We start from the raw sequence: 132,631 nt of genomic DNA on the forward strand, positions 1-132,631 counted from the left end.
TTGACAAAGGCAATGTGTCAGGTATAAGTTCAGGTCCAACTTTACTAACAAAATATGATAACTCTGCTCACAAGGAACTTTGAATATTCCAGGGGAAAACAAAACTTTTAAGACACAAAGATAACACCCTTTTTAAAATCTCATGGCAAGAGATTTAAAATCTCAAGTCCAAGAGAAGTAGCCTCACCTTGAACTTCAAGTGAGAAATGTTTGGGGATCCCTTTGCATCACCAGTTGGGGGGTATAATCGGTGAAAGGGTATGAGTCTCCCTCAGAAGGTGCTTTGATCATAAAAACATGAGCTTCATAGATCACACTAGCATTTTCTTTCAGGTAATTATTGATCAGGCCTTTCTCTGCTGAATCAATAACTGACACATAACACAGTTTGGTCCAATGTTAAGTTTGCTTTCCCAGGCTACAGATAGGAGGAAACATGAGGTCAGAGCACCAAAGTTTTGAGTTCTTCAATTCAAAAACCATAAGAGGCATGAAAGAGTGTGCTAGTGTTCTTTGAAGTTTGACTTATATAACTTCAGATTTCAAAGAGAGATACATTTCTCCTCCTACTGAATTTGGTTGCTTTAGAAGCAGTCTAATTTTTTAAAATTAATTTTTGGTGAAATGGGAGAATCTCTTTGACATTTGGATTGTCTTAATCAGTCCAGGGACACTGTGGACCTCATATTCTGAGCCATAAGGACACAAAGATGAAGATGGCCTCCCCCTGCCCCAGAAGAGCTCATGTTCTAGGGGGAAACAGCACCAACATGGGAGAGTGTTGTGGAACGTTGCCTTTAAAATGCTCCATCTGCTCTCATTTTATGAGAAGAACATCTCCATGGTTTTCAGGGACCCTCAGGGGAAAAAAAAATAGATGCTTATTAGATTTTTAGGTATATGTTTATTTTATGTATTTTTTTAATTGTGGTAAAATACACCTCGTACAAAATTTTCCATCTTCACTACTTTTTTTAAATTTTATTTATTTTATTTATTTATCTGACAGAGAGACAGTGAAAGAGGGAACACAAGGTGGGGAAGTGGAAGAGGGAGAAGTAGGCTCTCCACTGAGCAAGGAGCCCGATGTGGGGTTCAATCCCAGGACCCCGGGGTCATGACCTGAGCCAAAGGCAGATGCTTAACCAACTGAACCACCCAGGTGCCTGCCATCTTAACCATTATTTACGTGTACAGTTCCGTGGTAATACGTACACCCATGTGTTTGCACACCATCACCACCATCCATCCTCAGAACCCTTCTTGCAAAACTGAAACTCTGTCCCCATTAAACAATAACTCCCCGTGCCCCCTTTCCTAGTCTGTAGCAGCCACCCTTCTCCTTTCTGTCTCTATGCATTTGACGACTCTGAAGAACTCTTATAGGTGAAATCACCCAAGATTTGCTCTTTCATGATTGACTTATTTCACTCAGCACAACGCCCTCGCGGAAGAGTGTTTTTTTAAGGAGCTAATACTTTCAAACATCTTATAAACAGCCAACCCACACCTGTTCTAGCTGAGGCGTCCCAGTTTCTTTACAGATCCTATTAGGAAGTTCCTTCTCCCTCTAGGTGGTGAACAGAGTTGAGAAGAAGTCGTTTTGCCCAGAGCTGAGGGAAATCCGTGTCATTCATGAATTGTCTGGACCCATCCTAGGCTCGCTGAGCTCTCAAAACCACTAGCTCGGTAGGGAAGCTCTTCCACAAGAGGGAGAGAGAAGGCTGCGGCCTTAGTCAGAGCCACCACGCCAACCCCCAGCCCACACGGCTTTGCACTTGATTACGGGTCTGTGTAAGCATCTGGTATGTAGGTTTAGCAGTAAGAATGAGAGAAGCAGGCTCTCCATTGTCACATGGTGGTATTGTTTTATTTAACGCTCATTATATAGCCAACACTGCACCAAGCATAAACCTGGAATTACTCAGTACAGACCCTGTCTGTTACACAAGGGACAGTTCTGCCCAGTTTGCTCCAGGGGATAGATTCCTCCAGTCCACTGAAAACTATGCTTGTTTCCTAATGCCTTTCAAATACAGAATCTTGATTGTTTAAATTCTAAGAGCTGTGCTACAGAATTTTTTTTTTTTTAAGTAAGTGCTATTCCCATGAGAGTCTCTAGGCAAATTTCACCATACTTCATTAGGTTTCTCTTTTGGAGGAAAATATATCCATCCAAATTCTCTGAAGTTAGTGAAGAAAAGGAAGCAAGCATTTCCACCCACTCTATCCCTCACTGTTTCTATTTAACACAATGCTGATGTTAACTGAAGATTGGCAATTTTAATCACGATCTACGTATTTGACCTCAGCAAATAGAAATTTGTGGGTTTTTTTCATAGGAAAGCCACTTCCAAGATACATTATTCTGCCATAGTGCCTTCCGGTGTTGTAAATTTTTAATGAAAACTTTGTAAAGTCACATTATTTGTAAATGCTCATAACAGACATGATACTTGCCTTTCCCTTATGCCCTTTATTTATTTTTAGAAAGATTTTATTTTTTAATTTGACAGCGAGAGAGGCAAGGGGGAGGGGGAGAGGGAGAAACGGGCTTCTTGCTGAGCCGGGAGCCCAATGCCGGGCTCGATCCCAGGACCCTGGGATAATGACCTGAGCCGAAGGCAGAGGCTTAAGGACTGAGCCACCCAGGTGCCCCTCTCTTATGCCCTTTAAAGGACTCCCCATTTTCCCCTGGGCTCCAGGGGTGTTGGGATATTCAAGTGCTTCCTCTCTTTGACGTGGACACTGAAGGTTCATTTCTACAGTGAAGAATCTCATTCTGCAGGGGGATCTCAACCATGCAAGAGATTGTCATTGATGTACCCTCAGCACATCCCATTGCCTTGCTGGGTGCAAAGCTAAATGGAAATGCCTTTCCCTTCCTCTTAATTAATATTCCCCTCTTGGTCATTCGTCCTTAGAGTCTAGTAGAGCTTGCTATTTATTTATTTATGTATTTATTTAGAACTTGCTTTCTTTAAAGTCACATACAGTCTCCTGCCAATTACAAAGGATATCTTAGTCATTCCCTAAATGAATGCTGGGTACAGGGCTAGGTCTCTGGGATGTGTTAGGATAAAGTAGAGAGAGTCCTCATCTACAAGGGTAAGGAGGAGATTTGCACTCGTTTACTGTCATACGAGTTAGACATGATACATGATAGAAGAGAATGCTAAGGGAAATCAGAAAATGGGTGAATCTGTGAATTTAGGAGTCACAGACAAGGAGTAGAAATAACCAACTTTTCTTGAACACCCACTGTGCATCAGGCAAGGTGTTCAAGAAAAGTTGGTTATTTCTACTCCTTGTCTGCAGCTTAACCTATATTATCTCTCTCAATCCTCACAACCGTGATATAATGAGGTATTTTACCACCAACTTAGAAATGAGGATGCTGACGTTTGTCCAAGTGTGATTGTTTGCTTGGCTTTTATGCTTTTTACTGAACTATTTCATGCTGCTAACTTCCTGCTTCCTGTCCATCATCGATCCTGAGTCCCACTCCTAAAAAAGGAGGGAATGATGGGGAGGCTTCAGAAAATCATCTTTTACCAGATTTGAACTGCTTTCTAGTTTGCATCTTCAATTTGTGGGACATATATGCAGAAAAACACATGCGCCCTAAGGGGAGGGGGCAAAAATGTGATTTTTTTCTTTTTTAAAAGAACATGGTTTTGAGAGTCATGTTTTACCTAGAGAAACATACGGATTTGCATCATTCTCTCTTCTTCCATTCAGAAGGGAAAAATCTAAGTTTGGGACTTGAGTAATTCACTAAAGATTTGGTGAGGATAGGAAGAGATACAAAGACAAAGTAAACAGGGGCGCGCACGTAGAGAGAACAATTATCAAAATCAAGGCCAGGCCCACCTTCCTCAGCTACCAGAGTGCACAGCTGTATTAGAGGTGTGCTTCCGCCATTTTACCTTCGCAGCAAACCCGGGAGTTGGACCAGGGACTATCAGCAAGAAGCAGGTTGCGGGGTAAGCTTTTAAGAACTAGAGAATGCCAGGATCTGGCTTCCTATAGTGATCCACCTACTCCAAGGCACAGCAGGTTTTTAAGAGGTTTTACTTTCATGTTTCCTGCTATCCCATTAAGCAAGGTTTAACCACATGGTCTGGAAATTCAGGTGCAAAGAGTTTTGGAAAGTTAGACTATGTGCAAATTAAGACTATAACTTTTGGCTCATTTACTCCCTAGTTGTTGTCATTTTCAAAAATAATAAAGAACACGTATAGCAAATTAAATCAATTCTAGTCCAGTTCACAGTGGTCTGAATATAACATGCTGTTAGCAGTTTATCTAAGTATATAAAGGGGTTACTATACCAAAGCCCGTCACATAGGTTATCAATAAATGTTTGGATAAATGAATGGATGGTGGTTTTAGGACCTTTCCAAAACCAAGGGTGACAGCCTTCTTGGCATTAGGCCTAATTAGGAATTTTTTAAAAACGATGGAGGAAATTTCAGGTACAGGAGTCAGGAGAAGTGTTAAAAGCTTCTTCTGGGACTCCCTCGGTCTCTGCCAAAATCAGTAGGAAGCCACCTGTGAGAAGGATCCGTCCTCGATTCTGGCCTCTGCTGATGTTTTCTCTACCCCTCACCTCTCTGCTTTTCTTCCAATGTGATTATCCGATATGACAAGCTGGGCTTCTTTTCAAGGAGGTAAACACAGTAGGTTTGCTTTAAAGCCATAGCCATAGTCATGAGGTACAACCCGAAACTGTTTTAAAAAAAAGAAGGTGTAGCAAATGCTGAATGACCTTTTCTTGTGCAGAATTCTTTTACCTCATTGGTGATAGGCCCAATGAGTAGGTCCTTTTCTTGGACACTGAGAGAGTTTTCACAAGAATTTTAAAGACATCACAAGCTCTATCTGTTGCGGTAAGTGTTAATGTCCTCTGGAAATGTGTTAGTGCAATTTCAGTACAATTACAGTGGCCCTATTTGTTAAGATAATCACTCACTGGGTCATCTGTCTTAGGAGAATTGGGCATATAAAGGGAAATTTGGCCAAGAGTCTCAAAACAATTGATAAACAGATTGATTAACAGGTGAATGAATGAAGCAGTTGAGTAGTGTATATGGAATGGCTTTATTCACCTTCCCCACAGTTTTGCACCTCCTTTGACAAATCTTGGCTGGAAATTTTAAATCTTTAATATTTTAAAGAATTTTTCAATGATTTTTTTAGGTCCCAGAGTTTTGAGTATTAGGATTCTCCTTTGATTTGCATTAGTTCAAGTACCTTGCTGTATTTCCAGAAATAACTTTTGTTTTAAGATTAAAATTCTTTTTCTTAGCCTTGGTTAGGTTTCTTTCAAAAATATTCAAGCTTGGGGCTCTGTTGTTTCAATAACTCACAAGCTCGTGTGGCACATTTGAGTTCCCAACCTCAGTGTACCTACAGCATTTCTATAATTGAATCAGCTTTCCTATATTGGTATTTAAATAGTGCAATGCACTTTTAAAGTTTTTCAAAGGAAGGGCCATCTGATGTTTACAAACAAACAAGCAAACAAGAAAAAAAGTTATTTGCTTTATCTGTTTCCTCCTTTAAAAAAAAAATTCCTTCTTCTCCTCCTTTCCTCCATTCTCCTTTTCTTCATCTTCTCCTCCTTCTTCTTCTTGAAGTGTTTTCAACTAAAAAATACTCTATTCCTTTGGTGTTAAAAAAAAAATGTGGTATGAGGGAGCTGTGGCTTAGTTGGTTAAGTGTCCTGCTCTTGATTTCAACTCAGGTGCTGAACTCGGGGTCCTGGGATTGAACCCCAAGTTGGGCTCTGCACACAATGCAGGGTCTACTTGAGATCGTCTCCCTCTGTCCCTCCCTCTGCTCACTCCCTCTGTCTCTAAAATCAATCAATCAATCAATCAATCAAAATATATAAATAAAAAACATGGTATGGGTTGTATCTCCTTGTTCATCTTACAGATCAGGTTTTGTGTTCATCCAATATGCAACTATCTGTTCTCTACTTGATGGGATGATTAGAACAGATCGGAGGCACTCTTCCAGATTTATACCTCATACATCTTCATATCATCCTTTCACATATAAGTGCAATGAAAAACAATTGCATACAACAATGTGAACTGCTAGCTAGATTCCAATCCTGAAAAATTGTCTAGATTGGTTTTTGGCATCTAGGAGTATTTATTGGTCAGTTTGGACTGTTGTAATAAAAACACCATAGACAGTGTGGCTTGAACCACAGAAATGTTCTTCTCACAGTTCCAGAGGCTAGGAAGTCTCTATCTCATTGCTGATTAGTTCAGTCTCTGGCAAGAACTCCCTTCCGGGTTGTTGACAACGGCCTCCTTGCTGTGTCCTTACATGGTAGAGACAGAGAGAGAGAGAGAGAGAGAGAGAGAGAGAGAAAGAGAAAGAGAGTTTTCATGTCCATTCCTCTTCTTACAAGAGCACCAGCCCTATGGAATCAGGGGTCCACCCTGATGATTTTATTTAAACTTATCACCTCTTCACAGGCCCTGTCTCCAAACTGGGGGGTTAGGGTTGCAAAATACGAGTTTGAGGGAGACACAGTTCAATGCTTAGCAGAACACTAGAGATTTCATTCAATATCAATAAAACCATGTTCCTTTAACTTAACACACTAGAAATTTATATTAATCAGACAAATGAAAAATTCAAATATACAAGGTTTACAGAACAAGATAATGGTCCCCAATCATTCCATGATTTCTATTAGTTTATTTCATTAGTGTTTTGTTTCAAAATATGACAGTTATTTTCTCAATATGTCTCTATTTTAAGATGATCTTTACTAATAAGATTTTTTTCTGGGGTCTACATGGGGCCAGGTATCCAGAAGACATACAAAATTCTGTCATCTAAATATTTGCTGACATACCTTCTGTGTGATGGGTCTTGGCTACAAAAGGGATGTTGATAAACTCTGTCCACACCAATAATTGCTTGTTCCCTTTCGAGAGGTTCATAGTCTGTCAAACTATCTGAATTATTTCTAGTCTGCAAATAAATTTAATGGAGCAAATGCTTTTTAGGTCACACTTTGGGAGAAGGTGACACCTTTATTATGAAAATAGTCAATGTCTGATTTTTTTAATCTGTAAAAACAACAAAACAGATTGGTCTAGATAATGTCAAAGTTTTTTTTCCTCTTCCAAAATTGTATAATTTATTGTATTTTTGAAACTTTGATATTCAAAAAGCATAATCAGATAAGACAATGTGACTTATTTTTGTCATGCAAATTTCATCCCAAGCATGATAGATGGCATGCAACTTTATAGCAGTTTACTACTGATAAAATATAAGGCTCCAAAAAGTGGTTGGCCATTTGAGCCAAATTATTTTTCAAGCTAAATGTTACTTAATTGTTATTGGAGTTACAAGGTCCTGGATCATGTCAACCATGAATGTTTGTAAAATATTATTTTGTGCAAAACAGCAGTACTGGCATGGGAATAAGGATAGATGTATAGAATATAGATATTTAGAATAGAATTGAGAGTCTAGAAAAACCAATATGTCTATGGTCCAACTTTTTTTTTTAAAACGATGCCAAAACCATTTAAGAAGAAAGAAAAATCTTTTCAACAAATGGTACTAGGATAGCTGGATAGCCACATGAAAAAGAATGAAGTTGGACCCTTACCTCACACCATATACAAAAATTAATTCAAGATAGATCAAAGACCTAAACTAAATAGCTTAAAACGCCCAGAAGAAAACTTAGGGTTAAATTTTCATGACCTCATATTTGGCAGGGGATTCTTACAGCCATAGTTTCATTGAAACTAATAACTTTTGTACATCAAAGAACACCATCAAGAAAGTGAAAAGACAAACCACAGAATGGGAGAAAATATGTGCAAATCTTGTATCTAATAAGGGACTTGTGGGCAGAATTTATAAAGAACTCTTATAACTCACTGATCAAAAAGACAGCTCAATTATAAAATGGGCAAAGGATCTGAAAAGACATTTCTCCAGTGAAGATAGGGAAATTATCATATGGTTTCACTTATTTGTGGAGCATAACAAATATCATGGAGGACAAGGGGTGTTAGAGAGGAAAAGGGAGTTGGGGTAAATTGGAAGGGGAGGTGAATCACGAGAGACTATGGACTCTGAAAAACAATCTGAGGGGTTTGAAGTGGTGGGGGGGGGTGGGAGGTTGGGGTACCAGGTGGTGGGTATTATAGAGGGCACGGATTGCATGGAGCACTGGGTGTGGTGAAAAAATAATGAATACTGTTTTTCTGAAAATAAATAAATTGAAAAAAAAAAAGATAGGGAAATGGCCAATAGGCATACGAAGAGATGCTCAACATTTTAAGTCAGTCATGAGGGAAGTGCAAATCAAAACCTCAATGAGATACTACTTCACATCACTAGCATGGCTAGAGTAAATATGTCAGATAAAAAAATGTTAGCATTTTTTGCCATTTTTAATGGCAATTTGTAACAATACAAACACTTTTGAAAACGGTCTGGCAATTCCTCAAGCATTTACACATAGAGTTACCATATGGCCCAGTAATTTTACCCCTGGGTGGGTACCCAAGAAGAATAAAAACATATGTCCACATAAAAACTTGCACAATGCTTTGTTTCTAGCAGCATTATTCCTAATAGCCCAAAGGTGGAAACAATCCAAGTGTTTATCAGCTGATGAGTAGACCAACAAAAGGTGGTGTATATACATACAGTGGGTTATTATGTAGCCATAAAAAATGAATGGAGCCCTGGTACATGCTACAACATGGATGAATCTTGCAAACATTATGCTACATGAAAAACAACATGTTTTATGATTCCATTTATATGAAATATTCATATTGGGCAAACCTACAAAGACAGAAAATAGATGAATAGTCCCTTAGGGCTGGGGAAAATGGGAACACGGTTTCTTTTTGAAGCTAAAGAATTCAAGGTTTCTTTTTGAGGTAATGAAATGTTCTGAGACAGTGGTGATGTAAAATACTGAATCCATTGAACTATATATTTTAAATGGATAAGTTGTATGTTTTGTACCTCATAGCTCAAAATAGCTAAGCGAAAAGTCAATGAAAAGCTTATTCTTTATACACTGGGAAAGAATCCACTGTGCTGGTGCATTGTGGGGGATGGTTTATAGATGAGGCTTTGGCCAAAGGCAGAGGCCTCTACGTGCTTTACATGGGTTTCCCCAGTTTTCTTTCATAGCTACAAATTTATGTCACTAATGAGAAGGGGTGCTCATTGTCCTGTAAGAAAAAACCTGCTCTATCTAAAACCACTGACTCTTCAGGAACAAAACCACTTCCAAATTTTATAAAATGTAAAGTAAATTGAACCCATAGTAAACAGAGTTTTTTAATTACTAAAAAACATTGGAAGTGGTTTTGTTTTGTTTTGTTTTTTAAGGAAAACGTCCTTTGTAATTTTTCCTCAGTATGCAAGAATAAGAATGCCTGTTTGAGATGTGATAATATGCTTTCTAATAAAACAATAATTTAACCTAATTAAATATCCAAAGAGAATATTTGGATGGGTAGGCTAACCTGTTCAAGGAAGGGCTGGGGGCAGTAGAGAAGTGGTTCAAAACACCATGGACTTCGGCTCCTGTCCTGGCTCTATCAAAGCAACCTGTAAAAAGGTGTTGTCAATTTCCGTTTTTTGACCTCTAAAATGGGTATATAATTACGGTTTGGTCTTCACAAAATTGTAAACACATTAAGCAGTAAAATAAAATATAAGAATATGGTTTATATATAGTATTCTCACTATAGGCTTTTTGTCATTATTATTTTCAATTAGGCCTTCAGCCCTTGGCCTGAAAGTATTCTATTGGAGGAATATATAGAATCCATTATTCATTCTGGCCCTCTTTTTTTTGTAAGCATCATGGCGGATTTGCCACTGACTTCAGTATTTATAACCACAGAAAATGTGCTTCACTTGTAATTGGAGTCAACATGATGTTTCCCTGAAGATGGGCAGGACGCCAATCACACACACTCAGATCCAGAACTTGGAATTCCACTTTGTCAGGGTGTGAGTTACATCGTAATCGCTCAAACCCTATTTTGTTAAGTCCTCAGTAATAGGAAGTCATTATACATCTTGAAGCTGCTTGATCTTTTTGTCAAAATCTAGAGTATGGACAACTAGACTGATGGTGTCTCTCTCCTTCCAACCTCTGCTCTCAATATCTACCATCCTTCTTTAGAAAATGAACATTTTGGGGGCACCTGGGTGGCTCAGTGGGTTAAGCTGCTGCCTTCGGCTCAGGTCATGGTCTCAGGGTCCTGGGATCGAGTCCCACATCGGGCTCTCTGCTCAGCGGGGAGCCTGCTTCCCCCTCTCTCTCTGCCTGCCTCTCTGCCTGCTTGTGATCTCTACCTGTCAAATAAATAAAATTAAAAAAAAAAATGAACATTTTCCTCAAGGCATTGAGCAGCTTCACTGTAGGCTGTAGTTAAGTTCCTCAATTCCGGAAGATGAGGGATTAGAGATGGGGACACACTCCGTGGTACTTGGATGATAAGTGATTTATAAGTTGATCTTGCTTTTACTTGTAGAGCTTGGCTGCACGGTGCAAATCTTGTCAAAAACCTGTTCGATGATTAAAGATTTATTAAGGGCAACACAATGTCCTGTGCATTTTTGAGAAGTCACAAAAGAATTACTGACCTTGTGGAGATTATAACTCCCTAAATCAAGACCAAATATCACATGTCCATTTTCTCATTAAAGAGGGGAACACCTGAGCTTCATGGTAAGCATACCATAATATGTGAAGCAGAATGCAGAAAAGAAGCTTATAAGATTGATTGAATAAATGAAGAATTTAACATCTGCTGATTGGGAAATCCTACTTCCTAGGATAATTGCACAGTTATACCATAGCATAGCTTGTTTGACCAAATATGCAGCTTCTTGGTTTTTCACAAAATCAGGTGTTCCCTTTGATAGCAGTCCCATTAAAGAAATCCATATTCAGTGACAATTAGTGGTCAAAAGAAAACCTTTGCCCACAACTTCTACTAGGTAAAAAAGATGTTTCACGTTTCTGAACACTAAAAATGTTTGTGTAAGGTATAACAGCATTCCTTGAGTTCTGGAATGGCCCCTTCTAAACAGTGTATAAACACAGCTTCATATATATCCAGGTCTGCCCAAGCAGAGAGAGGTGATTAATTTTTCATGACATCAGTTATCTGTGGAGAAGAGAAATTGCAAAAACATAGCCTTTTAAAGATCCTATTTGATCTATGCTGAAGATACATGCTTTCATTAAAATCAACAAAGCGATGTACCAAAATTCTATTATGTTTACCAGGATATAAAAAAAAGTTTTAGTAGCAGTTTCTTTTCTCCTTCCTTAATATATTTTATATTCAAGTCAGAGATGCATGGATCTAAGATCCACGAACCAAAGTTGAATATAAATGTTAAGATGCCTGTTCTTGTGAAGCAGCCAGGTCAACGCAGATGTGCAAGTGACATTTTTCTTCCTGCTTTGTTTCTCTTTTCTTTTAATTTATAAAATCAGACCATTCTAATCTAGAATTTTGAATTTTCTCTATTCTTAATGTTTGTATTGTGATGTGAACTTTTCTCCATGTTGTTAAACATCCTCTGACCATATTTCAGGGGCTGCATGATAATTATATTTTATGTAGGCCTCATTATTTAATTAACCATTTCCCTACAATTGGACATTTTGTGGTCTCCATTTTGCATTACTGTAAATAATAACTCAATGAACATCTTTATGCATAGATATTTTAACAATATTATGGATGTATAATTGATGTGCTGTAAACTGTATGAAAGTATAGACCCTAGTAGGTTTTCACATGTGTATAGACTCATAAACTATCACTACAATTGAAAAGCTTTCTCATGTTCTTTAATCTCTCTTTAACTGCTCTTTACCCCCTACCCTCGGAAAATTATTCATCTGCTCTCTGCCACTATATATTAGTTGGTATTTTCTAGAATTCTGTAGAAGGGAATGATAAAGTATGTACTTCTTTTGTCTCGCTTTTTTCACTCGACCTAATTATTTTGAGATTGATGTGTGTTGTTTTATGTTTTGAGAGTTCATTCTTTTTATTGCTTTGTAATGTTCCATTGTATGGATATATCTTAATGTGTTTATCCACTTACCTGTTGATGAACATATGGGTTTTTTCCAATTTTTGGCTATTACCAATAGAGCTTCTATAAACATTTATGTACATATCCTTGTGTAGACATATGCTTTTGTTTCTGTTGAGTAGAAAACTGGAAATGGAATGGCTGGGTCTTGGGGTAGGTGTCCATTTACCTTTTTCAGAATTCCAACAATTGGGTGTGATGACAATTCCAGTTATTTCAGTGTTTACTGATTCTTAATATAGCAAGTCTTTCATTTCAGATATTCTGAATAGGGTGGGATACTAGATATTCTAGATAGATATTTTAATAAGGAATGGTGACATTCCACTCTAATTTTAATTTGCATTTTGCTAATGGTTAAGGATGTTAAGCCACTTTTTAAAAAAGATTTTATTTATTTATTTGACAGAGAGAGATCACAAGTAGGCAGAAAGGCAGGCAGGTGGGGGGGTGGCGGGAGAAGCAGGCTCCCCGCTGAGCAGAGAGCCCGATGTGTGGCTCGATTCCAGGACCCTGAGATCACAACCTGAGCCGAAGGCAGCAGCCGAACCCACTGAGCCACCCAGGCGCCCCATTAAGCCACTTTTTACATCCTAATTTGCTATCTGTGTAACATCTTTGGTGATATGTCTGTCCAAATCTTTTTGCCATTTTTTATTGCATTATTTGTTTTCTAATTATTAAGTTTTGACTGTTCTTTATATATTCAGTCTTTTATCAGATGGACCATTTGCAAACATTTTTCTCCCAGTCTACGGTTTGACTTCTCAATCAAACAAAACAAAGCAGTGTCTTTCAAATAGCAGGTATACTTGGTTTTGGTAAAGACTCACTAAGGTTTTATTGTATGGATCTCATTTCTGGTGTTATACCTGAGAACACTTTGCCTAACTCAAAGTCACAAAAAAATTTCTTCTATGTATCCAAGTTTTATAATTTTAGATCTTAAATTTAGATCAATGATCCATTTTGTTATTTTTTTATACACTGTGCAAAGTATGGAATGAAGAAGAGTTTTTTGTTCTTTTTCTTTGATTCTGGATTATAAATTTTTTTGTTTCCATTTTTTGAAAAGACTATCCTTCCTCTAGTAAATTGACCTTTGTACTTTTGCCAGAAGTCAATTGTCAATATGTGTGTAGGTCTGGACTTTCTGGACTTGCTATTCTGTTCCATTGATTTATATATCTATTATGATGACAACATCATGCTGTTTTAATTACTGTAGCTTTCTAATATGTCTTAATATCAGGTAGTATTAGCCCTCCACTTTTATTCCTTTTCCAAGTTGTGTCAGCTCTTCTAGGTCCTTTTCATTTTCTTGTGAAGTCTAGAGTCAACTTGTCAATTTTGGCCCCAAAAATCCTGCTTGGATTCAGATTGGGATTATGTTGACTCAAATGATGAATTTGAGGTTGATTTACCTCTTACTAATATTGAGTCTTCTGATCCATAAATATAATATATCTCTTCATTTATTTAGGTCTTTAATTTTTCTCAGCAGTGTTTTTCCTTTTATTTTTCCATATTGCATTAGTTGAATCTCCAGTTCAATGATGAATGAAAGTGGACATCCTTGCCTTGTTTTCAATAATATAAGGAAAACATTCAGTCAGTTTCTCATCATTAGGTATGATGTTAGCTGTAAACTTTTTTGTAAAAATTGTTTTTTATGTTGAGAATTTTCCTTTCTATTCCTAGTTTACTATGAGTTCTTAAGAGAAATACATGTTGGGTTTGGCAAAAGGGCAAATACAAGTAGACTTTGCCAAATGTATCTACTGAGATGTTCAGTTTTTCACTTTAATCTCTTAATAGGGATAGATTATATTACTGCTTTCCTAATGTTAAAGCAACCTTGTTTTCCTGGAACAAATCCTATTCACCATGATGTATTATCCTATTTATGTGATGTTGGATTAAATTCACTAAACTCTTAAGAAATTTCCACCTGGGTAGCTCAGTCAGTTAAGCTCTCACTCTTGGTTTTGGCTTGGGTCCTGATCTCAGGATGCTGAGAACCAGCCCTGCGTCAGGCTCTGTGCTCAGTATGGAGTCTGCTTGAGATTCTCTCCTTCTCCCTCTGCCCCTACCCCCCCAAATAAAAAAATATAATCTTAAAAAAAAAAAAAGAACTTTTGCACTGTTTGATGAAGGACATTTGTGTATCGATTTTTAATCTTATAATGTCTTTTGTTATTGGGACAGTGCTCACGTGCTTGACTGAATTGAGAAGTATTTGTTTTTCTGTAATTCTCTTGAAGAGTTTTTGTAAAGTTGGTATTATTTCTTCCTTAAATATCTGGTAAGAATCACCAGAGAAGTCTTCTGAGTCTGAAGTTTCTTTGGGGGAGAGCTTTAATTTCAAATTCAATTTCTTTAATAGATATTGAATTATTTAGGTTATTTATTTTTTGTAAAATGGGCTTTCATAGTTTATGCCTTTCAGAGAATTTCATCTAAGTTGTCAAATTTATTGGCATAAATTTTTTAAAAGTAATATTCTTTTATTATCCTTTTTATTATCTGTTGAGTTTGTCATGTTATTACCTCTCTCATTCCTGATGTTTATTGTTTTATGTGTTTATTTTTCTCCTGCTCTCTTTCTCTCCCTTTTTTGCCTGAGCAGTCTGGCTGGAGTTCTGAGGGTTTTTTGTTTTTTAATTAATTGTATTGATTTTTCCAAAGAACTGTTTTTTTGTTTTGTTCATTTTGTGTTGCTCTTCTGCTTTCTCTTTCACTGGTTCTCACTCTGATCCTAATTATTTCATTTCTTCTGTTTACTTTGGATTCTATTTGCTCTTTATTTCCTAATATTTAAAGTGGAAGCTGAAGTCGATGATTTCAGAAACTTCTTTTTGAATATAGGCATCTTTGTGTTAGAAACTACCCTTTAATAACTGTCAGCTGAATCCCACTGTATCCCACATATTTTGATATGTTTTTATTACATTTGCATTCAGCACAAAGTATTTTCTCATTTCCTTTAATTTACTTTATTACTGAGGGGTTATTTAGAAATGTGTTACTTAGTTTCCAGATATTTGATGACTTTCTAGTTATCTTTCTGTTATTGATTTCTAATTTAATTCTGCTGTGGCAAGAGAACATACTTTGCATGACTTAAATCCTTTTAAACTTATTTAATCATATTTTATGGCTCAGAATATTGTCTGTCTTGGTAAATGTTTCATTTGCACCTGAAAAGAAATATATATTCTGCTGCTTGGTGAAGTGTTCTGTACATTAACCATTAGATCAAATGGGCTGATGATGATGTCCAAGTCACTGATGTATGAGAGAGTATTTCATTAATTAAAAAAAAAAAAATCTGAAAGCAGCACTTAGAAATGTTGTTCTGCCAATTTAGATCTGGAAATGAGAAGTTTAAATAGTTGGCTGATTATGCCACTAGATGGTTTCAGTCAGATAAGTCTATGAAATGTTATGGTGTCACAAACATGGGTGCCCGATATAATACTTCAGTGATTTGGGGGGAAAAGGTGTTTAGTTGCAGAGACCTTTCCACAAATAAAATTTTACCAAGAATTTTAATATATATATCAGCTATTCAACTTTTATGTGGACTTTGATTACTCAGCCTCACTCTGAGCCTTACTCTCCTTCCCCCAGAGGCAACTCCTGAGGTATCCCAGCTGAAGCTTTCAGATACTATAGGATGTATTGAAAACCATAGATCCACCCGAATACTCTACTAAATAAGAAAAGAAAAATAGTTCCATGCAAAACATCTACTGAAGTAAGGTAAATAGGCTTCAACTCTTGCATCAATAATATTGATTGATAAACTGCATAGTGGACTCCTTGAAAAAGTTTTGGAGGGGCGCCTGCGTGGCTCAGTGGGTTAGAGCTCCACCTTCGGCTCAGGTCATGATCTCAGGGTCCTGGGATCGAGCCTTACATTGGGTCTGCTCAATGGGGAGCCTGCTTCCCCTCTCTCTCTGCCTGCCTCTCTGCCTACTTGTGATCTCTCTCTCTGTGTCAAATAAATAAATAAAATCTTTTTTTTTTTTAAGTTTCTGAAATTGATTCCTGTCCCAACAGTAAAATAAAGGGTCATGTTCAATCACTGATGCCTGCCAGGGGGTCCAGGCGTGGAACTAGAAGAGCACATGCCTTGCATTTGATGTTCTGGGTCCTGAGATATAGACACATCTGGTGTCTAAACCATGTTGCACATGTGATCTCCTCAGTTGAATTATAGGTTTGTTAAAGTAGGAAGACTACCCAATGGCGTTAGTCAGGCTTTGTCTAATTGAAATCCACAGGGTGTGCTTAGGTAAGCTTGTATGACAGATATTTCTATAAGGATCCCCAGAAAAGTAAGGAATTGTGGGAAGCAATCCCAGAATTTTCTTCGTGGCAGGCCAGTGGTCCCAACCATCTGGCAAGGGAACTGAAGAAGGAATGGCCGCTTCCTTACCCAGGGCTCTGCCTCATGATGACCTACCCGCCATCTTCTTTTGTTCCACTTGTCCTGCCATAACTAACTCCATTTCATGTTGTCTCAAGTCTTCTACTTTCTACCTTCTTTCTGTATATCTCCCTACTACATTCCTCCCTGTACCCAAGTTCAAATTTCCCATAGAAATGGGACCCTCCAGAATGCAGTGCCCCTTTGGGCAGAATTCTCATACCAGGTTACCTAAGTGTCACTAGGAATCTTATACATAACTGTCCCAACATCAGGTGCCCATCCCTAGTCCAGTCACCTGTGGCTGAGGTCAGAGAAACACAAGGTACAAAGGATGGAGAAGGGACCTTGTATCTAGCAGGAACTCTGAAGAATCCCAGCAGAGGGCAGCATACCTGGGAGGCACAGAACAGGACCTATCCCTAACAGCCCACTCAGCAGGTTAGTGTACACAGACTGACTTGTCTGGTACTGGATGAAGAACACATTTCCTTATTATGGGCTGCGGCAGTGGTTTTCAGACTATACGAGGCTGGAAGTCTTGAGTTCTGCCCACAGTTCCATAAGCTGCTCAGTAGATAGGATCCTGAGCTCCCTCTGCCCATTTTCAACCAGAGTGGTTTCATATGATTCACTATTACATATTCAATTTTCAAATTAAACTTCATTTGAAGATAAGATTCTACTACTCACAAATAATGGATGGAGAGCCATCAAGCTATAGAAGCAGAAAGACTTTTGTTTGGATAATTTTTTGTTTAAAGTCGTGGAACTTTCATTTTTTTTTTTAATTTTTTATTTTTTATAAACATATATTTTTATCCCCAGGGGTACAGGTCTGTGAATCACCAGGTTTACACACTTCACAGCACTCACCAAAGCACATACCCTCCCCAATGTCCATAATCCCACCCCCTTCTCCCAAACCCACTCCCCCCAGCAACCCTCAGTTTGTTTTGTGAGATTAAGAGTCACTTATGGTTTGTCTCCCTCCCAATCCCATCTTGTTTCATTTATTCTTCTCCTACCCACTTAAGCCTCCATGTTGCATCACCACTTCCTCATATCAGGGAGATCATATGATAGTTGTCTTTCTCCGCTTGACTTATTTCGCTAAGCATGATACGCTCTAGTTCCATCCATGTTGTCGCAAATGGCAAGATTTCATTTATTTTGATGGCTGCATAGTATTCCATTGTGTATATATACCACATCTTCTTGATCCATTCATCTGTTGATGGACATCTAGGTTCTTTCCATAGTTTGGCTATTGTGGACATTGCTGCTATAAACATTCGGGTGCATGTGCCCCTTTGGATCACTACATTTGTATCTTTAGGGTAAATACCCAATAGTGCAATTGCTGGGTCATAGGGCAGTTCTATTTTCAACATTTTGAGGAACCTCCATGCTGTTCATGCTGTTTTCCAGAGTGGCTGCACCAGCTTGCATTCCCACCAACAGTGTAGGAGGGTTCCCCTTTCTCCGCATCCTCGCCAGCATCTGTCATTTCCTGACTTGTTGATTTTAGCCATTCTGACTGGTGTGAGGTGATATCTCATTGTGGTTTTGATTTGTATTTCCCTGATGCCGAGTGATATGGAGCACTTATTCATGTGTCTGTTGGCCATCTGGATGTCTTCTTTGCAGAAATGTCTGTTCATGTCCTCTGCCCATTTCTTGATTGGATTATTTGTTCTTTGGGTGTTGAGTTTGCTAAGTTCTTTATAGATTCTGGACACTAGTCCTTTATCTGATATGTCGTTTGCAAATATCTTCTCCCATTCTGTCAGTTGTCTTTTGATTTTGTTAACTGTTTCCTTTGCTGTGCAAAAGCTTTTGATCTTAATGAAATCCCAATAGTTCATTTTTTCCCTTGCTTCCCTTGCCTTTTGCGTTGTTCCTAGGAAGATGTTGCTGCGGCAGAGGTCGAAGAGGTTGCTGCCCGTGTTCTCCTCAAGGATTTTGATGGATTCCTTTCGCACATTGAGGTCCTTCATCCATTTTGAGTCTATTTTTGTGTGTGGTGTAAGGAAATGGTCCAATTTCATTTTTCTGCATGTGGCTGTCCAATTTTCCCAGCACCATTTATTGAAGAGGCTGTCTTTTTTCCATTGGACATTCTTTCCTGCTTTGTCGAAGATTAGTTGACCATAGAGTTGAGGGTCTATTTCTGGGCTCTCTATTCTGTTCCATTGATCTATGTGTCTGTTTTTGTGCCAGTACCATGCTGTCTTGATGATGACAGCTTTGTAATAGAGCTTGAAGTCCGGAATTGTGATGCCACCAACGTTGGCTTTCTTTTTCAATATCCCTTTGGCTATTCGAGGTCTTTTCTGGTTCCATATAAATTTTAGCATTATTTGTTCCATTTCTTTGAAAAAGATGGATGGTACTTTGATAGGAATTGCATTAAATGTGTAGATTGCTTTAGGTAGCATAGACATTTTCACAATATTTATTCTTCCAATCCAGGAGCATGGAACATTTTTCCATTTCTTTGTGTCTTCCTCAATTTCTTTCATGAGTACTTTATAGTTTTCTGAGTATAGATTCTGTGTCTCTTTGGTTAGGTTTATTCCTAGGTATCTTATGGTTTTGGATGCAATTGTAAATGGGATTGACTCCTTAATATCTCTTTCTTCTGTCTTGCTGTTGGTGTAGAGAAATGCAACTGATTTCTGTGCATTGATTTTATATCCTGACACTTTACTGAATTCCTGTATAAGTTCTAGCAGTTTTGGAGTGGAGTCTTTTGGGTTTTCCACATATAGTATCATATCATCTGCGAAGAGTGATAATTTGACTTCTTCTTTGCCGATTTGGATGCCTTTAATTTCCTTTTGTTGTCTGATTGCTGAGGCTAGGACCTCTAGTACTATGTTGAATAGCAGTGGTGATAATGGACATCCCTGCCGTGTTCCTGACCTTAGCGGAAAAGCTTTCAGTTTTTCTCCATTGAGAATGATATTTGCGGTGGGTTTTTCATAGATGGCTTTGATGATATTGAGGTATGTGCCCTCTATCCCTACACTTTGAAGAGTTTTGATCAGGAAGGGATGCTGTACTTTGTCAAATGCTTTTTCAGCATCTATTGAGAGTATCATATGGTTCTTGTTCTTTCTTTTATTGATGTGTTGTATCACATTGACTGATTTGCGGATGTTGAACCAACCTTGCAGCCCTGGAATAAATCCCACTTGGTCGTGGTGAATAATCTTTTTAATGTACTGTTGAATCCTATTGGCTAGTATTTTGTTGAGTATTTTCGCATCTGTGTTCATCAAGGATATCGGTCTATAGCTCTCTTTTTTGGTGGGATCCTTGTCTGGTTTTGGGATCAAGGTGATGCTGGCCTCATAAAATGAGTTTGGAAGTTTTCCTTCCATTTCTATTTTTTGGAACAGTTTCAGGAGAATAGGAATTAGTTCTTCTTTAAATGTTTGGTAGAATTCCCCCGGGAAGCCGTCTGGCCCTGGGCTTTTGTTTGTTTGGAGATTTTTAATGACTGTTTCAATCTCCTTACTGGCTATGGGTCTGTTCAGGCTTTCTATTTCTTCCTGGTTCAGTTGTGGTAGTTTATATGTTTCTAGGAATGCATCCATTTCTTCCAGATTGTCAAATTTATTGCCGTAGAGTTGCTCATAGTATGTTCTTATAATAGTTTGTATTTCTTTGGTGTTAGTTGTGATCTCTCCTCTTTCATTCATGATTTTATTTATTTGGGTCCTTTCTCTTTTCTTTTTGATAAGTCGGGCCAGGGGTTTATCAATTTTATTAATTCTTTCAAAGAACCATCTCCATCTCTTTTGGTTTCTATTTCATTGATTTCTGCTCTGATCTTTATGATTTCTCTTCTCCTGCTGGGCTTAGGGTTTCTTTCTTGTTCTTTCTCCAACTCCTTTAGGTGTAGGGTTAGGTTGTGTACCTGAGACCTTTCTTGTTTCTTGAGAAAGGCTTGTACCGCTATATATTTTCCTCTCAGGACTGCCTTTGTTGTGTCCCACAGATTTTGAACCGTTGTATTTTCATTATCCTTTGTTTCCATGATTTTTTTCAATTCTTCTTTAATTTCCCGGTTGACCCATTCATTCTTTAGAAGGATACTGTTTAGTCTCCATGTATTTGGGTTCTTTCCAAACTTCCTTTTGTGGTTGAGTTCTAGCTTTAGAGCATTGTGGTCTGAAAATATGCAGGGAATGATCCCAATCTTTTGATACCGGTTGAGTCCTGATTTAGGACCGAGGATGTGATCTATTCTGGAGAATGTTCCATATGCACTAGAGAAGAATGTGTATTCTGTTGCTTTGGGATGAAATATTCTGAATATATCTGTGATGTCCATCTGGTCCAGTGTGTCGTTTAAGGCCTTTATTTCCTTGCTGATCTTTTGCTTGGATGACCTGTCCATTTCAGTGAGGGGAGTGTTAAAGTCCCCTACTATTATTGTATTATTGTTGATGTGTTTCTTTGATTTTGTTATTAATTGGTTTATATAGTTGGCTGCTCCCACGTTGGGGGCATAGATATTTAAAATTGTTAAATCTTCTTGTTGGACAGACCCTTTGAGTATGATATAGTGTCCTTCCTCATCTCTTATTATAGTCTTTGGCTTAAAATCTAATTGATCTGATATAAGGATTGCCACTCCTGCTTTCTTCTGATGTCCATTAGCATGGTAAATTCTTTTCCACCCCCTCACTTTAAATCTGGAGGTGTCTTCAGGCTTAAAATGAGTTTCTTGGAGGCAACATATAGATGGGTTTTGTTTTTTTATCCATTCTGATACCCTGTGTCTTTTGACAGGGGCATTCAGCCCATTCACATTCAGGGTAACTATTGAGAGATATGAATTTAGTGCCATTGTATTGCCTGTAAGGTGGCTGTTACTGTATATGGTCTCTGTTCCTTTCTGATCTACCACTTGTAGGCTCTCTCTTTGCTTAGAGGACCCCTTTCAATATTTCCTGTAGAGCTGGTTTGGTATTTGCAAATTCTTTCAGTTTTTGTTTGTCCTGGAAGCTTTTAATCTCTCCTTCTATTTTCAATGATAGCCTAGCTGGATATAGTATTCTTGGCTGCATTTTTTTCTCGTTTAGTGCTCTGTAAATATCATGCCAGCTCTTTCTGGCCTGCCAGGTCTCTGTGGATAAGTCAGCTGCTAATCTAATATTTTTACCATTGTATGTTACAGACTTCTTTTCCCGGGCTGCTTTCAGGATTTTCTCTTTGTCACTGAGACTTGTAAATTTTACTATTAGGTGACGGGGTGTGGGCCTATTCTTATTGATTTTAAGGGGCGTTCTCTGAACCTCCTGAATTTTGATGCTCATTCCCTTTGCCATATTGGGGAAATTCTCCCCAATAATTCTCTCCAGTATACCTTCTGCTCCCCTCTCTCTTTCTTCTTCTTCTGGAATCCCAATTATTCTAATGTTGTTTCGTCTTATGGTGTCACTTATCTCTCGAATTCTCCCCTCGTGGTCCAGTAGCTGTTTGTCCCTCTTTTGCTCAGCTTCTTTATTCTCTGTCATTTGGTCTTCTATATCACTAATTCTTTCTTCTGCCTCATTTATCCTAGCAGTTAGAGCCTCCATTTTTGATTGCACCTCATTAATAGCTTTTTTGATTTCAACTTGGTTAGATTTTAGTTCTTTTATTTCTCCAGAAAGGGCTTTTATATCTCTCGAGAGGGTTTCTCTAATATTTTCCATGCCTTTTTCGAGCCCGGCTAGAACCTTGAGAATTGTCATTCTGAACTCTAGATCTGACATGTTACCGATGTCTGTATTGATTAGGTCCCTAGCCTTCGGTACTGCCTCTTGTTCTTCTTTTTGTGTTGAATTTTTACATCTTGTCATTTTGTCCAGATAAGAGTAAATGAAGGGGCAAGTAAAATACTAAAAGGGCGGCAACAACCCCAGGAAAATATGCTTTAACCAAATTAGAAGAGATCCAAAATCGTGAGTGGGTAGAAAGGGGATAAAAAGAGGCTCAAAAAGGAAGAAAGGAAAAAAAAAAAGCAAAAAGAAAAAAAAAGAAAAAAGAATTTTTAAAAAAAGAAAACACCTAAGAAAAATGTAAAAAAGAAAAAGTATATATATTAGATAAACTAGTAAAAAATCGTTAAAAAAGAAAAAGGTAACAGTTAAAAAAAAAAAATTTTACCCGAAGGCGAGAAAAAAAGAAAAAAAAACTGAAAAAAAAAATTAAATTAACTGCAAGACTAAAAAAAATCACAGGAAAAAAGCCATGAGTTCCATGGTTGGCTTTCTCCTCCTCTGGAGTTCTGCTGCTCTCCTTGGTATTGAAACCGCACTCCTTGGTAGGTGAACTTGGCTTCAGCTGGATTTCTTGTTGATCTTCTGGGGGAGGGGCCTGTTGTAGTGATTCTCAAGTGTCTTTGCCCCAGGCGGAATTACACCGCCCTTACCCGGGGCCGGGGTGAGTAATCTGCTCGGGTTTGCTTTCAGGAGCTTTTGTTCCCTGAGCGCTTTCCGTAGAGTTCCGGAGGACGGGAATACAAATGGCAGCCTCCTGGTCTCCAGCCCGGAGGAGCCGAGAGCCCAGGGCCCCACTCCTCAGTGCGCCCTCAGAGAACAGCGCCCAGTTACTCCCGTCTGCCTGACCTCCGGCCGCGCTCCGAGCTCACCGAGCCTGCGACCGGTTCAAGGTAACACCGAGCTGTGAGCTTACTGTCGGCTCTGTCTCTGTAGCCGGCTTTCCCGTTCCAATACCCGCAAGCTCTGCGACACTCAGACACCCCCGATCCTTCTGTGACCCTGCGGGACCTGAGGCCACGCTGACCCCGCGTGGGCTTCGCCCCGGTTTAGCCTCTGGAGCGATGTCCCTCAGCGGAACAGACTTTTAAAAGTCCTGATTTTGTGCGCGGTTGCTCCACCGCTTGCTGGGAGCCGGCCCCTCCCCCCGGGGTCTATCTTCCCGTCGCTTTGGATTCACTTCTCCGCCGGTCCTACCTTTCAGAAAGTGGTTGTTTTTCTGTTTCCAGAATTGCTGTTCTTCTTCTCTTCGATCTGCCGATGGATTTTCAGGTGTTTGCAATCTTTAGATAAGCTATCTAGCTGATCTCCGGCTAGCTGAAGCAGTCTCAGCTTGCTACTTCTCCGCCATCTTGACTCCTCCCCTCCGCCATCTTGACTCCTCCCCTCCGTCATTGTTAATTAGATATACACTGAAATACAAGATATCACTTAAAGTATGTTCTCAGTTTGCTGCAAAATGCTTTTGGGAAGGGTAAACAGAAAAACAGAGTAAGGTTACTTAACATTATATTTCTTATCCCAATTTTTTTTATGTTTTGGGTGTTATGGGAATTGCTTAGTCATAAGTGTAAGTATATACTAGAGTGGGATAAAAATGTTGATGGCAATAAGCAGACTGCACGTTCAAAGAGTTAAAATAACATATTTACATGCGCTTTGTTTGATTGGGTTTACAGATATGGAACTGCCACATCAGGGTAAAAGCTTATGTTAATTGTTAGTTACATTGGAAGTTAACTATAATGAACTTGGATATAACACAGCAACCATACATATTACTTATATGTCAGATCAAGGCATATATTATATTTTATTATAGCAATCATATTTGTTATGTTCAGTCTTTAGAATACAATGATCATCTGCTAAGAGCATTTTTTAAAACCTGAAGACATCCTCGTGGTATTTATAAATATGAATTACTTTTCTAATTGAGGAACCATGTTCTCATTCTAAGACTGGGGACATCCCAACACTTGTCACATACTTAAAAGATGACTCAGCCAGTAAAACTCTCAAGCCACTGTGACTTATTGACAAGGCACATAGAAGTATCTGAAACTCTCGTCCAAGCATTCCACTTCTTAGGTTGAACCAAACTATCCCCGATAGACACTTCTCTCCAGAAAGCTCCCCCAGAGCCTTCTCCAACAAGCACAAGGGAACAGCCTTCCTCTGCCTCCTCTCAGACTCCTGGTCTCTGATTTAAGCAGAAAAGTATTCAACTAGTCATCTTTGCTCGAACACTTGTTCGAGTAAACATGTAAAACGTTGCAGCTCCTCATCTGGGAGAACGCTCAGAGGTGCGCCCTGCTGTTCTATGCCGCCCCCTGTCCTGGCAGGAATCCTACAGCAGATTCTTGCTCTTGGTACAACTGAGAGCAGAGGCAAAGGGAAGGGCGGTTGGGGGCGGGGGGGTTATTTCCAGTTGGGGGGCTTTTTTTTTGAGATTTATGTATTTATTTGACAAAAAGAGAGAAAGCACAAGCAGGGGAAGTGGCAGGGAGAGGGAGAAGCAGGCTCCCACTGAGCAAAGATCCCAACATGGGGCTTGATCTCAAGACTCCAGGATTAGTACCTGAGCCCTTAAGGCTCAACCAACTGAGCCACCCAGGTGCCCCTCGTTTCCAGTTTTATCCAACATCTGTGCTGACTCTGTTGTTGGGTTTTGCTTCATGTTTCCATAAAAAATTAGGAAGTCAGGGTGAAAGCAGGTGTCTTGGACTTTGCATGAAAAGTCATTTGCATCAAGGACAGCGAACAACAGTGAAAAGATTGCAATTTTTCCAATGCCTTTGGTTTTTTAATAAAGCAATAACCAGCTGCCAGTACTCATAATAATAAATAGTAAATCACCCCTTCCCTTTTCGTGAACTCTCTTCTTTGCCAGTGACCTTCTTCTAAATAAGTCAGTTAAGACAGAGCCTTGATGTATTTAAGTGGCTATGCATAAACACAGTAATGGGGCAAAAAATAACCATGCCATAAACACACTGCACTGATTAATTTTTATTCTTGTGTGCACTTAATCCTGTAGTGTGGACCTTTGATACAGTTCATTCAGAATAAAAATAAGGCCCTAATACAATCTTTTTAAAAATTTATTTATCTGAATTTTTTTCATTAACATATAATGTATAATTTGTTTCACGGGTACAGGTCTGTGATTCATCAGGCACTAATATAATCTTAGTAAGACATTTTCCTCTGAAATAAATGTCCCTGTATAAAATGTCCTAAAGCTATGGAGGAATTAAATGGCTTACAGTTGGATTTAGAGTCCAAACTTGAATGTCTTCTTTCTATTATCAAGGAAACAATACATCCCACCCAGCAAGGCCTATGAAATCATGAGGCAAAGGGGTGGGCTTCTGAGATCAAGCAAGCCATTGTACTCTACTGAGTCAATTTTCAGATGGCTCTAACTACACCCTTAACCCTACCCAAGACCTAAGAAATGGTGCTGTCAGTTAGAAGGGAGACTGAAGGGGACATGACACACAACTCAACCCAGATGCATTACTGTTCCTGGAATAAACCCCAAACCATGACCTTCTGAGGCTGGCAAGTACCAACTTCTTCGCGCTGAAGAGTAGGCATCCCTACCAAAGGAGAACCACGCCCAGCTGGGACACAAGCAACATCTTCAGAATTGAGAAGTTAGCCCTTTTTGAGAGAGAAAGGCAAACCCCAGGAGACTGTTACCGATAGAACACAAACTGAAGGTTAATGGGGGGAGGTGAGTGGGGGATGGGCTGCATGGGGGACAAGGATGAGGAGGCAGTTGTGATGAGCACTAGGTGTGATATGGAAATGATAAATCAGTGACTTCTACTCCTGAAACCAATATTCCACTATACATCAACCAAGCAGAATGCGAAGAAAAACTTAAAATAATAAAAATAAATAAATAAATAAATAAATAGCGGAGATTAAGGAGGGCACTTGTTGTGACAGGCACTGGGTGATGTATGGAAGTGTTGAATCACTATATTGTATACCTGAAACTAACACTGTATGTCAACTAAACAGAATTTCAATACACACACACACACACACACACACACACAAAGTTAGCTCTTTTTCATAAAGATTATCATTAGAAATAGAGTACATACAGGGGGAAATAATAAAAGAAATAGGACATGATGGTCATCCATAATACTGATGGGTAGAGTCTGGTGTGATATACTCTTCTACTTTTATAGATGTTTAAAAGGTTTCCTATTTGTAGCTTAAAAATACAGGTTGAGAAGTAACTTCACCCTCTTTCCAATAAAAGAGACTCTAGAGAATATTGTCTTTACATGTAGTCCCATAATATAATACTAACGTTAATTTAAATCACTTTATTTGCTGGCTGTTTTTGCATGTTTATATATCTGCACAAGTTTTAGAATTTAACCCTTGAAAAACCAAATCAAATAAGGCAGCATGACATCTGCGCATTTTCCAAGTACCACAAAGTCTGTGATTTCAGTAGCAGAGGTGTACTGAGAGAAGAAAGAAGACTCTATCCTGGGGTGCCTGGGTGGCTCAGTTGGTTAAGAGTCTGCCTTCAGCTTGGGTCGTGATTTCAGTGTCCCTGCTCAGCTGGGAGTCTGCTTCTCCCTCCCCTTCTGCTCCTCAACCCTGTTCGGTGTGTGCTCTCTCTTGCTCTCTCTCTCTCAAATAAACAAATCATTAAAAAAAAGAAAAGAAAAGAAAAGAAAAGAAAAAGACTCTATCGTGGTCCTAAAAAGATTTGCTCTGTTGGATGCCCTGATGTGACACCCCTCCTATGGGGCCCTAAGAGAAGAGAAATGAAGTGGGTAGATAATTGGACCAAAAGCAGTTATGTGATTTCCAATTTGATAATAATGGCCTCGGTTGAATTTTGGATGTGGACTGGTTGGGGTGGGGTACCTCATGCGGGTGAGATCTGGAAGATTGTTTTGGAGTTTCTGGGGTCCAGACCCAATCACCTGATAGACACTGAGACTGGTTGTTAAAGATAAGCAAAGCCAGGCAGGAGTTAAAGCTGGGAGGGCAGATTTTATGCATTCGCAGACTATTACAAGCAGGAAAGAGAGTCCAGCCTGAACTGGACTCCACACAGCCAAGAAGCAGAAGTCTTTGTAAAGGCCAGAGTGTATTAAGGAAAAGTCCCTGAGGGTGTTAAGGGGCTTTGGTCCATGTGACTAGATCATCTGGATTTGCTGATTAGTGCTTAGCTGGAAGAGAAGCAAATGTCTCACATCTTTATGACCCACAGGAGGCGGCCATGCAGATTACAGCAAGATGGCCCCCAACTTAGTCCCTGGCCCTCCCCAGAGGTCTACAGCAGTCATCTCCCTGAGTGTCCGCATTCCAGAGACTCTTGGGTCCCTGAGGAAACAGTTTGGTGGTAGAATTTTATCTCAAAGGGCAGAGGAAAAAATTGCAATTGCAAGCTTTCTAAAGAATCTGCTTGAAGATGGAGTTCAGGGGCTGATCTGCCTGTTACCAGGTTGTAGCCTGGAGCAAATAGTAAATTCTCTGGGAAGCACTGAGCTTTTTCAGGCAGGTCCTTTAAGAGAGGCTGGAGTAAACCTAGGAGAGCAGCCTTGAGCTGTTAGAAACTGTGCTAGAGTTGATTCAAGCCAATGGGAATGGACGAAATCATTTGTGCTGAGATTCTGCACTTTCTAGAGGCTGAAGTTGAGATCAAGCTGAGAAGAGGGTTCAGAGGAGCCTGACTCCAGCTTAGCCAAGGAGAGAAGCTTTGTCATGGCCCAGACTTGGCACTAATATGATCCTGTTGCATATTAAATACATCCCCACTCCTTGAAGGTCAATATCATGATACAAGCATAAGATGACTCACAGCAGGCATATTACTTGTCGAGGGCAAGTGAAAGAAAGGAAGTCCTAGTGGTGACTTTTAAGATATAATTTCCAGGGGGCACCTGGGTGGCTCAGTTGGTTAAGCCTCTGCCTTCAAGATTAGGTCACGATCCCAGGGTCTTGGGATCAAGCCCCATGTCAGGCTTCCTGCTCAATGGGGAGTCTGCTTCTCCCCCAACCCTGCCCCTGCTCCTGCACCCGCCCTTCTTCTTTTGCATGCACTCTAATAAAAATAAATAAAATCTTTTTTTAAAAAAGATACGATTTCCAGTGACCAGGATCCCTGATTGCTTCCTGATGCGAATTGTCAATCAAGATGTCAGGGCATCTGCAGATGCTCAAGGATGTAATCCAGGACAAGAGGGGTCTATATTATGCCACAGGGGAGAATCAGGAGGGGATTTAGAAAATGAAAGGCCTTTATTTGATTAGGATAGGAGATAACTGTGAATTTGCTTTGTGGATCGGACTGTTGATGTGTTTATTTTCCTTATCAACACAAAACCCCTTTCTTTGTCCTTTTCTTCCTTTTTATTCCACACTCCCCCCCTTCAATGAAATGGAGAGAAGATATTCCTTATTAACACTTAAACAGAAAATGATACATGTATCTAGTTAGAAAATAGAAAATTCAAACAAGGCAAACACACAAAATGAAATCACAAGCCACGTCCCCTCTCCCGAGTTGACTCCTTCTTGTCCAGAATTTCACATAAGAGGTAATTGCTACCCAGTAGTGTTTTGTGATTCACTCACAACACAGAGGGACTTGTACAAGCATCTATGCTTGTGCATGCATTCATGTGTATTTTTCTACTTATTTTTCTTCTTTTTTAATCTGTGGAATAGGGTATCATACTATACATCTCTTTACTTTTTTTTTAAAATCTTATTACCAAATACTAAAAAACATGCCACATACAGATCTATGTTATCTTTTATCTTTTATGTACCAGCATTTGTACCTATGGACTTATCTTTCTTTTATTTTGCCAGTTTCCTACTGATAGGAATTGATTACTTATAGTTTTTTTTTTCCCATTACAGATAGTCATGTAATTAATGAAATTTGATGTCCATAGAATCTAGGTGAACTTCCATCAATACATCTATATAGTAAGATCCATGCAATGGGGTTATTCCTTCAAAGGATACATGCAGTTAAAATTTTATAGATCATAACAAATTGCCTTCCAGAAGGGGATTCAAATTTACACTTCCATCAACAGGATACAAGAGATTTCATTCCCCCAAACCTTCACGGGGAGTAAGTACCATCCAACTTCCCCCCACACCTCTGCCCCATTTAATAGGCATTTCATTGATTTGCTATTCATTCCTTTTATTATAAGCATTTCTCATATATTTATTGGCCATTTGTATTTTTGTACTATAAGGTTCATGATATTTTATACCCATTTTTCTGTTGGCTTGCTCACCTTTTAATTTATTTGAATGAGTTCTTTGTAAACCAAGAAAACTTGCCTGTCCATCTGTCAAAAGCTTCTAATGGTAAAAATAAATTGTCTTCCTTCATCTTAGCAGATGGAATTATTAAGCCTTCTTATAAAAAGAATTTCAGCTTGATCTGATTTAAAAATGAGATATTGGAGACGACAAAAGCCAAACTATCACTTACTTTAAAGGATAAGTGAACAGTACGAAGGCAGCATGATGTACTCAAGGGAAATATGACCAGGAAGAGTCAGGAAAGCAACCAAATATTCATGTCTTTAGAATCTGCAGAAAACTTGCACACCAGGACTTCAAAAAGCTGATTCTTCCCTGTAGTTCTTCACTATCTTTCAGAATCCTGAATCTTTCCATTTTAAGTGTTGCCTCTGACAAATGTTAAGTCCTTTTCTGAACAGCTCAGCCTCACTGCAAAATAATGGTAAGCAAATCCTTAAACTAAAATGATATTAACTTGGGGCACCTGGGTGGCTCAGTTGTTAAGCCTCTGCCTTCAGTTCGGGTCATGATCCCTGGGATCAAGCCCTGCATCGGGCTCCCTGTTTGGTGGAGGGTCTGCTTCTCCCACTCCCTCTGCTGATCCCCTGATTGTGTTCCCTCCCTCACTGTCTCTCTCTATATATCTATCAAATAAATAAATAAAATCTTTAAAAATAAATAAACAGATAAACAAATAAATAAAATGATACCAACTTATATTTGAAGACAAGACATAGTACAGCAAGAGAACTATGTTGTCAAGTGGCCATTATGAGTAGGGTCTGGGGAATTTTCTCTGTCACTTTCTTGTCTTGTAACCTTAGGTAAGTCCCTCTGGTTCTCTGTGTCTCAATTTTCTCATCTATAACATTAAAATAAAATAATTTTTCTACCTATCAGATAGTTGTTTTGCAAATTAAAAGATCTCATAGCAAAACATTTTTTGCAAGCCACATAGCACTCTCAATTACTTTAATTGTTGGAAAGGAAGGAATATATCTATAAATCACATTCGGCAATGTCTCATTGGCTTCTTGATTGTTCTCTAGCTTGTGGAAGTTGTGGTACTGATCACAAAACCTAATATAAAACTTTCCCACAATGTATAAGCAGAGCCTTGGTTTTATTTTATATCCTTCATATTTAAACAATGGTATATTTTGATTAAATATGCACATTATAACTTCTCATTTGATCATTTTTGATGTCTTCAAATACAGGAATGATTAGAATCAGAATCAGCAACAAATCCAAAGTAGTCCCTGGCAAAGATGATTAATCTATTACAGGAAATAAAATATTTAAGGTATATAAAGTAAAACTCAGAAGAACATTATTAGAAAGATTTCTATGTAAGAAGTATTTCTAAAATGTTTCTATTCTAATTTCTAAACATTTTGGGAAAGCATTTATTGTCTTTCAAAAAAGAGATCTTTTTTTAATTAATTAATTTATTTTCAGCATAACAGTATTCATTATTTTTTCACCACACCCAGTGCTCCATGCAATCCGTGCCCTCTATAATACCCACCACCTGGTACCCCGACTGACCTCCCACCCCCTGCCCCTTCAAAACCCTCAGATTGTTTTTCAGAGCCCATAGTCTCTCATGATTCACCTCCCCTTCCAATTTCTCCCAACTCCCTTCTCCTCTCTATCTCCCCATGTCCTCCATGCTATTTGTTATGCTCCACAAATAAGTGAAACCATATGATAATTGGCTCTCTCTGCTTGACTTATTTCACTTAGCATAATCTCTTCAAGTCCAGTCCACGTTGCTACAAAAGTTGGGTATTCATCCTTTCTGATGGAGGCATAATACTCCATAGTGTATATGGACCACATCTTCCTTATCCATTCGTTCGTTGAAGGGCATCTTGGTTCTTTCCATAATTTGGCGACCGTGGCCATTGCTGCTATAAACATTGGGGTACAGATGGCCCTTCTTTTCATGACATCTGTATCTTTGGGGTAAATACCCAGGAGTGCAATTGCAGGGTCATAAGGAAGTTCTATTTTTAATTTCTTTTTTTTTTTTTTCTATTTTTAATTTCTTGAGGAATCTCCACACTGTTCTCCAAAGAGTCTGCACCAACTTGCATTCCCACCAACAGTGTAAGAGGATTCCCCTTTCTCCACATCCCCTCCAACACATGTTGTTTTCTGTCTTGTTAATTTTGGCCATTCGAACTGGTGTAAGGTGATATCTCAGTGTGGATGTGAATCTCCCTGAGGGCTAGTGATGATGAACATTTTTTCATGTGTCTGATAGCCATTTGTATGTCTTCATTGGAGAAGTCTCTGTTCATATCTTCTGCCCATTTTTTGATATGATTGCCTGTTTTGTATGTGTTGAGTTTGAGGAGTCCATTATAGATCCTGGATATCAACCTTTTGTCTGTACTGTCATTTGCAAATATCTTCTCCGATTCCATGGGTTGCCTCTTTTTTTTTTTTTTTTTTTTGACTGTTTCCTTTGCTGTACAGAAGCTTTTGATTTTGATGAAGTCCCAAAAGTTTATTTTCGCTTTTGTTTCCTTTGCCTTTGGAGACATATCTTGAAAGAAGTTGCTGTGGCTGATATCTAAGAGATTACTGCCTATGTTCTCCTCTAGGATTCTGATGGATTCCTGTCTCACGTTGAGGTCTTTTATCCATTTTGAGTTTATATTTACTATAGCACCAAGAACCATAAGATACCTGGGAATAAACCTAACCAAAGAGGTAAAGGATCTGTACTTGAGGATCTACAGAACACTCATGAAGGAAATTGAAGAAGACACAAAAAGATGGAAGACCATTCCACGCTCTTGGATCAGAAGAAAAACATTGTTAAAATGTCTATTCTGCCTAGAGCAATCTATACTTTTAATGCCATTCCGATCAAAATTCCACCAGTATTCTTCAAAGAGCCGGAGCAAATAATCCAAAAATTGTATGGAATCAGAAGAGACCCCGAATCGCTAAGGAAATGTTGAAAAACAAAAATAAAACTGGGGGCATCACATTACCTGATTTCAAGCTTTATTACAAAGCTGTGATCACCAAGACAGCATGGTACTGAAATAAAAACAGACACATAGACCAGTGGAACAGAGTAGAGAGCCCGGATATGGATCCTCAACTCTATGGTCAATTAATCTTTGACAAAACTGGAAAAAATATACAGTGGAAAAAAGACAGTCTCTTCAATAAATGGTGCTGGAAAAACTGGACAGCTATATGTAGAAGAATGAAACTCGACCATTCTCTTACACCGTACACAAAGATAAACTCAAAAACAAGAGATCTTTTTAATGCTTAAAATTATGAGGATTGTGTAGTCCTAAAGTCTACATTATACCCAGAGATGCTAATATTGAAGCTGAGGGGTTTGAGGCACTTTAGATACTTGAAACTTTATTCAGAAACACTCAACCTTGTCATTGAAGAGGGCCTTATTATTTAAGTGCAAATGGCCTATTTTGTGGAAATTGCCAATGAACAGTTGTGATAATCTGAGAAGCAGCCCTCATTCTGGAAGTTTGAGCAGAAAAGCCCAGGCTACATTCACAAGAGAATTCTTTGCTTAAAATATGATAAGTTGAGTTAATTGTACCAGACAAGGCAGACAGGACATTTTATTAACATGTAGGGACTCCTCCCCAAGTATGCCTGCTCTCTCACCACACAAACACACACACACACGCATATGCCCGCACACTCAGATGTTCCCATCTGAAGGAGGAAGGTGCCCCCTTCCTAGACAGAACCTCAAGCATGAGGAGACAAAAGGAGTCTCTGAGCTACAGGCAGGTCATTCTCTTAGGTACCATTGCTTCTTGATCTCTTTGTTCAGATCTTTGTTTGTTTTGTTAAGAACAAAGATCTCTCTTTGTTCTTAGCCTTTGTATTACTGGGTCTCATCTCATGATAGCACCAGTAGACCATTATGGGTCCAAAATGGGTCTAGACTGGGCCATTCCTAATGAGAAGTCTGATTTTGCTGTTGCTCTGTGCGTGACCACGTTTGAGATCTGAATCCTCAGCTTTCGGGAGCCTGGCTCCCACTTTCTGATGGTTGATTATTTTCTTAGAAGATTCCGTGTGTTCCCCGGTTTCAAGCAGTCTAGTCACTATTGGTAACCGACACTAATCGGTTACCAATGTAAACTCTGTGATGGTTCATTATGCACAGTGTTCTGAATGGATTCTGTCCAGATTTCACCATTATCTTAGCTGCAATTATTGCTACAGTGAAAGTCCTTATGCCATCTAAGGGTGTTTTACACTTGCCAAGGTTAGAGGCAGAAATTGTGCCTCCTTTTAAAGTTCAAAGGAACCCCTTGCCAAACCTTCTGCACTCAAGTTAGCCTGCCACCTGGCTACCTCTTCAATGAACAGATGTTTTAACATCTGGAGAACTTCCAACGGACTCTATCTCCATATGCCTTTGGGATGTTTCTCAACTATTCCTGGCTATTTCTTACTTCTGGTCTCCGCCCCTCCCCTTTTTGTTTTGCTTAGTTTTATTTTTTAAGCATGAATCACTCCTTAACATTGACTATACATTTACTTGCTTATTACCTGTCTCCCTGAATAGAATGTAAGTTTCCTTGCCTTCTATGTACCCCTCCAACATCTCCTACTGAGCCCCCATCTGGCACATAGGAGCTACTAAACATTTGCTGAATGAATGAATGAATGATCTGTGTAACCTTGGACAACTTATTTCTCTCAAGTTTTCACATTGTTTTCTGCAAAATGAGACCATCAGACTAGATTAGATGATTTCTAAGAACCACTTGCAACTTGCGGTTGGGACTGCAAATAAAAGACCTAAAACACATTTGAAAAGTAATGGGAAGGGACAGACACACAGACAGTGAGGGATTTGTGTGCCTCCCTGGGGTAGAGGGGTCAGGGAAGGAAGCCAAGTCATGTGCAGATCCAAGATAGAGGGGACTGCAGATGCAAAGACTGGAGTGTGTTTGGAATGTTCGAGAGTCAGGTCGGAGGTGGCAATATCTGAAGTATAGTAAATGATGGAGAGAAGGCTGGAATTTAGGTGAGAAGGTAGTTAGTGGCCAGATCATGTTGGGGTGAGTGGGGAAGGGGCTATATTGTGCTTGGTGTGAGAGGGCACGTGCATGGGGTATAGTGTGCAAGGTGTGTGGGGGAAATCTTGTGTTGTGTGATGTGTGTGTGTGGTATGCATGTATGTGTGGTGTGGTGTGATGTCTGTACACGTATGTGTGTTTGATGTAAGAAGTGTGTGTGCGTGCACACACGTGAGACAGTGTGTGGCATACAGTGATGCGCGTGTGCAGTGGATTGATTTGTGCTTGGCAGACAGGAAATGTGTGTGTGTGATATAGTACGTGGGGTGAGTGTGTGATACACTATGTGTGGCATGTGTGTGTACGCAGTGTAGTGCCTGTAGGGTGTGATGTACATACTGTGTATAGCATGCAGGTGTGTTTGGTATGAGAGGGGAGCTGTGGGGTGGCGGGTGTGTATGTGTGTATTGAAATTACTATCAGAGTTACAACAAAATCTTGTCAAAACTCGTGCTGCCGGCGTGTTTTAAAACCTTAGCTGGAAAAAAAGACAACTATCTCATTTCTGAGTGTTGCCTTCTGCATAAGCTCACAGGGTTAGAGACCACCTTGCGTATGTTACTGCATACTAATAAGGAATCTTGCTTATCAGATAATCCAGATTTTCAATAATACACTGATGCTTTCTGAGAAAGAACAGAGTTTTGCTTCTGCTATGTCATGATCATTGAAATCTAATACCAGTGTAAATATACACTGCAGCAAAGCACATATTCCAAAACAAATCCATAACACATCTCAAGAAAGTACAGAGTCTTAAGATTCATTTGTTTGTAATTCTGTTTGAAATGTGAGTTTCAAAGCCCAAGGATCCTTGACCTATATTATCCAGTCTCTTATACCCCTGGCATCTTGGGCTGCCAAGAAATGTGTATTGAAGTGTCAGGGACAGCAAAATATGTTGTCACTTTCAACTCTGTTTTATGTATGAATTTCTGTACCCAAAACCTCTTTCCTCTTTTAATCAGTGAAATGAAATAATATACTGTTTCCATCTTGACCCACATAGAAAACACAACCAAGACTGAGGTACTAAAGATGTGTTTCACAACCAAGCTTTCAGTTATCCCAGAAGACAGTGGAAAATGCTTCACACACTTGACAGGTGACATAACAGACTTCTCCCCTCATCATGAGACATAACAAACTTCTCCTCTCATCATGACTGTGGCAGCTGTAGGTCAACAGGAAAATCTATCCAAAATACAACTGGGTAAACAGAGAAAGGGAGCAAGAGCAGTCAAGCCCCCCTCCTCTTGTTAGCTGGGTCAACTGATTCCCTGGAAAGAGCCCCTGGAAAGAGCTGTTAACTAACTAACCTCCAGTTAGTTGTTGGATGGTGTGTCTGTAAGTGTCCCAAGATGGGTTTACTTGTTGAGTATCCTGACCCAGAAAGAAGGAAAATTGTCTTAGGTAAGACAAGTGTATTTTCTCTAGTAACCTCGGTCTAGGGATCATTTCTAGGTTGTTACTGGTATTTTACATCTCTAAGGTGTTTTACATTTAAGAGACTGAATTCACTGGAGGCACTTGAAAGAACAGAACTGCATTGTAAAATGGGTGATTGCTTGGGCTCTTCAACCAGACGCCTATGGTTTGAGTTCTAGTTTTGCTCTTTACTAGTTATAGAACCGTGGAAAGTTTATTTTATTTCCTCCTCATGAAGCTTCTATTGAAGATATAACATGAGGTTGATTCCAGAGTGGGGATTAAATGAGCCTGTACGTGTTAAAGTTCCTGGCACAAATTCAGCACTCAGTGTTAGCCACTAAATATTCCACCTCTGTGTCAAGTGTTTAAAGTATATGCAACATCTAATCATTAAAAATCCATACATTTTTCAAAACGTTGTCACGTGCATTATCTGATGTGCTCCCCACAATGACCCATTATAGGAGACAGAGCAGATATTGCCCTACTTGGCCAAAGAGGACAGATTAGAGATCTGTGACTTCCCCAAGGCCCCGTCAATGCCATGTCATGGAACCAGAAGAGGATTCCAAGTCTTGCGTGTCCCCGGGCTCTTTCCAGAGGATCAGTTGACCCAGTAAAATACTGAGTTTAATGTGACTCTAGGAAGAATATAAGAGATTCCAACAGAAGTTTTAGGTTTCTGTGTAGTGGAGTGTCAGGGATCCCCAAAACCACCCTCAGGCTCAATGATTCTCTAGAAGGACTCACAGAACTCAGAAAATCTGGTAAATGTATGTTCTTTGCAGCAAAGAATACAGATTGAAATCAGTAAAGGCGAAGATGCACAGAGCAGGAGAAACCAGGCATAAGCTTCCTTCCATTGGTCTACCCCCAGAGGAACTGTACAGGCTGTGCTTAATGCTTCCAACAACATGTGATGGTCACATACAAAGTCTTATTGCCAGCCAGGGCACCCACCTGAGCCTGCGTGTCCAGGGTTCTTACTTGGGGTCACTCACATAGGCAAGGAGCACCTGAGTGACTGACTAACCTTAACTACTCAGTCTCCAGGTCTCCAAGAGTCAAAGAGATATAGTGTGGCCCAACGCCCCAGGCAGATGAAACAGATGTTCCCCCTAAATCACATCATTAGCATAGATGATCTGGGTTGGATCAAAGAATCAATTATATGAAGATACTCTCATTAGGAAGGATATTCCCAGGGCCTAGAGGGTATCTGCTAGAATTAGTTAAGGCCAGGCCTTTCCTTAGAATGTGCAAGTTTTGAGCATTTTGAGTCTCCTGAGCTAATCCTATAAAGGATTACACAGCAGACAGATAGTATCTAGGCGTCCTGAAAACACCAGGGCACAGCAGGTTACTCAGAGCCAGATCCAGACCAAAGGTGAGCCTAAGAACCAATTTCTAAGCTGGGTCCATGCATCAATCCTCCAAGCCAATGGGCATTTTTGGCTACTGCGGTGGGCTACCAAAACCTAGAAAAGCTGCCTTTGAATCTAGCTATGATGGGAGCCCGTGTCTCTCTTTGGGGCCCACTGGCATTCTAGGAGTATCCCACTCTGCACTCTGCGAGACCTCTCACACAGTGACGTGGAGAGAGGCCTTACTCTTACTCCATAACCGGCCCCTAAGTAAGGATTTTGTTGCAGGCACATTCAAAGTTTCATAAGAAGAGTAAGAAAATGAAACAGGAGCAGCTTGGGAAACAGCTCAACTCAAGACAGCTGAAACAGCAAAGGGATTTCTTAGCTCACACAACAAGGAGTCCTGAGGTAGTACGTCTTTGGGATTATTCCACTCAGCACCATGACAACGTCATCAAGAGCCCAAGTTCTATCTTCTGCTCTTCCATTCCCATCATGTTGGTTAGCTTCCTCGTGGCTAAAAAAAAAAAAAAAAAAAAAGCTGTAGTGGTCCAGGTATTGAAAGACACCCCCCCCCCCCCCCCCCCCCCGTCGTTAACGAATTAACTGCTCTTTTGTTGTGTAAGAGTACCCCTCCTCCCCTTGCAAGGAAAAGACCCTTCCCCCAGGGTTGAATTCAATGTAACTGCTCTTTTGCCTTTCTGTAACCACTTGGCTTTTAGGGCATGACACTTGTCTCCTGTTTGAACCAGATACCTTCTCCTAATAGCCGAGGCAAGGTCATGCAGGCAAGGGGGCTGCATGGTCACGTAGGTCACATAGACAGGGGGCTGCATAGTCAGGTAGACAGGATGTCTTTCTGCTGAGTAATAAGGTCAAACTTCCCCTCTTTGTTTCCCCTTCCCGCCTTTCTCTTCACGCGAGGGGGTCTTCCAAAGCCAATACGCTAACACCAAGTATGCCTTTTTTCAAATGTTCAAATTGTCAGCCAATCGGCCCCGTCCCATCCGGGACTTGTATGTACCTGTCTATAAAAACCCTGCACCACCCCAGCCAGGTGTGCTCAGCTAGCAGGAGCTGCTGACCACCCGCAGGCGCGCGCTGACCACCCGCAGGCGCCTGCATAACAATAAAGAACCTCTTGCTGTTTGCATCCTGTGGCAGTGTTGAATTCTTGGGTAAGGGGATCCGCAGGTCTTTCAGTATCACATCTTAGCAGTCCATTATCCAAACTCAAAAATGGGACTTCTCCTTGTGTCTCTTTTAAGGAGCTACAAAATGCTTCCCAGAAGCCCCAACCACCAGCTTCCCCGACGTCCCCCTGGACAAAATGGCCTCTTCCTAAGCCAGTCACTGTCAGGGAAAGAAATTTTCTCCATTGGTTTAGTGTAATCAATCATCCACACCTGGGACTGGGAATGGAACCAGCATTCTCTAAAGCCCATGGTTCCCTGGCAAAGGGTGGGATACTAGAAGAAAAAACTCAGGGTCTGTTGGAAGAGAGCAAGTTGGGGATTGCTATTGGACAGGCAACCAAAGTTGTCTCCTGATGCAAACTGCTGGGTAGATCAGCATGGCAGAGTCGATTCTGAAATTGGTCATCCTCATGGGGGAATCCCAGGGATTGTTTGTGTTGCCTCAGTTTCCTAGAGTTAAAAGGTAATTGTTGAGCTGGTTCTTAGGGAACTTGACAAAGGGAGACAGAAGTGAGAAGAAAAAGGAATTGAGCTCTAATAGAGGGTCAGGGTGTTGCTGTCTTCTCCTGCATTTAAACACAATAAGGCGGGTGGGAGGATAGCTCTGGAGGGGGAAGCACTTAAGATAAGTGAACTGTATTATCAGCTCTAGGATACAATGTTTGGAAGCCAGAAAATTCTGAAGGCCTAAAGAGCCATGTTGGATGCTCACATAAGCTTTATCTTCCCACTTTTTGTCCAGGTGTTCTCTGTGAAGGAGAGCCCTTGACTTTAGGAAGGAAACACACCCTTCATCTCACCAATGTCTTCATCATTAACTCAGATTCGTCCACCCTTCTGGGCCCTGATGCTGTTCCTACTTACTAGAGTCCATTAAATCTCAGACAGCTCTCCATCACCAGAGGGACAACAGAGGTCTTCAACATTTGTCAATTTTCAGAGTCTTTCCCTTATCCCATGAGATTTTATAAAATTAAGACTTCCTGTCCTCTCTCTCTTTTCCCCTTGTGCATTTCATTTACCATCACCCCCATACCCTCAGGTCTGGTAACATGCCATCAGGAAACAGGATGGCTGAGAACCTTCCCCAGTGAAACTTGGTGTAGGATTCCATTAATCTAACAATCCCTTTGGCTAGTCCCAGGCTTTTCAATGTACAGAAATAAATCTGCGCTCTCAACTGGTGGAAACAACTTTCCAGCTATTATTTCTCAGTTGAAAAACCATTCAATTGCTTTCATAATTTGATGTTTTGTATCTGGCTTCCAAACACTGTATCCTAGAGCTGATAATACAGTTCACTTATCTTAAGTGCTTCCCTCTCCAGAGCTATCCTCCCACCCGCCTTATTGTGTTTAAATGCAGGAGAAGACAGTAACACCCTGACCCTCTATTAGAGCTCAATTCCTTTTTCTTCTCACTTCTGTCTCCCTTTGTCAAGTTCCCTAAGAACCAGCTCAACAATTACCTTGCACTTTTGGTGATCTCTTATTGTTTCCTTTTCCTGCCTCTTCCATTAAATGATTTGGGATAACTGTCTTGTTATAGGCTGCTTTACCCAATTGTAGATGGCCTGTCCGTTGGTGAAAATATGCTCCACAGTCCTTTTTTTCAGAGAGCTGCCTTAAAAGTTGATTCTGGAGCCTGTCAACAGGAAAGATTCCCCAGGAGGATGAGGAGCGAGGGAGGGTATCCTAATAATCACAATAATCCTTTGATGGGAGCTCACACTTGAACAGATAAGCTTGTAGGCATAGCTATTGCTGCTTTTTCTTATTATAAAAGTAATATGCATTCACTGTTGGGAATTTAGGAGAAAAAAACATTTGCTTTCTACGGACAGACAGCTATCAGAAGAGATGAGGATGAGTGAATATACTCGTCATGCAAACGCTCTAATGAATAAGACTGGAATCACATACTGTACTTGCACAGTTACTGTAATGTGCATTTGAGACAGAAATACAGATTGTTGGTCCTTACGCTGGCAGTTTATTAGCAAATTAACACTCATCACTGACATCTAAAACATCTAAGACATTTTCTTAAAGAAATATGAAGCAGGTTAATTCAGCAACATTCAACAACAAATATATTTCAGTTCCTACAAGTTCCAGGTACTGTCCTAGATTGGGGAGCGTGGCAGCGAGCAGAACAAAACATTCATGGAACTTACATTTTTATAAGTAAGACAGATAAAGAAATAAATATATGAAGTTCTTCTTCCACAGAAGCCTGAAGGAAGTGAGGGCCTCACCTAAGTTGAGCCAAAAGTAATTACGGAAGCATGTGTGGGATGCTGTGGGAACAACAAGGAGGCCAGGGTGTCTGGACAGGGGTGAGCAAGGGGCTATGTGGTGGGAAGATGAGCTCAGAAAGGCATAGGAGGCTGGATCATGGGGCACTTAAAACAGAAAAGTACTTTCGTGTGTGTCTTATATTAGTCACCATACAGTACTTCATTATTTTTTGTTGTAGCATTCCATGATTCATTGTTTGTGTATGACACCCAGTGCTCATTGCAATACATGCTCTCCTCAATACCCATCACCAGGCCCACCCATTCCCTCACGCTCTTCCCTTCTAAAACCCTCAGTTTGTTTTCCGGAGTCCATAGTCTCTCGTGCTTCGTCTCCCACTCTGATTTCTCTCCTTTGGTTTTTTCCTTCTCCAAATGTCCTCCATACCATTCCTTATGTTCTACAATTAAGTGAAACCATATGATAATTGACTTTCCCTTTTTTACTTATTTCACTTAGCAAAATCTCCTCCAGTCCCATCCATGCTGATGTAAAAGTTGGGTATTCATCCTTTCTGATGGCTGAGTAATATTCCCTTATTTATATGGACCACATCTTCTTTATCCATTCGTCTGCTGAAGGGCATCTTGGCTCTTTCCACAGTTTGGCTATTGTGGACATTGCTGCTATGAAAATTGGGGTGCATATGACCCTTCTTTACTCCATAGATACACTTGCATCTTTGGGATAAATACCCAGTAGTGCAATTGCAGGGTCATAGGGTAGCTCTATTTTTAATTTTTTAAGGAACTTCCACACTGTTTTCCAAAGTGGCTGCACTATTTTGCATTCCCACCAGCAGGTAAGAAGGTTCCTCTTTCTCCACAACTTCTCCAACATTTGTTGTTTCTTGTCTTGTCAATTTTTACCATTCTAACTGGTGTAAGGTGGTATCTCAATGTGGTTTTGATTTGATTTTCCCTGATGCCTAATGATGAATACTTTCTCATGTGTCTATTAGCCATTTGTATGTTTTCTTTGGAGAAGTGTCTGGTCATGACTTCTTCCCATTTTTTTACTTGATTATGTTTTTGTGTGTTGAGTCTGAGAAGTTCTTTATAGATCTTGGATATCAACCCTTTGTCTGTAGTGTCATTTGCAAATATCTTCTCCCATTCTGTGGGTTGCCTCTTTGTTTTGTTGACTGTTTCCTTTGCTGTACAGAACTTTTTATCTTGATGAAGTCCCAAAAGTTCATTTTCACTTTTGTTTCCCTTGCCTTTGGAGATGTGTCTTAAAAGAAATTGCTGTGACCAATGTCAAAGAGATTACTGCTTATGTTCTCCTCTAGTATTTTGACGGATTTCTGTCTCACATTGAGGTCTTTCATCCATTTAGAGTTGATCTTTGTGTATGGTGCAAGAGAATAGTCCAGTTTCATTCTTCTGTATATAGCTGTCCAATTTTCCCATCATTGTTTATTGAAAAAACTGTCTTTCTTCCATTGGATATTTTTTCCTGCTTTGCCAAAGTTGACCATAGCATTGAGAGTCACAGAAATACTTCTAATTTGACTTAGACTAAGATGGGAAGTCCTAGAAGGTTTTGTGCAGATATGACCTGACTTAATTTTTTAAAGGAATATAAATGGTACCAACTTACAAATGAACATGACTATGGCAAAGAGAATACCAAATAAAAGCCTTAACCTAAGTAATTTTAGAAAATAATATTTTGATTATATATTGTGTATTAGTAGTCCATGTTCTCCAGAGAAACAGAAGCAGGAGGAGATGGATACAGATTGGAATCGGAGATATGAATGGGAGTCATGGTTTTAAATAGAGAGACAGAGATGTGTATGTATGTATGTGTGTGTGCATACAGATGTTTCCTAGCTCTTTCATTGAAAGGGACTGACAATGACACCCCAGTAATGATGAGCACACCGTACTCATCACATCTTGGTTTCTAAACATCTTTCTTCAGTCAGAGGAACCAGGGCTCCCTGGAGAAATGGCTGATCCCAGGACTAGAAAGTGAAAGTCCAAGGATAAGCCTGGACTCAGTAGAATTCCAATTAATGAATGCTGAAGGAATGACAGAAAAATGATTCTTTCGTAAACATCACAGTAGAATTGTCACAGGATAGCAAGATTGCTAAAATTCATGGACAAACTATGATGAAAAATAGGATATTTGCATAATCTCAAAGTATCTCTCCACAAGATATTTATTAGTTACAATGAGAAAAAAACATAAATTTACAGTGAAAAGTCCTTGTAGACACCACCATGACCAAATGATCAAAATCAGCATCACTAATAAGGAGACCTACTGACTTCGAGTACCCCCTGATAGGCTGCCGTGAGAAGGGTTCAATATCACTTCTTTAATCTCCTTGCCAAAAATGCATAAGCTCTGCATAATCATGAGAAAACGTCACACCAATTCAAAGAGTAAGGCATGGAAAATAAGGAACTGTTTCAGATTGCAGAGATTTTAAAAACTTGAAAACTACATGCAGTGGGGGACCTGGACTGAATTTTGGACCAGAAAGAACAATTGACAAAAATTGAATAAGGTACAAGTTAGCTACCTTTTAGTATATATAGGCAAAATAGCATGAGGCTACCAGTTATCAAAGTTATTAAGAAAATGACTATTCCACAGAACACAATAATCACATGTATTCATTTTGGGAAAAGGGGAAAAAATGCTTAGAATTTAGAAATCAGAGTTACAGCTGAATTACTCATGTTAAGGTTATGTGAAATGTTCCAATCAGTTTGATACAGAAATTCAAAATGATTCAAGTTCCATTCATCTCAAATCTGGCAACTTTCTCTCCCAATTCAAGTCCTTTGAGTACGAGGACAAGGCACCGTTAGATCCAACCCAAAGAAAAGAAAAGCCATCTATGCTGAAAGAGGAACAAAATTAGCACTCTATAATGGAATTTTGAACCCTTGGATTGCCTTTAGGCTAAAATTTTTCCAACTACTTTTAAGCACCCAATTTTACCCTTTCCTCTGAATGATGAAATGCATGATATGATCATCTCTGAATAAGAAGGAAAAAAACTATTGTTTCCTTTGTCCTATTTCCTTCTCTATGAATTGACCTTTTTATTCAAGCTCATTCCCAGGAGAATATGAACTCTTCTTTGCTCTAGGCAAGAGCTGGACCATATGAACTTCCTACACAGTCTAATAATCTGCTCTTGACATTGATATTCTTTTGGTATATGTTTCAATATACTGTTCAATAAGTTTGTTTAGTGGGGTGGGCATACTATACTGTATTCCACTAGGTCCCATTAAGAGGCTGTTGCTGGGAAACAATTCTCCAAGGTTTCTGACATTTCCACACCTCTTGTAGGCAAGGTGGTAACTGTCTTGCCTCCAGACTATCTGACCCAGAAACGTGTCCCCTCCTAGTACCCAAACAAACAGTGGCAGACTGTAAGCATGCTTATAAGCACACCCTTGTAAGCATGCAAGGGAGCAAAATTTCACATCCTTGACAGTTTTTGACGGTCGTTTGAACTTGCTAACCACCAGTACTAGTTTCAGGCATGAGCGTTTAGGATCGGTGGTCAGTCTGGGAACCACACTAGATGACTTGCCAACAAGCACCCCAAACATAAGTTGAGCACCTGGAGGAAGTTGTGTTTCCTTTGTTAATTTGTGTTGTTTTTAACTATTTCTCCTAGAAGTCAGTGTCTCATTGAGCGGAAACAGTACCCACCTGTGTTTCTTTCAGCCCGTCACCAGGCAGAGAAAGCTGCTTTTCAAAACCGGAGCTAGCTGGTATCATGGTTCTAGTTCATGCCAATGACATTTTAGCCCCCTGATAGGTTGGACCCCCAAACAAGTGCCTCCCAACTTGCTCCATAATCTGGTTCTGTTTCCTGAAAGGGTCAGTGCTCTCGTGTGTGCGTGTACGTGTGTGTGTGTGTGTGTGTGTGTATTTGCGTGAACATCTTCCTACTTTCCTCCCCAGCAGTAAGCCTTGCCGCTGGGATCAACGCGTTCCTACAAGCCCAGAAAGTTACGTTCATTACATTTCCGGTTCCATTTTAGAAAGGGCACTGAAAATCTCGAAGTCTCTTCTGTTTTGTTTCCACTTACAGCAGCGCGTGCAGTGGGGAGGACCATGGAGGAGATAGGGAAAGGGGACAGCAGATGGTATGGACCACATAGGAGACTGAATACACGGATGCTCCGATGTGTCTTTTCTAAGGAACAGATGTGTTGCCAGGCTGCGACCAGCTCAGGAAGATGAGATGAGGACTTGTCATGAATCTTATCTTTGCTGTCAGAGATTTACCGAATAGGCGTAGGGTTTGGCTCTTTCTTTTATCTGTTGGCCGGTAACCAAACAAAAATGCTCCATATGCTGGAAGGGACTAGCCCATTTCGTTTAATGTTAAGATTTCGCCCACTGTGAGATGCTCCATTATTTTCTGATCCGGTAGGAAAGAAAAACCACTGCCAATTAACTCTGACACATTTTCTATTATAAGACAGATCCCAATTTCGGAGATGTTACAACAGGAAAACCTGCATGTGGCTCAGGATGAGTGGCCCAGGGTACCAGGGCTGCGTACTGTTTGCCTAGGCCTCTGCAGGGTCTCCTGGTCTGGCTCAGCCTGAGAGCTCGTGGCCCTGAATCAAGAATATCAGCTAAGAATCTTTAAACACCAACCGCGTGCCTGTCCCAGTTACATTCACTCTCTAGACTGGAGGGGCATGAGTCCCATTTTACAAAGCAGGGAAACTGAGCTCCTGGAGGTTAGGTGAGGTGTGAAGGGGAAGCCGCTGGGAAAAGGCAGGGGATCCAAATTCCAACCCAGCCCAGGCTCCTCTCCCCACGAGAAGCGTCCCGTTCCTCTGAAGAACTGTCACTTTGAAGAAGCTGAGCGACTGGGGAGCAGCTTTGAGAAGGGTACGGAATCTAAATATTTGTGGGTTTGTTTTAGAAACAAGTCCCACCCGCCATGCAGCTGTCACGGCAATAATTGTGAGACTGCGCTCCTCTCTTTAAGCTCGAGTTAAGAGTGAAAGGAGGGGCGAGGGGGTGGCGTTCGCCCCACAGCAACCATTACTGGCGACATAATGGGGCTGATGCTTCTGGAAGCTACAGAGTGCAGTGTCATTGTTTACCTCCTGTCAAGTCTTTATTCCTACCGAGAAAGCCCTTTCAGAACTCTGCCTCCATCCGGCTTCTGGCCTTTTCAAGGGGCTGATAGGTTAAAGCCTCTGAATTCTTAAAGCATATGCATAAAGTATTTCTAGTACATTATTTAAAATATCCCTCCCTCCCCCTCTCTCTTTCTCTCTCTCAGCTATGATTTGAAGAAGTCTTCACCACACAGAATTTTAACTGATGGCAAAAATATAAAGCCTTGAGGTAATGTTTTATCACTGTTTATTATTGTATCCAAAGAAGAGGCCTTGACAAGTGTTGGCTGCTGCTGGGTTGCCATGGCACTCATCAGTCAAGCAGGGATGGGATTTTTAAAGCCTGCTTAACCCTTTTTCTTACCCATGTGCACAACCCTGAAAGACTCATTCTGTGCAGTATTCTTGGGTGAAGCCTCAGGTTTGCTGCCTGGGTCATCATGCCTCCTGGCCCCCTGGCCCCACCCATACACACTGCCCCCTCCTCACAGGCCACCATCCCTTGGGCCTCTCCGCGCAGACACCCATGGCATCCTCTGCCTGGAACAGCCTTCTGCGCCTGTCCCAGCCCCAGCTCCCATTCAGGTTCTATTCTGTGAAGGTAGCGCCTCCTCCAGGGAGCCTTCCCCATCCTTTTCACCCCTCACTCTGGATTAAAAACACATTCTAGGTGCTCCAAGAACACTCTGCATTTACCTCCCTTTTGGCACACATCACCTTGAGTATAATTGTTTGAGACAGTTTTGGTGAAAGGCGTCTAGAGCTGGTGTGGCTGTGCTCGAAGTTCCCCTCTGCTACATCCAAGTTGTGATCTTGGCCAAGTCACTTGACCTCTCTAAGCCTCAGCCTCCCTCTATGTGAAGGAAGAATAATATGAATATTTGCTTCACAGAATAATTGTAGGGGTTCAATGAGGTCCTCTAAACAAAACACCTAGCACAAGGGAAAATTCAATAAGCAGTAGAGTAAAAACTTGTCTCCTCCATGTAAGCTCCATGAAGATAGCGACTGTGTCTTTTATTTTTGATTATGCAGGACCTAACATAGTGGGTGTTTCCTAAAAGTCTAACACAGGATGGGTTCATCAGGGCATGGGTTTCTCTACATAAACGAATTTTTGAGATAGCTACAGCTTACCCCTGAATGCACACAAAGAAAATCCTTTCTTATTTCTGCTTATTAAATTAATTCACATATAGAGGTGAAAATTGTGAAAATACAGCACGTCAAGAAACAAAATGAAAACCATCTGTGATCCTTCCATCCACTGTTAATATGTTAGTTACATCCTTTCATACACACATGCATTCTTTTTAATGTACATGTATACATTTATATTACACTGAAACATTCTAATTTAATTTTCAAACCATTTGTTGACTATTTCTTTACTGGTGAACAGTGTTTCATAGTGTTAATACTGGAGTGAACATCCTTGTGTCTTATGTTTTCACAAACCCATGGCTTTGTTCTTAAAATGTTTTTCTTGAACTGTTTGTGCTTTCCAGAAGTTCATAAGCATATCCATATCCCTATGCCCTTACTGGCACGGGCCAATTTGATAGATGAAAAATAGTATCTCATTTTCCCCTTCCTTCTATAAATTGATCACACAGCTCCTCATTTAAACCTTCTAATGACTCAGCATGGTCATTTTGAGTATCAAATACTCATCCCTCTGAATCTCCTTGCAATTCCCAGGGGCTAATGAGGTGTGTGAAGCTCTTTGTCCATACATTGAATGACCCCAGATGGCTGGGCTTTTCTTCTTTGATTTTAGCTTCTTCCTACACTGTAACCACCATATGTAACTTCTTGCCACTTCCAACAGAACATTGACTCTTCTAATTCTCTATTATTGATCCATTGTGTTGAACAAGCATTCATTGGATGACTACAGGCTATGAGGATTTGGGAAAGATTCTGAAGGAGAAAGGAATACAAATAGTAACAGTACATGAAGGACCTACCCTGAAAGAAGAAACAGAGTCGTAAACAATTACACAATGGAGTCAACAGAACACAGACAGAGTCCTAAAATTAGGACTGAGGACAAAAGGCAACAAGATTCCAAATGGGGTCCGGTATTTCTTAAAGCATGCTTTCAAATTCTACCCCTAGGAAACTAGCACTGAGTAAAACTCCTCTAACCTTTGGCATAGAAACTAGGTTAAAGTATTTAAATTCTGTGCTAAATGAGATCATGTAAACCTGATTTGGGGCTCTGGGTGTTTCTTCAGCCATAGGGGAACATGCCAGCTCTGGCTACAGGAATTTCAGCTGGCTCTAGAGAGAACATTTTTGCTTCTTTCTTTGGTCTCAGCTGTTTTTTTTGGGGGAGGGAGGGGAGATCTGGTGCCAGGATATTCCAATTAAATGCTTCTGGATAATAGTGAGAAATAGTGAGAAAGGATGATATTAATAATGTGGCTTCTCTGTAACTGAACAATTTGAGATTCTTTCCTTTTATTCTCTCTTTGTAAAAGATGCTTATACAGGAGTGATTCAACTGCTTGAAATGTAAATATTACTCAATATCTAAGATATTTTATTTACATGTGGCCAAAATACACATTTTGAAAACTTCACCTACTATGTATTTCCTGATGTCTACTGTGTGCCAGGCACTAAATTTTGGACTATTGGTTTGTAAATTCCTAACTAGAATTGTTTTGTTCAATTTTCACCCAGATCTATTGGCATCACCTAAGCCTAAATGTGATCTATAATAAGATGACTTTTTCTTTTTTTTTCCTGTAGGACCTTCAGCATACAGTATAGAACCGACCTTACCAGGGGAATATTTGATTTAGTGAAACATTTACTCCATTTCCCTATAGCATATTATCCTATATAATTCTTCTTGTGATTGCAAAGATAAAACAATTTTACAATCCATAATGAATGAACGATGGGCAATTTTTTCTAGAATTACTTTTTATCTTTGTCAGCTTTATGAAGGGTGTCACATTTTCACATATATATTTCCAAATAGTGTATATGTATTGGGAAAATGCTCTGATAACTAATCTGACACAGCTTCTTTTAACAACTCCAGAGAGAACATAGATCATTTATTGCTAGTTGTTTCAATAATTTTTCCACAATAAAAGGATTCATGAGGTTAAAAAGTTCCATCCTGTATGTACTTGTTCAAGTGCCTATTTATAAGCTTTTATGACTAACTCCTTGATTTTCTAGCACCACTTAAAGTTGGTGGGCAAAAGCTGACTTATCTGAGTTATGCCCCCATAAAAACTTCTTCTTTAAAAAAAAAGAAAGGAAGGAAGGAAAAAAGAAAATAAAAAGGAAAAGTTGTTCCAGATAGCTGACTCAGGGTTATCCTTTGGAGTTGGTTATATACATGTTATGCTGCTACTTTGCAATGTCTTCAGAGGCTACTGAGGCATAGTATTTGATGCGGCCTCTACTCAATTAAAAAGCGCAATGTGTAGTATTTATTTGACCTATTATGAGTAAACAAAATTATAAATTCAGTGACAAAGAGAAATCCTATGGTAATAGCTGTATGTATTAAGATCACTATTGTAGCCCAATTTATTTAGGTTACACCTGAAAACTGTCCTTTACTCTCGTTGCAAACGATTTCTCCCAGCCTTCCCCCCACCACACACACACACGGACACACACAGCTCTTAAGCAAACACTAACAAGGCTTCTAATAGGTCAAAGCCACATCTGTGAGACAACCCAGCCCCATTAATTTCCTTCCTGGGAAAACTCAAGGTTGACAGTATAATTTACTGCTTCTTCCAGCTAACGCCTGAAGATAGGACCCCTATTCCCCAGTCTCCGTGGGCCAACAGAAACCCTGCTTCCTAACAGCCAGTTAACAAACCCCGATGGCCTAATCACATTGACCTACCCCCTCACCTGCTTTTTATAATTTTCCACTTCTCTGACTCCTGCTCCGCCTCCACACATCTATGCAGGTGAGCTCTCCACACCTCAGCATTCAGCTCAGTTCTACATTCAAGCTTTTTCTCTACTGTAGTTGTTAACTCAAGAAAGTCTGTGTTTACTGGCTTTCACTAGTGTCCAACTTTTTTTTTAAAATACATCCCACTGAAAACTCAAACTAAACCAATTAAAATATGGATACATAGAAACTTTCAGGTCATTTCCAAAACATGTCAATAGCGTTGGTGGTATAGTGGTGAGCATAGCTGCCTTCCAAAACATGTCAATAGCAGTAGTCTACGAATTAACCACAGGCCAGAGTTATGACAACAGGTGATTTACAATCCATTCTAGGAAAAGGATCTAAAATAACGTTATTCTATCCTCTCCCATCTTCTCCTCTCAATTTTTCCTCCCATAAGATGAAAGAATCCAAGGGGGAAGTCTTTTGACAAACAAGTAACAAGTCAGCATAAACTATAGTCAAACTTCAGAACATCACCCTCATCCAAAGGGTTAATTTTTCTGTTGGTGACGAGTGTTACTTCTGGTGGGCATTTCTGGGGTGTTCATGCTGGATCTCCTCACTGACCAACTGGGGACATGAGGTGGAATTCAGTGGACATTGTCCCTGGTTTCTAACAGTCACTCCTCAGATGATTCGTCAAAGCCAACCACGCCACTCACCTGTGATTGGGCTGAGATGTCAGGTGAGGTTTGCTGGAGTCGTCTGGGAAAAGAACCAGTTGTCTTTCCATCCTGCACATGGGCAAGGATGAAGTTAGTGAGATAAATAGAGGGCAGAAATAGAAGGGAGCTGGATTGCAGATAATATTGTTGAGCCCCTGAATCAACCACCTCTACAGCCTGCATCGACTTAGAGTTATATAAGAGAAGGCACTTCTTGTTTATGACATTTGGGGTTCGTATTCTCTTACTGGAAGACAGAGACATCTTCACTGAGACCAGAATCTGCAAGGTGTTTTATAAGGTTTTCTCTCCACCAGCAGTAACAGAGCCCACAGGAGGGAGGCAGTGCTCTCCAAGGAAGACAGAGGGGCCTTCCAGCTCAAGGGAGACCCCCAGGGGTAAAACAGTCTGTTTGATCTGAGCAGGGGAAGTTGGGTCTTCTAAAACTCAGCCTGACCAGCTGCCAGGGGATGCAGAATTTCTGATGAGGGAAGGGGGCTAGAGAGGGGGCAAGGAGAAATAATTTTGAAGTCAGCAATTCTGTGAAGGCAGCTAAATGTGTATGTGTGTTGGGGTTGGGGGAATGAGGCAGCTTTGGGTGATCTAGAGGGGAAGATGAACATTAAAGAGAGGAAAGATAATGAAGACAATAATGTGAGGACACTAAAGGTTTCTTTTTCTCTCTCTTTTTTTTTTTCTGGAAAAGTATGTTACATTTGGATCACCTTGTTTATTTGTTTATTTTTAAAGATTAGCTAGAACTTAGTTCTGAATCCATCTGGTCCTGGTGACTTTTTCAAATAATAAGTCTTTTAAACAGAGTACCAAAAGGAAGCTATTTCCATCCTGATGGTGTCCTTGGCTGGAAATGCCACTGGCCTTTCAGCCCGGGGATGGAACAGACTCAACTCATGTATTCAGCTCTCCTGAAAAACCAAGGAGACCAGCAGACGTCCCAGGAACACCTACCTGTGCTAGTGCCATGTCCCTCCCTTCAAAGGTCCTCCGAATCAGTTGATACTAGTCCCTGGGCTCTTTGCAGCACTCTCCAAGCTCTGATTCAGTTTAGAGGGCAGAAGTCCTATGCCAGCTGCCAGATTTCTCCATCCAGTACAGCTCAGACCAAGGCCATGCTCCTATCCTCCAGGTTCAACTTGCCTACAAGCTGTAGAACCCACTCACCTCCAGAGGAAAAGCAGGTGGATGCTTTTCAAAAGACAAAGAACATCAACTTCCAAACTCATCAAATGTTTAGGAGGAGAAAAACTGGAGCTGGAGGAATCAGAAGAATCCTTTGGAAGATAAACATAGCCTTGAAGAATGTGCAAACCTAGGACAGGAGAAGGAAAATGTATTCTAGGCCAAAACATACATCTTACCTTAAGGAGGGCCATATGGTAGTAAGCTTGGATGAAATTTGGGGCTAATATAAAACTGGTTGGATAAAATTGGATCCTGATCAAGAAAATCTATGCGTGCTAGACTGAGTTTGATCCTAGATGTGGTAGACAGCAAGATGACATAGTGGAACAGAGTGAACTTTGTGGTCAGGAAGACTCAGGTATCAATCTCTGTTCTTCATTTTCTGGCTTCGTGAACTTGGGAAAATTGCTTAAATTCTCTGGCCCTCATGGAGATAACAATACCTTCTTCCAGAGCTCTTGCTAGAAGATCATGTCTCTAAAAGATGAGGACTGACATATCATAAATTCTCTTTCCTCTTCTGGTGGTATTGAGGAAGGAAGATGTGGTCTCCAGAGACCCCAGAGGAAACTGAAATGTTGCTGGGGGGAATGAGGTTGAGGAGGTAGAAAGAGGAAATCAGTCTGAAACAGAAGAAGCTGGGAAGGTCCCCAACTGTACTTGTGTGTTTGTTGGGGCAGTTTTTTGGGAGATGAACTGTTGAAAGAGCTAGTGGGGAAGACAAAACAATAGATGAGGAAGAGGAACTAAGAAAGTGAAGTAAACGGACTTTAAAATTTTTTGTGTGTGTGTGACTCCAGGTCAGCCACATAGAAGACAGCAAATGACAGAGATTGACAAATCAAGCATTAAATTGGATAATTTAAATTACAGCAAATCATAGAAGAAAGAAAGGAGCCATCTGAAGAGTTGTAAACAAAGTTCCCCCAAAGCTAATATATAACTTACAGTACCCTTTGGAAAGTTCGGAATTATATATTATTTTTTTAGCTTTTTACACAAACACATACATTTTTTTTTTCCTCTTGAACATGGGATGGGGGAGGGGAGGACATAATGTCTGTGATTGAGCCATCCTGCCAAAGAAGATTCTCTAGTTTTACTAATTTTAGGATGCATGTGATTCATCTCTGAGATATTAGAAGAAAAATATAATCCCCAAATAAGAGATGCTATTTATTATCAGCTGTTTAAATGTTATTCATCTAAAAGGAATGAATCCAGATCTTAGAAAAATGATCATAAGAACCTTACAAATACTTCCCAGGTTTTTCATATGTTTTGAAACACTGAGGAAACCATCTGCAGGAAATGTGGCAGATGCATTAAAGGATATTCTTATTGAAACAAATTAAAATAAATATATGTGCGAAAGTGTCTAGCATGATGTCCAGCAAACAAGACAAACTCAGTTAATGTTAGGGGAATCCAATTAAGTTCTTTAATCCAAATTTAATCCAAAATACTATCAGACAGCCCTTTGCATTAGAACAGATTTGGGTACAAAAATGTGGCTGGAGTAAACCTCAAGGCTAACAACTGCTAATTCAAAGCTCCCAGAGACAGGCTGAGGATTAGTTGAAATTCACTCCATTTTTCAATATTTAATTTAGTGGGTTACAAAGAGAATATATCTTTTTTTTTTTTAAGATTTTATTTATTTATTTGACAGAGATCACAAGTAGGCAGAAAGACAGGCAGAGAGAGAAGAGGAAGCAGGCTCCCTGCTGAACAAAGAGACCGTCATGGGGCTCCATCCAGGATCCTGGGATCATGACCTGGGCCAAAGGCAGAGGCTTTAACCCACTGAGCCACCCATGCGCCACTAGGGAGAATATTTCTATTGCACCTTTAAAACACCCGTGATTACCGCAAGGCATGGTTGATCGGAAGGCCGTTGGAATTGAAATGGTATTTCTGGTCATAGAAGAGTGCAGTGATCCACAAAAGCCAGGGTTTCCCACACTTCTTTTCTCTGAAGTCTTGGCTGGCTATAAGATGTGTTAACTAGAGATCATTTTGTGTGTGTGTGGACACACTCCCATCATTGAGATCTCATTATATCCCACATACTTGCAGACATTTTCTCATTTGATTCTCATAGCCACCTCCTGAAATAGCTATTATTATCATCTTCATTTTGTGTTTGGGAGAACACAGTCTGGGGGTAAAACCAGCGCTGGGTGGATAGGTCAGTGGAATTTGGAATTAGATGGACCTCAATTTAAATCTCAGCCCATGACTTTGGCATTTCCTACCCATTATGGGCCTCCATTTGCAAATTCTAGCTTTGGTAGAATAATTCTTAGAAGACTAGAATTAGAAGTTGAGGTTATAATTACCCAACAAGTATTTTTTAATAACTGCTAACAGCAAGATGTGGATATCAAATGCCCAACATGCAATGTTTGGGAATAACTGGCTGAAATTGTTTTATTCGTCAGGTTGTTTAGCATTAGGAAGACCCAGTTTGAATTTACTCTGCACCATGGCATCACGCCAGAACTAAATTTTCAGGACCTAGGAATCCCTAATTGATTTGGTGACTTACTCTGTTTCTTAACAGATCCTCTCTCACCACCACCCGCTCCATAATGTAGGTGTTCTATATTCGACCCGCCTCCACCTGAAGATATATGAAGGGAAAACTGAATAAACACACACAATTATATTATATTTACCATTTCCAATGGAAATGCATTTTCATTCCATTTCCAATGGTTTCCTTCCTGAATATTCGGATTCCCATCTGGTAGCATTTCTTAGTGCAGGTCTTCTGGCAATGAATTCCCTTAATTTCCATTTATCTGAAAATGTTGGGGTTTTTTTCTTCACCTTCATTTTTCAAGTGCTTTTTAAAAAAAAATTTTTTTTTAAGGTTTCATTTATTTATTTGACACAGAGAGAGATCACTAGCAGGCAGAGAGGCAGGCATAGAAAGAGGGGGAAGCAGGCTCCCCGCTGAGCAGAGAGCCTGATGCAGGGCTTGATCCCAGGACCCTGAGATCATGACCTGAGCCTAAGGCAGAGACTTAACCTACTGAGCCAAACCAGGCTCCCCTCAAGTGCTTTAATGGAGAAACAGTTCACCTTCTGTTAAATGCCCAAATTTCAATGTTCAGCTTGATGAATTTTTATGTAGTTATATACCCCTGTAACAACCATTCCAATAAAGATATAAACATTTCTGCCACCCCAAAACTTCCTCTGTGTCTCCTTGTAGTCAATTTCCTCCCTCTACCCCAGACTTTCTAATCATTAATCTGTTGTCAGTCACTGTAGTTATGCCTTTTCCAAAATATCGTATAAATAGCCTCATATAATACATACCCTTTTCAGTATGGCTTTTTTCACCTGGCACAATGCATTTGAGATTCATCCAAGTCATTGGATGAAATTTCTTTTCATTGCTGAGTAGTATTCCATCATATGGATGGACCACAGTTTGTTTATCCATCCATCTCTAAGGACACCTGGGTTGTTTTCAGTTTCTGGCAATTTTGGATAGAGCTGCCATAACATTAGGAAACACATTTTTGTGTGACTATGATTTTCAATGACCTGAATTAAATGGATAGAGGAATGCTGAGTCAAAAGGGTATGTTTAATGTTATAAGAAACTGTCAAACTGTTTTTCAAAGTACTGTACCATTTTATATTTCTACTCAAAGTGTATGAATTTTGGTTTCTTGGGGCATGGTATTACCAGTTTTATTATGTTTTACTCATTCTCATTATGGTTTTAATTTGCATTTCCTTAATCACTCACAATGCTGAGCATCTTTTCATGTGATCACTTACTATCTATAAATCACCTTCAGCAAAGGGTCTTCAAATCTTTTTTTTCCATTTTTTTTTTCCTGGATTGTTTGTTTCCTTACTGCTGAACTTTAAAAGTTTTTTTGTACTTTAACTACCAGTCTTTGATTAGACATGTGTTCTGCAAACATTTTCTCTCAGTCTGCAGTTAGTCTTTATTTTCTTAACAGTGGCTTTCAAAGAGAAGCTTCCAGATGTGATAAAGTCTAATTTATTACTGTCTGTTTTATGGTTTGTGCTTTTGTGCCATATCTAGGAAATCTTTGACTAACCCAAGGTGACAAAGAATTTTTCCTATGTTTTATTCTAGAACTTTTACAGCTTTACATTATACATTTAGTTCTCTGTGACATCTTGAGTTCCTTCTTATATACAGTTCAGGGTACCATCGGTGTTCTCTCTCTCTTTTTCTTTTTTGCATATAAATGTCCAACTGTTCCAACATCATTTTTTCACTTCTTGAGTCCATTGGCTCCATTGATTCTCTGTTACCAGTTATTGAGTCTGTATTCTGTCTTTCAAGAGTCTTATCTCACACTCACTTTGGCTAAGAACTGAGATTTGAGCTTTTGTAATAAAACATTTGAAGGATTTAGGAAGGAAGAATGAGAGGGAGGGAAAGAAAGAAAGAAAGAAAGAGCAAGACAAACAGACTGTCCATTGACAATCTTTGGGCTGCCTGCCCTGGCGTACCTCACTGAGAGAGCACGAACCTTTAACACAGCCCAGGCTCAGGGAGAGGTCTGAGTCAGGGGTCCTGCCCGGAGAAGGCATTATCAGGCGCCTGCCTCAGGAACAGGGCCCGTGACAACCCCCGCTGCATAAGGCTCTCCTAGGACAAAGGGCATCAAGAGAGAAGAGAAGGCTCTGAATGGGAGCTAGACGCTATGAAAGAATCTTTCCAGTTCTACCCAGTTATACCCGGGTTTGAATCATTGTTTTCAGTGTCAAATACCAAGAACCCCCACACCTGAGTAGGTAATCTCTTGTTCTTGCTAAGACTCTGATTAGTAAATGTGAACCAAGCACACGAAGGTCAATCTGGCAACCTAGTAAAAACCATAGGCAGGAAGGTTTTCTCCTCCTCCTCTCTCCCCTTCTCCCTCTAGGGGGAAGGCAACAGAAAGGAATAACTAGTCAACCATCCAAATAATTATTTAAGCTTCAGTTACCAAAAACTCTGCCATTGGACATGGTGGCTGGCTACAAAATGCAGAGATGTGGTACATCTGAACTATTATTGAGATGGTCAAATGCTTAGTGGACACTTGGCCATTATTACGCTCATCCTTGCAGAGGGAGATCCCTTTTATCCCCAATGTTTCCTACTTAACTTTGCATTCTAGAAGATCAGCACATGAGGTGATTTCATCTTATGCATAAGTGCATAAGATGCACTTTCTCTCACATTGCTGTCATCTTAAAGTCACAGAAAGTGATGGTAGAATGAGATATTTATATATTTCTAATGTCTGGGTCCTGGCCATCAATGTTCTTAATGAAGTCGAATTCACACATTCTGCTGCAATTCGCCCTTGTGGTACAAAGTCCTGAGTCAATCAGTTGGTCTAGTTGCTCAAGGCAGACCTAGCTTCAGGCTGAACTTATGCCTCGCCAACCACTTGGAAATTTGGAAACAAAGATGTAGTGAACATTTCATATATAAGAAACCGAAATGACTGCTAAAGCAATTCAGTGAATTGCTGAAATTTCTATGCTTTCATGACTTGACTCTTACAGTAACCCACTTGTCCATATTCATGCCTGTTTCCCCCATGCGCCACCAGCCCCTTGCAGACCACGTCTAGTTTATCATAAATACCTCTCAATCATCCTTGCATCTAAAAGAGTGACTGATTCAATATGTGTTCGATAAATATTTGTTGGGGTACCTGTGTAGCACAGTGGGTTAAGCCTCTGCCTTCAGCTCATGTCATGATCTCAGGGTCCTGGGATCAAGTCCCGCATGGGGCTCTCTGCTCGGTGGGGAGCCTGTTTCCCCCTCCCCGTCTGTCTGCCTCTCTGCCTACTTGTGATCTTTCTCTCTCTCTGTCAAATAAATAATCTTTAAAAAAAAAAAAAAAAACAGGCCAGCTGACTTAGCCAGCATTTTTAAATAAGTACATACATACATACATACATACATACATATTTGTTGACTTTGGTCGAAAATTGTTGGATTTACTGAAGACACACAAAGCAGTTTACCTTATTTGCGGGTATCGCGGAGCATGAAGAGTTTGGCACCGCAGGTGCCGATGACATAATCAGCTGGCTGGAATTCAACCTGATCTCAGCAATTTGGAATGTTTAGCCGCTGAAACCACAAAGAAATTAATAGGAATACAGGCAAAGACCCACGTAAAATGTGTTTGTAACTGGGTTTTCATAAGTCTAGGACGGATATCTGGTTTGATAGCTGCTAAGTGAAAAAGATCTAGCAGTTTTCAATGCCTCACACTCAGAACAGGTGCGATGTGGCAGTTTGCAATACTAAGGCAATTTAAATGACAAGTACCCTGAGCTTGAGGTGCTGTTCAGGGAAGGAGCACGCTCACTGTACACTGCTGGCCAAGCCTCAGGTGGGATGACACATGAGTCTCCCGCACTACATTCTAAGGGGAGAATTGGCAATTAGAGCGTGTTCTGCAAGGCAGGAACGGATGAGGCTTAACGCATGGTATGCATGGCTCAGGATAATGTGTGACTCACTGAGTTCAGAAAGCGAGAGGGGCCCTGTAATTTACAATGTAGCTAGGAAAATGTTTTCTTTGTGGGCTCAGATGGAACTGTCTCTGCGAGCTGATGTTTGCCCTTAGGAGACAAGAGGGCATAATCTAGTGGAGCTCTGTAGAGAGCAGGAATATCTGGGAGTCCAGAAGAAACGCGCTACTCTGGGTACTTCATCTACCTGGTGCTTCCCATGGCAGGCTTCAGTCTTGCCTACAGAGGCTGTGGCTCATCTTCATGCTTCGGGCTGAGACCCTCTGTTCCCACTCTGATGCCAGCAGCCTAGACTGATTCTGCTGGGATCGGCTACTGACGTGGGGACCCTTAGAAAATGTGGGTGCAGGGCCAGGAGCAGCCACCAGCAGGCTTCCCTGGCCCAAGCTTCTGCTTTGGATGCTTCTCGTGCCCTCTCATCTCCTGAAACCCCCACCCTCCCCAGATCTTGTATGTGACCTGGAGCAGCATCTTTCTCCTCGCTTCTCCCTCTTGCACTGATTCCTATGTCCCTCAGACTTCCGCTTCCTCTGTGTTCTGATAAGTTGCTCATCGGGATCCTCCGCCCACTCGTCTTGCCGTCCATCAGACCCCATTACTCTCAACTCCTCCTCTTTTCCTGCATTTGCTTTATCAGAGCCTTCACTAATTTGTATGAACATAATAATTTTGTAAGGAGATAGAAAAATAATGTATAGGGGCACCTGAGTGGCTCCCTCGGTTAAGCGTCTGCTGTCAGCTCAGATCATGATCCCAGGGTCCTAGGATTGAGCCCCATGTCGGGCTCCTTGCTCAGCAGGGAGCCTGCTTCTCCCTCTCCCTTTTCTCCTCTCTCCCTACTCCTGTTCTGTCTCACTTGCTCTGCTCTCTCTCTCTCTCTCTCAAATAAAGTAATCTTAAAAAAAAAAGAAAAATAATTTATATATTTTGCACACCTGAGATTTAATGCCCCCCCACCTTTTTCAAGTGGCTTCCTGTCCTGCCTGTCTCATAGCATATCTCATAGCATATAGTAAGCTATATGCATAATCGCTGGGGTCAGACATGTGCAGGTTCAAATCCTGGGCCTGCCACTAACTTGCACATTGTTAAGTTGGGCAAGTTATTCAGTATTGCTGAGCATTAATTTCCTCATTTGTAAAATGGGAATTACAACTACCTAATGTATAAATCAAATGAGATACTGTAAGTAAGTTCTGGAAGAGTAATCTGGTAGCTAGTAAGCTTAAAGACACATTACTTATAACACTTCTAATTATATACATTTTTATACCTTATTTATAAAACTGTATAATTTTATATAACTGGATACTATAACACAATTATTTTAAAATATCCCTTTAACATCCCTGCTCAAATTTCTCCTATTCTGTATTTTCATGTTTAGTAGAGGGTATTGAGTCACAAATTATGGAAAAATTGAATGGCTAGTTGAGTAGAATATTTACAGTTACCATATGGTACTGGCTTTATTTCAGAAAACTGATCTTAGAAATTTAATTTTCCTTTTCTTTCTTTCTTTTTTCTTTTTAAAAAAATTTTTTAACATTACATTATCCTCAAGGCAAATTGGCCAAGTGCCTGTAATACCTGGGCAACAAAACCAAGTTCAATGTAAAAGTATTTATTCATTCTGAGGCCCTCATATTATTTGAGTTGGTAAATCAATATGAACTTGCACGGTATCCTCATATCCATGAATTAAATTAGTTCACAGCTTTTTTCCAAAGGAGCCAAACCTCATAATTAATTTTATTTGGTCATTATCCAGACTATTGTAATAATTTCTAAATGTCAGGTCAGACATTTCTAATGTATAGAAACCCCATTTGGGGATTCAAAAACTTATCTGTCTGCTCCTTTTAATACTGGTGTGTCCTGGCTGATGGTTCTTTAAACAATATTATTCCTTAATACTTTTTCTTCTTAAAAAGTACCTGAGTTTTAAACTAGCTAAAATCAGGAAAACTTAAGGAAAAGAAGTCAAAACTTCTCTTGCTATTTGGAGAGCCAGAAGATATAGTTAATGCCGAGTAGAGAAGGAAATGGTGGAGAGAAGATAAATAAGACACCAACCCCTGTGCACAGGCTTAGCGGTCCCATATGGAACATCAGGGATGAACTCAGAGAGGCCTCCGAGCAGGAGGGAGAGGCTTACACCGCATGTTCTTCATGGCACTGGAGAAGAGGAAAAGGCCTGCTGTTGGTTCCAAGACACCTAACAAAAACAAATACTCATCTGGAAGCCTGTGAGGAGACTCTGTGTCCCTAAGAAAAATTTCCACAGAGGTCCTTTATATTCAACAAAGGGATGACTAAGCCCTAGACAGAGGCAGTGCCCACCCAAATGATGCTCTGAAGGAAATTACATGGTGTGCAAGAATTTGTTTCATCACCGCAGAAACAGGAGGAAAAATCTCCTTCTGTAGGTAGCCCACTGACTGCTCGTGGGCACACTCACCTGGTCTCCTCCAGAATTCCCATCATGGTCCCTCAGAATTCCCACAGAATTCCCTCACGTTCAATTCTCCTATGAATGTGGAGCTTCTGCTTGTGTCTGAGTCTGGTTGGAGCCGGAGTGCCAAAGGTGAGGGCAGAAATGAGGACTAAGGCATCTTTGCCCCCAAATGATGCCTTAGCCCAGCCTCAGGGGGGTGTGGAGGTGGCAACTGGGAGCTTAGGGAATGTTTCCAAGAGAATGTTTGAGACTCTGGCTGAGGAATGAGTCCCAGAATCTGAAAGAATTATTTCTGTGAGAGGATTGGTAAGATTCTGAGTGAGGGTAAAGAAAAGAAGCAGAAGGAATATGAAGAGGACCCTGAATGCAGTCAGGTCTGCTTAAGGACCCACGTAAACCAGCATAGCAGGGAATTGGAGAAAGGGCCTTTCTCCCTTCCTCTGCACTAAAGTCAGCACCACATATGACACCTCTGGAATGAACAACCTTACCTCAGACAGTGGTGGTTGGCCGTGGTAGGTTTAGTCAAATGTGAGCCAGCAGAAGAACACGGTGGATGCCATGTAGTAACTCTCTGACAGACAGGTCTGTGAGCAAATGTAAATCACCTCTTTGGGTAGGCCCCAAAATAAATAGGAATGACTTGGTGGTGGGGTGGGCAGAAATACTAAGTTACCATTTGAGAAAATGGAGTGTTGCTACAGGAAACTTCCTAGGCTGGTGAGGCCTGATAATGCTGGGTTTACACATGCACATATTGGAAAGGCAACAGTCAAATATCCCAGTATAGCTTCTGCTATCACCTCAAAAAATAAAGAGAGGAAAAACACATTAAAAAGAGAGAAGTTGGGGTGCGTGGGTGGCTCAGTGGGCTAGGGCCTCTGCCTTCCGCTCAGGTCATGATCCCGGGCGTCCGGCTCTCTGTTCGGCAGGGAGCCTGCTTCCCTGTCTCTCTCTGCCTGCCTCTCTGCCTACTTGTGAGCTCTGTCTGTCAAATAAGTAAATAAACTCTTTAAGAAAAAAAAAAAGAGAGAGAGAGAGAGAAGTTACCTCAGATCTACCAGTGTCATAAATTTGGCATAAGATTAAATCTTTTCATGCTAAATGACACAAAAATGCATTACCTTTTTCACAAAATGTTTACAAAACCCTGCAAAGCAATTGCCTATCATTTTTAATTTTGAAAAGTAAAGAAGGATTAATGAGCCAAATTTATAACTAGATGATACAAATCGCAAATGGCAGCACTGCTGTAATTTGCTTATGAAGTGCCCACAAGCACAGTTTAGACCTTAATAACGAATCTCCATCTTCCCCTCTCTGCTTCTGATCTTCTTCATCTCCAAAAGCCTCACACAGGACCTTCTGTGCCAATGTTACTTAGTCTCAATTAAGAGGAAGAAAATTAATATGGAGTTTAAATTGGGGTGACCTCTTCTCAGAGATGAAATAAGGGACCATCAAAGTTCACCAGAACATTTGGCAACACTAGCTGAGGGAGAAATTCCCATAAGGCTTTATTATCAAAGACAAGGTTTGTACTGATTGCAATAATTCATAACCTCGGAGTCAGCACTTCTATTCTTAAAGCCTCAGTTCATTGAAATTGGTGGACCATTCCAATGAAAGAATATTTCTGGTTCATCAATCTTTATTTTTTTTTTTAAGTCAGTACTTTGTCAGCATCTTCCTAAATACTTGAAAAGTCAACTGTTCTGCTTTAAGAGGTCCAATTCCTTTCCATATAACTGATATTGTACTGAGGATTACAAACCTTATAATGCCTCTGCTCCATAATTCTGAACTCTCACTTCTCATTTTTCTAGTACCATTCATTCATTCACCAGTTCATTTGTCAAGTATTTACTGAATGCCTGCTATGTGACAAGTACTCTTCTAGAGGCTGAGGATATACCAGAGAACAAAACAGACAAAAATCACTTTCATGGAGAATAACTTCTAGTTATGGATAAGGAATAAGAGGCTGGGCTGACTTAAGCTATACCAAGACATATCCTTGTACTTGATTTTTGATTAATCACGGATGTCTATTAGCCTGATGTTATATATATGATGCTTTCTCCTGAAATATATATTTCTAATCTATTTAAATGTAGTTTCAGGGATCTGGGTCCTGGTTAGTGAAAGTATTCTCCATCGTTTTTCTCTTAATTATGGACTATGAGAAAGAAAAAGGCATGTATAGTAGAAAGAACGCTGAATCTCTGAATCCTTTTAAATCTAGACCTATTTTTACCCCCTCGGCCTAAGCTATCTCCTCTACTGGGGGGAAAATTGTTTTAAGTAAAACAACTCCATTTTTCTCAGTGCTGAACCAAGGACAGAACATCATTACCAGCCATCACAACCCTTCTGCAATCTTAGTCCTGTCAAGGAACATCCTGTAATTTCCCCCACTTCAAAATCAGAACCGAGTCCAAGATCAGTACAGAACTGGGGGCTAATAATAGTCCACTCCCACTGATAACAGAAAGGCTGAGGTCTTCACAAACCTTTTCAAAGAACAGTTTGATGTAACTTTAAAGTCACAAATGGTTCTATGTCTCTAAGCCAACATTTTGCAGAGGGCTGAGCTCAGTTAGAAATCCAAAAACTGAAGAGAGCCAGTGAAGCCGGAAGCTGGTTCATAAAAGAGCAGAGCAGCTGAAATGGCTGGCCGAAAGCTTGGGAGGCACTCCTGGTGAGGAGATGCTAGAACCAAATATATTGGTCTGAGTTGCCCAGGTATCAGAGAGCACCTGGAGGAATTCAAGGGGACTTGGCAGAGAGGCACTGCAAGCAGTAGACCTAAATGTTGAGAGAGCTAAACTGAAAATGATACTATGTCGAATGCTTGACATGTATTATCCTTCTGAAGCCATCCAATAACTCAAGGGGCAGAGATCATTGATACCATTCCCATTGCATGGTTGAGGAAAACCAAGACTTTCCTAACTTGCACAAGGCCACACAGCTAATCATGGAAGAACTAGGATGGGAAACCAAGTTGCTCCAAAGCCTCCAGATCCTAGTTGCTACACCATACAGATTTAAGAGCAGAAACAGCAAACTGTCCACAAGATAAAAATAAATGAGGACATATTAACAAACAAGAATTCAATTCTCATCACCCCAAAGATTGTAAATGGAATAGAATGTCTTATTGAGATGGATGGGGTTCAGGTCTGGCTGAAAGCTAAAAGCTATATTTAAACTTTGTTGGGGGGTTTCTCCTTTTTCCTGGTAATGATTGAAAGATAGGTTTTACTCATGATACCATTTGGAAAACACAAGCAACATAAGGAAAATTAACATTTTGATTAAATAACATATATGATATGTTAAATACCCAATGTTAAATACCCAATTAGAGAGTGAACTTTTGTCAATTAGGGAAAGCCAAAGTACCTACAATTCAGGTACTCTAACATTATGACATCAGGTCAGTGTTCATGTCTTGGTGATGCTATATGACTAAAGAGATGGGCAGAATCCACATAGAAAATTTTTGAACTATCTCAGCTCTGTCTGAGGTTGGAATTCCTAAATGTATTTTGCCTTAATGCCTTAGAGAAAAGAACCTTAAAGAAATTGGCATAAATCTTTCAAGGAATCTAAGACAACAATGTGCTTGTGTTTCCTGTGATACAGTTAACTTTTATGTTGGGGGCCCACACAATGGAGGCCACCATAGTGGCCCAGCTCACATCACAGATCTAAATCTGTCAGCCTGCACTTACAAGAAACACCTGTCAAGGGAACTGAACACACATCAATTACACTCCTCCAATCTAGGTTTTGATAGCTTACTTACCCTAGAAAATAGGACCTGCTAGCTTTCCAGAGAAATCCCCAACCTCTGCCTAGAAACATAACCATCTGCTCCCACAAGCCACTACCCAGAGGCTCTAGCACGTCATTGCTTCTAGGGCTTCAAGGCAAGTTCAGCCAACATTCTTCTCGTCATAGACGTTAGGATTTCACAAGTAAAAATAAAAATTTTTGAGGAAGAATAACCTAAAATCTCTTCCTCTTCTTCTCCCTCTCTCCCTCCCTCCATCTTTCTCTCTTTGTTGAGGGCTAGGAAAAAAAAAATGACTATCTATATTCACCGTGATTTCATAAAAGAAAGGCTATTTCAATAACAAAAAAGTGAAAACAACATAATTTTAGAATAAAGAATAGCCCTTTAAATTTAATGAATCTAGATCGGTGAAAATGTTATTTCCTTATTTTTCTTACTTTGCTATTATTAACTAGTGGAATTTTGGTCTATCCATTAGGATCTTTTTGGCTACAAATCACACACACACACACACACACACACACAACCAACAACAACAACAAAGAAAAAATCTGCAGTAGCTCAAATAGCTTGGGTCATTTTCTTACATCTCAAGAGGTCTAATGGTTAGTGGTTGCCAGTAGCAGTTCAGCTGGACTGTGCTATCATAAACCTCCCCTTACCCCAGTTCTTCTTTCCACCATCTTCCTTTTCTCGTGCTTGTAACTTCATAGTCATTCGATGGCCTCTGTACTTTCAGGAAGACAAAAGGAAAAGTGCAAAAGGCCTTGATGGAGGTTGAATTTTGTCCCCCAGAAAGGGATGATGAAGTCCTAACCCCAGGTACCTATAAATGTGACTATATTTGGAAATCATCTTTGCAAATGCAGGAGGTCAGACCAACTTCTGGGTGGGCTCTAATCCAATAACTGGTATACTTCTAAGAAGAGAAAAACAGACAAATACAGAGAATAGACCACCAGGAGAAGACACAGAGAGACACGGGGGGAAGATGGTCAGTGAAGACAGAGGCAGAAACTGGAGCAATATATCAGACAAGGCAAGGAACATCAAGGACTGCTGGCAACCATCAGAGCCAAAGAAAAGGCAAAGGATTTTTCATTAGAGCCTTTGAAGAGAGCAACACCTTGATGTCAGACATATAACCTCCAGAACCGTGAGGGAATCATGTATGTTGTTTTAGGGCCCCCAGTTTGTGGCATTCTGTTATGTCAATCCTAGGAAACTAGCGTATCACCCATCAGAAAACTTTCTCTTGAGAAGTCCCCAGACTTCCCTTTGTAGCCCACTGGGGAGAACTAAGTCAGATAACCTAAACTTGAAGGATCGATGGCCAAGGGGAAGAGATTTCCATGACGTATTCTGATTCATCCTTGAGCCTGGGTAGGATCTATTCTCCCTGGGATCAAGGAGTCTCTCTCCACCATCTGAACACATTGGAAGAAGGGGAAATGGCTTTGAGGAAGCAATGGGCAGTGACTGTCATATATGAAGATGGACTGCTTCACTGCTTTGTGGGTGACACATTAGAAATGCTGCCCTAGGGGTGTCTGGGTGGCTCAGTGGTTAAAGCCTCTGCCTTCAGCTCAGGTCATGATCCTAGAGTCCTGGGATTGAGCACCACATCGGGCTCTCTGCTCCGCGGGGAGCCTGCTTCCTCCTCTCTCTCTGCCTGCCTCTCTGCCTACTTGTGATCTGTGTCTGTCAAATAAATAAATAAAATCTTAAAAAAAAAATAAGAAAGAAAGAAAGAAAGAAAGGAAGGAAGGAAGAAAGAAAGAAAGAAATGCTGCCCTGTTGAACAGTGCTTGAGGTTTGCCCCAAAACAGATCTTCATATTTTCTAGAAGCACTCTGAGAGGTCATGTTCATGGGGAGAAACCATGTGATCCCATCTAAAACCAAGAGAGAAATTATGGAAGCTGCCAGTGCCCATTGATAGATGAGTGGATAAAGAAGATGTGATATGTATGTACAATGGAATATTACTCAGCTATAAAAAAGGAAGGAATCTTGCCATTTGCAACAACATGGATGGAGCTAGAGAGAATTGTGCTAGGTGCAATAAGTCAGTCAGAGAAAGACAAATACCATATGATCTCACTTGTATGTGGAATTTAAGAAACAAAACAAATGATCTTATGGGGGAAAAAAGAGAGACAAACCAAGAAACAGACTCTGAAGTATAGAGAACAAATTGCTCGTCACCAGAGGGGAGGTGGGTGGGGGCTGGGAAATAGGTGATGGGGATGAAGGAGGGCACTTGCCATGAGCACTGGGTGAAGTATAAAATTGTTGAACCACTATATTGTATACCTGAAATGAATATAACACTGTATGTTAACTCTCCTGGAATTTAAATAAAAAACTTAATTTAAAAAAGTTTTACTGAACTAATAATAGCTAAAGTATCTTTTCAAATTAAGTACCAAACCTTTGAAAGAATACTAAAATGGAGGTGGGGGGATATCAAACTATACATTCAGTGTGATCTGACATTCCTTAGCTAAAAATACTGGGAAGGAAATAGCAAAATTTGAATAATGATTAGCCCCAGGTAGTGGGATGTCTTTTAGATCATTATAGTTTTCTCTTTTATTCTTGTGTCTTTTTCAGATTTTCTACAATAAGCATGGACAATAATGATGCTATTTAACAGTTATAAAATAAACATGTGCTAAGAAATTTACCTGGATTTTTTTTTTTTCATTTAGCTTTCACAATGCTCTGCAGTAGGCACTATTGTTATCCCCTTTGCACAGATGAGAAGGCTGAGGTACAGAGACATCACTAAAGAAAACAAAAGCGAGTGAGAGAGAACACCGAGAGAGATGATAATGTAATTTAGAGGAAATGTGGTTTCAAGAAACTAGAAATCACAGGCTGGTGAAATGATCTGGTGCTCATGAAAATTCCCCATCCTTACTCCAAGGGAATTTTCACTCCAGTTTAACTGTAGGCAGCAACATAGAGTAAGACATGCATTTTTAATCTTCACTCCATAACAGGCTTAAACAGTTAAACCCAGCACCAAACAGTAAATGCATCAGTGCTGTTAAACCCATTTTTCTCATAGTGAAGACAGAGATTAAACGTGCTCATGAATTTAGCTCCATGGACCAGCGGTGATAGGGGAGTAGTTGCCCAAGCATCTCATCTGTGAGGCAGCTCCCAGCTTCAAGCATTCTGGAATTTCTCTCAAACATTAAATTCGTTGAATGCATATCTGGGAACTATAGACATTGTCTGGAGGTCAAGTCTTATAAAGACTCTTAAACTTCCATTGGTATCTTCTTAGATGCGCCAGCCAAGCCCGGTTCTGCCACATACTCTACTTGGACCTGTCCTTCATCCCACCTGCTCCAAGTATAGCACTTTAACTAGCCACGTGATCTGCCCTCTTCTTCCTGACTGCACGGGTTCTTTGACCATGGCTGCTTTATTCCCACAGTTTCCTCTGCCTGGGACGCCCCCTCCTCCTCCTTGGTGTCCCCTCTGCTTCCCAGACATACATCTGTCACAGCACCAATACCTACTGTGGCATTTATTACGCGTCTGTCTCACCTTACTAAGGACTTCAGAGGTGGTAGTGATCTTGGTATTCCCAGCATCTAACACAGTTGAGGGGCTATTTAATATTAGATGAATAAATAATTGAAGGCCAATCCCAAGGGAAGCAGGTCATGTAATACATTCCTCACCCAGAGCTCACAGGGCTCCGTGATGTGCCACGCGCAAGCCTGACAGGGACAAGAGTCCAGGAAGGGGGACTGGCCCCATGTCTTCCTATCTGTGGAGAAGCCTGAGCTACACCTGAGCCCTGGGGCAAACATCCTTTGAAGTAGTCTGATGGATTTCTGCAAAATTCAGTGCTAGGTGTTGTGATCTGTTTTTAATGTGCAAATTCTGCTTTCTTGAGAAATTGAAAGGAACTTGAGCAGTTTCATAGGTAGTTTACAGTGCAAAGGACTTTTCAGGGTAAAGGACTTTCTTTTTTGAACGTGCACGTGAACAGGTAGCAGTCAGAAGGGGGCGCCTTGCAGCTGTGAGCAGTGGTGTGGAAACTCCTCCTCCACGTGGAGATCTGGACCGTGAGCAGGGACTCCAGTGGCGGGCTGGGCGGAGCACCACTGGGGTCTGGGTGAAAGTGAGGTCCAGAGACTGTTGGAAACATATTTATTTTACATGTTCTGCCTACAAATGGGCTTGTTGCTGGTAAGTGAACTTCTTCCAGCGCGAGTTAGGCAATTGCAGGATTTAGATGCCAGACTCCTGTTGCTTCTTACTGCGAAATGCACCCTCCGCCCCACGTCGCATTTTGCCCTGTTTCCCTTTCTGCCATTGATGGGCTCACTGTGAACTTTCTGCCTTTCCGCACGCCACAAGTGTACAGGGGGACGCCGCCCCCCGGTCTTCAGACCTCCTACAGCTCCTCATGATTCACCTCACAGGGCTTTTTCACTTCTTATACCTTATATTTTGATCATGTTTATCTTCTGTTTCCTTCCGCCTTATCGCCCCATCATTTGTTTCCTACCTGCATCTGGAAGTGGCTTTAAGAAGCCATCTAAGCAGAAGAGAGGTGTTGTGTTTTCAGACCTTGAGAGGACCGCCACCGCTCGATGGGGTGCCTTTTGTGAACTGGAAAAAGGCATTCCTCCTGGGCAGACGCAGCCCCACGCCAGGGCACAGGGTTAGTGAACAGAGAGCAGAGTGACTTCAAGACCAATTCCAGTGTGCACTCCTGTGCCATGAACAACCTGCCCATCCGGAAGGTAGTGTCGGGTTCGGAAAAGAAAAAAAAAAAAAAAAAAAAAGAGCCCATAATCTTGCTTAAATAAATGGTTATCATTTTTCTCATAATAAAAATACTCTTCTTTAAAGTCCATTTAATAGATGCATAGCCTTGAATACACATTTATTTCTTCGATCTTTAGTAATTTACAGGTCCTTAAACACCATTCAGGGCTAACCAGTGGCTTTCTCCGGCCATAACATTAAATGCCAACACAGCGCACGCATCTGCTCAGCCGTCTGTTCTGAGTGCTAAAGCGCCATCTCATAGATTGTCTTCATTTCAGCAAACTACTGAGGAGCAGGGACGATGAGCCGGACTTTTAAATCCTATCTTTTGTTTCCCTCCAGCTTGGCATTTTCGCTTCAACTAGCCTGATGGGTGTCCTTGAAATTTCCAGACAGAACTCCTGAAGTGTTTGGTAAGCTCTCAGCATAAGTCTCTGCTCCTCTGGGTCTGGGAGCCACAGAACAGAGCTCTGGGGTTGGCTTCTCCAGTCCCCTGTGCCACTTGTCTTGGTCCCTCCCCACCATCCTCCCAACACACGTACCCGCTTCAAGATAGTGTGCTCGGAAACCTGCTTGAAGTGCACAGACTAGTTCAGTATCATTTGAGGGACTCTCTAGTTATAAACTCCCCATGGAAAAACTATGATAAGACTGTAACCACACGCTCCTTTGTTATTTAGAAAATATTTTCCTATGCGTTAGGTTCATGTAATCTTGAGTTGGAATTATCATCCAAAAAGCAGCAATGGAATTATCTTTCAAGCTGTCCATCCAAGCCCGCCCTTTTCTGTGGTTCAGGTTGGTTCATAGGTGACAGCTCCGTGCCATTTGGCCCCATTTTCTGGGTCTCAGTTTCTGAAATGGGTGCAGATCTCATCCCAGTTCTGTTTCTTCTCACCCACTTTTTCTGGCCCTGAACGCTGAGCCTCTGGCCTCCACACCTTCACTCTGACTCCCTTTCTTCCTTCCAGCTCCCTGCAGGCAGGCTAAGGGTGAAAATTCTCTCAACTCCCTTTGGACTAAAAGAAACCTTTAAGTCTATACCAATTTCCAAGGGAAACCTTCCTTACCTGCAACCACATAAATCCTGAGTCTGGGACACATGACTCATTGGTACAGAACCTTTATCTTTTTGAAACGACAGTAGTGTTAACTAATGCTTGTTCCTGTCTGTGCGATAGGCATGGTGCTCTGTGCTTTATGCCTTTTCTCCCATTTTATCCTCACAGCAAACAGGGACAGGGGCTACTAAGAATATGCCCATTTACAAAGGAGGAAGCTGAGGCTGAATTTAAGCCACTTTCATCCAAAGGACCTAACTGGCCTCACAGCCCTTTGCTGTCTGTTTTCAGATTTGTTTCCCCTCTTATTCTCCTGATAGCTTCATGATTCCACATATTTCATTAAACCCACCTTCAGAGACACGGAGTTTTTGCTTAAAATCCCCAGGTTCCTCCCAGATTCCACACCCCAGCATTACCATTCAGCAATCTACCAGATCTCAGAGGGTCACTTGCCCCAAATCCTCAGGTCGAGCTTCCTCCCACAAACTAGCACTGCTCACAGCCCAAGGCATTCAGTGAATGATAATTCCAAGTAAAGCGAATACTTTACTCTTATCCCAGGCAAAGTGGAGGAAGCCACATTTTCATTACAACCCAGAAGAAGAAATATTCACCCCCAGGCCTGCAGCTCTCCACACAAGACTTAGAAATCTGCATCATCTAATCTTTGCCCTAAGGCCACGGTATTCAGCCCTGGGTGCATGTTAGAATCACAGGAGCTCTCCCAAAGCGGGATGCCTGGGCTCCCAGCCTCAGGGCAACCCCTCCCAGCCTCAGGGCAACCTCAGGATTTCTCGGGGTGCAAGTGGTTTTCTACTTTGTTTGTTCCTAGTTCCAGGTGATTCTAATGAAAACCCCTACCTGCCCTTCTGTTTGCCAGGCCATATCAATTGTCATTTTCCACAGCTGACTCAGAACCTTCCAGATGCTATTTGGAGCACCTGGCACTTGCTGAAGGGATGATTGTTCCTTCTCCATACTTCCTCATTAGCTCCTGACTGACAGAACATCAATTTACGTTGTCTCCTCTGTGTAACTACCTACACTCTACCCCCAAATCACTGCGGAGCATCTATACCTTGTTCTAGAAACACTGTTTTCTCCTTGCCTATCGATTTGCTTTACTTAAACCAACTGGTTAACTATCTTCAAGATGCAGGCTATGCTTTATCATCTTTCCTCTTTCCATTGTGCCGCAAATAGCTTCTAAACTGCCATGGATGGTAAATGGATGTCGACTATAAGAAGACCTATTCTTCCTGCTTTCGTAATGGTAAATGGATGTCGACTATAAGAAGACCTATTCTTCCTGCTTTCGTTTCCCTTTGGTATGAAAGGCCATATGAAATAGGTTGCAGAGAGCAGGGTGTTTGGAGGCTGAAATAAGAGAAATATGCAGCCTGGAATAAAACCTGAAGATGTCCAGTAAGCAAAAGGGAATCTATAAATACTGCAGACCAATTACCTGTCAAAGTGGGTAATGCTTTTAGCTACGAACTCATTGAAATATTAAATGTTCACATCAAGACTTCCCCTCGGGAAAAGTTACTGGAGTCCCCACCTTATACCAAAGGCTCCAGTACTCTCTTTAGAATCTTCTGTAGAGGGGCACCTGGGTGGCTCAGTGGGTTAAAGCCTCTGTTTTCAGCTCAGGTCATGATCCCAGGGTTCTGGGATCGAGCCCTGCATCAGGCTCTCTGCTCAGCGGGGAACCTGCTTCCCCTTCTCTCTCTGCCTGTCTCTCTGCCTACTTGTGATCTCTGTCTGTCAAATAAATAAATAAATAAAATCTTTATAAAAAAAAAAAAAGAATCTTCTGTAGAAGAATTAGAATTAGATGAGTCCAGAGCTCTACTTTTATGGATCCTAGTCTAGGTTCTACTACTAACTAGCTCTGACCTTGATAGGACATTGAGGCCACACAGACTCCCAGGGTCTCTATAGTAATGTTAATACAAATAGTTAACATTGATGGAGTACTTGCTGTGACCAGGTCCTGTGCTGAGCATTTTTCATGCATTATTTTACTCAGTCCTCACAACCACTCCCAGAGATGGGTACTATCATTATCCTGAACTGGAGAAACTGAGGCTCACAGAGATTGTGTCCAAGGGGAAATATGCATCTTTCTGCATATTTCTGCATATGTTGCATAATTCTGATGTGTTCCATGGGGAAATGCATTTTGGTGAAACCATATTCACTCAACCCTAGTTCAAATGCCTATCCCTCTTTCCCCACATCTCCAAGAGAGTGCATGATTCTGGGCTCCTTGGACACTTCCCATGCCATGATATTTCAGCGCTTCTCCCCCTTCCGTGTGTGTTCGTTGTTTTTGTAGGTCTCTCCCAGACCCTGAGAGTACTTCAAGTTCTGGGCTTGGCAATTAGACACACTCAATACAGGTGGCCAGGTCAGTGGTACAGACTCTTTCTGAGTCCTGACAACATCTCTGTAAGTAGAAATCTCGCTTTTACAGATAAAGACTCAGAGATGCTAAGTAATTGACTCAAGCTGGCACAGGAAGTAAAAAGTGGAGTCAGGTGTTGTATCCAAGCAACAGAATATCCCCATGCTGTACTGGCATCACTGTCCATTCAGTTGTCCAAGCCAATCCAGAAACCCCTGTGAAATTAGCCAAAGTAGGAGGCCATTAAGTTGAAATAGCTCTAACGCCATGGCAACCTCTGTGAGCAAACCAAAATCTAAGCCCGGATTAAAAAATGGAAACCTAAGGATAGCCAATTGCAAGCAGTCCAGTAGGCTTTAAGCAAGCGCCAATCAATGACATCCTTGCTTTGCCTCTACTTTTTCTCTATAAGGTAAGTCTCTCTGGGAACTCCGGTTGGTGGGGATCCCCTGTTTATGATTTGGCACGGCCCCCTAGGGCAGATTTTTTGCTCAAATAAACTCTTAAAATTTTGAATATACCTCAGTTTATCTTTTAACACCAGGGAACCATTCTCTGCAATACTTCCCTGGAGGTGATTCTTTTTTTTTCCTCCCAATATGAAACACTTCATGAATTTTCGTGATTTTTTTTTTTAAGATTTTATTTATTTATTTGACAGAGACACATAACGAGAAAGGGAATACAAGCAGGGGGAGTGGGTGAAGGAAGAAGAAGCAGGCTCCCCCCCACCAAGCAGGGAGACAGAAGCAGGGCTCCCTCCCAGGACCCCCAGGGATCACAACCTGAGCAGAAGGCAGACGCTTAAAGACTAAGCCACCCAGCTGTCCCTTGCACGTGTCATTCTTCCACCCTCCTCCACTCCACTCACCATTTGGTTGGTTACTTTGTCCCTTCCCCTTGATTGCCTCCATAATTCAAATTACTGCCTTCACACACCCAGATTCCCATGATAGCTAAAAGGAAAGATCTGGAACACTGGCCCAACTCCAACACAAAAAGGTTAAAAATTGTGAATGACTTGTATAAACTACAAGCATTTCCTCTCGTCTCTTTTAGAGACAAAGACACTTCTGCACACTTAGTCCTGACTCGCCTACATCATATTTCTCTGGGAAGTTAGCATTGTATTTTCACCCCGACATCAATTTTGGTCTGAGGATCAGCACACTGCTCTAGTCCTGTAAATCGTAGGAGGCAACCAGATAGTCTCCAAGATTCTAATCTTGTTTGCTGATCGCATTTCACTGGTTTATTTCATTGTGATAACTGCACTTGTTTTCCAGACTTGTTGCTTTTAACCCATTTCATTCCTCAGTTTCTCTGGGTCTGGGGCCTTGTGTTGCTCTTGAACTTACTAACCATCAGAATTCCAATGTCCTGCCTACCTGTCATTGAATGGGCATCACGCGCTGGGATACTGAGTTGCTTTTGCTGTATTTGGTGGGGCGGCGGGGTGGACGTCTGGCCATGCTGCCTTAAGACCTCCCTGCAGTACTGACTACTTGCTCTTGGCGGCCAGCAGCCTTCATAGCCTTTCTCCTATGCCCTTGAAACAAATCTGTTTCCCACCGCCTGCCTCATCTCCGAGTTGGGTCTCCTTACAAGCATGAGAACGAGCTCAGACCCGTAAATGTCCCTTTGTTATCTATTGATGGTGAACACAAGAGAAACTTCTTCAGAGCAAAAAGAGTCGGTCATTTTTGGCAGACTGCTCAGACTGTTTCGACAATGAAGGTTCTCTGAATCTTACGTTCTCTTGCTCTTCTGGGAACCATGGAACAAAGTACTCTAGTTAATATTCTCAGATGACCTGCCAAGAAGGAAGGGCACACTGGTAGGAGTTCCATACGGTATTTAAAGAACAGACATTCCTTCGAAGGGAAATCAGCAATATATGGCCGGGGTTTAATGAGGCAGGGAGAGGTGCGATGTGGCAAAAGGAGATGGTGAATGAAATTGTTCTCTTCAGAAATAACACTGGCCATTTATTCTGTTTTGCACTTCCATTTAAACTTACTGTTTTCATTTTGAGTACTGTGAATTATTTATTAGCATTATATATTTAACTCGTTAAATGAAGAAATGTGTTCTTGTATGAGAGAAAAAGAAACCTGCTTGAGTCTTGTGGAGGTTAGCCTTTAGGAATATTTTTAAAAGTTGGAGCTGTCTCCAGGGAGAAAAGGAGGGTCATGAGAAACATAATATTCATTATGTTTACATTTCAATTCTGCCTAATGATTGATAGCTGTAAGCTGTTCCCTTTCGCTCTACCGTCCTTTCTTCCTCTCTGATCAGAATCCTCGGATTCCTCCCTGATTGCCTGTCTAAATTCGTTGAGAGGTAGCAAATCCCAAAAAACTACCTGATGGTAGATAGAGAAGGGGTGGGCATTATACTCTAGAAGGTGTAGTTCTTGTTAAGTAATGTGCTGCAGTGAGAGTCGGACACAATATTGTTCAGAGCAGCCCAGTCCTGTTTAGTATCAGACACGGGGCAAGTCAGGAAGATCTAAGAAAATCCTACCTGAGTCCACCAGAGTCATCTGCGCCCTGTCTTCTACTCTTCACTTCCTCACCTTCCATTCGATTTTATGTGTGTGTATTTAAATATTTATTTTTCACTTTATTACACCCATGCAAATAGCATTCATAACTTAATATTGAGTGCACAATGATTCTTATTAAATTTTCTTGCCATTTGCTTTTGTCCTATAGGTAATAATTGCCTTTAAAAAAATTGCTTAGCTTCCTTCCTCTCCATAACAATTCTTCCCATACCTTCCAATATTCTAACACACCGGTGTTCCACAAGATCCGTCAAACTAGGAAATGTATCAATTCTGATTCCAAATAAATAAATTCTTTCAAGGGCGCTGGGATGGTTCAGTCGGTTAAGTGTCAGACTCCTGGTTTCGGTTCGGAGCTGTGATCTCAGGGCTGTGGGATGGAGCCGCACGGCAGACCCCGTGCTTGAGGTTCTCTCCCTCTGCTCTTCTCCCGACATTTCCACACACACTCTCTCTCTCTCTCTCAAATAAATAAATAAGTATTTTTAAAAATAAAATAAATTCTTTCAAATTTGTGAGGGCTATGACATACAGCTCTATTATGAAATTTGAAAACCTTGCCACTTTTGAAATAGAGTATTTATAAGTGTCCTTTTTAAAAAATATGCAAACCATAAAAAAATATAGGTAAACCATACCATCTTTAAGTGGGAGCACTTTACTGGGACTCAGTAGAGGGCAGGGACTAAGTTTCTGTCATTAGAGTACCTGTCTTCAAACCCTGACTCTGCTCACCTGAAACAAGATGCTCACCTCTTTGTGCCTCAGTTTTCTCATTCATAAAATGGTGATAATTGTACTTACCACAAGGACTATTTGAAGTTGAACTTAAATAAGACATGTAAATCACTTTATAAAATGCCTGACACATAGTACATTATCAGCAAATGTGAGGTATTGTTTAGCAGAATAACAAAGGAAGAAATAGTCAAAAAAATAAAAGACTTTATGTAAAGCTTATGTATGAAAAAATATGAACACAAAATTAAATGGGAAATAACGAACTGGGGGTTGCCCGGTTAAGCACCCGACTGAGCCCTGCATCAGGGTTCCTCCTCACTGGGGAGTCTGCTTCTCCCTCTGCCCCTCACCGTGCTTGTGCTCTTCTCTCTCTCTCAAATAAATTAATTAATTAAATCTTTTTTAAAAAGGAAAACAATAAACTAGGATAAAAACATTTACAGCATGTATGACAGAATAAAAGGTTAACATTTAATATATCATAAGTCTGAGATAAAATAGAAGAACAAGCAAAGTACATGAATTGATAGTTTACTAAATGGATAAAACTGGCCATAGGGAAGCATATCTGCCCTCACCTGTAATAGAATATGTGGTTACATATTAAAATATGCAAATATACAAAAAAATTGAGAGAAGACACCAATGACTAATATCAGAAATGAAGGAAGTTGGGCCATCGCTACAGATCCCACGGATTTTAAAAGAATAGTAAAGGAAAATTAGGAATAAGTGTGTGCACAAATATAATAATTCAGGTGAAAGAGACCATTTCTTTGAAAACCACAATGTATGAAAACTCATACCAAGAAGAAATAGACAATCTGAGTAACTTATATCTATTAAAGAAATTGAATCAGTAACTAATAATTTTTCAAAACAGAAAGTACCAGGCCTGCATGGGTTCACTGGTGAATTTTATTAGACATTTAAGAAAGAAATGATATCAGTTCTCTACAACCTCTTCCAAAAATAGAAGCTAAGGAAATACCTCCTAACTCATTCTAGGAGTTCATTGTTATTCTAATAGCAAAACCAGACAAAAATATTCAAGGAAGGAAAACTACAGACCTATGTCCCTCATTAACATAGACGTAAAATGCCTCAACAGAATATTAACAAATCAAATTTAACAACATGTAGAATGAATTACGCACCATACAAAATGGGTTTTATTCCAGGTATGTGAGGCAGGTTCAACGTTTGAAAGCCAATTAATGTAATTCATCACATCAACAGCCAATAAAAAGAAATCATATAATCCTATCAATAAATGTAGAAAAACATTTGAAAATAATCCAACACCAATTCATGGTATAAAACAAACAAACTTAACAAACTAGGAATAGAGGTAAATAGTGAACTTCCTCAACTTGATAAAGAATATATACAAAACATACAAAAAGATGCTCAACATCACCACTCATCACGGAAATGCAAATCACAACTACAATGATATATCACCTCACACTTGTCAGAATCAAAACGAATAAAAACCACAATAAACAAGTGTTGGCAAGGATGTGGAGAAAAAGGAATCTTCCCACACAGAGGTGGGAACACAAACTGGTGCGGCCACTCTGGAAAACAGTATGGAGGTTCCTCAAAAAGGTAAAAATGGAACTGCCACACGATTCAGTAATTCCACTACTGGATATTTCCCCAAAGAATACAAATGCACTAATTTGAAAAGATACATGCACCCCTATGTTTATTGCAACATTATTTATGATAGCCAGATTACAGATGCAGACTAAATGTCCCTTGATAGATGAATGGATAAAGAAGATGTGATAAATATTATTTATATATACATTTATGTGTGTGTGTGTGTGTATATATATATTTTTTTGGGGGGGGGTCTGGTGTATATATATATATATATATAATGGAATATTGGCCATTAAAAAGAATGAAATTTGCCATTTGCAACAACATGGATGGATCTAGAGGGTACTTTGTGAAATGAAATAAGTCAGTCAGAGAAAGACAAATACCATACAATTTCACTCACATGTGCTATTTAAGAAACAAAACAAATGAACAAAGAAAAGAGACAAATCAAAAAACAGACTCTTAACTATAAAAGACAAACAGATGGTTACCTTACCAGAGGTGGGGCTGGAAGGGAGGATGGGGGAAATAGGTGAAGGGGATTAAGAGTACCCTGACCATGATGAGCACTGAGTAATGTATAGAATTGTTGAATCACTACATTGTACATCTGAAACTAATATAATACTGTGTGTGGATTATACTGGAATTTAAGTAAATAAATAAGTAAATAACTACAAAATATCTGCACCTAACATCCTACTTACTGGAAATTTGATGCTTTCTCCCTAAGATCAGAAATAAGGCAAGGATGTCCCATCTCACCACTCCTTTCAATAATGTACCAGAAGTCCTAAGTAATACAGTAAGATTTTTTTTATAAAGGAAATGAAAGGTATATAGACTTGGAAGGAAGAAATAACCTGTCTTTGCTTACAAATAACATGACTCTTCCTGTCTTTGCTTACAAATAACATGACTCTTTCTGTGGGAAATCCCAAAGTATCACAACAAGAGCAAAAAAAAAAAAAAAAATCCTGTGGTTATAGCAAGTGATGATAGTAAGTTGCAAGATACAAGTGAATACACTAAAATAATTGCCTTCTATATCCAAGCAATGGACAGGTGGAGTTTGAAATTTAAAACACAATGCCATTAAAAAAAATGCCATTTATATTAGCAACGAAAAGAAAAACCCAATTATAAATTTTAAAAACAGATGTACAAGATCTATATGATGAAAACTATAAAACTCTGATGAAAAAATCAAAGACCTAAATAAACGGAGCGGTATTCCATGCATAAGAAGTCTTAATATTGTCAAAATACTTCTTTCCAATTTGATCAGCTGATTCAACTCTATACTAATAAAATTCTCCACCAGCTATTTTTTTTTTATATTGACAAATCGATTCTAAGGTTTATATGGAGAGGAAAAACACCCAGAGTAGCCCAGTTAATATTTTTTAAAAAGAACAAATTCAGAGATCTAACGCTATCTGACTTTAAATCTTTCTATAAAGCTGTAGTGGTGTGGTATTGGTGAAAAAAATAGAAAAATAGATGGATGGCATAAAATAAAGAGCCCATAATTAGACCTACGTAAATATAAAATATTATATTTATATTAATTATATTAATTATTAATATTAAATATAATCAACTCATCTTTGACAGAGGAGCAAAGGCAATTTAGTAAAGTAAGTATAATATTTTTAATAAATGTTGCTAGAAAATGGTATATCTACATGCAAAAAAGAAAAAAAATCAACACAGAACTTACTCCTTTCACAAAAATTAACTCAAAATGGATCATAGACCTAAATGCAAAGTATGAAACTATAAAACTCTTAGAAGATAAAATAGGAGAAAATCTATGTGATCTTGTGTTTGGCAACGAGTTTTTAGACTCAACATCAAAAGCAAATCCATGAAGGAAAAAAATCAATAAATGGGACTTCATTAAAATTAAAAGCTTTTGCTCTACAAGAGACACTGTTAAGAGAAGGAAAAAACAAGCCACAGACTAGGAGAAAAAATATTTTTAAAAGATTTTACTGATTGACTGATTGATTTGAGAGAGAGAGCTTGTGCATGTGGGGAGGAGCAGAAGGGGGAGGGAGATGCAGAGGGATAGAGATCTTAAACAGACTCCCTTTAGAGCCTGGAGCCTGCCCTGGGGCTGGATCTCATGACCCTGAGATCATGACCTCAACCCAAACCAACAGTTAGTGGTCCCTAGGAGAAAATATTTATAAAACACACAAGTGATTAAGAATTTATGTACAAAAGGTACAAAGAACTCTCAAAACTCAATAATAAGAAAACAACCTAATTTTTAAAGTGGGCAAAAGATCTGAACCTTGCCAAAGAAGATATAGATGGGCAAATAAGCACACAAAAAGATTCTCAACGTCCTGTATCATTAGGGAATTGCAAACTAAAACAAAAATGACACATCGATTAGATGGCCCAAATCCAAAACAATGAGGGCACCATTATACTGGTGAGGATTTGGATCAACAGGAATTCTTCAGAGCTGGTGGGAATGCAAAATAGTACAGACACTTCAGAGGACAGTTTGGCAGCTAAGATTTCTACCAATTTCTATTTTGTCTTTTGTTTTTGAACTTTAAGTACATATTGCTAAGTGAAAGAAGCCAGTAAGAAAAGGCTACATATTGTATGATTCCAACTATATGAGATCCTGGAAAAAAACTATAGAAACCATAGAAAAATCAGTGGTCACCAAGGTGTTTCCAGGGGAAGGCAGGATGAGTAGGTGAAGGACACAGGGTTTTTAGGGCAGCAAAACGGTTCTGTATTTTGCTCTCATGGTGGATACATGATACAGGGATACATGATGATATATGAAACCAGGAAACATGCTGGATACAAATATACATTTGTCCAAGCCCATAAAATGTACAGCAGAGTGTACCCTAATGTAAACTAAAATGATGTATCAACATTGGTTCATCATTTGGAATAAATGTATCACACTAATGCAAAATTTAATAGGGGATACTTTGGAGGTTGGGGGGAGGGGAAGTATATATGGGAATTTTTACTTTCTACTCAATTTTTCTATAAACCTACAACTTCACTAAAAATAGTCTATTATAACATGTATTTTATATATCACTGTATATAATGATACAACATATTTTGGGACATTTCAAAATTATTTTTATATTGCAATATCCACTGTCAGAATGAACTCTACTCTCCACTCAAATATATTACATATATTTGTATGTATGTATGTATATTACATATACATTTACATATAAATTTGTGTTATGTCTCTATTTTCTTAAAGATTTTATTTATTTATTTTGAGAGCATGAGTGCACAAGTTAGGGGGAGGGGCAGAGCAAGAGGGAGAGAGAAACTTAAGCAGACTCCACGCTGAGTGTGGAACTTAACGCCGGGCTCAATATCATAACCCATGAGATCATGACCTGAGCCAAAACCAAGAGTCATATGCTTAAGTGACTGAGTCACCCAGGCACTCCTGTGTGTATCTACTTTAAAACCTCTATTTGCTTCTCAGTGCTCTTTACAAAAAAAAGCCATATTCACTCTTAGGCTTGTAGAACTTACTGCAGTGCCTAGTCCATAGCAGATACCCAATAAATATTTGCTAAGTCAATGTTTGTTGACAGATATGTCAAATATTGAATGTAGATGACTAACTATGAATGCACCAAAATGTGCTCTCACGTAACAGACATAATTCTCCATCTTATTTATAAGGTTCTAATGACAGGCATTTCTAAACACCTTGCTGATATCAGGACACGAGGTGCCTTTAGCATTCTCCTGATATGTCAGACCAAGCACTCCGATCTCAGTTCAGCTTGTTAGAGTAGGTGGAAAATAATAAAGACAGTTAAACAGTAAAGGATACACCAGATGCGGATTAAAAGGCACAGTTGCTTATTTAAATTCTATTTCCCCAGGTTCTTTACAACAAAATAGAGAATTGCTGGAAGCTATTTAGAAGGCTTTTTAAAATTCTCAGTAGTGTGGTTATTAATACTGCCCTAACAGTATTATTATTATTCCTTAACAAAGAAAACACGTATTTTTCAGTTCATCTTTGAGTAAACCTGAGCTTCTATTTGAAAACAGACCATTGAGCTCTGCCCGACTGTTAAGAGATATTAAAAGCCATTTGAATCAACTACAATATCGATATATTGGGGTTGCAAATATCCAATTGTCTATATTCATTATAAGCACCACAAATAAAACAAAAACAATACCTAAAAGATGGCTACGAGGGATTTGAGCTTTAAGAAGCTGATTTCAACGAACTGCAAAGACAGAGAAATAGAATTCGTTAAAAACTCTGTACTTAAGAGAGGGTTAAAATTTACCAGGACAGGGACTTGCCACTCAAGAGTATCATCTCAGCTTCCTTTCTTGGGTTTGTAAGACTCCAAAATTGTGTCCAAATTTGCCTATCAGGAAATGTCACTGCATTGCAGAAACATGTGGATTTCCAGCCAGGGCCAGACTGAATGTTGCCTAGGAAACCATGACTGGTTTCTGCTACAGCTAAAAGGGAAAATGTCTGTTCCTGAGGCAAGAAAGGCGTCCGAATTCTGTCTCTGGCCCTTCGTTGGTTTCTGCAATCCTCCCTGCTTACCTGCCTTTTATCCACAGCTCCCATTTGACCCGATTCTGTGCGGCTCCTGATTCCCAGATGTTCAAATTTGACTCCTTCACTATCTATACAGAAGGAAAAAAACCCCTAATGACTGCAAAGTTGTTTGGTTTTATCTACATAATATTTTTATTTACTTATTTTGACCCATGTTTAAAAATCAGAATCTGTCTCATTAAAACCTTTACAACTTTCCTTTGTGAAAAATTGGAATATCTGTCAATGATTAAAACCATCGTCCCTCCTGGAGCAAGCTTCTGGGACAGAATGTCTCATGCCTACTTAAATGATACATGTTCTCTAGTTTGCCACAATCCCCACTATTCCCTATTATCTCCAACAGTGAGGCTGAGTATTGGGTTTTCATTTAGCACTCTACTCTCACTTTTGTTTTTCTTCGTGGTGCAGAGGTATTTCTCTCTTCCTATGTATTTATAAGAAGTAGCAAAATGAGATAGGAGAGGTTTAAGAATTTCTGGGGAAAAATACATTCTCTGGAGGAAACAAAGACTATTTCTTTATGTTTATTATGGAAAATGAATTTACATACAAAGAACAGACGCAGCCCATCTACTCTCTTATATCTCATGTCTAATAGCTATAGCCACTGGAGTTTGTGGCTACTGCCTTAGTTCTCAGATATCTGGGTTTTCTTGGAGGGGATACTGTGCTCTGGATTTGTCACCAGTCCTAGCTTGCTATCCCATTTCCTTAATCTGTCCCCACCTACAGACCAAGGCAATCATACATCTAATAGTAAAGGTTCTGGAGGGCTCTAAGTAGCTCCTCCTCATTATCTACAAATAAGCTGATTTCCACAGATGGGCCATAACAATTCCTTCTAATTTAGCAACAAATGCTAGATAGTCCCTGATTCTTAGTATAAAAGAATCCAGATATCGTAGTTCACTTACCTCCCTAATCATTTACTTTTCTTTGTAATTGTGGTTGTATGTAGATTATGCCATAAACATCAACTAATTTAGCCAACAGTTTGGTTTTGTTGGTTTGCTTATGAAAGGGAAGGACAGGAGGGAAATGATAGGGAAAGGAACACAAATACCACTTGGCGAACTGTAAATTATCATTAGTTGGCCTCCGTCCTGGTGGGTAGGGCTCTACTTCCTCTACCCCTGGGTAATAGGCTCCTGGAGACAAGGCAAAAGTTCACTTCCATTTTCTGCACTCTGTTTAATGAATTAATCCTTCAAAAAAATCCTAGTTTTTTTTTTTTTTTAAGGAGCTCGTATTTTAGAAAAGAAAGCCAGGCAACAGTCCTGTATGCAGTCCTGCGATGTTAGCCAAGGCTCAGATGTACCAAAATCTCATTAGGAGAAGGTGCAGACCAAGGTTACCCTGATGGTCTCAGACCAAGGGCCTTCAGAGAAAAGTTTTCCAGGTCCTAGGTGGCCCCCTATGGCCAAAGCATCAAGTGAGTAAAGGGCCTTGGCCTAAAGGGGACAGACTGAAGGCTAAACGGGTTTAAGTCTTTGTCCCCCAAATGTAAAAGGATTAGGATAGCCGGCTGCATTGGGTTTGAATAAGCATGCTGGATGGGTGGAGATGAGGCAGGGAGCGAGCAGCTGCGCTCCTCTGATAGCACAGAGAAGAGTCAAAACTAGAGGTAAAGGGTGTGGTCCCAGATGAAGCCCTGAGCCACTTCCCCAGGGTGGTGTGAAGACACTGGGGACATGCCCTCCAGCTGGCTGCCGCTGCTATCTCCACCCAAGCCTGCTAACTGGAGGGCTGTTTCTCTCCAGATAGAGGACGATGACCCCACACAGCAGCAAGTGGCCAAGGGGAGCTCCCAGCTCCCTTTTTCTCACAGGTGACAGTGTGGCATCCCCCTGACTGCTCTTCCTTCCTCCTCTGGACCAAGCAATGAAAGGATAGGACAATAAGAAATTCCTCCTTGCATTAGCTGGTAAGAGTGCCTCCTTCATCAGACACACCCACAACGTAAAGAATCTGTCTCAGCCCTGCAAGCTGGGTCCTAGTCCCTGGCCATTAACCCTGTCACCTATTCTTAAGACATCCACTGAGAACTCACCCAGACAACACATTTTAGCATCTCCCCCACACCCTTTGGGACTTTCCCATTTGAAGAAATAATAAGCTCACTCTCCAGTTTTCTTTAACAAACTAAGCATGTGACAAACAAGGTCTCAGATGTTTTCTTTGCCTATTTCCTCCTAAAATTGAAGTCTGTGGTTAAGTAAGCTCTTCGAGACCGTTTCTGCTTCAGACCGTGGGCTCACACAGCTCTCTGTATAACACCTTACATTTTGTTTGTTTTTCCTGCGGAGCGTAAAAAATCAGAATAAAATTGTATATAAATGAGGTGTAAGAAATCTTCCCGGGGTCCTGCACCTGCACCTGCACCCAAGGTCAAGGGCTTCTGAACCTGCTGTTACCAAATGTACTCCTGAAACCAAAGCAGTGACATGTTAGGTGGTAAATTTGGTGCTGTGTGCTCTGCGACAGCCTCTGTTCCTGTACAGGACATAATTACACAGTCTGCTCACCTTGGCCACAATATTCTAATTCTCCTGTATGTCACTATTCCCTCCGTGGCCCCCTGTAGCCATGGAAGCAGCCCCCACCGGGAGGTGTGAAGTGCCCAACTTGGGGGGAGGGCAGAGGTTAGGGGTAGGCTGAGGAGGGCTGGAACTACAAATTGACACATCCTAGCTAACCAGCCTGGGCGGACACCCTGCAGGGCTGTTTAAAAAGTAACAACTAATGGACATGCATGTGTGGAATGTAAAGGAGACGCCCAGTAGTTGACCTGAGTAATTATGGTTGCTGATTCCATAAAATGAGTTAATACAAATTATTAACATTCTGAGTACTCAGTTGATGATCTACTCGGTATGTGTTAAGAATGATACACTCAGGAGGTATCTGTGGTTTCTCTTTGTGATCTAAGGGAACCCAGATGCCTTGTCAGTTGGGATCTTCAGACCTCACTGAGGGAATGCTCTGTAGGTCTTTGACGAATACACCTGATTAGGAAAGACAGGAGTCTGAGTATTTTCAGAAAAAGCCTGACATGATGTAGTAGGTTGAATTCAGCTTCTGAAAGGGAAATGAAATGGTAAGATATGCATCTTAGAAAGAGCAAAGACTGCAGGTTAGAGAATGGGACAGAGGAAGAAAAGAACACATGTGGGAAGATAAATTAGGAAGCGACAGCCAGATTTCAGATTTGAACTAAGGCAGCGGCTGTAGGGGGAGAAGTGGACTGGTGACAGAGTGGTCTAGAGAGGAGAATCTCCTTTACTCCTGATGGATGAAGGCAAGGAAGGAATCCCAGATGATCTTGCAATTTCTATTATGGAGCAATTAGGTAAATACTGACTTCACTTACTAAGAGGAGGCACAAGCTTGAGGAGTAATATAATCAGTTTAGAATTTACTTTAAATTGGATCTTTACATCGTCACCGAGTTTATTCATCCGCGAACAAAGAAGCATTTCTTTCTTCTTAGCTATTTTTGTCATGCATTTTAAAACTGCCCCATGATTTAACTACCATGCATCACCAAGAGTAAATGCATATATAAAAAATAAAGTCTTTTGTTCTCATACAAATATATAAGGTGACTGAGTCTACAGTTAAGCAACACCCAGAAATCATGACTAAGAAAATAGGATATTGACGTAGGGCTCGAAGATTTACAGTCAGGAGTCAGTGAAACTGGTAAACATCAGATTCGGAGAAGTGAGTGATTGATAGTTCTCCATTTTTTAAAGATTTATTTATTTATTTTAGAGAGCATGTGAGAGAGAGCATGAGCAGTAGGAGGGGCAGAGGGAAAGGAATAAGGAAGATCCTTGAGCAGGTTCCATGCTGAGCAGGAGCTGGATGTGGGGCTTGATGCCCCGGACCCTGAGATCATGACCTGAGCCAAAATCAACAGTCAGACACTTAACAGACTGAGCCACCCAGGTACCCCTTTATTCTCCATTTTTATTTGTTTGAATATATTTCAGAGATCCAACTATAAAATATTAAGAAAGGGCACCTGGGTGGCTCAGTGGGCTAACCCTATGCCTTCGGCTCAGGTCATGATCTCGGGGTCCTGGAATCGAGTCCCACATCGTGCTCTCTGCTCAGCTGAGAGCCTGCTTCCCCCTCTCTCTCTGCTTGCCTCTCTGCCTATTTGTGATTTTTCTGTGTGTCAAATAAATAAAAATCTTTAAAAAAAATCTTTAATAAAAAAAGAAAAAGAATGTCCTAAAGGAGAAAGAGAAGAGAGTAACAAGACATCAGTGGTGACATTGGCTTTGTAAATGGTAACTTGGAAAACTATTTAAAAGGTCTGCTCTTTTATTGGTAGAATGGAATAGTGATATACAACTGATATAAAACAATTTGGAATAATCATTGTAATTCTAAAGCAAAAATATTCGTTTGTAAAGAGTTTGACCAGAAGTCCTTTTCCCAGTGCTATTTTCAGTCATTTTAATATTTTCAGTAAAATTTTTATTTATTTATTTATTTTTAAAGATTTTATTTATTTATTTGACAAAGATCGCAAATAGGCAGAGAGGCAGGAGGGGGTGGGGGGGAGGGCGGGAAGTAGGGTCCTTTTTTATTTATTTATTTGACAAAGATCGCAAATAGGCAGAGAGGCAGGAGGGGGTGGGGGGGAGGGCGGGAAGTAGGGTCCTTGCTGAGCAGAGAGCCCAATGCAGGACTCGATCCCAGGACCCTGAGATCACGACCTGAGCCAAAGGCAGAAGCTTTAACCTACTAAGCCACCCAGGAGCCCCCAAATTTTTAATTTTTTTTAAAGATTTTATTTATTTATTTGAGAAAGTGAAAGAGAGAACACAAGAGAGGGGAGGGAGAGGGAGAAGCGGCTCCCCACTGAGCAAGGAGCCCAACAGGGTGCTGGATCCAGGATCATGACGTGAGCTGAAGGCAGACAGACACTTAACCGACTGAGCCACCCAGGCATCCCTTGAGTGACATTTTTAAAAACCCTTTTCAGTAACAGAAGTGATACCCTCACATAAGGCCATAATTGCATTTCCAGCAGTGAATTATAATCATCAGCTTCCGTTTTTTCCTCACTTAACTGTGACCTCCTGAACACAGAGACCATGTCTTGCTTGACCAAGCACTGTGCCTGGCCCCGCTCTTCCTTCCTCCTTTGGACCAAGCAATGAAACTCTGAAATGAAACTCTGGCCCTCAGCCAGAGTTTATCCAGTGAGGAAAGAAAGGAAAATTAGCATGCATCAAAAACATGAAGTAATGTCTGCCTTCCTGGATAAAGAAATCTCATGTTCAGCAATCTAGCAGTTAATATCTCTGAAAATATCGGAACTTTTTCTTTATTAATGTAGCATGCCCAAATTTCAGATAACTTTGAAAATAAAGAAAATTACTGCATCCACAATCCCACCATGCAGATACAGAAGCATTTTGAATACAAGTTAGCATTTTGATTCAGGGAAGAGTAGTATAAGCACTGTTAGAATTAATTTATAATGTACTTAAAAGCATGCATTTTCTGAAATACCCAGATTTTTTTTTAATTGACAGTATTGTGGATAGCCCCCTCCATTATGACAACTTGAAGGAAAAGACATTTTAAAGATAACGTGTTTTTTTTTTTTTTTTGACAGAGAGGCAGAGAGGCAGGTAGAGGGAGAGGGAGAGAGAGGGGGAAGCAGGCTCCCCGCTGAGCAGAGAGCCCGATGCGGGGCTCGATCGCAGGACCCTGAGATCATGACCTGAGCTGAAGGCAGAAGTTTAACCCACTGTGTCACCCAGGCACCTCTTAAAGATAACTTTTTAAAAATTCTCCTAGGATATTAAATCATTCTACCTTTTTTTGTACCTTCCTTGTCCCCCACCAAAATTTATGAACTGTGGCTCTGGGATGAGGAGCCTGAGACTCAGGAGGCCTGATCCTTAGTCCAAGCTCAGTGGCTAGCCTAGCTGGGATCCGGGCAGTTGCTAGACCTCCTGGAACCTCTCTTGGCCCAAGACCCTGTCATCTGACCCACTTGCCAAGTCTGTTCTGGCAGGGACAGGGCCACATTGGTCCACAGAGCTGCGCCAGCAAATGGGATCCTTGTCAGGTTTACATTTTATTCAGTAAAGCCTATTTTTATGTAACTGAAGCATGGATATATGTATACTAATTTCTAGAATAAACTGAACATTTACTAAGTGCCAACCACTCTGCTTAGCACTTTACATATTCAGAATCTGCCCTGCAGGATTTGGGCCAGAGAAGTTAAGTAACTTTCCCAAAACCACACAGCTTGCACATTTCAGACTTGAACTCACATTTTCTGCCTGCAAAGGCCATGCTCTGAACCACTAAGCTATAGTGTTTATAGAGCAGAAGAGAGAAACTGCATAAAACACACGAATTCTAAGAAAGTCTATAGAAAATTTTAAAAAGTCCTGACATAATGGGCTCTTCTATAAATTCACCTCTCATTCCATCCATCCCCGTGAAACCACTAATTTGGCTCTTCTCAACCTCCAGCTTCCCAAACTCTTTAACTCCAGCCTCACTCCTCAACAACACCGAAGTGTGCATGTACGGATTCTGTGCAGAACTGAATTCAGCCACTAAATTGAACTCACGACAGGTTTTAATCCAGTCTCAAGATTCTTAGTTTACTATCAGAGAAGACTTCGTACCTCAATAGAAACAAATTATTCATGTGTGTTTGAAAAGGCTAAAAGCAAGTGCTTTGAAGGGAAATTATCAAGAATGTGCAGACTGTCTCAAGTAATACAAAGGAAACACACTGTTTTGTGATTTGCCAAATTTGATGCTTTTTTAAGGTAGCCACTCATAGATTTGAACATAAACACATAGCAGTTTGCTGAAATGAGTATATTCTAAGTACATTTTTCGTAGGTTGATTTCTGGCCTGCTTGAAGCACTCCATTCCAAGGAGATAAGAAAAATAACAATGTTCCTGGAAATAGAAAATACGAATTAAGTGATAGCAGCTCATATAAAGATCAGCCTAAACTAATCTGTGGCTGGAACTACTAAAAGAGCTGTTACTATTAAAGGAATATCATTTTTATCCTGATACTTGTAGTATTTTTTAATGTCTAAAATATTTGTCTTTTATGGGTTTGCTTTTAAATAATCATAGTTTAAAATACATTATAAATTTGTAAGGGCATATTAACATACATTAATGGGCAACAAAAGGCAAAAGCGTAGGCCTGACTAAATGCAATTTTGCCTACTCTGCTATGGGCATCCCATGGGGTTAAAACAGATCAGAGAAAACCAGTCCATGTCGAACACTCCCAGTCCGAACAGGGGCTCCCAGCCTGCAGTGGGCCTCCATGGTGCTCTGTTGTTACAGCCTCCTTCATCTCCTGGATGATGATTTCATACCTTTTTCTCGATCATCAAACCTCTAGTTACCTCTAGGAACACCTGCCTCAGGTTCACTTTCAGCTGGTGACCTTGACTTTGTACCTATTTCATTGGGAACATAGCAGTCTGGAAAAACTCTGCAAGCTCACACCTACTCAGACAGCAGCCTCAGGCCCCAGTACCCAGCCTTTTCCCCCCTGTGTGCTCCTAGCCAAGGCCAACCCCTCCTCTTGGGCACTAGATCCCAACCCTTTCACCAGCATTGCTTCTGCATCACCTGGTTTTCCCAATTACTTACTTACTTCCCCAATTACTTACTTATTCCTCTAAGCCTACCAACATACTATTCTTGTTCCCATCTTAAAAGAAAATAAAATTCTATTAACCTCCCTTCCCCCTTGTGGAGGAAGAAAAAGTGTCCTCTGTGCTTCAAGAGTCTTCTGGGTGATATGAGAATTAAATTAACATGAAACAGATTAACAGGGCAAAAAAAAAAAAATTCATATGCACAGAGGTTTCCTAGATATGGGACCTAAGAAGTACCAAGGTGGGCAGCTTTTATACTGTCTAGACAAAGGAACATAAGTTTAGGAGGAACTGGGAGGACAAAGAAAACTTAGGTTGGGACCATCAATTAGCAAGGAATCTAAACAGAATTTGGGCTGGGGTGGCAAATTAGCAAAAGTAACAAGGTTTGTTTATGGAGGCTTCTTCGGCCCTGAATTCCCTGCCTCTGATGATAAGGTCGTCTCTCTCCCTCCCGGTGTCGGGAGGGTACCTTTCACATGGGAGATTTATAACCTCCTTTCTAGAGACCTTGGACGGTCAGGCTGTTTTTGTTATACAGGCTGTTTCTTACATAACGTTCATTAAAAATAATCCTTATACCATTGTGGCATATTTTGGGGCATCCTGCCCTGGGCTCCCACACTTTCTGGCTAACTTCTTATTTTCTACTTCCCTTTATTTACAATGAAACCCCTTCTCTGATTCCCCTCTCAGTCTTTCTTAAGCGCTCAAAGCAGCCTTTGTCCCTACCACTCAGCCAAGGTCACCAGCGTTCTTCACAACCAATCATTGAATATCTTATTTGACTTAGCAACTATCTCAGACACAATGTGTCTTGAGTCCTCCCTTGAAACACTCTTCCCCCTCTGCTTCCAGAACCTCCCACTCTCCTCCTTTTCTTCCTGCTTCACTGACTCTTCCTTCTCAGGCTCCTGTATGAGTTCTTCCTCTACTGTAGGTTTCAGTTTTCAAACCCCTTTTCCTCCCTAGCTTCACCTTTTCCACCGGTGACAGTATCCAAGCCAAACGGATACCTCCAGCCTGGCCCACTCCCTCCAACTCCAGACCCGTATATCAAAATCCCCATTCAACATCTCAGTGTAGATGTATACAAGGAATCTCAAATGTAACAAGCCCCAAATCAAACTCTTGTCTTCCACCTCCCAAACCTGTTTCTCCTAAATGTTCTCCATCTGAGTAAATGGCAACTTCATCCTTCCTGTTGTTCAGGCCCAAAACTACAGAGCTAGACTTGCCTTCCCTCCTTTTTCTCATACCCCCTCTTCTCTCCACAGAGAAATTCTACCACCTCTATTTTCAAAATGGGCCCGGAAAACTGACAGCTTCTCATTTCTCAGCTGCATCACTCTGGTTCAAGCCTCAACCCTTGTATTATTCACTAACCTCTGAAATAGTCTCTTGGCTTTCACTCCTGCTCCACACAGTCTGTAGTAGATGGTGGGAATTTTCTGCCCAAACCCCTCACAATGACTCCCAGAGTAAAAGCCCAAGTCTTTTCAATGGTTCCCGGCCTACTTCCCTTTCTTCTCTGACTCCATCTCCTGTGTCTGCCTCTCTTGTTCACTCTACGCTAGTCATACTCACCTCTTCATTGTTCTCTCTGTTCAGAGCTTCCTTCCCCCAGATTCCTATAGGGTACTTCCACCTCCTCCCTCTGGATTTTGCTCAAATGGCAAAGGGACTTTTATCCCTTCGAGGTTCTCAGCTGGGTCTCTGTAACAAAAGACAGATTGACTACAGAAAAGCATACATATTAGCCAGAAGAGGGATGCCTGGGTGGCTTAGTCGGTTAAGCATCTGACTCTTAATTTCAGCTCAGGTTATGATCTCAGGGTCATGAGATCAAGCCCCACACCAGGCTTGATCTGTGGGGCTCTGTGGGGAAGTTGCTTCTCTCTCCCTCTCTCCCCTGTGTCCCGTTTTCTTGCTCTCTCTCTCTCTCTCTCAAATAAATAAATAAATCTTAGGAAGGAAGGAAACAGAAATGAAGACACAAAGCAAGGTTAAGCCTGAGTGTTTTTCACTCTGGGTTTGATGAAGACCGGTAAGACAGATGGTACCAGCTAAGGGTTATAAACTGGGGGAACTTAACAAAGCCTGTTTGTTTGGATTCCTCTCTGAGTCCTGGTGTCTTTGGAGATAAGGACACTGCCACTTTCTTCAGGGTTAGAGGAGGGCCTTGTGACCTGCCTCAGGAGAGGCCCCAGGGTCATTCTAGCACCTGCCATTTCAGAAGCCCCTTTGGCTTAAAATATTGGGCATGCTGTGGTGCTGTATTCTGGGGTAGTGGGTCTCAAACCCCATCACTACCCCATTTAAAATTCCAACCCACAGCCCCTGCATCCTCCCCATCCAACAATCATGTTCCTCTTTTACCTAACATTTTCTTTTACTTATTTATTTATTTATTTATTTTTCAGTTGTCTGACTTCCCCAACCAAATGTCAACTCCTTAGGGCTAAGGCTTTTTGTTTTGTTTTATTTTGTTTTAAATATGTTATTCACAGCTGTATCTCTAGCACCTAGAACAGCGTCTACCACAATTACTTACTTACTGAATGAAAGAACTAGTGGATGGGCCAGATAGTGATCTGGACATATATTATCATACATTACTATATACCTGGCACTCTGGGTCTATCTTCTCATTTAACCCTTGCATCTAGGTAGTGATTGTTCCTGTCATTATTTTGCCGACGAGAAAAATCAAGCCACAAAACTGGTGACTACCAACATCATGCAGCCATTAACCACAAAATTCGTTACCAAACCCAAGTCTGTGTGGCCCCAAAGCTCCTGTATTCACAGCTTCATAGCTCTGACTTCAATTCACACCATCAACAGATAAGCAGTCACCGTATCTCAAATCCATATCAAGGTTTAAGCAATCCCCAGACAGGGTACGAGGGCCTGGGTCAGTTCTGAGGGCCATGCCCCTAGGCATGAACTTCACCTAACCCCTTTGCACAGCCTGTCGTGAGCCACGTGTTTTCTGTAACGTTTCAAACATCTGGATATTCGGACCAACCTGGATGACCCGTTTACCCAAGACTTTCTACAGGTTAACATCTGTTCCAAGCGGCGTTCGTATTCTTCTTTCCAGACATCTGCCTGCAATACAAAGGGAAGTTGACTCCTTAAGAAGAAAGGAAGAACAAAATACTCCCGAGAGCTACAGGTGATCGATAGAACAGACAAGAAGCCCATGACCGCATCACCTCTGGAAGGACAAATGAGGGTGGGAACAAATAAAGAGAAAGGACCTGTCACTCATATGACCTGTACCTTTTGAAGTTCTGTGCCATAAGGATTAAGGACCTTCTGAAAATAAGCAAAATAACAATGGCAGTGTGCCTTGTCTGTCCTCCCACCCAGAGGGCAGTGAAGCGGACACACCCGACGGTCCTACCCCACGGTCCCACCCCACAGCCCTAAGTGTACCCAGGCCCTGAGCACTCAGTCAAGGCAAAGTCTTTTGGTTTTGCTCCGGGCCTCAGTTCCACCATCTGCAATGGGAAAGATTAATGATTAGAGCTTGCCTGACTTGATAAGCGGGGTCTCTTTTGAGATTCTAAGTGTAAAACCTTCTACAAACATCCGTATTCCTTATCATTTAGGGGACGACCTTAGGTGGCAAAGGAAGCAAGCCAGCTCTCGGAGCGACGGAACACGAAATGGGACCCGAAGAGTAGCAGAGTATACTGTCTCCACATACCGTAATAAGTTCCTAGAAGTAAGAAAATCGGTGGAAAATCTGCTGTTTGGTCTCAGACAATTTTATTTTAAATGCAAAGAGGATAAGCAAGATTATCATCTGCATCATTCCAGATCCTCTGTTCTTTGGTCTTAGAATTACACCAATTCTGATCATCTTCCCCTAAGACCTCACAAAGCCCTTCACTCTCACGATGCACAGACGAGCTGGAACCTGGAGAACTGCAGAGATTTGAAACTTCATTTCTAGAATCAAATAATGGCCAATTTTCAGTTATGTAATACACGGCTCTGAATTTTAAAATGCTGAAGTCACCTAATGAAGTCATTAGGTTCTAGATGCAGCCTTGCCTTGAGACACGTAACGAGTGTATGAAAAACCATGGGAAAAAAATGCAAAATAACCTGGTTTATGGTTATTGGTGAGAGAATAAAAACAATGTGTGATGGGTGGAATTCGTGAGCCACACACTAAGTATTCAACAAAGTAATGTGAAACGACATTTCTCAAGAAGGGGCAGCTGGGCTGCTTTTATAGGCCGGTTGACCCAAACAGCACAGTATTAAAAAACAAACAATTAAACAAATAAAAACTAAGTGCAGAGGGCGTGAATTTCTGAACTGTTTTGGAGCTTATTACTTGGTGAGGAAATGCTCAGTCCTAAAGTGTTGAAAACACCATAGACGGTTCACAGTTTGGGGGGAAACTTTTTTTAGAGCCTCATTTCTTCCTTTTTCCTTTCTTCTGATTCTTTCCCTCCTTCGCTTTCATCGTGGTATTTGTAGGAAGGGGGTATTTCTTGGCCTCCAAATCATGTCCTTTCAGACCCCAGAAAACAAAGCCAGGCGCTTATCTTAACCCAGGGGAAGACCCCCCCCCTCCAGTTCCCTGGGGGTTTCCCCAAACCCCTGTGGAAGGGGTGGGGGGATCAGCAGGTCCTTGTGTGTCTGCCAGGTTATGAGCTCACTGGGTCCTGTCATCCTCTGTGGCCGTTGCCTGGGCTGCTCCTCCACATGGCCTTGGAGGGTCAAGGGAAAGGATTTGAAAGCGCCCATGTAAACCAATGCAGCACACAAAAGTGCAGGATTATTACTATGAAAAATTAATTAGAAAAGGGGGCGATCTTCTCATCATTTCCCTTTTCTCATTTCCTCTTTCTCTGCCCTCCCCGCCCATCTTTCTCTTCTTCCCCACTCTGCTTTCTCAAGGGGGAACACACACAGGTAGGAAGAGCCCAGGGTCTTGAATTGTTAAGACAGAACGAAGTTTAAGAGTCCATATAAACTACGCCCAAATTACTGAGAAATGTGAAATGAAAACCAGCTCAGCCCCAGATTCCAGGAGAATGCTACATTTGGGGTTTACTTGACACTTTGTGTTTTCACATGGGTCATATCTTCAAGCTTTGGTCATTAGTCTTCCGCTTCCTAATGCAAAGAAGTAAATGCTGACTCGTGTCATTTGCCTCAGATACCACCGGAAATGGCATCTTCTCCCCAGCCGCTGGCTTGCGAAACTAGCAGCACGCAGAGGTGAACTTATCTGCCTAGCAGCCGGGGCTCTGGGCTCTTCAAACCTGGCCCTCGGATCGACAGCGGACAAAGGAATCTGTCCAGGGAAGAGATCTAGAGTCAACTGAGAGGTACACTTTTATCACCATTTACTTTAATGAGTAAGTACTTTGCAGTTTTCCCATTTGATTTTAAGCATTCATTTCATATTTCTAAGCAGCCTTTCTTAGGCTCCTCCCTTTTTGGGCACTTATTCTAGAGCGGAATCACCAACCTAACCCCTTCACCCTACCCCCACTTAACTGGACAGCCGGAACAAGACAAGTGTTGTTTTGTAAGGAGAAGGATTCGTGATTGATAAACTACTCTATCTCTGAAAACGTACAGTAAAGAGAGACAGACAGTTGTGAACAAGAGAAAGGACAAGAAGCATCTGTTGTCTATGCAATCTTGTAGGTTGTGGTTGACCACAGAGGCTTGGCGTCAGTCTTGACTTCCAGCTCTGCTTTTTATAAAACAGATGGCCTTGGGCGGATGATTCAATCTTCCAAACAATTTTTCGGGTGTGTAAAAAGGAGAAAAAGATAATACCGATGTCACAGGGTTCTTAGGAGGAGTGAAGAGATAATTGAAACATGGAGCACACGGGGTGATGTGGATACTAAACTAAACATTACGGAATAACAGGTGAAATTAGCGTTTCTAAATAATAAACTAAGGCCTCCATTCAACCGGAAAGCTCTCTTAACTAGTGAAACCCATCCCTTAGACGTGCTAAGGTGGCTCAGAATAACAATGATTAACATTTATAAAGTTTACAGAGCATCTCATCTGATTTCCACAATGAACCCTAAGGTAGGCAGTTCCAGGCTGCTGACCTGATTTTGTTAGAAGGGACAGGGGAGAAGTTGAGAGCACGGCTGAATGTGACAGTAGGAAAAGCAGCTCAGGGGTCCAAACTTCTGCTGAAGGGAAGAAAACATGACTGGGGAAAAGCCAGTGTCAGACTGAGTGCAGACATTCCTTTCTCCAACTGAATTTCTCACCCCTTGAACCTTGCCCCTCTTCTGGTTCCAAGCCATAGCGTTCGGAACGGGCAAAATCCTCAGTCCTGCTGCCAGCACCCAGAGCAGTGGGAACTCAGGCCTTCCAAGAACTTTCTACAACATAGTATGACGAGGGAGAAGGCAGACAGAGACTGACTCTTAGAATTCCCTTTTCAAATTCAAACCCTTTTTTTCTCATAGAAGCACTATTGCATTCAGATACTACATTGTTAACAAGAATAACAGCAATAATAAAAGAATCTCCATTTTAAGAGCTTTTGCTCTTAAAGCATTGGATAAGCACTGGAGGCCATTTCTCCCGTTTAAAAGCTGAAGTGAGCATCTCTCACAGAGATAAAGAGAGCTCTGGACATAGCGAACCCCCAGCCTGCCGACTCGGCCTCAGGCTGAGGCCTCACGTTCACATCCCCCCTTCAGTTGGCTTTTGTGGCCATTCCTGGAGACAGAATTTTCAGAATCCAACCTGTCCATCAGTTGAAAGCAACTTCGTCATCACTGGCTCCTCCTCCCCCCTTCCTTTCAAACCGTGGGAACTTTCTGTTCAACCACCGGTTAGGATCTGGAGTAGTCTGCCTAAGTCTAAAAAACCTGAGGCACAAAGAGAGCTTTAGCGCAGCACTGACTTTTCCAGGGACTCACAAGGAGGAACAGTTAACTATCAGTGATCCGGGCGCACCTAAAGTTAACTTCATCCCCGCTCTGTCTCCTCAAAGGAAAAACTTAAAGCTGTGTACAAAAACATGGCTTTGTTTTTCAACAGAGAATGAAAAGGAAAACGAGATGCAAATATTTTTTTTCTAGATAAGACTATTTTTTCCTCTCCATCTCCACTAATATTTACGGCTGGGGTTAAAAGCTCAGGCTGTGGAGCCATATTTCCTCCTTAAAGAAACAAAACAATATCTGAAGCTGATCTCATCCATCAGAAGATTCATTGGCAACGACAGACCGGTTCTGTCATTCGCTGGCTGGACAGCCCTGGGTGATGTACATAACCTCTCCAAGCCTCAGTTTCCTTCTCCATACAATGGAGAATATAAGAGTTTCTACCTCACCAGGTTGTGGGCAGAGAGAAGACTTGAACATAGTAACTGTTCAGTGAATACTAACCAGTATGCGGAAGGCATTGGGCCGCAAGGGATAGCAGGATGGGTGAGACCCACCTCTGCCATCCAGGACTAGGCTATACCGGGTTCGGAGGACACATGGATGGTTAATCATAGTACAAACTAGAACCAAGTGCTCTCTAAAGTGGGTCACCATTAGAACCAGATTTCTCTAGGGAGAAAAAGACTTTCAGACAGACCTGCATTCAAGCTGGATCTTAAGGCAGAAACAGAATTTCAGTAGAGGAAGGGGCTAGGGGACATGGACGCTAAGCCACAGAGCAAAGACGAAGAGATGAGAAAAAGCTCTCTGGGGATGCACGGGCTCCAAAGCTCATCCACAGGGGTTGGGGAGCTGCAAAGGACGAAGGGTCATCTACTAGTTTAAAAAACAAAGTTTCTCATTACAAAATGCTGGGAGTTAGGCTAGCATACCAAATGAAAGTGAAGGCAGTAAAGTCAAAACCCTAGATGATCACCTTTTAGGTAAGCAAACACAACTTAACAGACCATTTTAGAAGTCTTTCAAAGTGAAGACACACTTCTTTAAGAATTAAGAGGAATTAATGGAAAGTTTAAAAAAAAGTTCATCATAAAATCTAAGAAAACAGAGGTGAAATTGGTCACTGGGCTCAGCTTCCCAAAATAGATTGCAACATCCTCCTCCCTAAAGCCTATCCTCAAGAATTACATCTCATTTTTTTAATGCCAGGAAATAGTTGAACTGTTCTCCATCCAGGCTCTCATTCAAGGATTTTGAGATTTTTCAGGAATAGTGGAAGCAGCCGCGGTCATGAACCATAAAAAATCCCTTGATACAAGCATTTCAGAAACAGAGGTTATTTCCACCTGGTTCTCCCCAACCACTGTTGCCCCATACATGATAACAGCAGCTCTCGGAAAACGGGAAGCAAGAATACACCGCCGCCATTCCCACAGATGATCGGTTTTTACCTTTAGGAAGATTGTCCAAAGGTCACAAGAGAATTATCTCAGGAATTCACCCACAGTTTGATGGTAGGATAAATGGGCGTCTAGAGAATTTGAAAGTGATAAGAGGCCCACACAGACGGTTCCTTCTTGCCCCCTCTCCCTCCCCGCCCCCTGGGAACTTTATTCTACTCACCTGAATAGGTCTGGAACTCAGGAGAAAAGTTTGGGCTGGCTAAATGTGTTGAGCACTTAAAAATACGGCAGACCTCACGCTAATGGCTTTGTTCAAGTAACCCTCAATTCATAATATTGTTCTCGTTTTGTTGATGAGGGCTCTGAAGTGCAAAAAAATTTTACTTAAGCTGCCTGGGGTCGCAGAGGCGAGCAAGCAGTGCAACCGGATGTAAACCCAGGGGGCTGACTCCGGAGGCCCCCCTCCGAGCCGCTGGGCTTTGCCACAATTCAGGAGTCATCTGCATACAAATGGTGATTGATAAGGAGACCGAATAATTTGTTTCCATCCGATGTGGGATTTTTTTTGGTCGGGGGAGGGGTGCCCTTAAGAACTGCGCAGGGTGAACGGGGCAGGGGGCTGGTAAGCCAGAACCGTGTAGGGCAAATTGAGAAGTGAGAAGTGTGATCACCGTGTTGATGGATGCCGTGAGAGTGGACGGACTTACCGAGGGAAAGAAGGTTGAAGAAAAGAAGAAAGGAGACGATTAGTGGGTCCCGAGAGAGACCAACAGTTGGGGAATTGTCCGAGAAAGAGAAACTGACAAGAGGATCCTGGGGGAGGTGAGCCGGGAGACAAGGGTGTCAGTCTCGGGCAGTTATCCAAAGGGAGTCACCCTGGGGGGACCCTGGCCCCCTGAGGAGCTGGGAATGAGGCTGGGGTGATAAGGACGGGGGGGGGGCATTGACAGGGGCGGTGGGGAAGTCACTGGTCATTTACTGACCACCATTTCTGCGGGTTGGTGGAGTTAAAAGCAGCATTAAAGTAAGAGGAGGAGTGAGTGGGAGGTGAGGACCCAGCCACAGGCAGTGCAAACAACTCTTTTTGAAAGTGGCCTTGAAGGGGAAGTAAAAGATAGGACTGTCTGGAGGTGGAGTCAAAGAAGTTTCCTTTCTTTTCTAAAACAAGAAACCAGAATGTGTTTAGTGCTTAAGGGAAGGGATCAGCCTCAGCCGAAGGAGAGGGGAGAAAAAGTAGAATGCGTAATTATCCGCTCTCCAGGGGACATTCTGGAGCAGAGTTCCTGAGAAGGTGGAAGGGCGAGCCACCTGAGCTGAGGAGCTACCTTTACACCTGAGGAGGTAAAGCTCTGCCCCTGTGGGAGGGAGGAGATGGGGAGTGTGGGCTGGAAGGTTCCATGGAGGGAACAGGGAGCGAGGTGCTGTCTGCAGGCTTGGGGTTTTTTCCGGGGTCCCTGAGGGGAGAGGTGGTTGTGCCCAAGGTTTAAAGGTGCCTAAGGCAACGCAGGCACCGTACTAGGCCCTTCAAAGACATTGATGTGATCTCTTTTCCCTCTGCACTGTTCAGTGCAGTAGGCGATCTTACTTACCCTTGTTTGACACCAGAGGAAACGGTGGCTCAGCACTGTGGGCAGTCAGCCCAAGAGCTCACAGCTGTTTGGGGCCAGAGTCCACGTCTATCTTCATTGTCTGCTGTAAGGGAAAGCCCACTCCCTGCCTTTCCGTTATCTTGCAGTCTTCGGGGAGTAATGGGAAGGGAGTTAGCGGATGTCGTTTAAATAATGGTTTGAGACCAGAATGTGGAAGTTCGTCAAAGACTGTACAGGATAGAAATCCTATTTTTGTTTATAAGAACTGCTTTGGTTTTTTAAAATTTTTTTCAAGATTTTATTTATTATTTATTTGACAGGCAGAGATCACAAGTAGGCAGAAGCAGGCAGAGAGAGAGGAAGGGAAGCAGGCTCGCTGCCAAGCAGAGAACCGGATGTGGGGCTCGATCCCAGGACCCTGGGATCATGACCTGAGCCGAAGGCAGAGGTTTTAGCCCACTGAGCCACCCAGTTTAAAATATTTTTTAACTCTAAATATTTAAAATATTAAAAATTTAAAATACTTTCAAACTTTAGGAGATCCTTTCGTAAAACAAGAGCTGTTACTGGTGTTGCTTTGTAGAATATGTGCTACCGAAGCGAGCACTTCGTGTTGCTTTTTAATGGGTCTCTTTGAATAAAGGCTCCATAAGTTTATCTTTCGTTTTTTTTTTGGAGAGGTTACCTACTATGCACCCCCACTTCATTCGTAAAGGATGTTACCTATGTTTCTTTTTAAAGTCCATGGGAACATTTTCTGTTAACCTATCACTATGGGAAAAAAATGTGCTCCCTTATGGGTTTTTAAATTTTTTTTTAAAGATCTTATTTATTTATTTGTCAGAGAGAAAGAGCAAGTGAGCACAAGCAGGGAGAGCAGCAGGCAGAGGGAGAAGCAGGCTTCCTGCTGAATTGGGAGCCCGCTGTGGGACTGGATCCTAGGACCCTGAGATCATAACTTGAGCCCAAGGCAGACGCTTAACTTAGCCACCCAGGCGTCACCCCTCCCCCTTACAGATTTTTAAACTTGGTAACTTTCAGACTCTTAAAGCATGTGAAATTCTTCTGTGGGTATTTTATTGCGAAAGAATCACAGATTTTAGGTGGTGGCTCTGTAGGGATGGTGATGATACTGGAATAGGTCTGCAGGGATTCTTGCCTTCACAAGGAAAACTTGTAGTTATGTGGAACCCACTTTGAAGTTTCAGATTTCCATTTACATCACGTGTGTTTGAGAGGTTAGCGTGGTGAGGACTCCCTGAATAGGCAAGGTAGAAATATGGGCCATATGGTAGGGTTGGGTGATACCGGGATGGGGTAGAGGAAACCTGACAGTAGTTAGTGGGGGAGGGAGATGAGTCAAATTTGCAGAATGACAGCTGTCAGGGCCCCATATAGACCCAGGTGTACTCTAAATTTTTGCTGAATTAATTGGACTGCCCAGCTGAGAGCCCTCTTTCAGGGGAGAGGTTATTTGGAGTGGGGGGATTAGAATTGGACTTGCTCCTGGCTGTTAAGTTGCAAATGATTTGCCATTATTTACCATAGCACCTCACAATACTTTGTGTTTTTTATTTTATGTGTTTTTTTAAAATTTACTCCTAAAACTACTTTTTAAAAATAGTAGGCCTGCATTATTTCCCCCTTTTTTGCATTCTATAGAAGAGTATGTGTTAGCTGACTTGGCCCAGAGCAAAAGATGAATTTCTTGAGCAATCAGCAAACCTCAGGCCATTCATTAAGCTTTCCCAAAGAGAAGTTTGAATTGTTTTTCTTCTTTGAAAACTTTATATGGCATGCAATTTAATTTTTGACAAGTTGAAAGCCTACTTAGAAAAAACTAAACAGATGCCAACACATTAAGGCGAATTCCTGAAAAATTACTGTATTTGTACCATCTATTCCATTAAAATGTAAGGGAATCTTGGAAAGTTCAGAACATTGATTTGATTACCAAAAATGCAGTTAGAAGGAAGTGAACTATTTATAGTCCCAGGATAATGTTGCCTTAAGATGGTTAGTCTTCTGCAAGAAACTTTATAAACTAGTTACAGGTACTTCCTACAACTAATCAAGACAACATCCTAATCGTTAGGGATTACCTCTGATTTAAGACTTCATTGCAGGGTCTCTAGGGCCACTGACCTATTTCTGTGTCTGTTTTCCTGTAACTAAAGATCAGTAAGAAAAGAAAAAAAAATTAACCTAATTTCTACAACAATTGATTAATGAGAAGCAAATGTTACATGTTTGGTATGTGATAGTTATACAGCAATAGTCAGTGATTTATAAGTCGTGGCTTATGACGCTATTAAAAAATTAATTACCCCCAAAGAAATCTAAGAAACATGCTTGAAAGTCATTTATTATAGTAGTAGCCATTATTAATGTATGTTTCTGTCAGAGCTTTAGTCAAAGTCCAAATAGAACCCATGGAACCAGCTTAAAAATATGATTTCAGGAATCACCACGAAACTCTTTAAAAAAAACAAAAAGGTATTAATTTGAGGTTGGAATCGCAGATTGCAAGGCTCACGGGCCCATCCCCCCCCCCCCTTGACTCCTCCAGCAGGCTTCCCCTCCTCATTTGCATTCATCCTTTGTAGCTGCTAGCACCTTCCATATTTGCCTCTTATGTATCCCTTCCCTTGCTTCTGCTCTTAAAAGAAGAGACTGGCTTTTCACACTTAGTCCTTCTACCTGGTACAGTATCGGGTTCACAATGATCTTTATTGAATGAATGAGTGAGTGAGTCACTCTTATTTATAAAATCGCTACCCAAACTAATAAGTGAGTTCAGCAAATTTGAAGCGAAGAAACAAGCCTAGGCTTGAAAGACCAATAATCTGTTTTCAAATCCCTCTTTTGTTTCAGTTTTTTGGAAATAAAAAGAGCTCTGAAAATGAAATTTACCAACCTTTGTTTTTAGAGTTAGCCCTGATTTATTCTTCATTCACCAACCCCGACCCCCAAGCACTTTGGTTTTGTTGGTTTTTTGTTGTTGTTGTTAATGCTATTTTTTTTTTAAGATTTTATTTATTTATTTGTCAGAGAGAGAGAGAGAGAACGCGCACGTGAGCCAGCAGAGGCAGGGAGAGAAGCAGGCTCCCTGCCGAGCACGGAGCTTGATGTGGGACCCTGGGATCACGACCTGAGTGGAAGGCAGCCGCTTAACCAACTGTGCCACCCAGGCCTCCCTTGTCGGGTTTTGTTATGTAGTGCTTGGTATCTTTTTTAAGCGATTCTTTCCCAGGGTTGTAGTCCCGGGGTTGTCTGATTAGTTAATCCTGTTACAGTCAGTGGTGCTCTTGATCAAGAATTTCATGAATTTCCTTTTCAGTGTAACTTCTAACTAGAGTGCTCTTTCCAGTCATTTCCTCCTCCCTTCTTTTCCACAGTCTGTTCCGCTTGCCTGTGCCACCGCAGAAGAACAATGAGAAATTCCTAGGGAGACCTTTTTGCCCAGTTTTGACTCCGAGCTCTTAGTACATTATCTGGGTGGGTTAAGTTCCCTGGTGGGGACACAGGGCAGCCAGGTTTCCTCACACACTCAGAAGGCCTAGGAGTCTGCAGAATTGTGCTTTGGTTATTCTAAAATCCAGGTCACTTATTTTGACATGTCTCTTGGTAGAGATTAAGGTAGGGGATGAAATATGTATACTCTTACTCATAGTCCCCTCCCCCCACCTCCCCTGTGCACATAAACCACCTCTCCTGGGCAGGCAGAGGAAATGGTTGCCTGCCTGTGCCTTGAAGACACACCAAAGCACTCTTCTGTCTTGTCTTCAAACACCTCCCTAACAGGAGCCAAGCTTTTCCATTCAGACCAGCCTACTTGGCATTCTGCTATGAAGGAGCGCTCCCAACAGAGACCGACTTTGGTGTCGGTGGTTTTTAGATTTTAGCTCCATCGCATCGATGTCCTTCCCTATAGATTGGAAATGATAAAAATTATCTCATAAATAGAATTACATTTGTAAAGCAGCTGGCCTCCGGTAGCCATTCAACAAACATTCATTTTACTTTATTTGAAATCTTTCCCTTGGATTATCTCATTGGCTCAGCACAGAACCCTGCTAGACAAACAGGAAAAACCCTGTAAATCCGCCCCCCACCCTTAATAGTTGATTAACCCGGTATTTTGAAACTTGCTCCATAATTATAACTAACTAACCCTTATCCATGCTTACTACTGGTCAGGGATTGTTCTAACCATTTTATATTGGGTCCTCCCGTGAAATCTGAAGCGGACACTCAAAGTCCTATTTTGCAGATGAGGAAAATTGAGGCAGAGAAAGACTAAGTAAGTGCCCAAGGATGAAGAGCTGGTAAATAGTTGGGATTCACACCCAAGTAGTGTCGCTCCCAAAGCAGTGCTCTTCACCAGTATACTTCAGTTTCTCTGTTTCCCACAGCATCTGAGTGGTGGATTGGACTCCCGCCTATGAGTCCCAGTCTAGAGGGCCACCAGGTTATCAGAGCTGCCCACTCACCGCAGGGAGAGTACTCCAATGGAAAGGGATGGTGTTGAGTATCTTAGGGGATGAGGCCCAGGTTGGGAGCAGAGTGCCAGCCCAGAGAGAACACACGAGTGGCACCATGAGAACCCGGGGAAATTCTGGGAGGAGGTTTCCCCCTTCCCGTTGCACCTTGGAGACTGGAGTCTGGGGCAGGGGAGTACTTTTGTTCACAAAGCCCCTGAAAGTCCTCAGCACCTGTTTTCTGTGTTCATGGCTCTTAGCACTTTGTGTCATAGTTACCACTGACTGTTTCTGATCTGCTCCTAAAGGGAGCAGGTTGTACTCATTTTTATACCCCCTCTGGGGAGCGCCAAGTAGACACCTAACAAGTATGAGAAATCATTCCAAAGGAACATGCCTGAGCCCCAGAGGGATCTGGAGTTCGCTTAAGGTGTTATTTTGTTGTACTGCAATGAGCTCTATCCTCTTTTTAAGCTTTTTTTTTTTTTTTCTTTTTTCTGATAACAAAAACATTGGACTGAAGATTCTTTGGGGGAAAAATAAACCAGTATTTTCAACTGTTCTCTTAGGGCAACTCTTAGAGACCACCCATGTTCATGTTTTTATTTTTGTAGTTGTACCCATTTAAAACCACAAATAATATAGCTTTGATAAACTGTAATTTAATAATAGCTATCCATCCACCCCTCTTAAAATGCCTACTGATACCTAAAAGCCTACGAATATCAAGCCACAGTGGATTTTATTGGCTTCTGTGTAAGTGTGAGTGGACGCCGTATTCTTCCCCATGTGAGATCTGTTGGTGATACTGAAGTGTGTTTTTACCTTTTATTCATTAATGGATATGGTTATAAATGACAACTTTAAAATAAAGTTTTGAAGATGAGTTTCACAACTCAATGTTTTATGCAAAGTGCTCAGGAGGAAAAACTCTTCTTCTACCCTGTTAGGTTCTGTGTCTGGAGCCCTGTCAACTAAAGACAAGTTAAAAGGAGAAATAGCCCACGATTTTTACCAATATTTATGTGCACAGGACTTCACACAGTAGAAATACAAAGAAGCCGATTCAGGGGCTTACATATCATTTTAACAAAGGGAAAACCGGTTTGGGTTTCTTGGGATGATGAATTGTGAAAACTCAGAAATATATAGCGGAACTAATAGATAATCGGGGTTATTTTAGTAAAGTCAGCTTATGCAAACTCATCTTGGTGTCAACAGCTCCCTGTCTTCCTTGACTCTTCTCCTCCTGGTGGGGAAGGAGCACCTGCCTCAAAGGGAAATTTATACACTGCATTAAAGCGGAGAACTTTTCATGTGTCTGCTGATTCTTAGTTGCTTTCAGCTCAAAATAATCCTTATTTTAAAATGTCATTATTTGGGGATGGCATATTCTGATCGTCTTCCTATGGAAAGCAAAGAATATTACAGCTGTAACATGTGAATTATTTCCAGTGTTAATGCCCTTTTTTACAAGTCAGACTCTGCCGAGCAGGGAGCTCAACATGGGGCTTGATCCCAGGACCCAGGATCATGACCCAAATTGAAGGTGGACATTCAACCAACTGAGCCACCCAGGCGCCCCATACTTTTCCTTTCTGTTGTTTGTTGCATTTCATTGAATTCTTTTGAAGTTATTAAAAGAAACATACAATTATATAAAGTATATTTACAGAAAAGGAGGGAAGGCAAGTCACCCGTTATCCTACTTTTCTCTTAAAAGCTCTGTTTTTGCATATTTTCTCTCAATGATACGTTTCCTATAGTTCCAGCAACACAGACCTCACATGTGAAATATGGCATGTAACCTCTTCAGTTTAACGTATCACAGCGTTCCCACATCCTTTCTCACTCACCATCTTCATTGTGAAGTAGCTGCAAAGTCTACCTCCCCATTCTCCAGGGGTCAGACACCGGAGCTGCCTTCCCAGAGGCAGTTTCCCCTCTAGCCAGGGGAGGGCCTGGGGTTTGGCCGCTTCAGACCTGGTGGAACTCCGGCCTCCCAAGAGCCACAGGGCAGGGGTTCACAGGTCAAGGTGAGGCGTGGCCAAGCAGGGCTCCCTTCTTGCTGTCTTCCCACTCCCAGGCCAACCCTCCATCCCCTTCCTCGAGAACCCTCCCCCCCCAGCCACTCTCTCCTTCTATCCTAGCGATCTGAAGACCTGCTGCATGCCCTGGGCGCCATGGTCCACCTGTATGCCTCCGAAGTGCAGCAGCTGCTCCACAACAAGTTCGTGGTCATCCTGGGAGACTCCGTCCAAAGGGCGGTGTACAAGGACCTGGTGCTCCTGCTGCAGAAGGACTGCCTGCTCACTACCAACCAGCTCAAGACCAAGGGGGAGGTGAGCTTTGAAAAGGACAAGCTGGTGGACGGAGGCCAGATGGGCCCCATGCACAATGGTATCCAGTACCGGGAGGTCCGCCAGTTCTGCGACAACCACCACCTGGTGCGCTTCTACTTCCTCACGCGCGTCTACTCCAGCTACCTGGAGGACGTCCTGCAGGAGCTGCAGTCCAGCGAGCACGGCCACCCGGATGTGATCATCATGAACTCGTGCCTCTGGGACCTGTCCAGGTATGGCCCGGACTCCTGGCAGAGCTACCTGAAGAACCTGGAGAGCCTGTTCGGGCTCCTTGGCCAGGTGCTGCCCAAGTCGTGCCTGCTGGTGTGGAACACGGCCATGCCCGTGGGCGAGCAGATCACGGCGGGCTTCCTGCCGCCCGAGCACCAGCCTGGGGATGACTCCCTGAGGGTCCAAGTCATTGAAGCCAACTTCTACAGCTCTATCGAGGCGAAGAAGCACGGCTTCGACGTGCTGGACTTGCACTTCCACTTCCGCCACGCCGAGCAGCACCTGCAGCGCGACGGTGTGCACTGGAACGAGCGCGCGCACCGCCACCTCTCCCAGCTGCTGCTGGCGCACGTGGCCGACGCCTGGGGCGTGGAGCTGCCGCAGCGCGACAGTGTGAGTGCGTGGATCCCGTTGGACCCAGCGATGGGGGGACGCGGCCGGGGCGTTCAGAGGAGGAGGCAGGCTGGCAGGGCTCCACGGGCCTTCCCGCCCTCAAGGTGCGGCCCCCTACTCCCGAGTCCCCTTCTGCCTCTGCCCCAGCCTCCCCGCCTGCCCTTGCCCCCACAGCCTCATCCCTTTACTTTCCACCCGGTGATGCCGCGGTTCCTCTTTTGTCCCCAAGATACGAATTTTGCCTCAGACGAGCCTTTCCAGGCGGATCAGAACTCAAACTATTTCCATTCAGATGTCCTCTCACCGACCCAGACAGGATCATCCTCTGAAGATGACTTCATGATCTATCCTCAGTCCCCGGTGCCCCCTGGCCCCGTACCCTATCTGCAGCGATTCCCTGTGGTTCATAGGGGCTTCCCGCGCTTTGTGTCTCGTGGCCCCTATACGCCCTGGGGTCGGCGGCCGAGATCTTCCAGGAGACGGGCCCATTCCCGCCCACAGCCAAGGCCTCAGTAAACCCTCCTCATGTTCGTGGACTGGACAGATCATCTGACTCTCCCCGAGACAGACGGACCTTGTTAACTTAAGCCTTTGGTCCGTGCTCGGACTTTAGTTCAGTCATTGCTTTCACCGGTAATGGCAGGGAAGGGCAGCCTTCTCCATTTTTGTTGACTATGGCCTCTTCCTCTATTCTCTGGGGGTGACCAAGCATTATTACCACCTCCCCCACTCCCTATTCTGTTTCTCTTTTTTGTAAACAGAAAATGGAAATAAAAAAGTTGTTTCATGAAAGTAGTGGGTTTCGGGTGTGTCTATATTTAAATAGTGCCTCTCCCTTCCATTAAGAATTAGCTTCCTAAAAAGCAAGGACAGTATCTGCTGACTGTTTATGGCATCTACTTTACGATAAACTACTCAAAGTGGAATTTGTCTAAAATCGTTCGGAAGGTTTCCGTAAGTTGGACCTGATTCCTTACCAATCAACAAAAGAACTTGAACTTTTTATGGTATTTTCCAGAGTTTCTCAAAGAGTGATTGAATTGTAAAACCGGGAAAGCTAAATAAATGATATTTAACTGACACAAACAAGGAAACAAGCTAAGAGAGGTGAGTGACTTGTCCTAGGTCACAAAAAAATCCCTCTTCCACAAGTCTTTCCTAGTCTATACAAATTTCTGACTGACATGAACTTTCAGACCATGGGGACTGATTGCTACCGCAGTAATGTCACACTAAGAGGGACAGTTAACCAAACATTGTCTTTCTATGAAAATGATGGTGAAAACCGCTATGCTTCCATAGTTCCAGAAGCTTACTGATTAGTTATGCAATGTATGTAGAATGCATGGCATGCTCAGGACGGTGATTTCTTTGAAGAGTCTCATGTTTGGGACTTGAGAAAATTAGAAAAAAGTTAAGTTGCACTCGATGACAACATCTATCACCGTTACAGAATAAAACTACTGGTTGGAAGGGGCCACCAGCGCACAACTCTGACAGGCGGCCGTGGCCATCTCTTTACTGTTTTGTGGAAATGTTAACATCATGAAGACTTAATATGCTAGGGCCTTTATCATCCTAGACTCGTGAAATGTTAATACTTGTATAAGATAGTCAAAACAGGACATGACTAACATTGTCTGAGTCATAGATTATTTCATTGAATTGATTCCACTGGTTTGTAAGTCCTCAATTGGACCATTCCTGAAGTTGACAGTGTCAGGAAATGTTACCCTGGAAAAATTGAAATTTGAAATCACAAAAAATAGACGAAATCAGTTCTCTATAGGAGAAATACACAGCAACTGTTAATCTACCAAAAAACCATAAAATTTGTGAAGGATAAGACCTTCATCTCACTCACCTTTGTCTCAAATCCTGGTATAAGTGTAGCACATAGTACTGAATAATGTTTCTTGAGTGAATCCATGAGGGAATGAGGAGGTGGCATACAGGTGTTCTTGGTGACACCGTGACCCAGGTCCCTGAGGAGGTGCTGTCCGTGGAATCATTGTAGCACATCGAAGGAATATTCCTGAAATGGCTGGATAACAACCATCAAGGACGCAAGAAAGGTGGTACCAGCAAATCAGAATTTGCCAGAACATCCCAGCAAAGTCCAGAGAGAGAGCGCCTATCTAGCCAATGTCAATGTTCTAATCCCAGGGAGGAGGTGAATGCACAAGGCTGTGAGATTTGCTAACATCAGCCCTCAAGATAAACACGTCGGCTCATTCTTACTTTACGTTTCCCAAGCAAGACAAAGCAGGGCTTAGGGGCTGATCTGAGTAAATTCTATTTTCGTGAATAAATCAATAAATCAGTGGTGTGATTTATATCTCTTATGAGTTAGGCTAGTGTGTATTCCTTCTTAATCTGATCATGCCAGATGAGACAAGGAGACTGAGTTCTTAGGGACACAGTACTGAGGAGTAGACATTGAATGAATGAGGAATCCACTATCTTATCTTACGGATTAAATTGCACCAATCACTGAACAGTCCTGTTTCTCTCCGATGGGGAGGGGTGCAGGTAGACTCCGGGACAATCTTTTCCTGCCCAGGTGTATTAATGTCCTAGGGCTGCTATAATGATTACCACAAACTTGGTGACCTAAAACAACACACATTTCTTCTCCCAGCAGTTCTGGAGCTCAAAAGTCAAAAATCCGCTACCCCCAAACAAAATCTATATGGGGTCTCCTGCTGTCCTACATGATCAGGCCTCTGCAATGTCGTCTTCTGGAACTCTCTTTATTGACCTTTATGCTCTCAGCCACACTGGGCTTCTTTCTGTTCGTATACAACCCGCGAAGCCCTTTCATAACTTGGGTCGTTGTGCTTGCTGTTCTCTTTACCTGGAATATTCCGTATCCCCTACTTCCTGTTTGTTCTAACTCTTCATCCTGCCATCCCCACTTTTTAAGTCCCCTCCTAAAATGCCTTTCAGGACCATTTCAGCTACAAGTACCATTAGGATCAATCATGGCACCCATTCTTTCCTTGTATTGCTTACCCCCTTCATTCGAGGCTTCAGTAGTTGCTCATTAGCCCCTTCCTCCAGGAAGTAAGCTCTGTAAGTCTTGTTCACTGTTGAACTCCCAATGTCTCACAGCATAGCGCTTGGCAAGGAAGGTGTCCAAGTATATTTACTTCAGATAAACGTTCAAGAACATAATTCATGTTGTGTACTCACAAAAACAATTTATATTAGAATTGAGCTGTATTTGATCATTTTAGAAAAATGTCTCTAGAATTCTCTCATAACTTGATCTAAGTAATCCTGGGTAGCTATCACACCCTGAACCTCTTCATCCCCATAGGATTAGCCTGAGAACCTCCTCAGTGCTAATTTCATACCTTTCCTGGCCTTTCTGTTCCAGCCCTGAGCTTTCTTTGCCCATGTTTACTATTGCTACCTTGCTCCTTAAATCAAGAAATCTAGCAATGCAGTCAACCTCTTGTTCTGGTAAAAAAAAAAAAAAAAAAAAAGAGCCTAACTTATTCAACAGTTATGAGAGAAATTATTGCTTTATTGTTCAGACTTACAATGCAAGGTTCATTCGGCTTCTCCGGCCTCAAGAACTGACAGCGCTCAAAGCTTTTTTCACTTGACTCTTGTATTCTGGAAAAAGAAGATAAAGTAAAATTAATGATTAAATTAGCATTATCTAAGCAGCATATGATTCTCACCTTATTCTAGAATAAGGTATACTGTGAGGTCGAAGGCCAAAACTTCAAGCTGTAACTGTTTTTTCCTAAGCACAAACAAAGCAAGTCCCAGCCTTTGAAAACAGATGGAATCATCTATCCTACCATAGGGTGGGGAGCAGCCCCCTCCCCACTGGCTAGCCGCAAAGCTCTTGTTTGCTGGGCCCCAGCCTTGCATGATACTTGGACCCATCGTAACATTGATGTTATTTCCTGGAGTTGTTCGCAGAGACAGATTTATGTTCATGAATTCTGCAAAGGTAAGTTATTTTGAAAGCTTGGAACTTCAAGGCTCCTGTCAAAAGGATTTGCCATGATTTTAAACAATTGTATGCTTGCTCTTAAAACTCTAGAAAACATCTCCTTCCTATCATGTCAAAAAAGTCCTCTTATCACTGCTTCCTTAATTCGTAGAAATAGTTTTTCCACAAGATTTTACACATTAAACTTTAAGGAAAGATTTCCTAAACCATGTCTCTCTGAACCGTCATCTATTCATGCATTCAACAGGCAAGGATGCCTGGATTTGTTCTCTAACTGCCCCATGTGAAAACTCACAATGGCTCTTAATGGATCAGAGGCTCTGAGTTCTGCATGAAATGAACTTGTTTAAACACGTGTAGCCTAGTATTTTCCAGATTTCTTGAGCCACAGACCATTTTCATATGCATTTTCTCTTGAAAACATGTTTGGGGTGAGGGGTGCCTAGGTGGCTCAGTGTGTTAGTCCTCTGCCTTTGTCTCAGGACACGATCGCAGGGTCCTGGGATGAAGCCCCGAGTCAGGCTCTCTGCTCAGCGGGGAGCCTGCTTCCTCCTCTCTGCCTGCCTCTCTGCCTACTTGTGGTCTCTCTCTCTGTCAAATAAATAAATAAAATCTTAAAAACAAACAAAAAAAAACATGTTTGGGGAAAGATCGTTCTAGAGAATGCCACATAAAATAGTTGGTGTAAGTGAAAAGAAGGCTTGTTAGTGACTTTTTAAATATGAAGCCCTTTTTCAGTGGAGCATTATAATCTGTGCCCAAGTGTGAGCTAATATTTATTAGGTAAGCCTGTGACAGGTCTGAGATTGGTTAATTAGCTGAAGTAGGATGAAAAGGACCAGGAATGATGGCCCTCTTCCTGCTCTCAGGTAGGTGGCTGGGCCAGGAAGAGAATGGGACTGTGTGGCCAGTCCAGCCTGCAGAGTAAGGCGTGCAGGGAAGATGAGAGTCATTCAACACAGAACCTTCTGTCAGCACTTAACGACACTCTTAGGAGCTGGTCCCAAATCTCTAAGCAGGGGCCTGTCCTGGAAGAATGATAGCACCCACAATGGAAGCTGCTGTGGTAGAGCCAGAACCCCCGATGAGGAAGAGACACCACCAGGCCATGTGGTCTATGATGTCTAGTCTGGCCTTGGAGCAGGTCCCCTCCATCAAGCTGCAGTGATGGCTCTCAGACCTGGGGGGTACCTGGCTTCTTATCTTCACTTCCAACTTCCATGTCTACATCACATGGACTCATTTTTGATATGATACTTCATCTCAGTAATTCCACCACACTGCCCAACGATCCTTTTCCTAGCATCCATTACTTCCCACCCACACCATGCCCTAAGGCACTGAGGTTCTCAAACTTTATTTGGAGTCTGTCAGAATATCCTGGAAGGCCTGTGAAATTATCACTGCTGCTATCTCCCTGGCCAACTTTCTGACTCAGTAGGTCCAGAGTGTGGACCTAGAATCTGCCTTTCTAGAAGCTTCCACACAAAAATGTAGAAAGAAGCATATAGTCCCACTTATGTAGCCATAAATCAAATGTATAACCATTGTCAACATTTTGCCAAAGTTTCTTTATCCTTGTTCTGAAATGTTTTAAAGGAAATCACTTCATGATATTTCATCCCTAAATATTTTGTATGTGGGAAAGAAGGACATGTTCCTATATAACCATAAGTGTTATATCTAATGAAACTGACGATAACTTGCTGATATCCTGTGATACTGTTATGGACTGAATGTGTCCCCCTCCCCCCAAATTCATATGTTGAACCCCTATCCCCCAGGGTGATGGTATTAGAAGGTGGCGCCTTTGGGAGATAATTAGGATGAGATGAGGTCATGAGGTTGGAATCCTCATGAATGGGATTAAGGCCATCGTAAGGATCACAAAGGAGCTTGCTTCCTTTCTGCTCTTGGCCACATGCGAATACAATGAAAGGTTAAAAAAAAAAAAAAAAAAGAGGGTTCTCACCAGAATCCAACCATATGGGCACCTTGATCTCGAACATCTAGAGAAATTTGTTTATCAATTTCTAAATTTCTATCTATAAACGTATACATTTCCATTTTTCATAAATTTCATAATTTATTTTATTGTTGTAATAAATTTATATTGTTTATAAGCCCCTGGTTTATATACCAAAGTCCCTGTGGTTCTTCGTTATACCAGCCTGAACTAAGACAGATGCCCATTCCCAAAAATGTTTTCTATAGCTATTCAAACTGGGATCCACTAAAGAATCACACATTTCGTGGGTTGTTATATCTCTTGAATCTCTCTTAGTCTGGAAGAGAACCCAAACCCATGCTTTTCTTTTTTTTCATGACATTGACTCATTGAAAAGACATGTCCTGTAGAATGTTCCACTTGGAGTTTGTCTGATTTCTGCATGGTGTCATTTAATCTTTACTTTATCCTCTGTACTTCCTATAAAGTGAATGTTAGCTTTAAAGATTTGATTCGATGCAAGTCAAACATTTTTGTAAGAATACTTAATAGGCAAGACAATGTATTTCACATTGTACCACAGCATGTGGTACAAATGTGTACCAAAGAAGCACGTAAGCTGGTTTCCTAGTAGTCAACATAGATTGATCACCAAATAAAAGGTGACAGCTTAAGCCTTCATTTTCAAAGTTATATTTTTCTACTTGCAGTCAGCAAGTGTCCTGTGGGTACCATGTCAGTACTCCTGTTCCTCATCAATCTTTCACTTAATGGTGCTAGCAACTGTTGATGATTTTTGCTTGAAATGGCAATTTCATTAGGGATGAAAAAGTGGTCATTTTCCAGTTTCATCATTCCTTGTACAATTCTTGGCAAACATTCTTTTATAAAAGAGAAATTTTTTCATTAGAAACTATGGATTGTTTTGTTGGTTTAACTCCCCAGGTTACTATACTGTGCCACTAGAGTTAGGAATTACTGGACTAGATGATTGCTACATTTTCTTCTGGCCAATAATCTTGACACTGACATTGGGAAATAAGCTCAGACCTAGACAGGCAACAAGGAGCTAGACTAGCTGGGGATGACTGCAGATAGAACACAAGTGGTCTTGGTTTTGTACATGGGGAGGAGGCAAAGTCTCTTAGAAAATCCTAGAAAGACTCCAGAAAACCATCCCAACAGGCTAGTTAATAAATGAATGTTAAAAGTGGAAAAATTTCCTTTGCATGTGAATCATCTTCAATTAGGGATTGTATCTTTCCTAATTGACCAATAAATGAATTATTGCATATCAGAGTGAGGATATATATGTATCTATGTCAGTTGACAAATGAAAGACTAGTCTCTTATTAGTTTATTGGCAAATACATATTTGTTCACAAAAAATGTTTATTTTGTATTAGGTAATACATTCAATTTGCATGTTTAGAGCTAAAATTTAAATAAGAAAGCCATATTATATAATATTCTTCAAGAAAATTGCTACTTGGGTGGATTAACTTAAGAATGCTTTACTGAATAGTTCCTTAATACCAAATTCTCAAATTTTTCCATTGAAATACCTCTAATGATGGAGGGGATTGAACCTCTACTCAGAGGAAGTTTGCATGTAGCAGCTGACCCCAAAATCAAATTTATTTTACACCTCCTATTAAAATATTAACTGAGGGGCACCTGGGTGGCTCAGTTGGTTAAGCATCTGACTTCAGTTCAGGTCATGATCGCAGGGTCTTGGGACTGAATCCTGGTCTGGCTCTGCACTTAGCGGGGAGTCTGCTTGTCCCTGTTCCTCGCCCTTTGCCCCTCCCCCAGCTTGTCTGCTCTCTTTCTCAAATAAATAAAATCTTTTAAAAAATATTAACTTAAATTCTGGGCATAACTCTGTACAGTATCGTTATTTGTTATGTTAAAAAATAGTAATACTGCCCTTCAAAACATTGAGTAGAAGCAACACTACAGAAATAATGAGGGATTCAGGGTCCTAATCCATAAAACTGGAGGAGGAGGACAAGTATCTCATGGATTTATTACAAATATCAACTGAAATAGTATTTATAAAGTCCTTCCCAGTTTTTTTTTTTTTTAAGATTTTATTTATTTATTTGACAGACAGAGATCTCAAGTAGGCAGAGAGGCAGGCAGAGAGAGAGGGAGGAAGCAGGCTCCCCGGTGAGTAGAGAGCCCAATGTGGGGCTCGATCCCAGGACCCTGAGATCATGACCCGAGCTGAAGGCAGCGGCTTAACCCATTGAGCCACCCAGGCGCCCCAAGTCCTTTCCACTTTGATTGGCACATAGTTGGCACTATAAAAGTATCTGTTAAAAAAAAACTGAAGATTTTTTCCCAGGCTCATCTTATTGTTTTACCTACCAACATAACTCCCAGAGTCTTAGTAACCCAGTTTGAGTGTGATTTTAATATTTAAGGCTGTAATTATGGTCGGAGTAAGAGAAGAAGCAAAGTGTGATTGTTCATTTGGGCTGAGTTAGAAAAGGAATCAAAAAACGCAGGGAAAAGGACACAAAGCTGGGGCAGTGGCTGAGAGTGGTGGCGTCCAGCCAGGCTGGTGGTGTGGTTTTGAGCAAATGTTTCAGAGTCCTGGCCCCATGGTGCATGCCAGGCACCGAGGACGATGGGAAACTACCAACAGCTGTTGAGATGCTCTGATTGCAGTGTTTCTCAGACCACTTTCATCAGAATTACCTAAGGTGTTCATTAAAAGTAAAATGTATGTGGCCCCAGCCTGGATGTCCACAATCTGAATCAATGTGGGGGAGGGGGTACACTTGGGACATCAGGAGTTTTAAACACCAATTCCTTATGTAACTAGAATGTGAAAACCTTTGTTGTCAGGGATATCGCTCAAGGATACTGCCCTTTTCTCCTTACAAATATTAACTTTATAAAGAACTTTAAAAAATACAATTTGTGCACCAATTCTGAATAGTCAGAATTGTTGGCTGGAAGAAAATGTAGCAATCATCTAGTCCAGTAATTCCTAACTCTAGCGGCACAGTATAGTAACCTAGGGAGTTAAACCAGCAAAACAATCCACAGGCCCCATCCCCAAACAAGTAATTATCAGAAATTCTGGAGCAAAAACCTGGACATAAGTGAACTTAAAAGCCCTCTAAATATTTGCAATGTGCAGCCAGGATTAAGACTCAGTAATCTGGTCCGACCTCATCTTGCACATGTGGACACAGGACTCCGAAAGTACAAGACTTACCTAAGATGGCAGAGCTTTCTTCAGAAGGTAATTGTGTAAGACTAGCTATGTTCTAGTGCAGTGTTTTTTCAAAATAAAGGTAATGACCCATCAGGGAATTGTGAAAACAACCTAGTGCATCCTGACAAGAATTTTCAAAAAAATTTAATAGAATAGACTAAAAGACATCAGAATACATAGCAAGAAGTGATGGTATTATTTCATGGTGTGTGTTCAGTGATAAGATGTTAAACGTGATCCTCATTTGAGGTTGTTGTCCAAGAAGTTGGAAAGTCCAGCTCTGGCATTTCCTTATAATTCTAGTATCTAAGGACTGAAGCTGATATCTGTGTACAAGAGGGTTACCAGCAAGTAGCCCATGGGGAGGGCCTGCATGTCACTGAGGTCAAGAACACAGGCTTGGGCAATGCAAATACCTCCAGGAAAGTTGAGTCTGTGCCCCTTATTGGTGACAATAGCCTGTGAAAGAAATTAAACATGCTACATCTTGACTACCCACACGGTAAAGTGAAACTTACCCCAAGGAAATTGTTGGTTTTATTTTTTATTTTTATTTTTTTAAAAGATTTTATTTATTTATTTGACAGACAGAGATCACAAGTAGGCAGAGAGACAGGCAGAGAGAGGGGTGGGTAGATTCTCTGCTGAGCAGAGAGTCTGATGTGGGGCTCCATCCCAGGACCCTGGGATCATGACCTGAGCCGAAGGCAGAGGCTTTAACCTACTGAGCCACCCAGGCATCCCTGTTGGTTTTAAATAGCACAATTTCTATAAAGCACTTAGCATAGTGTGTGGCATATGGTAAATAGTCAATAAACCCAAATAAGTAAAAAGGCCTTCATGAGTTCTCATTTCCCGACTCTCAGAAGACATGAACAAAAAATGTACTGGGACGGGGACAGTCTTCAGAGAGACGCATGCTCTTGGGTCTGATGTTTCTTTCAGAAGAGCAGAAGTTTAAAAAATAGCTAAAGTCATTGCCCCAAAAGGCAAAATATTAACAAGAGCAATTTTCTGTTTTCAACAAAACTGGACGTTATGATATCACAAAGATACCTGCTTATCCTGGAGATAAAACATTCCAATTTTTTTTTTTTTTTTACTTTTATTTATTTATTTATTTTTTTAAGAATGCCCTATCTTACAGATATACAAGCCAAGTGTGTCACCAGGCACCTGACATCATAACTTGTTTCGTTTCATTCTTAGTTTCTTTCTTTCTTTCTTTCTAGGAAGATATTATTCAATGTTGTCAGGGAAAAAAAAAAATGTTTTGCATTCTTTTCTGGTAGCTGAATCCCGAATAAAAGGAAAATTAGGCTGTTGGCCCCAAACCTCCCTACAGCTGCTTAAGGAGTTCCCATTCCTCTTTTGCTCAGATACTTTGCATGAGCAAAGACATGTCTCAGGTATAGCTCTCCACTTTTTAATATGCATCTCCTCAATCGAAAAATAAACTCCCCCCACACTCACTCCTGCCTCAGCCTCCAAATTATAAAGATACAAGAGCTCATCTGGTCCTAAAATATAGACATGCCTGGGATATTAACATTTGTATGGGTGCTAGTAAAAAACCCAAGTGTTCTTTTTCCACTGATTCCTCTGAAGGCATATGAATGTTCTATAATGTCACTTGCATATATATGTGTGTGTGTGTATATGTATATATATATATATGCATGTATGTACATTTTTTAAAAGATTTTATTTATTTATTTGACAGATCACAAGTAGGCAGAGAGGCAGGCAGAGAGAGAGGAGGAAGCAGGCTCCTCGCTGAGCAGAGAGCCTGATGCGGGGCTCGATCCCAGAACCTGGGATCATGACTGAGCCAAAGGCAGAGGCTTTAACCCACTGAGTCACCTAGGCGCCCCTCATGTATGTACATTTATACACATAAATAGGACAGCAATTGTATAATTCGGTAGGCCATAAATGTAGTGGGCTAGGCATTGTAGAGGATTTAGAATTGTGTAAAAACCAGCCCTGTCATCAAGGAGCTTAAAATCCAGTAGAGAAGATAGAACATGTGCACAAATAAGTCTAGTCCAGGAGAAAAATGTAGTGAGCCCCTGAAGAGAGCTCCAGCGCTGTGGGAGCTCAAGGGAAGAGATTCCGTGCGTCTGGCAGGTGCAGGGGCCTAGAGCAGAGGAGGCCTCCGGGGTACGTATCCGAAAAGATGGACAGGACTGGCCTCTGCCATGTGAGGTGGTATGTCATCCTAATGAGGGAAACCATAAAGGAGGATCCAAAAGTAGGCAGGAAGGGATGCCCGGGGAGGGACCGAGGAAGTCACTTTGGTCAGAGCACAGGGCGCATAAGAGAAACAGAGGTCACGAGTTTGGGGAAAGAGGTTATGTGGTAGTTTTCCCTGCCACAAACTGGTGGACTGAGGTAACAAATATATTATCTCACAATTCTGGAGGAAAGAAGTCCAAAATGGGTCTCACTGGGCTTAAAAGAAAGCGTCTGCAGGACTGTATCTCTTTCTGGAGGCTCTAAAGGAGGATCCATTCTGTTGTCTTTTCCAGTGGAAAGCGGCCCCCATTCCTTGGCTCCTGGCTCTGCCCAGCTTCAAAACCGGCGATGGCTGGTTGAGCTTTCTTGCGTCACTTTCTGTCACATTATTCTGACACTGCCTCTTCCCGCCCCCTGCTTCCACATTTAAGGATCCTTTTTTTTTTTTTAAACTAATTTTTTAAAAAGATTTTATTTATTTATTTGTCAGAGAGAGAGCACAAGCAGGGTTATCGGCGGGCAGAGGGAGAAGCAGACTCCCCGTTGATCAAGGAGCCTGATGTGGGGCTCGATCACAGGACCTGAGCCAAAGGCAGATGCTTCACCGACAAAGTTTCCCAGGCGTCCCACATTTAAGAATCCTTGTGATGACACCGGGCCTATCCAGATGATCCAAGACAACCTTGCCATCTCCAAATCAGCAATTAGCAACCTTCATTCCCCTTTGCCATGAAACCTAACCTGTTCCTAGGCTCTGGGAAAATAGAACATGGACATCTTTGCGGGGCCCTTATTTTGCCTGCCATAAACTGGGACCACAGATTAAAGGGTACTGAATGTCAAGATTGTCATCCCCATTTCTCATGCTGGGGTAGAAAACACAATGTCTGTTTTCAGGTAAAAGATGGTTTCTTTAAAGCGAGTATTTTCTTGCTTTTAGCTGGAATTACAGCAAGTCAGTCTAGTAACCCAGGCTGTCTCGTCCTGATTGAATGTTCCAGGTGGCAGTTATAGATGGCTTTGATGAATAAAATATGGGGAAATAAATTAAATATTGATAAATGCAGGTTGGTATGTTCAGTTTTTCCAAACACACAGCCCACAGGGAGAGGAAATCCTAAAGGAGGATCTCAGTCCTCAGTCCTGGAAATATTAGGAACTACTGCCTTAACAAAATGGCTTCCGATTTTTCCAGTCGGTCCTACCTGTAGTATATAGCATTCCTCCTCTGCTATTGGCATATCTCTAGAATCACAGGATGAAAAGTTTGGGAAAGATTTTTAAAAATAGATTTCGCAAATGCATTTCATCTTCTAACTTGTTTCTGGTGATCAATAATTCATCCCTCAGCATCTGTCTCTTAAAGACGATATTGTCTGTTGTTTTTATGGATGACAAATTAGGGTATTAAAAAACCAAATACCTTGTTTTTAAAGCACAGAGCATCTCAAATGAAATGCCCCAAATATACAGTGTGTAGATAACAAAAACAAATGACTTAAAGCCATACAACAGGAAGACGGAAGAACTATCTGATAAAGCAGGAAGCACAAATGAGGTAACAGAAAATTCATCTGGGTTTGGATGCGGAGCTGTTCAAATGGACTTTATTTATTTGCTTAGCCAATCTGAAGTTTCTCCCTTTTAAAATATCATTGCGGTTAAAATGCCCTAACCATGCACGGAGGGTAAGATTACATAGCCGGCCGTTGCACTGAGACCTGATTCCTTTCTATTCTAGCTGTTGGTATAGAATATATTTTCCCCAAATTCCTAGAGCTTGCCTTTTTTGTCTGAATACAGACATGGTGAAAAGGCAGCACCAACTAGTTCTGTGGAAAGACACAGCGAGGCAGGGAGAGAGGGATGTCAGTTGGGCACATGGACCGTGGTGCAGTTTTTGGACAAATCACGGGGAACCCTATGGAACACTTATTATGCACCAGGCGTCATGGAATTATCGATCCTTATAGCCTCTCTGTGTACCCTGCACTAATACTAATCTTATTCCTACACTACTAGTAACCTTCTAAATTTGCTTGCCACTGCTAGTGACCGAGGGGGCAAGGAAGCAATCCCTGGGCTTCTTCTTTTTTTTTTTTTTTTAATTTGACAGACAGAGCTCACAAGTAGGCAGAGAGGCAGGCAGAGAGAGAGAGGAGGAATCAGGCTCCCCACTGAGCAGGGAGCCCGATGCTGGGCTCAATCCCAGGACCCTGAGATCATGACCCGGTCCTAAGGCAGAGGCCTTAACCCACTGAACCACCCAAGCGCCCCTCTGGGCTACTTTTTTTTAAACCACAAATGCAGTTATTTCAGTCCCCTGCTTTGTAAACATTACCTCTTTAAAATTCACAATCTTGTGGTTCTCCATGTTGGCTCAGCATTAGCATACCTTGGGGACCACTGACCAAATACCATTGCCTGGATTTCACTCTGGACCACTTAAACACATGTAACACCCAGGATGGCAAATATTTATATTGGGCTCACAACGTGCCTAACATTTTCCTGAGGGCTACGAATATTTTCATTTAATCCTCCAAACAAGTCTGCAATGAAGACATCATTAAGTACCCCCAATTTATACGTGAGGAAGGTGAGGCTCCAAAGGATTAACTGCTTAGCTCAAAGTCATGTGAGAAGGGGATTCTGATCCCAGGCAGTCTGGTCTCAGCGTCTGTACTCAGAAAACAAAAATAAAGCAAATGAAGCAACCACAATGGAAATCCTCACTGGTAGGTAACCTTTGGGAGATGCTAGAGAACCAATCCGCTATTTTTTTTAAATGGCAAATACACCCATAGAAGCGGGCATTTATTCTGCCTTTGTGTGTATAAACTGTACCTTAGGAAAGCTAGTGACCTCTCTTTTTAAAAGAATTTTGACTAATAAGTGAATGAGTAATAAAATTAGAATATTATCATTTTGCAGCCCTCAACAAAGTAATGAATCCGAGCCATGATCATCAATGGATGCCAACTTCTCAAGAAGAGATGTCCAGATTCTTCTTTATAAGTACACATCACCTCTTATAATGTGATCTTACTAGAAAAATCGTCTCTCCAAGCTTCTATTACCAAATACCATTTTGGACTAAAACAACAGTCCAAAGGAACACGTTACGTGCATGACCTTGTGGGGCACCATCAGCAAAATCCAGACTGTGGGGAACTCAACAGACAAAACACTGGATTTCCTCCACGTAGATGTTGGGAGAGAGAAAGAGAGTGGGAGACGGCAGCTATGGATTAAAAGATTCATATAAACTAATGGCAACATACAAATGTATCATGTTTGGATCCCAGTTTGATCAAACGCCTGTAAAAAATAAAATCTGGGAACATTTGAACATTGAGTAGATATTTGATGCTCTTAAAATAATTACTCATTTCTTCTTAGTGTGAGAATTGTATTGTAGTTATGTTTTTAGAGAGAGACCATACCATTCATAGACACTGAAATATTTATGGGTACGATGGAAAATGGAGAGCAATACTTATTATTTAAATAGATACTTAAAGATGAGTATTTCGAGCAGAACTGATTTAACTCCTGGCTCTTTGCAGCACTTTTATTAACTTTCTCGATGACTTAATTGAAATCATAATTCCCATCGTCATCATTTCTTAAAATACCCTGTGTGTGGCAGGTTTTCAGTTAGTGTTCTTTTTAAATTAATGATAGCAATAATAGATTATGTGGGATTAGAGCACAACACTAAATCCTTCTCCAGAGCCCCCTGACCGAGAGATTGCTACTCAGAAAACCGTCACGTTCAGACAAACTTCTGGAGAGTTGTCCTCATGGCTCAGCCATTCTTGAATTGTCCTCTCATTGGCTTCTCTATCGACAGTCTATTCTCAGTGACTATGCTGTCTTCCTTGCATTTTTTTTTTTAAGATTTTATTTGTTTATTTGTCAGAGAGAGAGAGAACACAAGCAGGTAGAGCAGCAGGCAGAGGGAAAGGCAGGCTCCAGGAGGAGCCCGATGTGGGACTTGATCCCAAGATCCTGGGATCATGATCTGAGCCAAGGGCAGACGCTTAACAGACTGAGCCACCCAGGCACCCCCAGTCTTCCCTACTTTTTATAATCTTTCACATCTCTCAAGACATAATTTTGATTTGTAAATATTCCTTATTTTCTCCCCTGTACCCTTTAAAAATCTCTGGACTATTTTATGTTTTCATTCATTTACTCATTCATCCATTCTTTTAAAAATGTTTAGTGAGCTCCTATTTTGTGTGGAGAACAGGTGTGAGGATACAGCAGTGGACAGGGGCACGGTTCCTTCCCCGTGGATAGGCAGACACCATTTGAACATCTCTTGGTATGCTTACCATCCTTCCCTCCTCTCTTCCTCTCGAAGACCAGTGGCTCCCCTCTTCCCTAGAAGCTCAGAAAATCTAGCCAGGTAGAAGATAAAAACATGAAAACAAAAAACCCCAAAGGCTTAAGAGTTGAAACAGATCTGGGCTCAAATCACGATTCTACCACTTAGTAGTGATACGACTTTGAGCAAAGACCCTCTCTCAGCTTCTGTCCTGACCTGCGGAATAAGAATAAGAATACCTAAGTCATGGTGCTGTGGGAAGATGAGGGAAATCTGGCCCAAAGCTGAGTAAAACCTGTGACGCGTGGAAGACACTTGCCGAGAGCATTGCCACCATCACCGTCACACCATCAATCAATCTTCCCCACCCTGACATATGCCTTGGCTTTTTTCTCCTCTCTCTGCAGAAGGATGAGGCCACAACACAAGACACTGCCAAGATCATGGGGGCCCCATGGGGACTTTTCTTCCCAGCTCCCAGGTAATCCCCACTTCCATTAGAGAAAAGGTGTTGCCTTCCTAATCCCATCATCAGAACTGCACCTTTTCCCATCTCTATTTCTCTCATGGAAATGTTTTTCCTCACCTCTCATTCAAAAGAGGAGATGTTGATGACAAAGGCCTATACAGGGAAATCTGAGAAAGGCGCTTTCCTTTAACTGGTTCTCACTGGTCTCGGTTGTGCACACCTGGCCCTTTTTGGTTACATGGGAAGCAATGATCAGCACATAAACTACAGGGCCTTTTTTCCTTCTTAACACTTTTCGATAAAGCATTTTCTTTTCTTTTTTTTTAGATTTTCTTTATTAATTTGAGAGAGGGCGCTGGAGGTGGGGTGGGGGGGAAGGGAGAGGAAGAGAGATCTCAAGCAGATTCCATGCTGAGCGTGGAGCCCAGTGTGGAATTTGATCTCAAGACCCTGAGATCATGACCTGAGCTGAAACCGAGAGTCCAGCACTGAACTGATTGAGCCACCCAGGGGCTCCTCAACAAAGTGTTTTCAATTGTCCTTTCATCTTCCACTCACATTCCACCAGGAGATTCACAGAACTGCTCTTACTAATCTCACTTAGGGCTGAGAACTTGAGTACCCTGTTGGCTAAGCAACTTGCACAACGACAGCGGGATGGTGGAGGTGGAAAGGGTTACGCCACTCTTTCTGGAGTCTGTTCGCCAGGAGGCAATTCCCTCTTCTCCAGTCATATCGCCTAACAAGGAGTTTGGTGCCATAGAAAAGAGTCTAAAGGGAGAATGAAGTAAAATAAGAGGACAGAGATTAAAGCAGGTGGAAGAAAAATCAGGGTTTGAGAAGCAAAAGGAAAAGGCTAAATCAGCATTGTTTAAAAAAAGATTTCATTTATTAATTTGACAGAGAAACACACAGCGAGAGAGGGAGCACAGGCAGGAGGAGAGAGAAAGGGAGAAGAAGCAGGCTTCCCACCAAGCAGGGAGCCTGATGTAGGGTTCGATCCCAGGACCCGGGGATCATGACCTTAGCCGAAGGCAGATGCTTAACGACAGAACCACCCAGGTGCCCCCTAAATCAGCATTTTGAGCAGCTTCCCTGGGGTTACTGTGAAAGGCTGGGCTGTCCTCTCTACCAGAGTGTTCTGATCTGTCTGCAGATCCTATATAACATCACTCATGCATTCATCATGGATTGCTCAGCTACCGAATGCCCCCTACACTGGAGCTGGGCTAACAGGCACCCAAGGAAGCCAGAGTCCTCTCTCCAAATCATTCTCTGTGACTGCAGTCTTGTGATAAATACCAGAAGTTTCAGAAGCCCGCAGGGCTTCTCCATGCTGGGATCACCGATGACCTCACCCATCCCGCTGGGGCCAAGGGCCATCCTCTGCCTGTGGAGTTCTAATCTGTGTCTCAGGCAAGCTACCTCCTATCCTGGAATCCTGACCTTCTCGTGGGATTCAGATAGAATTGTGAAGAAATACGCTCTTTTGTAAGATATTTTTATCTGACTTCACCCCAAGAGCTCCAGTGGTTCTCCACCACATTCTCGTGACTTGACCAGAGACGATGGAGGTGGGAAAGGTAGCCCAGGTGTTCTCTAGAAGGCAGGACTCTTTCACCTTGGGCTTGGCTTTTAAAATAGGCACTGGCACAAGGTCATATTGGCAGAGGCTCAGATGCTTCTGGAGAAAGTTTGGTACGTATATTGAAGCCTTGACTTACATGGTTGCTGAGGAGCCTCCTAGGAAAAAGACTGGAGTCACATGTATCCGAGGGGATGAGACACACACATGCATGCCTCTGTGTGTGTGTGTGTGTGTGTGTGTGTGTGTGTGTGTGTGTTTTCAAGCATGCCAATGGTTCCAAAGTAGCAGGATTACAAGCAGAATGATGGGGACCCCTAAGGGAAAACACTCCATGAGGAAGGAAGTTCCCTGCCTTGGGAGTTCAGGGCACTGGTGATTCTAGGAATCATGAGGAGCCTTATGCTTCTTAGAAGTCAGTGTTACTGAAACCCAAGTACAGCAAGACTTTGTTTTTAACAGCAAAAACATGTGATGGGATTCCAACCTCAGAGGCAGACATTAATGTTGGTCATGTCAACTGGCATTAGGAACAACATTCTAGTTCTGCGGCATCACTGTACCTAGCAGGTGAGAGACTGAGAAATTAGGAAGTCAGCCATGAGCAGGGCTGATCCACGGACACGTGTGAGCCCAGCTGGAGAGTTCCAGAAATTGCTGAGAAGAATAATACTGTCTGATCAGCTAAACACAGATGCCCCTGCCTTTAGCCTTTCTCAGCTATTTTAGCAGCCAAAGATAAAACAAAACAAACAAACAAAAACCATAAATCCAGTTCTCAAAAGAATGGGGAACATTATTAAGATTTTGAAGGGGCCTCCATAAACCCCACCTGGGTTCTGAGCAAGTTGAGGAAATGGAACATAGGTAGAGCAAATGCGGGTCCACTTTGTTGTTGCTAAAGACCAGGCTGGAAGAGTAGGCTTTAGGACTGGTGGTCACGTGGGCTGAAATTAGGCAGACTTTCCCAAAGGCTGACAATTGCTGTACCCGGCAGGCCCAGGCAAGACAGACGGTACAGAGAGATATTGTACTCTCCTGGAAGGTTCACTCCAAAAAAGAAGAAGCAGAGCTGAACCAAGAGGCCCATCAATTCTTCCAAAATTTTGATCAGATTACTCACTCCAGTGCCCCCAGGGGTGGAAGGAGTAAATGGGTCAAGAGAGACAAGACCTGTGTTGAGGGCAATCCTCATTATAGAATCTGGGAGAGGAGAAGGTGCAAATCCATGCCAGGGTTATTACATAGAGGGTTATGAAACACAGGCAATTGGTTAAAAGGTGTCAGAGTTGCTGAAAAAATATACTGGGTTAGAGGAAGCATTCCAAAGGCCAATGACTGGGGTGCTGCTACTCGTCTTTAGGGCCAGAGGGACAAATGAAGAAACTGGAATTTTCTGAGCCCAGGAGCTGGGGCCACTTGGAAGACCCTGAGCATCATAAAGGGGCCTCGTTGGGCATGAGCTGGAGACACACCAGAGTTGTGGCTGCTGCTGGGTAGGCCTCAGGAAGCACAGGAAAAGGGCGAGAAACACCTGTGGCTCCTCCTTTCCTCCCAAACTCCAATCTCCAGCAGTGCCTCTCATTGGCAAACCTTGTCTCGAGCCGGCGGTCAAGGTCAAGGGAACCCAAGAAGCAGAGCTTGGGACAGAAGGACAGAGCCCAGGCAGGGGATGGATCTGAGAGCAAAGAGGCAACCAGCCAGCACAACCTTTACCAAGGAAGAGTTTCATGAACATTTTTATCGGTAGATTAAAGAGGAATTCCCATACCTATCACACAACGAAACCATTCCAGATTCTCTTTATTTCTTCAAATGTCTCGTCCACAGCAGCTGCCATATCTCTCCCCATCTCTCCTCTCTGCTGAGCTCTCTCTCTCTATCCCCGTGGCTGTCTTCGGCTCCCCCATCCCTCTCTTGGAATCCTTTCTACAAGATCCTTGTCCAAAAGTCACTGAAACTTCAGCTGACCCCTACCTCACCATGCTTATCAAAGACGGCTCTCCTTGGGGCTCTCTCGGTGGGCGCTCAGGGGGCTTTGAGATTGGGCACAGGGTATGTCCCAGTGTAGCCCAGGCAAGCAAATTACCCAGCAGAGGAGGGAGTACTCATCTGCTCAAAAGAAGGTCATCAGCAGGAGCCCTGCTGTTTCCCTTTCCTCTTTCTGTTTAGAGCAGTTGACAACTTGGTTACCCGCGTTAATGCCCAAGTCAAAATTCAGCCCATGTAGCCCCACCTGGCCTTACAGGGGTGTCTGCTTTGGATTGAGCAGAACAGAGAGGACCTCTTTCTGTTTCATTTTCTTGGAACCACAGAATTTAGGTATCTTTGGTTTAGTTCACAGGCTCACAGTTGGAGAGTGGTAATCACTGCTATTTCAAGGTGGATGAAAGAGATGACAGTAGTGCCAGGGACATAATAGGAATTTGAAAACCGTGTGTTGATAACACACAGCAAGATTCTATGATTGCATTCACTTTGCGAGGGCTGCCATAACCGAATACCACATCCTGGGTGGCTTAAACAACAGGAATTTACTTTCTCACGATTCTGGAGGCTAGAAGTCTGAGATCAAAACTTTTTTTGGGGGGGGGGGGTGTGCCAGCGTTAGTTTCTTCTGGAGCCTTTGTTCTGAGGCCTTTGTCATGTGGATGGCTATCTTCTCCAGATGTCTTCACAGTTTCTCCCCTCTGTAAATCTATGTCCTGCTGTCCTATAGGGGCATGACTCAGATTGGATTACGGCTCATCCTGATATCTCCTATGTCCAAATAAGGTCACATTCTGGGGTGTAGGAGTTAAGATGTCAACATCTGAAGTTTGTGGGAGGGACATAATTCAACCCATTACAATGATTTACTCAAAGCCATACCACATCTCATGCAATAGATTGTTATCATTATTATTTTGTTATCTGAACTACAGAGGACAACACAGATACTTACATGGTTAACTTTATTGTTGGTAGTGGCAGGATCAGGATTAGACTATGGATTTCCTGTCCCTGCTGGCTCTGTTAAACTGTCTTTTCATCATGCTGGGATTACAGCATAGTTGTTAGACAATCAGGCTCTGTAGATCTACCCAGGGGTCTAAATCCCAGCTCTGTCACCTATTAGCTGCTTGATCTTGGACCAGCTCCTTAACATCTCTTGACGGAGTATCCCATGTAATGGGATAACAGCAGTTCAGTGAGATGATGTATGTTGTCAGGGAGGAAAACCTTTCCCTCTCTGCTCTTCTGTTTTGTCTTTGGGGACCAGTGAATTAAACTAACAGAAGATAGATTAACAAGAGGAAAGGCACATCACTTTTATTACTATTTACATGCATAGGAGTCCTCAGAAAGGAGTGAAGTTCAAAGAAAGCAGTTAGTCTCAAGGGCTGACATCCCTTTTTAACTAACGAAAGGAGGTTTGGGCCTCAAGCAGTGATAAACCATGGGAAAGTAGCTAGGAAATATATGGGAGAACTAAAGGAAGATGACTGTTCTCTTGGCAAGGTCTGTTTATGTAGACTCATCTCGGTGTCGACTCTCCATTTCCAGAGATTCGAGTCATTCCTGCCTCCCTGGTCTAGGGGCAGAAAAGGATGAAAAATTCATAAGGGAAAACTTCTACCCCACTTTTAGACAAACAAGCAGAGGATAGAAAGCTCTTCCTGTATCTGTAGATTCTCTCCTACAAACAAGATTTTCCACATTTAAAACATATCTGATCTGCCCTGAAAGCTCACGCAGGTCTGCCCTCACCTCTGCACCCCTTTGCCACAGTCCTGGTTCAGGTTCCTGGAGCGGAGACCGTCCTCTCCCTAGCTACCTTCCATCCAGGAAGGTGGATGACACCAGGAAGACACCAGGAAAAGCGCAGAATCCTTCCTGAGCTCCCCATGTCCTTACGAATTCAGCGTCAACTTCAAGAGCAAAGCCCAGCCCGATCCACTCTGCACGTAACTTTTCAGTCTGAATTCCCTTTCCGGTCAGCTCAGCACCGACCCAGTATATGCGGCGGACTCAGGGGCGCATTCTCCTTCCTGCCTCTGGGCTTTTGTGTGGGGGCTTCACACAGCGCTCTCTCCCTGACTCAAATGTTGCCCACTCTCTGTAGTATTTCTCAGCTGCCCTGCTGCCAAACCCCCTTCCCATTTTGGCTGATTTGGGTGTCCCTCTGTGTCCTCTCTGCTCTACAGAGCTGTAATTGTGCATTTTCCTCTTTGGCTCTACCTTTAATTCATAAGATATTTGAGCAAGGGACCACATTTCACTCATCTCAGAAACCCCGTGCCCAGCACAGGCCCAGCATAACAGAGTGGGCATTCCTTATGTGCTTATTGAATATATGATGCCATTTAGTCTGTGGCACAAAAACCAACAATAATTTAATAGCTTCATCTCTTGTCTAAAGTTCATGGCTTCTGTAAAGAATACGGGAGGTGACTAGCAGGTGACAGGTAGCAATCCTACAAAAATAGATAAATGAAGGAATGGTTGTAATGTAATGAAATCCCCTTCCTAAGTTTCCTTGAGGAAGATATATGTTAATTTCCCAAATGTATGAGCATCTGTGTATTTTCATGGAGGATATAGCGTCTTTTCTAACACTGAGATGCTTGAAATGGGATTATTTCCCTTCCAAATGAAAACCAATTAAATAAATTATATTTTCTCCCCTTGGTGCTTACAAAGTGTGGGAGTTGTCACCAAACATTACTAAATGTTCTAATTTAGTCATAAATGGGCTGAAAGAATGTAGCATAATTACTAAGTCCAAAGTAAGTTGTTCTAAATATTTTATCTTGTTCAGCATATGCTGTTAAAAAAAAAAAAACGCTCAAACTATAATTGTCAACATTCAATTCACAAAAAGTAAACAACAGCTGAGTATAATGGGATGATAAAGAACCTCTCCATAATTCCCAACATATGGGAAAGAGTATGTCCATTTTGAAGTGAAAGATGATCACGTTTATCAACTGAGCTATTTTCTTTTTTTGAAGATTTTATTTATTTATTTATTTATTTGACAGACAGTGATCACAAGTAGGCAGAGAGGCAGGCAGAGAGAGAGAGAGGGAAACAGGCTTCCTGCTGAGCAGAGATCCCGATACGGGGCTTGATCCCAGGACCCTGAGATCATGACCTGTGCTAAAGGCAAAGGCTCAACCCACTGAGCCACCCAGGCGCTACCACTGAGCTATTTTCTGTCTTTATATTCTTCCTGTTGGATAAACATCCCCAGGAAAACTAGAAGCATTTTCCCAAGTGGACAGGGAGATATAAAAACATGTTTGATCTTGGGCAGGAGGAATGTAGGCTCACTGCAGTGATGGGCGGGGAGAAGCAAAAAACACGTCATGTTTCTGTAAGAGCAGTCCTTCTAGAGTTACGAGGCATGGCATGAACAAGCGTATGTGGAAAATGTCTGGGTAAATTCCTATTGATTAGTTTCACTTTCCCTGAACACACTCTGATGGGTGGAGCCCAAGATACGTCTTGTCATGATTTGGATTCATTTTAACCTGGAAGACCATGTTTCAGGGGAAGGCTCCTGGAAAGCTCCCTGAAGTATCTTTTTCTTTATCAGATGTTTTGTGCATGTGGATTTGGAGCTCAAAGGAGATATTTAGAAACCATGTATCTTCAGAGGGAAGCGATAAAGGGGGCAGGTCCATTACAGTTGCTTTAGAAGAGAAAGATGGGACGCGTCTCAGGTCTTCAAAGAGTGGCGCTTGCTACTTGGCTCAGAGAGACAAGGAGAAGAAGCCCAGGTAGGGGACAAAGAACTTCGTGAAGAAATGCTGAGGAACAAGACTGTCCCTTTGTGTTTCCCCATGAATGACATCCATCTAACTTAAATCCTTTCTGGAATGAGTAGCAAGGTTTGGGAGCAGGTATTGAATGAATAAATTTACAAGTCATTGAACTCATTAGTTATTAATAAGCACATCTAGGCAGAGAGAAATAAACAAGAGGGATGGCTCGCTGAGAACCCTCTAAGGAGGAAAGGACATTCCCTACGGTCCACTGTGGGGTAAAATATAGCGGTTTGGTGGTGAAAAACTGCTTCCTGAACTTCAGTTTTCTGGAGATGATAATCAGAAGTATCATGACTATGCTTTGCCTCTCTAAAACCCCAGAATTTTTACTTATCTCATTCTGCCTGTATCCTTGACATGATGTTCTTACAAATGATAGTGAGAAGCTTAGGGAATAAAATTATGACCATTATACACCTAACCGCTATTTCTGCTTCTGTACCTTCGCTTGCTAACCCATGAGGAGATGGAAAAATACCAGCAGACTTTCTATAGATACTCTGTAACCACACATCCCCCGCCCAGAATTGAACCTGACAGAATGGCCGCTCCCGGACCCCCGCCTCCCCCGGCTCTGGGCCAAGAGATAACAGCCATCTGGCGCCAGAGAAACCCCCACCCAGAAGTGACTGTTCCCGACCCCCCCACCCAGCTCTGGGTGCAAGAGATAATAGCGATCTGGCACCCCGCGGCTTGACAGGGAGACCCCGGCCAATCCTGAGGTGACACATACCCTAGCGGCGGCAACTAAGAAGAATGACAGCCCTTTGACCTAACCAATAATCTGTTCCCAGCCTTTTCCCGCTCTGTAGTGTGCCAGTCATATTATAGAGTTACTTTTTGATTTTCCCGCGCTATGTGGCAATTTGTTACAAAATACTATGATGTATGCTAAGTCCCTGCCTCCCCAAAAATAGTGTATAAAAGATGTTGTGGTCCCGAGCACGGGACCTCTTAACGTCACCGGTAACGAGTGCATGGAGGTCCGGGTTCAAACTCGTAATAAATGACCCCTTGCTGTTTGGCTTTGACTCTGGACTCTGGTGGTCGTCTTTGGGGGGTCTCAGAATTTGGGCATTTCAATAGCATTATAATTAATCAGATTAATCTCACTGAATACGAATAAAGGGTGCCTTTTCACAGAGCTCTTCGTTGTGCAGGCAGTGTATCTGTCCACACAGAGCGATTCTTCTTATATAGAGGCTGTCTGTTGGACTTCAAGGAGAAAGGATGCAGGAGCCATAGAGAGAGCACAATCAACAGGCACACACACACACACACACACACACACACAGAGCTCAGCTATTTAAGGCTTCTCCAAGGAACCTACAACAGAAAAATTCTAAGAAGACAAAGGCACTTTAGGGAAAAACTCAG

The 132,631-nt window shown here is 41.5% G+C and overlaps 2 protein-coding genes across 12 annotated transcripts; one reads left to right on the forward strand and one right to left on the reverse strand.

Annotated features, from left to right (window-relative positions):
- Nucleotides 1-32,858: 32,858 nt before the first annotated feature.
- LOC309870498 (uncharacterized protein) lies at nt 32,859-103,441 on the reverse strand. 10 transcript variants are annotated; one of them, XM_082742826.1, is made up of 8 exons: nt 98,845-98,975; nt 93,344-93,430; nt 82,619-82,697; nt 54,567-54,641; nt 51,995-52,142; nt 50,810-50,881; nt 37,970-38,096; nt 32,859-35,990 (listed from the first exon to the last, which is right to left on the reverse strand). In XM_082742826.1, the coding sequence occupies exons 5-8, from the start codon at nt 52,054-52,056 to the stop codon at nt 35,976-35,978; spliced, it is 276 nt and encodes a 91-aa protein (XP_082598952.1). In that variant the 5' UTR covers nt 52,057-52,142; nt 54,567-54,641; nt 82,619-82,697; nt 93,344-93,430; nt 98,845-98,975; the 3' UTR covers nt 32,859-35,975. The 10 variants fall into 10 exon arrangements, 1 of the variants encoding a protein (XP_082598952.1); XR_014314623.1 differs by lacking the exons at nt 32,859-35,990; nt 54,567-54,641; nt 82,619-82,697; nt 98,845-98,975 and adding exons at nt 54,697-54,866; nt 100,214-103,441 and having other exon boundaries at nt 36,976-38,096; nt 93,348-93,430; XR_014314624.1 differs by lacking the exons at nt 32,859-35,990; nt 82,619-82,697 and having other exon boundaries at nt 36,976-38,096; nt 93,348-93,430.
- Nucleotides 95,505-108,452, forward strand: PCED1B (PC-esterase domain containing 1B). 2 transcript variants are annotated; one of them, XM_082742825.1, is made up of 2 exons: nt 95,505-95,706; nt 106,845-108,452. In XM_082742825.1, exon 2 carries the CDS (start codon nt 106,878-106,880, stop codon nt 108,174-108,176), a length of 1,299 nt encoding a protein of 432 aa, XP_082598951.1. In that variant the 5' UTR covers nt 95,505-95,706; nt 106,845-106,877; the 3' UTR covers nt 108,177-108,452. The 2 variants fall into 2 exon arrangements, with proteins under 2 accessions (XP_082598951.1, XP_082598950.1); XM_082742824.1 differs by lacking the exon at nt 95,505-95,706 and adding an exon at nt 99,886-99,965.
- Nucleotides 108,453-132,631: the final 24,179 nt, after the last annotated feature.

The sequence above is a fragment of the Mustela nivalis genome (genome assembly GCF_964662115.1).
Source record: "Mustela nivalis genome assembly, chromosome: 7".
In the NCBI taxonomy this organism is placed as follows: domain Eukaryota; kingdom Metazoa; phylum Chordata; class Mammalia; order Carnivora; family Mustelidae; genus Mustela; species Mustela nivalis.

Bases quoted from the DNA above. Each gene is read 5' to 3' on its own strand.
- LOC309870498 (XM_082742826.1), bottom strand. From the start codon at position 52,056: ATGAGTTTGGAAGTTGATGTTCTTTGTCTTTTGAAAAGCATCCACCTG. The intron at 50,882-51,994 runs GTGAGTGGGTTC...GCCCATGTGCAG, and splicing joins CACCTGCTTTTCCTCTGGAG to GATGGAAAGACAACTGGTTC. The intron at 38,097-50,809 runs GTGAGTGGCGTG...TTTTTTTTTTAG, and splicing joins ACATCTCAGCCCAATCACAG to CCACGAGGAAGCTAACCAAC.
- PCED1B (XM_082742825.1), top strand. From the start codon at position 106,878: ATGGTCCACCTGTATGCCTCCGAAGTGCAGCAGCTGCTCCACAACAAG.